The 143639-nt window shown below is 36.9% G+C and overlaps 5 protein-coding genes and 1 long non-coding RNA gene across 9 annotated transcripts; 4 read left to right on the forward strand and 2 right to left on the reverse strand.

The window, feature by feature from the left end:
• Positions 1–1741: 1741 nt before the first annotated feature.
• On the reverse strand, positions 1742–35280 carry rnf24 (ring finger protein 24). 4 transcript variants are annotated; one of them, XM_056765494.1, is made up of 7 exons: positions 34306–35280; positions 30253–30306; positions 18555–18701; positions 13400–13442; positions 13221–13262; positions 8569–8648; positions 1742–5835 (listed from the first exon to the last, which is right to left on the reverse strand). In XM_056765494.1, exons 2-7 carry the CDS (start codon positions 30267–30269, stop codon positions 5694–5696), a joined length of 471 nt encoding a protein of 156 aa, XP_056621472.1. In that variant the 5' UTR covers positions 30270–30306; positions 34306–35280; the 3' UTR covers positions 1742–5693. The 4 variants fall into 4 exon arrangements, with proteins under 4 accessions (XP_056621472.1, XP_056621466.1, XP_056621479.1 ...); XM_056765488.1 differs by having other exon boundaries at positions 34302–35280; XM_056765501.1 differs by lacking the exon at positions 30253–30306 and having other exon boundaries at positions 34306–35277.
• On the forward strand, positions 30328–37402 carry LOC130435155 (uncharacterized). Its single transcript, XR_008908780.1, has 2 exons — positions 30328–34143; positions 35344–37402. It is a non-coding gene; the product is annotated as an uncharacterized LOC130435155 (long non-coding RNA).
• Positions 37403–51185: 13783 nt separating this feature from the next.
• Positions 51186–64603, forward strand: smox (spermine oxidase). Its single transcript, XM_056729558.1, has 7 exons — positions 51186–51306; positions 54938–55172; positions 56202–56428; positions 60696–60869; positions 61710–62409; positions 63420–63580; positions 64082–64603. The coding sequence occupies exons 2-7, from the start codon at positions 54965–54967 to the stop codon at positions 64232–64234; spliced, it is 1623 nt and encodes a 540-aa protein (XP_056585536.1). The 5' UTR covers positions 51186–51306; positions 54938–54964; the 3' UTR covers positions 64235–64603.
• A 2188-nt stretch (positions 64604–66791) lies between these two features.
• On the forward strand, positions 66792–85127 carry si:dkey-37g12.1 (atrial natriuretic peptide receptor 1). Its single transcript, XM_056738506.1, is given in 28 exon segments — positions 66792–66808; positions 68208–68303; positions 68917–69111; positions 70736–70857; positions 71213–71302; positions 71413–71558; positions 71695–71816; positions 71938–72084; positions 72171–72325; positions 72787–72940; positions 73007–73095; positions 73185–73323; positions 74081–74159; positions 74740–74836; positions 75132–75224; positions 75387–75464; positions 75581–75685; positions 76431–76502; positions 76619–76766; positions 77094–77246; positions 77365–77539; positions 79688–79831; positions 80076–80199; positions 81498–81566; positions 81673–81847; positions 83059–83157; positions 83479–83570; positions 83947–85127. Coding segments are annotated over 27 exon segments (3195 nt in total). The 5' UTR covers positions 66792–66808; positions 68208–68233; the 3' UTR covers positions 84010–85127.
• A 9147-nt stretch (positions 85128–94274) lies between these two features.
• Positions 94275–95348, forward strand: LOC130436716 (5-hydroxytryptamine receptor 4). Its single transcript, XM_056767642.1, has one exon. The coding sequence runs from the start codon at positions 94275–94277 to the stop codon at positions 95346–95348; it is 1074 nt and encodes a 357-aa protein (XP_056623620.1).
• A 2278-nt stretch (positions 95349–97626) lies between these two features.
• Positions 97627–105818, reverse strand: adra1d (adrenoceptor alpha 1D). Its single transcript, XM_056739288.1, has 2 exons — positions 104549–105818; positions 97627–99048 (listed from the first exon to the last, which is right to left on the reverse strand). Exons 1-2 carry the CDS (start codon positions 105498–105500, stop codon positions 98495–98497), a joined length of 1506 nt encoding a protein of 501 aa, XP_056595266.1. The 5' UTR covers positions 105501–105818; the 3' UTR covers positions 97627–98494.
• Between the last annotated feature and the right edge of the window lie 37821 nt (positions 105819–143639).

Raw genomic sequence — 143639 nt, forward strand, 5'->3', positions numbered from 1 at the left:
GGGTTTGAGACCAGCTTCTCTCTGCAAATCAATATGTCGAAAGATTTTGCTGCATCTACTAAGTACTTGCATTAAAACAATATAGCCATAACCATTAAGCAATGACAGCTATTCTGTTTGTATCTAGAGTAGCCTATTGTTGCACAAGCCACAGTTCCCCTATCACCAGCAAAATTCATCCAACTTCATCTTCATCGTATTAACACAACCATTTTTGCTCAGTAGTTCATAGCTCAGTAGATTTAATGGGGTTCTTAGTTGTGTATTCAGGGATCAACTTAGATACTCAGATTGCTTAGGGGAAATAAAAATAAAAAACAAATGACAATTGTGTACAACAAATGTAGATTGTCTGAGACTCGAGACTTAAATTTCCATTTGCCTTTTTTTTAATCTCAGCAAATATCTCAGATATTAGAGAAATTAAAAGCAATTCTACTATTGGTATTTTGGGCCCCACTGTATTTCCCCGTCTTTAGTCTGTTTAATCTGAGGCCAAACAATACAATACATGCAATACAACGTCTGATTTGTTTGTGAGAAATGTGAAAACACTAGAAAAATATAGACCCCAACAGTATCTGGAACATCTAACCAAATTTACATGTTAATTCGTAAATGCTTTGGGATACTTTGCTTAATTTAAAATTTGATGAAAAATCCAAATATTTCCACTTACACAGTAACACAGTAGTGTCAGTGCTCTTAAACTGAAGAACTGAGCTAAAAACAAGAGATGGAAAATAAAAGCCAGAAACAACTGATTTTCTAGGATCACACATGGGCCTGCTTCAGTTCAGTCTCTTTCAAGCTATATTCTTAGGGCTGTTCATGTTGATGTGCATGAATATAAAGTACAATTAAAGCGTTATATGAAGAAGTCTTCCAATAATAGTTAAGGTCTATATGGGCAATTCCAACGTTATGGACTTGACATTTTGCGTCATGAACGTGACATAAAAATACTCAGAGAATGAATTTGTTACAATTATATTGAACCATTGGTTTATATTTTACTGAACCCTTGTTGATAGAGTCTAAATATAAAAAAATGTCAGTCTATGAAAAAATACATATTTCAAAAAAATGGAATTAAACATGCGTTTTGGATGTGACAAAAAAGGACGCGGTTTTTGAGAGACGACAAACTTTGTAGAATTTCAGTCAAATAAAATCTAATACCCAATAATACACAACAATTCCCAAAGGGATGCCTCTTTATAGAACATATAAATGGACACATGAAAAACAAGAAATTATTTTGAGGAATATGTAACGTTATGGATGTGACAATCCTGAAATTGGTACTTACCTGACTATGAAAAATCATGTACTTAAAATAAAACAAAAACTTTACAAATTTGAAGAGCGATCACACATGGGTATTTGAACCCCCAAATATTAAAATCTGTGCAGTTACCATAATAATAATAATAATAATATTTTTGTGGTAAGATTGACAGTTTCACGGAATTGCCCATATATATGTATAAATGTTTACTTAAACTAAATACAAGATATCTGCATTAATGCACGTGGATTCGTACAGAGGCCACATTGGGATGTAGGACCTCCTCCCACATCCATACCTCACATAAAGCTCATGTTCTGTTGGCTGGTCTTCAGTAAGAATGCTGGGTTTGAATAAAACAAGCCATATCCTTTATTTCAAAAACTTGGAAAGTTTATTTACAATTCAAGTCAGTCACATGCAACATATTTTAATGAATATAACACAAAATTAGCAAAAAAAGCATCTTTGCATTTTTATTTTCTTCAAAATGTTGATTAAATATACAAAAATATAGTTTACAAATACTTTACAGAAAATATTCTGTTGCAGAATTCTTACTTTTACAAACATGTTTGTGAGATACACAAACATTAGCAGTGTTAAAACCGTGGTGTTCAGAAGGGGTGTGGCTCATCATGTTTACACGTGTGAGGTCACAATGGGGGAAATGGTGAGGGGGTGGGGCCACATTAGGTAATCTCAGCATGAGGCAATAGAGAGATGAAAGAGGTTTCATTGAGAAGAACTGAGGTGGGGGAATTATCTTTTCAATGACTTTTTCCATTTTCAATGACAATCCCAATGACGGATTTACAAGAATCATCTACAATTTATAAACTGGCAGTTTAAATAGTAACCATGTATCAAATAATAAAAAAAGGTTAAGGTACCTTAGTGGCCATTAATGATATTCTATAAAATGACAAGTGCACTACAACAAAAATTGTGCCAATCCTTAACACAATTTTAGTATGAAAAAAAACATGTCTTTGTGTGGTCTAACAGTCTGTTTGAAACCGGGAACCAATAACATTGAAAAGGGCTACAATTGCAGTCAATTTCATGTTTACCTTTTCACAATAAAATGGGATAACTGGATATGGCACTCTCAGCAATGCTCAGTAGAAAACATTATTCGGAATATGCACGGTAAAGATATACGTTAGTCTATCACTTAACATTCCCAACGTGCTATAAAACTACCTACTTAGTTGATTACGAACACACTAATTTTGCTCATACAAACCTATTCTGTTTTCTTAAATTGCTATAAAATGTAAGATTGTGTCTTTATTTTACTGTTTAAACAATGCAAACAATCCTTTGCCTAATCTCCTCCATCCCAAAATAAGGGCTGTTAGAATCAACTACTGAATGTTAGAGCTTTACATTTTAGCACACAATAAATTAAATCGGTTCCCACTTCTACATATGTGGCGAGGCACCGATACCACCATGACGGACGTAACTCGATTTTCAACTACTGTCACATTATAATGAAAAACCACAGCTCTCTATATGCATACATTCATTATCTGAGTGACTCAAAGTACACCTTTAAGACCGACAGTGTTAAAAAAGCCAAAAAATGACAGAGATTCTAATTTAGGAGTGAATTTAACAATACTTGATAAAAAATTCATACGCAAAGGAACCATCAGTGTTTCACTCATAAGTAAGACTATGTATGATGTACCAGAGCCAACCGATCAAAAATGAAAAAACATCCTCTTAAGGAAATAAAAGAGTTTCCTCGCACATGCAGAAAATGCTAAATAATAATAAATACACCAATCTCATATTAAATAGGTTTATCTAAAATTCACAATCTGAACATCCATGTGTAGTAGGGCTGCCGTTAACAGTGAGGGCACCGAGACCCAGCGTGACACTCACGCAAAAAAACTGCGGCACTAAAGAGTGGGGAAACAGCCAGAGCTTCTATTCTATTACAGAGAATAAAGAAAAGCTCCGATCTGCTGACTGCATCTATCCCGCAGGCTGTGAGTCGAGACATGCGGTAGGCCAGTGCTGTCTCTATGAGGGGTGATGGCCATTGATCATAATGGCTGAGGACTCTTTATGTCCATGTGGAAAAACGGATTCAGTGAGGCTCACTCTGAAAGATGCTGGAATGATACTAGACTAGACTTCTATAATAAGAGAATTCACCGGTCCTTATGACATCATCACATCAGATTAGAGTTTGTATCTGTAGCGCATCTAGTTTGATTGACGTTACTATGGCAGGATTTCTTTTCTTAATATTTGTTGGAGGCATCTGGGGCTGTCTACACTTTCCCATTTATTAGAAAGATATGCAGCGCTAGATGATGAAAGACAGGATAAATACACACAGGCATACACATACGGTTCTATGGGAGAACTCAATCTCCATGAAATACAAAGTGTGATTAGATACAAACAGAAAAAAAATAGAAAAAAATTATAGACACAAACAGTCTCTGCAGCATCTTACCTATTATATATTTTTATTCACGAATGCTTTGGGATGTTTTGTTATTTTTAAATGCAAAATATTTTACTTCATTAGCAAATATTTCCATGAATGCAATAACACACCTGCAGTACTCTAAATTTAAAGTACTGAACTAAAAACAAGATTCTGCATGAGCAATACAAGCCAGAAACTATTAAACCGAATCAGTGGAAAGGTTTAGTTACCTCAGAGATGGAAAGTTTGGGGCACCCTTAAATGGGCACTTCATTTCGAAAGTTTAGGGTCACTTAATCAAAATGTTTCTCATTATTTTACAAATCTTTTATACTAAAGGTGTATGCTAAAATGTTAAACACATTCTTTTATTTACAAAATGTATCTGAAAAATGTTTTTAAAATAGATGATTCAGAGTTATTATAGTTTTGATTTCAGTCTTACAGAAGCTTTATTGTCTTTTATTTTTATATATTTATCTAATATAATTTTAAATTGACTTTATAGCAATTTTGTTATGTGTTTTCGTCATTTGTATTATTTAGTTTAGCTTTTATTTATTTTCAGATAACAAAATTACTGCCTCATCTTACTTCAGTTGATTCCAAGGCTATATTTTCATTGTTGTTTATTTTTTTAAGATATATAGGAAAATATTTGATTTGATTTCAGTAAATACAATTGTTTTAATAGTTTAAGTAAACTCTACCAACCTTGGGATGACTTGGACCGAATAATAAAGAAACCAGTGTATAACTCCTATGCGGTTTTAAATGCACCTTAAGAAGCTGGTTGATAAAATGCAGAGTGAACATTTTTACAAATTCTAGTCAAAGGAGAATTGTAAGAAAGAATGGGTAAGTGACCCTAAACCATACTGTATTTATTAACAATACCATCACTGCCTGTTACATTAAATATGCCACACTGACTTGGGTGGAAAGTCAATACCAAATGATTGAGCATATCTTATAAGGTTTTGGAATGATGATGTTTATCAGTCCGATACAGTTTTATAAAGGTAGTATTTTAATTAAATACACTTACCAAATGTGTATGGCGGTGTGTATTTAACACAGCTCGATTTTGAAGCAGATCACACACAGAGATCAAATACTGATGGGTCATAACCTGACCCAAATTCACACCTCCTCTATTCATATTTTTTTGCCCCGCTTAAAGTCACAGTGATCCATATCTACCGATACAGCCCTGCAGACTTTTTATTCCAGTCAAATTCACTTCATAATAATAATCACAACAAGACAAACAGTCCAAGATCGGTGTTCAAAAGCTAAATTTACAAACAGATAATCATTTGCTGTATTTTTTTAGATTTGTTTTGTTCATGAGCTGTTACTACGCTGCTTTCTACTGACTGTCAATACACAAACACTCACACAGACAAACATATACACAATGGAGAGCTGCTGTCCCTTAAATATACAGTATAAACGTTACTCTCCCCAATCAAAATAAAACCAATGCTTTGCTCTGTGGCTCTGTGTACATAAACAAAAAGTTCAGAAATAAAATATATAATAAAATCTTGCTACTATCACAAGCAACTAGGTTAGAGTTTGTTTAAAGTGCGTGTTGAAAAACTTGTTATTTTTAGTCCATGTTTTTTTTCCCTCTTAATGGTGTCCTCAAAAAAGTGCTTTGGTGTGGATCGGTTATTATAAACAAGGTTTGGCCATATAATCTCAATTCTTCGTCAGTATACCACAGGAAAAAGAGCCAAACCCAAATATAAATTGTGTAACTCAACTGCTGCAGTATTTTGAGAGAGTCCTTTGTAAAGCCACCAAGGTAGAACACGAACGCACGCAGGTCAAAGGTCTCCGTGGCTCTGGGGACAAATCCTGCAGTCTTTCCTTGGATGTAAGCTTGTACCTGTATAGAAGGGAGTGTGAAGGTGGTCACATGAGAAGCAAGAGGTGCTACACCATGTTCTCCACTCCGGGCAGAGGCTGCTGCGACGGCGGCACGGATTCAGACACGCTGTGCTGCTGGGCCAGCTGCAAGACGGGCATGTTGCACAGCGGGCATACCTTCCTCACCTCCAGCCATTTAATAAGGCACCTGAGAATGACACAAAGAGAGGGATGTAGGAGATGAAAGGAAAATGAGATAATGATATGACCAGAATTTCTCAAATTTCGGAAATGTGATACAGGGTCTGTATAACAAAATTCGGTCTATACGCACTTTCCTCCTAAATAATAATCTCATATAACAGAGTTTTTAACAGGTCTGAAGTAGCAGAATACAATGTGAACAAGCTTGTGGAATGTGAAACGGAGTTAAATCTTGGGTTATTCTAGGCGACGGTGAGATCCCGGCCCTGATGAATAATTTACTGTAAGCACAGATCTATTTTAGGCCCTCTTGGCCCCGTCAGGAACACGAACAGATCTATGATACAGGAGACCCCATTTAACCACCGACTCAGATTGTAGACATTGTGTGTTCATTTCAAGTGAAGCGTTGAAGTAGAAAAGGAGTGTGTGAATTTATATTGATATATATCGATGTAACCCGTGCAAAAGTAGTACACATTTCTTTCTAAATACACTACGTACACAAAGAATCTTTAAGTCCATATCTCTATTTCATGTTTTCTATCCTTCATTTATGGTCCAGATTTGTTCTGTTTCTCTCTACGTCTGGCTGGGAAAGTGTTAAGTGAACTTTTTGGAGGGTAAATGTCTGTGTCATCCATCATACAGTGTGACATGCAAAATCATATGATACACATCTTATGATTATCATGTTATATTAGTATTTAGGTCAATCTTATTTAAATCAGCAAGCGCCCTCGTGGCACAGCAACAACAACTTTTGTTTCTGAGAGAAATGTCACACTTTACCAAATAATAAGGTGTTCGTTAACTAATAAAAATGTGATATTTTATTGGATTAAATCTATTTAATGGCAACTAATACTTCATGGATTAAAATCTACAGCGGTCAAATTCTCTAGATTTTGGTAACACTTTACAATAAGTTTGTATTTCTTAACAGTTAGTTTGTAATTGGTATCACTTTATTTTGTTGACTAGTTAATGCATTAGCTAGCATGAACTAAAAATGATCAATACTTCTACAGCAATAAAAAATCTAGTTCATGTAAATTTCAGCATTTACTAACTTTAACAAAAGTTAATGTTAGCAAATGCATCAACTAATGCATTAACTAATGAACTAAATAAAGTGTTCCCAAAATTGTACAATAACTACAAAGAGGGCCATGCTATTATCAAAGAATATAGCAATTAAAACATGTAATGACATAATACTTTTACATATAAATATTTTGTATAAAGTTATTGAAAGAGTAATATTACAGTATAACAGTTCTGCCCCTGATATTATCACTGAAGCACAGCACTTTATGGAAGAGTTCAGCGGACGGATTTTAATGCTTTGTTTTTTCACTTTTTATCAGCCGATCACGTCAGGTGCAGCTAATCAACGTTTACTATCAACCAATAGTCGTACTACACATACTAGACTGCGGCTGTTTCCGAAATCGCTTACTTCCATACGAAATAGTAGGCGAAATGAGATGGAGTCATGAATAGTATGTTCGAAATCTCAATATGAAAAAAACAGTAGGCGAGAAATACCCCGATGGTCTATTACTTCCGCCAAGTTTCGTGAGTGTGGATCGGATGGACTCTTTTCTATCACATGATGTCATGGGAGCTGAGCAACGGTCAAATGTCAAAAGTAAATCAAATACGTAAAACTTTAAGGCGGACGTCAGTTTTTAATGTAATTGCCAGTAAACGAATTTCTCGTCAATAAATTATGTTTTTATCAACGCTCAAGTATAGGTTGTTGTTGATCCGTCATAGGTCAAAGAGCATACGGGTCACATGACCATAAAACATGGTGGACGCAGAATGTTCTAAATGTATCCCTTTTGCTCCCACTCATACTAAATAGAACGTACTGCTTTAACAACCGATAGGTAGGAACTTCAGTACGTACTGTCACAGTTTACACGCATCCTATTTAAATTGCCTTTCTCTGCTCCTTATCAGCTGCTTAATCGTGCCGCAATTAAAATCCACCTCCTGCCCCATCTCCTCCATATCTGCCTGCATCTGTTAGATCATTTTAATTGCAAGAGGATTGCACATACCTATGTATAAATGTATAGAATAATGCAATGTAAGTCGCTTTGGATAAAAGCATCCCAAATGCATAAATAAATAATAAAAATATAAATATAACATTTGAACTCTGTAGCATGGTTAGCTGCCGTGAGGTGAAATGCTCGGAAAGAACTGAGAGCTCCTGCCCCTGTGATGTGTCCAAACATTACTTTGACATTTACTCTGGCATTTACCCTGACATAAAGCCCAGTGCTAATGTCTCACAGAAGGAGATGGATGAGGCAGACAGTTTTTTCCACTAAACCTCCTGCTCATCAATGGCAGATTGGTTGACTGTCAGATTAACGTTGTGTCAGCATTTGATACCAATATGATTTTATTATCATTGGAAATATCAAACAAGAAACTGTTTGTCCTAACAAAATTGCACAACTGCATACTAAAATTACATTGATTCAAATGTTTCTTTGAACACAAAATCCATCCCAAGTTGACATCATAAATTGAACTAGTGGGCGCGCTCAAACAATCCAACTGTAATTGCATGTGTTGCTGCAACTGCTACATAAATTGTATAAATCTTTTTTTTTTAAGTTCAAAATTAAAAAATATATTCTTTTTCACTACAAACTGTTGTGATTGTGTTTAATGAGGTGAATTTTCTGCTTATGAAACCTGCCAGGATACTCACTTTCTGTGGAAAGCATGTTTACACGGGCAGATGCCCAGCTCGTCTTTCTGCTTGAACTCTTCCAAACACACCGCACAAATCTGGAAAGAGAAAAAAATCTGTTTTTAACTCAAAAGTTGAGGAAAAGTGTTCAACTGAATACACGTTTCAACATGTCATTTGCATGAGGATTTACATCCTGAAAGATTACGAGTCAATGTGTGAGCCGAGATGATGATGTCATCCTGGATTTCTAGACTTTTCCTTCCAATCTAGCTGTGAAATGTAGCAGTTAGGGGTGTAGATATGGCATTTCATCTCAACAAATGGCAACGTTTCAGGGATGTAGACGTCACTGAAATATTTTCGGATTGCTACGTGTCTGGTGCTATAGGAGGCAGGGAAATCGCTTCGTCTCACATTTGGGCTTAATAAAACATGCGCCGATTCCATTGGAAACAATTGGAAACACACGCCGTATGCCGGCAGAAACATAGCCCCTTATCATTATAAACTTAGGACTGATATACACCATCTACGTTATCTTTTCTAGAGGACCTCCTAGATAACATGAGCTGTTTACAATGCAAATACCTCATTACCCTACTTGTTGACAGTAAATAAAGGAAGAGTGAATGAATAACTGTAATAATTGTAAAAGAACAAAAGAGATTTCACACAAACGGTGATTATCGTTGGAGTGTCACAACAGTTCTATACAATTCAGTGTGTATCATTTAACAATATAGTTTGTATGGTGTGCTTTAGGTGTCATTGACTCTGGCCAGAGGGGCTGAAGAATGATAGAGACTCTCTGTTTTAGATGAGCACACGTCTCTGGGTTAGAGACTGTTGTTGAATGCACATTGCTGGGTTTTCTAAGATAACAATGGCAACGGGGTAGGAGATGGGACAAAAAACATTTGTCTTTATGCGTGTGAGTTTCTTTATAACACTAAACATGTAGCATCCTGCACAAAACAGATCATGCATTTACTTCAGTGGTTTTATACAGCAAGGCATTACTAGCACTCACACATTATGTGAACAAGGCTAGAACAACTACAACTTTCATGGCCATTTTTCTGTACTTTCTGTTACTTGTATGAGAGAAAAACAACATACAGTATCTTTTATTTTCAATGTTTAACATTCCTTCTTAAACCTTGTATTTCTATATTTTGATTTTCAGGATTTGCCAGAAATCAATATTTTTAGTCACCATTTCTGTTTGTCACTGGGTTTAGCAAATATCTCACCACTAAAAAGTGCTAGTCAACTTTGACAACATAGTTTTAATCATTTAAAGGTTTTTTCCTGAAAAACAGCAATTTTGGACATCCAAGCTTTAGGAAAGACAGCGGCGGTTAATGGATGAGCAAATCATGGCAATCAATGTTTTCTGTGGTGGTTAGTTTTATATAAATAGATCTATTTATATCAGTCTCTGATAATCATTCCAATAATTTAAAGTGATAGTTCACCCCAAAATAACAGTGCCCTCATCATATTTTCAACCTTATATCATTCAAAACAGAAATTTTAAGAAATGTCTCAGTGTTTTTTTGTGTTTATGTTTTTGTTAAATAAGATACTGGTATTAGTATGTCACCAAAGTTCCCTTTATAAGCATTCCTCTCCGTCCCTCCCTTTTCTGCTGGCCTCTTGACTTGACTTGAAAGGGCCACCTCTGCGTTTAAAAAATAACTCCTCGGATGATTTTTAACAAACGTAAATAAACCTTTATGTTCACCGCTCGCTCATTTTCACCATTCTGCTCTAATCTACGTGATCTCTCACCTAGAGAACAACACTTACACGTGAGCCTTACAAAATAGAAATCGTGCGGCTTTATTTTCATCACTGCTGCGGAACTGCACACAACTGACTTTGTGATATTTATGTCCATGTTCTCACTGGTTGCTAAGCTATCATGACAACCGTCTGGTGGTCAATTAACAGTTCACAAGCTCTATAAGGTATCTGTGTCTGCGGGGAACGATAGCTAATGTTTCAAGGGCTACATTATACTCATTCATCTGGCAAAGAGAGGAACAGCCCGACACCTCACGTAGATCAAGTAGCAGAGGATCAAGGACAGGGGTGGGAGTGCACGTCAAGTCCTATACATCTGCTTATGTAACACATGTATATGTAAAGCAGATAGCTAAATGTTTCTTGAACTCAGCTGTGCTGGTGGGAAACTCATGTCTGAGCATACAATCATAACATTGTTTTTCCCCCATGGCTTATGTAGCCCAGCCCACGTCTCTTTATGCAAGACATTTCAGCACACATGCAAATGGGAACCAGCTTTACCAGCAGACGTGACTTACTGTGTGTTACTTTCTGAAAAATCCATATGGTTCTCTTATTTGTGGCAACATGTCCTGTCTAACGCATATGCTTCTGCTTAGTAGCGTCTCTTAACATATTTTTACCCGATGTCACGACACTATAATCTTTTGCAGGATACGTTTGCCGTACAAACCCCAGATGACCTCATGAAAAACACACCAGCTTCTGCTTAATTTAGATTTTAAAAGAAAACCAAAGTACTCGTTACTTCAACATTTAGATGCTACAGTATATACAGACAAAGTATATAAATCATTTATATTTGCCAGGCACAAGTTTTATGCAAACTGACCTATAGTTCAATGCATTCTAGGGTATTACTGAAAATTTTTATTCACAACATGGTAAAACCCTTTTCACTTTGTCGTGCTTTTAGTCATTTTACAAGAAATCTTGGATTTGTTAAACAAAACAATAAAATGTGTTGACAGGAGCTGAGAGTGATATTGTAAATCCTTATTTGTTTCGGACAGCATAGTTAACCAATATTGAATAAACTTACCAAAATATTGAATAAGATATTGAAGAATTTGTGAATGAGCCCTTCAAATCTTTGATACATATGCTGGTCTCGTCAACAGACATTGTTACTTTAAGAAATATTTAGGGAGTGTGTTTTGAATGTAAGTTAAACAGTGACAGTTTGTGACTATTTGAAGTGCTTTTTGTTTCAAATACAAATGAGAAATGCCAGAAGCTACAAGTGGGCCAAAGGATTTTAATAGATCATTACTCAGTGCTGCACAACACAGTGGCGTAACTGTTATGACCGTGTCATTGTTTAACGATTACATGTTTATGCACATTTTCAGCCAGAAGGGACTATAAAATAACGTCCAGTTAAAGTGTAACATACATCAGAACCTTAAACTGAAAACTTTTTCTCGATCGTGAGCTGTTGCGAGAACCAGATCGAAGGGCTTCAGGAAATTCCCGGAGAGTTAGATTGGCGAGCGAGACCTCGGTTGCCCTCGCACCTCAACATCGCCGCTAGAATTTCATTAGCACTTGTGCATGAAGTCGGGAAAGTGGCCAGTCAAATGATAGCAGTTGCATACAGGGCATCGAGGTGGAGGTTAAACATGTCATGGACTTTCTTTAGCACACAATGTTATTAAACACAGAGAGCGCTGATGTCTTTGTAAAGGTCCTTGTTTTCAATGTTACTAGGGCCCTATGATTTCCACAATGCGAAAAACGCAGACGGAATCGCGGAATCTAGGCATAAAAACGGAATTTGCCGTATGGCACAGAATCTCGCAAAAGTATTACTTCTTAACCAGAAAGTAGCGCTCAACAGCTATCAAAATGCAAATAGTTATTATGTAAAATGAAACAAAAATTCAGATGTGGTTTAAATAATCTGCTTGTTTTGCGTGTCTGTTTTAAAAGTGGTTCGGTTGCGTGTATTGCATGCGAGATGTTAATGTGCTGCTTTCAACTGCGTTGAAGCTACTGTCAAACACCCTTTGCCAGCCCCATCAAAATAAATGTCTGCTTAACTTGAATAAGTTATAACACACACATTTTACTACAACATACCCCTTGAATGTTTTATTCATTTATGATTTACTTTAGAAAATGGAAGTTAATGTGCTAGTCAACTTATAAAAATAGTCCTTTTTTAATATTACTTAGTAAAAATATTACTTCAATTTAAGTAGACCTGAAAAGAAAAAACGTAAAAGTAGATTATAACCTTATTTTTCCCTGTATGGTTCAAAGTATCCACTGTAGGCTTTGAAATATAGTTTATAAATGAATGCTATAGTTTACCGAGTATTTCATGTGGGCAAATATATTACGGAAAACATGGAATCCAGAAAAGAAAACTACATTTGGGAAAAATGAAAGGGATTAAGAAGACCTATGTAAAATGTAATTTGGGTTTAATATTCTGTAACCAACAAAATATAAAATGTAACTGATATTTGTTAATGTCACGGCTGACATTGGTTACCATGGTTTCTGTATAACAAGTTAGTGATGAGAGTACTTCGCTGCTAACAGAGACTGTGAAGAGGCTCTGTGCTAATTCAATAGTCTGTTGTGTTATGCCTCCAGCTCATCCAACATAGTGAATGAATAATGTAATCTTGAATGTAGGTTGTTGCAAATAAAAGTTCATTCAGCAATACATAAAGGCATACACAAACACACGAACAGTACATGTATGTACGGTCCTGGTAAGCCTACAGTGTAGGGGTCAAATCAGTGCCAAAATAAAGAACTCAAACTAAAATATATATTATATAAGTGTTTGTTTGTGTGTCTGTGTGTGAACAAATGGATAAGAAAAGGCAGAGGGCACTCACCTCATGTAAATTTAATTCTTTGACTTTTTCCTTTTGAATAACCTGTGAAAATCAAAACAAAAATGAGTTCAAAAACACAACAAATGTTTTGTTAAATTTTTAACAAAAATATACATTTTACATTGATAAAATACAGTAATGATATATTGGTATAGATACACAATGAGAGAATTTTTCACCTGCTTGTATGCATAGAGCTCTTTGTGCGCCTGGTGCCGTAACCTAGAAAATAAATTCATTTAAGTTAGTGTTGTGACGAAACATCTTTTTAACACCTGTGTTGAAAGACATTAATGACAGAAAAACATATTTAAACAAACACCAAAAACATACACGTGAACCATGATAATAAAGATAATCATTTGAAATTTCCCTGATCTCTATAGCTGTATGGTCAACACATGGCTGGATCTGATATGTGATAAGATACTATTATTTTCTCATATTTTCCATAAGCAATGTATCTTGCTACATTTTTCACTGGATGCGGTCAATCGTAACATAATATTAATGATTAATAATGTAATATAAATGAATATGATATAATAATATAATAATGTCGTTCCAAACCTGTATACATTTCTTTGTTCTGTTGAACACATAGATTTTTGGAAGAATGTGAGCAACTGATAGTAGAAAAAAACTACAATGGTAGTCAAAGGTGCCCCAGAACTGTTTGCTTTTCTAAATTCTCCAAAACATCTTCTTATGTGTTCAACAGAACAAAGACATGTATACAATAATTGTTCCTACTATGGTGGTGAATGGTGTCCCAGAACTGCCAGTTTCTAACATTCATCCAAATATCTTGCTTTGTGTTGAACAGAACAAAGAAATGTATACACTTACACTAGAGGGACAACTAGAACGTAAGCAACCGATGACAGAGTTTTCATTTCTGTGTGAACTGTCCCTTTAATAAAACTATAAATAACTACTAACAAACGATAAGAACTTTCTCTTTGAACCTTTTGATATTGGCTGCATTCATTGCTACTAGTGTCATGCCCTGCCCTGAGTATGAGCTTGTAAAGGCCCACTTGTTCATAAAACTGGCCTGAGCTGAGGGTCTTTTAAGGATTGTTTTTTATTGTCTGCTTGAACAGACTTTAGTTTTAACCTGGCTGAATCAGGATCTTTTACCCACAACACTGCCATGTTGTACTCAGTGTGACTTTAAAACTATATATAGACACTCTTGGCAGGAACTCAAGAAATACAAGCAGCTAAGCGCTAGATGTTTAAAAACTATTTTAATGTTGAGGAAGAGTGTGTGAGTACGTTTGTGTGTGTGTGTGTGAGTGAGAATGTCTGATGGAAAATAACTGGAATACGTCAGGCAAGATAGAAGAGTCTCTTGTGTAAGAAAAAGGCCATTTAAAGAAAAGCAGCTAACACCTCAGACACTGTTTAGTCTCTAGCTTGGGAACATGCACTCTGCACATCCAAATGCTATTAATAATCTATTTGACTATTTGTCCAGTTAGCATTGTAAAAATACATTCTTTTTTGCTGGCTGGTTTGCTGAATTCCTTTCATTTAGATGCATCTTAACATTTAACAAGATACAATACACCAATAAACAACGTTTCGGACATATTTCGGACAGCAGCTGGTGAACACAACATACAGTATAATACAATAGTCTTCCTTGGCAGCTATGAATTCATGAAAGACAATATACATTTAGGAAAGGTGAAGAGAGATCTGGACAGATATGAGAATGGAGACATATGTTTTGTAAAATTTACCTCCATTACAAGTAAGCTTAACCTCTCGCAGCAGAGTGAGAGGAACCTGTAAAACAGGCAGCACAGTCTAGGAGAAAATCGCACATTCTGAAAGACCCCAGCAGGTAAAGCTACAGAGACTCCCTTTGCTGGAGGGATTGGAGGATTTACGAGTAATTTTGGTTTAAACTCTTATTCTTGGTCAGTTTTCACTCATTTCTTCCCGTATTAAACGTTTCACAGCCATTAACAAAAATGTTCTTTATAAACCGTATCTTTTTTGAATTCTTGCTGAGTGACAAGAAATTGTTACTTAATCCTCGAAGGGATAGTTCATCCAAAAATAAAAATTCTGTCGTCATTAATGTAAATGACTCTTTGTTTTGTGGAACACAATAGAAGATATTGTGAGAATGGAATAGAAGATCACAATAGAAGATGTTGTGAGAATTCTCTCAATGGTTTTGTGTCCATACAATGACAATCAATGGGGAGCAACATTCTTCAACATATCCTCTTTTGTGTTCTGCAGAAGAAAGAAAGTCATACAGGTTTGGAATGACTAAAGGGTGAGTAAATGAAAAAATATGTTTTATTTTGTGTGAACAATCCGAAATATATTCATTAAAAATAAACCTTAACATGTTACACAATTTGTCCTAACAACTCAATGAATTTTATTTTAAGTATGCGTAAAGTATTTTTACTAGAAAACAAGACAAAATACAGATTAATCATTGGCAGCCTGTCTTGTGTAACAGTTCATCATGCTTACAACCTCGTGACTTCTTGTAAAATAACCGAGTACTTGGCGTGATGTGTTAACTAATAATCGCTTTGCCGAAATTGTGGGTGTGAATTTTGATTTTCTTCCCCCCATGCGCTAAACAAACACTGCCCACCCACTCTTTATCTTCTCTTATCACTCTTTATGTAAGTGTGTGTTTGCTAGACACGGAGGCATTTCACATGTGTGTGTTGTAGCTGATGCACGGCTGCTACGTGTGGCTTCGTGTCAGGCTGCTTGCTTGTCCTGAATCACGACGTCCTTCACAAATCTACTCTATCTCTAGACGCACTCGTCCTTCACATAATGAATGTTCATGGGTCTCAAGACTGACCAATCTGGAGATGCAATGTTCCTGATAAAATAGCTACTCATGTTGACAAATAAACAAGCTCAAGTGTCTCTATTTTAAATAGGCAGGCTCTTTACACTGACATGACTCCATAATGTCAAACGCAAATGTTAAATGCCATAAAATGCTGCTTACGAGCACACTTCCCATCTTTTGTTTCAAGAGAAGGTAAATATAAAAATAGCTGGTGAAAAATGTTGCTATGCAAGTGGGTGCTATTTTGATACGTGCTGAATTTGCAATTGTTGTCATTTCCATTCTGCACTGCTGGTGTAGAATCGTAGAAACAACCTTTACCAATTTATGACCGGTTACTTCAAACACATTTTTAGATGATGGTCAGTTTTGCTCAAGTTCACGCCGATACTTTGTCCTCGAAAAGTAACCACAGGTGTAGGTCATCACAGTTACAAAATGTTCTGGTAATATTTAACGAAAGTAAACATGTATATATTTTTGTTTAATGTTTCATTTAATGTTTTTTTGTGCTTGTGCCATTTTCATCAAATCAAAGGGCAACTGGTTTGATATTTTGTAAGCTTAATTCCATTACATTTATGCATTTCAAAGCGCACCCAAAAATACAATTTCTTTCATAATTTAATAACTCTCATGTTATTTCAAACTTTTATGACTTTCTTCTGCAAAAGAAGATAAAAGAAGATATTTTGAAGAACGTTGATAATCAAACAACAATAGACCCCCTTGACTACCCTCGTATGGACACAAAACCAACTTTCTCAAATATAATCTTTTGTGCTCTGCGAAAGAATAGACTCATGTACATGTCTTAACAACATGATGATTTTTTCTATTTTGTAGACCATGGTTTGTGTATTTTTGTTAAATGCTGGTTCATTGAGGGAGTTCTGCATCTTTGTAAACTGAACACAAGCAAGGGAGACTGTATCTTTAGAAGCATGGAATCTGGAAATGCAAACTCTTTTAGTAAATGACTTGGTAATCTGATAAAAGTATCCAGCATTTTTTATTTACCAGCAAGACGTGATGATAAATATGAACCCATAAAAATCTAGCAATACACCTTTGTATAGACAGTGAGGGGGGAGGTAAAGTCAAAAAGAATAGAAATGGAACTTACCATCATCCCCGCTGGTTAGGGTGAATATGGATGAGTGCTGCTGGATCTCAATGTTTTTTGTAAGAAATGCTATACAATTGTACATTGGGGCTTTGTTATGATCTAACTCAGATGGGCTCAGGCAGATTGCCTTTTACGAAAGCACAACCCAGACCTGAAGTCTTTGAAGCAGACAAAATATGTCCAAATATTCCCAATTCTGTTTGTTTGCATTAACACTTCAATGGTCTACTGGGTTGTTTATCATTACTTGGTTTATTCTCACTTGAATGATTAAGCAATTTCAACTCGATTATATTTTTAACAGGAGAGGCGGCTGTAGTTTACCTCCATCTACAATTAAAGCTTCCTCAAAGATGCATTGTGCTGCTTTATGAATTTTATGAAGTTTCACGTGAACCTGTCTTGAAACTACAAGCCATATTCAAGAAGCAGGAATTTGTAACGATACTTTAAATATATATTTATTTCAGATTATCAAGTCAGTGGTTTATAGCTTCTCCAAACTGTGCTGTTTGACCTTCTCACTCTTTATGGTAAACTTTGTTAATACATTCAAAACACACGTCAAACCATCAAATGTAACACAACCATCGTAACAAATAATGGTAGTATTCTTATAAAAAATGCCATACGATTGCTTTGTTTTCCAATCATCTTTTGCTTTAAGAATATTTACAGTAGAGTTGAGCACACGTTACCTCTAGTGCAATGCTGCATTGCAATGAAAAGCAAACTTGGTGCTGTGTTAAAACATAGGATTAGCTTGTAAGTTGTTAGCTTCTAAATGAAATGTTAAATAAGGAGATATTTCCATTCAAATCCTTTTTCAAAGAACGTTCTTCGTAATTAGAGGAATAAAATAAATATTGTGGAATTCAATGAAATTGCTCGCTTATCTCTACTTCCTGTTTGGGCAACCACTATTAATTAAGCTATGACTGTGAAATTCAACGGTGGTTTGGTCTTCAAAGCGAGCATGATAAAAGCTGCCTATCGTGGTGCGAAGATGAAAGAGAACTTCTCTTCTCCGCCACCATCTGTCAGCTTTCCCCTATCATCTCACAGAAGTCTTTAAACTTCCCTCCATTTCCTACTTTTTACCTTGAGCACAGTGCATGAAACATTCGTCTGGATGAACGCCAGTTGCCCAGAATTAGCAGTGAAATAATAGTCAGCATTTGACAGTCCTGAAGTCATTTCATTTAATATAATTTCTACATTTCACAGACATTTTTGTATACGCTTGCAAATTCCAAACCCAGTAACATGATGAAGAGGATCCAAAGCTACTGTATGGCATTTTATATCTTGTTTAAACACACTCTCCGTCCACACATGTAGAAAACCGAGGTGGTCTTACCTGATAAGATAACAGCAGAAGAGGAGGCTAAGGATAAAGACGAAAATGGCGGTCCCAAAGACGACAATGTAGATGTTCAGAGGAAGGTTCTGGAACCCTATATTCGGCATCCTGAAACTATGATGTAAATCCGAGTTCATGGATAACCTAGAGAAAGGAAAGCAACAAAGGAATAAGGGGGTGGGGTTCGGGGCGAACATGAGAATGAGAGAGAGAAACAAAGGAGAGTGATTCATCGATCGCAAAACTAAATGCTGGCGCGAGGGCCTGCAGACCAAGCTGCCATTAGTACAGTAATCTATCATTGCACTGCCAGCTTAACCTTAAGAGCTTTGATCCATTTATAGGGAAGAATAGAAAAATCTCCCTCACCAGTGCATATACTGGTAGTGAATATACTGATAAAGTGCGATTAGACTTCGCTTCTGGACTGTTTCCACAACAACTGCTTGTGCCCCGCAGACCGATAAATAAACTCATTAATGCATTATGCAGATCAGCGGGTAGCGCATGTTATATTCCAGAGGACAGTTTGAGAACATTGGTCCTGCAGGAGCTATTAAGTAATATCCACACCATGTATCTGTGGGAAATTAGTGTTAACTTATGTAATAAGATTCAGCGCAGCTTTCTTTTGGTCCCTTCTGAACATGATTATTATTTTTCGTTTCCATGCGAGATATGCATTTCACACTGAAGACATTCTCAAACTAAAGGCCCTTTACACCAAGAATGATAACTATAACGTTATTGTCTTAAAAATAGTTTTACATTTTAGAAAATGGGCAATTCCAGCTTTAAGACCCTGTGTGTGAAATTTAGCGGCCTCTAGCGGTCAAGTTATGAATTGCAACTAACGGCTCACTCCACCCCTCTCTTTCTAAGCAATACGGTGGATGAAACAGAACTAAAATGTTGTCACGCTTTAGCTTTTTTGTCGAAGGGGAAAAAATTTACGAAATGCACACTGTAGAGCAGTTTGTCCGTTACGGCTTCTGTAGAAACAACATGGCGAATTCCATTTAAGGGGACCCGCGGTGTGTGTAGATCGAAATAGCTCATTCTAAGGTAATAAAAACATAACCTTTCTGCCGTCAATAGTACATTGGACCTTTAAGAACTTAAGTAATGAAAAGGTCTCCACATGATGCAAGTGTGCATGTGTCTTTGTTTATTTATTTATGTATATGTGTGGGATTCTTTAGGATTTGACTTCCCCAGTGTGGGCATGTCTAGACAGGTCTTCGTTAGATAAGAGCAGCGCCCCGTCCCATATGAGACTGTGTGAGCAAACAGAAAGACCATGCAGCTGGGAGTTACCCATCATACTTCACTCTCACAAACAAACTTGGGCTTAATTTTTCCTCTAAAACGTTTATTTACAGATTTGCAAAACAACAACACATTCACCTAGATTACTCACTGACCAGTTCTACTTGAAGATATTGACTTTCTCTTTCTATTCCCCATTGACTCTTCCAAGGTGTTCAGCTTCTGATCAATGATTGTAAACATCCAAACAGAAAATCAACAACCGATCACATTCACACACACTGTTATCTCAATAACAACAATCACTGTATACTGATATGTTCTGCACTGTCTGTTTTCTTGTCTATGTTGGGGGGGCTTCGTGTATCCATGCTGTCTTTTTGCTTCTGGGCTATTTAACACACCGGTTTATAGTTATTTTATAAGGATGTACCAAAATGAAAATTCTTGGCCGAAGCCGAATAAAAATGAAACACTTAGCCTAATACGGAACATGGCTTTTTATATTTGATTTATTTAGCCAATTTATTCACTATTGCATAAAAAGAATGGTCAAAATGTGCTTTTTATATTTTATCTTGCTTTTCAATCTAATACAATATAACTTAAAATACAATTTTAAGACAACAAGAAGGCTAAATTAAAGCAAAAAATTTAGACCTCTCTCGTCCTGAATAGCATAGGCATGTAACTGAATACTGAAAGAACGTACTGTACTCTGTACACCTACAACAAAACATTTCATTAAAAAGTGTCATTCAACAACCATATCACACCCTAACCAGATTTACATTTACACACCCTCAGACACAAATGTGAATGTATTGACGTGTGCATACATGACACATGCTAGCATGTCATGGAAAGTTGGAAGTTATTAAGAAGCACCAACATATAAAAAGAAAGAGGAGGACCAGCATTCCTTTTGTCTGTCACTTTCTTGCTTCGTTCTGGTTGTGAAATGGCCTTGGTATAAAAAAACTGTCATTTTATGTTCTTTATGTTATCACAGAGAATGCAACCTTTGACTAGGCCTAATAATAAATAAATAAATCCAAAAGAGCAGCCCTTTGTAGCACTTTTTGAAAACATATTTCAATCCTCAATGCCTGCTACAGTATGTAGCAGTCTGCGGCCAATATCTCATAGCCAGGGTGTATTACAAAAATAGGAAAGACATCATATCAAATACCTCTCTCTTTGAAGAGTATCCTTAACTTTGAAAAAGTTGTCTCTTTAATTGTAACTTATTTTTTTAAATGATGATGTCATCACCCCAGCATGCACAGTTTATGTGGATGCTTCAAGTCTTGTTCTCTGTTTCTAGTGTATCATTGTGGCAGAATAACAGTGCCACATCCTGATAGTTACGAGTCGGTTTAGCGGTTTCGTGTTTATGCAGATATTTCTTGAGAAAAGGCTGTGAAAAGGCAAAAAGAGATTGGATAGAGAAAGCTCTGGATATGGCATAAGATTACAGTTTATAATTTAATGGCACTGTTTATGGCCTAATTCCTTGTTTGCTGATGACATCGTTCTGAAAATGTACCACTGTAAAGGGTTTCCCCTGTGCTCCTCTGATGTTTTTTTTAAAGAAGTATAAATACAGTATGATGGACAGACTGACAATTATGTAACTTTTGGACTTTTGCTTGTGAAGGGAATATCCTTTACGAAACAGGTCAAAGAATCTAAAAGCTTTAAAAGTACTTGTCAAGTTATAAATGGGAAGAGTAGAACAATAATGAGTGCAATAAAAGAGACCCTGTGAAGGAAATTCAAGATTGAAGAGCCACCATCTATACAGGAGTGACAGTTTTCCTCAATATCAGGATCTGCTGGAAAAGAGATCAGCCAGAACAAATGTATCTTGGAGGCGATGTCTCGCTGTGGACGAAACTCTAACAACAAGAGTGTTTTGAGGTGTCCATCAGGCCACTGGCACCAACCAAAAGGCGGCCAATAAAACAAAACAGCTTTTTTCGTCTGATCTTCTGTACAGCAGGGTGCCAGATCTAATTCCTTTACCCCTTCCTTCCCATCGTGCCTTTTTGTCAAGACAAGGTCATTCTAAGAACCTCTGCGTGCTGCCAAATGGTATTTTCCCCTCCAAAAGAAGAGGAAAAGCATTTGCAATAGAAAACTGAGTCACTTTTAGTACTGAGAGAAAATGTAGTTTAAAGTAGCTCCTGCTTGTTCATAATGTGTTGCGTTTGCAATTCCTCATGTACTGAGTCTCAGAAAAATTTGTTTGAAAAAGCAAACCCTCATTCAATACATTTACATTTATGCATTTGGCAGATGCTTTTATCCAAAGCAACTTAAATTGCATTGTATTATAAAAAATATCTGACTATGTGCAATCCCCTGGGGTCGAACCCATGACCTTGGCATTGCTAGTGAGCCACAGGAAACAACATTTTATATGGCTTATGACTAAACATGCATTCACGTAGAGTAAATCAACTTTGAGATCAGTATATTTTCTTCATCTGACTTTTCAATAGTCAAGCCATAATGCAATATGAACCTGAAGATACTTCAGTACTGTAACTCAATACAGCTCCAGCTCTTAGTACATTTACTCTTAGCAATTACGAGCGTCCTTCACTATTTGCTTTCTCTCTCTGCAATATTACATAGCAATATAGGCTGCATTGGCTCATAACCATTTGTTCATTGATAAACAACTGACAGCCAAGAAAAAAATTGATTAACCCTTCCGAACAATTCCACCCAGGGCAAAACAAACCGGTGTCTGAGTAAAAAGAATGCAGCATTTACCACATACATTCAATTCTCTGAAAACTGAATTTTTGTCAGGTCGAGTACAATGAAGACCAACACTGCATCAGTCAGAATATCCTGTTTAACCCACATTCATCATTCATCTCAATAGATGAAAATGGCCATTTAACCAAAGCTATTCTACATAGTAATGTTTCAACACACCCACACATCGGTCTTGGGAAAACTTTATGTAATGGTACTTAAGCTTTAAATAGTCAATTGACTCCAAGTTTCAGACCTCTGGATGTAGAGACGAGCTGAAGAGGTCTGCAGCTTGAAACATGAACTCAATGTCAAAAAGATTGGGGAGCGAATTTAGCTCTGCAATAAAGATCTGGGCGCAAAGTTTTAAACCATTTTGTGTGGTCAACCGAAGAAATGTTTAAACCTTACATAAAAATGCAAACTTGCAATTATGTTGAACATATTTAACATGCATTCCTGTTCTAATGACACTGTGAAAACTTCAGTGTTGAAGCTGTTCCTAATAATATTTTTTCTTTTCGTTTGTTTAAGGCCTACACTAGGAAGGCGTTTTTGTCACTAAAACAGAGCTAATTGAAAACGCTGTTTTCGCATTGTTGTGTGGCCTATGAAAACAGAGGCTTTCGAAAACGATGCCGTATTTTTTTGTCATTTGACCAATTGTTTTGGCTGCTCTTCGGCTGACTGGATTTTACAAAAAGAGACGGAAAGCATTGTCTGGCAACTGATATTCCTCCACTTTCTGTTCAAAAAACACCTCAGTGACTTTTTTCTAAATTCCCTCAACATTTCAAAGAAAGTTAATCAAGGCCTGACACAGACATGACGCATGATGAAGCGTTTTGAGTTTTACCTTCATTGATGTAATGGTTTTTTTTGTGTTAATAAGCAGCTTTTGGAAAATGTGTGAACACTACTATGGTTGAAGAGCATTTTAAAATGAAAACCCTGTTGTCGTTTCTGGGTTAGTGTGGACACTAGTCACAGTGGAACCCGACTCACACAGACCATTGATCCCAGAAAATTGCCTTAAATTTGCCAGAGTGCCTTCTGTGTGAACCCAAACGCACCACAGATTGATCCCGAAAAGTGGTTCCGTAAAGGGGACCTAACATTAACAGGATCAGTTCCCCTTGTGAACAAAAGGCAGAAACAATGTAATAAAAGCTGTGTAGTGATGACACAAATCTATAATATAACTATGAAAAAAAATATAGATTAGGAGAGTATCGTTACTAAATCGAAAACTAAAAATAGGCCTACTATCTGTCTTCAACTAAGTCATGGATGAATGAAAGAGCCCTTATCATCAAACTTAAGGTCAGATGCAAGAATGGTGTTGTCTGCTTCTGAACGCAGTTTAAACTTAAAATTACTTTTATCAAAACTATAAACACAAAAATACACAGTGTTTACAATAACATTGATAACTAACTAACCTTTAAAACACGGCTGTGTGCACCTGGCGTGCTGCGGAGAAGCCCACAGGTTTCTGTTCAGACAGTTAACAGACTAACTTCAAACTTTCCCCCATTCATTTATGTGCTTGTTTTTCTCAACAAAAACATTGTTAACAATATAAAAATGATGGTCATATACCGATCAAAGTGTTTATTTATGGTTTTTATAGCATTATGTCCAATATGCTTTAGGCCTTATAAATGCTTTAGGTTTTTCATTCGATCTGTGTGAGTAAATTCTGAAATGGTTACAAAATCGAAATGCTAAAAAAACTTTTCTCAAACTTTGTTTTAAAAAACGTTAAACATATATTTCAACTACATCTTATTACTGAAAAATGATTATACAGTGACTTTTTATTGCAGTTAGCCTTTGTTGCAAAAATACTGCCAATTTTTTACTTCACAGCATTCCCTTATATTTTTCATATAATATAAGGTTGTGTAAATTTGCTCAAAACATGACGAAATAAACAACGTTTATGACAAAACAAAACAAAGTTCTTGAGCCTCATTCATCTTCGTTGTTCTGCATTTACCAATAAAAATTAAAAAGTTGTCTTTGTCATTTGCAAAAGGCAATAATATATGCTACAGAATAATAACCAAAAAAAAGAGAGATTATTTAGGCCTATATGGCACTAAATAAAGGAAGGCAGTAATAACAGTAAATTGCTCTATTTACCCACTTAAAACACTGCAAGGTAATAATATCTTTCACCAAAAAAAATGCACATGACATTACATTGCAGTGTCTTTACGGTCTCTTCACTGGATGTGTGTGAACGCACGCAAAGATTGCAAAAAATCACTAGTAGTATGACTGAACAAAATCTAATGATCCCAGGACAAATTCCTGTAAAGGGCTAGGATGCCATGCATATTTGCAATGCAAATGTGTTATAAAAAGCCTTCGATATAAGCCATCCTGAGAAAAATTCCAAGTCTGTTACCAGTAAAGCAAGAATCGTTCCTATGCTGAGAAAAAGCACCTGGGTATTTCTGAAATCTCTCTTTATTTTGACATCTTTTCTCTCTACTGAAAGAATTGACCACACCAGCCAAGGATATGGGTAGAACAAACTTTCCGATGTTTACTATCACTTTCGAATTTGCTCATGAGTCATGTCTCACTTTGACGCTCAACGCAGATGCAAAAGGAAGTGTTTATTGCAGTTTCAAGAGCTATAATAACTCAATCTGCAAGCCTGATTGCTAAAGTGTTTGCATAGCCCATCATGTTGTGAATGTCACTGAAGCGGACCCTCAGCACACACCTCCACAATGGTCTATCATACGTTGCCTAGCAGCAAGACCCAGCTGCACATTTTACTTCTAAGATATTCACACATTCACTGACAGAACCCAAACTTATTGACGTGGACTAGGGCATCAGAAAACATGCAAAGAACCATCACTTTCAAGTCATTCACATTAAACTACACAAATATTTATCCAAGCCAATAAAATTGTAAAACTGACTGAAAAGAACAAGAAAACTCCTCCTTGAGTAATTCTGGCAATAATTCATCACAGGGAGGGTATAGGGAGAGCTGTTCCCCCCACCCCATCAAAGGAGGAGTTCAATATCCCAAGGCCAAGAACTGTAAAACGTTGACTGTATTTACTCTGGCAACATGCCCCTATTGAGCGGCGATTGTTTGGTCCCACACCAAAACATTATCAGTTGATGGTTCCCCCTTTGTAACCATTCAAACCCCAAACAAGAACGTTAGGGGGTCACTCCCACAAAGAGAGAGAAGACGGTGCTGCTGTGGTGTAAACAAACATATGCACACAAACATGATGAAAGAGCGTGCAATCTGTTACAAGAAATCTATACTTCCTGATTCTTGTCTGCAGTCAATAAACAGAGGCATATTAACAGAAATGATTAGCTAATATCTTTAATCAATGCAGTTTTTTGCTTAAAAGGCTACTAACCTTCCGAGGCAGAATTGAGGTTAAGTGTGGATTGCAAAATCAGAAGTCGTAACTGATTTTCCGATTATTATAGGTTTTATTGGTTTTTGTCTTTTATTTATGTTAGGAGACTGTTTGCACTCTTTCGCAACAATGTCCCAAGACAGTTTCCAGCAACTTGTGGCGAGGCCCTGCCCCAGAACAAAGACTGCCGTCTCAGTCTGAGATGGAAATTTCCACTGAGCCTTGAAACCTGGTTATCCCAGTTTCACATTTGAAACTTAATATTACAACAAACTAGAGAGCCTCCAGCTCCGTAAGGGGAGTGATCGAGTCTTGACAGTGTCAGTGTCAGATTGAATAGTAAATACGTGGTCACATGTCTATCATCTCATCTTACATATAGTATCACATGGGACTTTATTCAACTGTAGAAAGTAAAAAAAGCAGTCAATGTCACAATTCTGAAACATTTCTAAATAAAAGTCAAAATCCCACAATGCCTTTGGAAATTCCCTAAAATTACAGAGTTTATCAACTCTGAGCGTTAATAGACAGCATCAGCTGTCGAATCTGTCAACATCTGCATAAACACTTTAAGTTTCAGTGCTTTTCTATTAAGAGGGGCGGCAAAAAAGTCTGGAAACACATATACAAAACTTATTTAAACATAATGAAAACTGGAGAACCAGCTCAAAATAACAGAAAAGATGCTCTGTATTATTTGGAAATAAAACATGTTCATATCAATTTTAAGCAATACAACAGTAATATTTCTACATGTATTTAGAGATAACCTTGATTTTTTTCATGTGTCGTGTCAAGCTCTCAGTCTTTCACATTGTTGTTGAATGACTTTATGTCACTCCTGAGGTTTGATTTGTTGAAATTCAACAGACACTGGACTGGCCACAATTCATCTAAAATGCTTATTAATTTAAAAGCCTCTTCTTTTTTGTGTCATCTGTACCTCGGTCAAAGACGTTAAGATGTCCCCATCAAAAATGGTTTACAAAAGTGATTTTATTATGTCCATAGAAAGCATATTAAATGTAAGTAAAAATGTCTACTTTACGGTTTCAACTAAGTTTTTGGAGAATAAAATTTGTAAAATGTGAAATAATGTTATATTGTCATTCATTGCAACACAATATTTATGTTAAAACTCAAACAACATGCTTATTCTTACTTGTACATATTAAAATATATAAAAGATTTAGGGAGCGTATTATATTTTATTGTGCTTTAAATGAGTATCTTATAGACAAATGGGCAAAAGATTTTACATTACAACTAATTAGCATTTTGGGGTGAAAGTAATTTTCTTGTAAATATGCCTGACAAGATTGTAACACTAAATTACATTTCAGTGGGCGTCTTCTGCAAATCAGGGGAAAATGTATGATATTTATATTTTGCTCAGAAATACTTAAACGCTATTAAATTAAACCGAAAACGTTTTCATTCTTTTTTTTTTACAACAACAATCAAGCAGTATTACACTTATTGTTTTTATGCTTAAACCCTTTTTCGTCTTTGACCCACAAGCACTTCACTCTGAATTCTGCCATATCTTACAAGGATTATTTTTGATTTACATTTATTATCATAAAAACACATACTGAACACATATTGACCTGTTTTGAGCTAAAATCACACTTTTGGATTTGTGTCTGATAACAGCACGAAGAAACTCCTTATATCAACAAAATAATCTCTATTATATCAAACATAAATATAAAGGAAAGTTGTTTAAAATCAGCGTGGGCAGAGATTAATACAGTGTTTAATTCAGGGTCAGGGTGTTAATTAATCCGGTTTAGGCCGAATTGGACCTGCGCATGAAAGATCAGACAGGAGAAGAGGCTGCTTTCAAAATAAGTCAAATGAATGAAAAACTGAACTGAATATGCATTCATAATTTAAAAAGAATGTTACTTATTCCTAGATCTTAGATGAAAACTGTACATGCTACTAAATGGATGATCTTTACAGTGCTGAACACGGAAGCTGACTTCATGTACTGATCTGAGAACCGATTTCTGTCATTGCTTTTATGGATGGTTAGATCTGGGTTCGCGGAGGGTTTGATCGGGGGATCGCAGAGGGTGATCATAGATCTACATTAGAAAGTCAGGTGTCTTGTGTAATGAGCTTAAACAGTAACATAAGATGTCACAAACAAGCTTCAGAAGTGACAACAGCAGCTGTTGCCCCCAGTTTACCCCTCAGCATGCGTTCCTCAATGGCTTTCCCTCACAAACCCCAGACTCTCACAAACAACATTTCCTGGTTTCATTTCTCATCTTCCCGTTCATCCTGAAATCCCATGCGCACACACAGAATCGCACATATAATAACTCTTCGAAACAGAGAGATCAGTATCTAATGCGAGTCTATAGGATTAGGATTTTCTCATGTTTTAATTGAGGCTATAAAATACCAGATACCAAAATACCATAGCAGCTGATGGTTAAAGAGGTCTAAAAGCTGTCATTTTAGAGAACACTGGCATTTGACAAATACCACAAGAATCTCTCTTCCTTGTTCTTGTTGTAAAATCCACTCAAAGCTTAAACAATACATATTGCACAGTTTCTTATTTTCAAGAGTTCTTTTGCGAATTTTGTGGAAATATTGTAAATTCTGCATGTATTACAAAACAAAATTAGATAAATGTCAGAATAAATGTCAATTTATATCAATTTATTACGTCGAGAGCCATCAGCCAACACACATCCTACTATTCTGAAGCCTGCAGTGACTACTGAAAAAAATCCACATCGGTCAAACATGGATTTTCAATGTTTCAGTTTTGTCTCTGCTAAGTATATGATAGAGTTCAGTTGTTAAAAAAATGTCGAGAATCACTACTAGGGATGCCACAATACTCAATTTAATATTGAACCGTTCGGTACAACCTCCACGATTCAACACTGATAGCACACATACATCTGGCTTACGTCTATTTGACGTCTGCATTTACATCTGCAAGACATCTGCAATACATAGTTTGCTGATCTGCAATACGTCTGCTATGAGACATCATATAGACATCTAGAAAATGTCTGTGAGATGTTTATGATTTAGAATGGATGTAAAGCTGCTCTTTCTAAGCTGTTTAGCAGATGTTTTAAAACAGCAGATGTTTTTCAGATCTCCAGATCTTACGAGACGAATTACAGACGTTCTGATGTCTCCGAGACGTATTGCACATGAGCAAACTATGTATTGCAGATGTCTTGCAGATGTAAATGCAGACGTCAAATAGACATAAACCAGATGGATTGTGCTATCTGGGAATACGTGTAAGTGAATTGCGGTTTTCCGGTTTTGTGTTTAAATTTGTCCGTGCGCTTCATTACACTGTGAACTGGCTCTGTCCGTGTTTTTCTGTACGCTGAGATAGATAAACGAATCCCCAGGAGTAATATCTAATGCCGAGTGGTGGTCGGGCGGTGAAGTGAAACTGCCTGCCACACGAGAAGCAATGTGCTTTTGACTATAATGCTGACAGACCCTGGCTGGCTTTATTGTATGCAACTTATACTAAAGTGATAATGTCCAAATTTGACACATCAAGAATGTAGTTTTACACTGCATACGAAAGCAGCACGTTCGCGTTGCTCTCAACACATGCAGAAAGAGTGTACATCACCATGCCAAAGTATGTTTAACGAAAGTCATGACACTCGCCGTCCTTTCAGACAGCTATTTATATCATAGCAAGAGCGCCTCCAAGTAGCTATTTAGCATTGCATTTCTTCTAATTTATTGCAATGGTAGTGCCTTGTTAATACATTATCTTTGGCCTTTCCCATTGAGCACACATTTACTCCGATTACAATAATCGCAAATTTTGCATTACGTCATTTTAAATACTATGCCTATAAGGCTATTTTACTGGTATGTTGATGATCAGTAAACCAAAACCTGCTGTGAGCTGCCAGTGTAAATCTTTACATTTATTCAATACATCAGGAATAAGTAGATTTTTGCTTAAGGATAATAATATATGTCAAGTAAAATAAAGAGAATTTGAGTAAAATAGTTTTTTTTCTTCTATAATTTTAACCGTTCCTTTCACATAAGCATAATATATATATATTTTTTACTTTAATGTGCCGAAGCCATCCGAACCGAAACGAAAACAGTGGGCGAAAAATTAAAGTTCATATTGAATCGTGGGTGAGCTGTATTGTTGCATCCCTACTACTAAATAAATACATTTTACATGAAAATTGTGTAAATTGTGCTCTAACACTTACACTGGCAGATATAGCATCTCTGTGGATGTAAGACAGGATTCAGAATTCAGGAGCCTGCAAAACATGATGACTAATTCACATCTGTGTTGTTTAAAACTTACATAATCTTTTTTTTAAATCAAAAAGAAGGAGGGGAACGAACATGCAAATCCAGCTGATGAAAATAGTCAATCACCCCAATATCTAGGACGTTTGTCCATAGATCTACCTGAATAAAACATTTTGTAAGTAAGGGAAACAATTAGTCTTAGAAGACTATTGAAAATTATGATTTCTGGCTAGTGTAGAACTATTGTGAATCACACACGATTATGCGACCGGCTAATATCTGTTCAAAACAATAGTGACCAGCACAGCAGAACCATATGTCACAGCAGTCATAAGTCAGCAGCTGAATGAGCAAGACCAGAAAAAAGCCCTTCTGCAGCTTTAACAGGCAGAAACAAATGATGAGACCCTGTTGGCCAAGGAGCCTCTCATGTTTCGCTTTGAATTTAAGAGTGATGAGGACATTTCACTTAATGAGTGTCTGGACAAAACATGCCTCAGGATTAATTGCATGCTTTTAAGATTTTTTTTTTAATTTAAGATTATCGTTAAATCTAATTTAGTTAGGTTCAATTGTTGATTTATTGTGCGGCTTCTGTGACATAACTTTTGCTTGATTTTGTAATAGTTTATGATGCGTGGTGTATTTAACTGTTACTTCCCTTTGGGACTTTTACTATTGAGCTTCCAGACATGCCTACATAAACAAAACTGTTAGAAAACCGGTAAAGGCATGGAACGCAAAATCGGAGAAATGATAAAAAAACTACCTCTGCTGAGTGGATTTTGCTTACGCTGTTTATGAGCTTTGCCCGATAAAATTAGACCAGTTAACTTGTTTACAAGACCTAACACGTTATGAGCTTATTAAGCATAATCAGAGTAAAACTGTACATGTAAACGCACTCATTAATAATATAATAGCTTACAACTTTGAAATGCTCCACAAAGCAAAGTAGTTTGATAATGTTTGCTCGTCCAACTTCCGGGATGAGACTAATGCAATGGCGCTGCTTCCTTGTGACTGCTGAGGAGTATGGTTCTGCAATCAGCCCTATCTCGTTCAAAAGCTTATTTGCATGTTAAGTTGCCTCACAGTTACATAAGCAAAAGCTACATTCATGTAAGTCATCAGCAAACAATCAGGTACAAGCATTTTGTAACTGGTTAAAAAGCATAAACACCACAAATGACCAATGGATTTTAATGTCATATTTACAAACATACATCAGATATAAGAGGGTCAATTAAACATAATTGAACTGCCTTCAACTGTGAGCTGTAAGCAAATGTTCGTTTTTGAGTTCAGCGCCACATAAGGTCACTTAATGACCGTTTCACCATAGGAGACTGTTCTTTTCATAGTTCACTGCCAGGCAGCCAGGATACCAATAGGTAGACTGACATCTCTGGACATTGTGCACAAAAACAAGTAAGTGATTAGTTCTTATGAGATTCTGATCAGCCAACTAGAATGAAAAATCGCATGCACAGGCTCGGCGTGTTACACGGGAGACCAGACCTGACACTGGATGATGAAGTGAGACGTCAGAAGCAGCTAAAGTAAATTCATTTATTGCTTGTGAAGACAAATCATAACGAATGCTTTTCTTTGGATCTACATGATTCAGAGGGGGGAAAAATACCAAAGTTTATGTGTACAACGTAAATAAATTTTAGACCGTAACGTTGGTGGGTCACAACCCAGATATGTTGTAATAGGTTTCAGTACATCAATGGTAAACTATGCTAATGTGAAACATAATTCCAAATTTTCCTGAAATGAAAGAACACACTACACGTATTTGTCACACCTTGGTCAATTTGGTAACATTAGGTTACACCAATAAACGTACATGCTACTTAAGGTTACTTAAGTAAAGCAAGTGTAGGTCTATACCCAGATAGCATAATCCATCTGGTTTACGTCTATTTGACGTCTGCATTGACATCAGCAAAACATCTGCAGTTCATAGTTTGCTCATCTGCAATACGTCTCGGAGACGTTTGAACGTCTGTAATACATCTGCTAAAGATCTGCTGTGTAAAAACATGTACTAAACATCTTAGAATGAACAGCTTTACCTCCATTCTGAATCATAAACATCTTACAGACATCTTGTAGATGTCTATATGATGTCTCACAGCAGACGTCTCCGAGACGTATAGCAGATGTGCAAACTATGCATTGCAGATGTAAATGCAGACGTCAAATAGACTTAAACCAGATGTATGTGTGCTATCTGGGTATTCTGTAAGGGTTTATATATCACAACCCCCATTGTGCATTAACTCCAGAATAGTTGAACGGACCAGAGTCAATTATTCCACTTATACCGCGGTTACCACACCACAAGATTGTTGAAATATTTAATTTCAATGTTTGTCATGATATCGTCTTTAAAATACTGTTGACGGTAGGACTACTTTGTGAGTTTGTACTTGGACATCTATCTTTACGAGGACCAGTTTGAGTTTTAGACCAGCAGAGTGAGGACTAAGAGAGTAAACTGAGGACATATTGGCCGGTCCTCACTTTTTGAGACCCCTTTAAAGGGCTGTTTGAGGGTCAAGACCTGGTTTTAGGTTATAATTAGGTTTAGGTCAGGTTTAGGGTGAGGTACTCAATTCTGATGGTTAGGGGCTAGAGATTGCATTGCGTCAATGTATGTCCTCATAAAGATAGCTGTGCAAACCTGTGTGTGTGTGAATGAGAGAGCGAGAGATCGCGCGCACACCTGCGTGTTTGCAGTAACGTGACAGAAAACCCAGTAACAATAAATTAATTAATTATTCCTCATATTGTTTCTATCTTCAGCAGTAAAAATATATTTTGAAAGAGTAGGCCTATCAAAACATATTTGTTTTCAGTTATAAGCAGCATGAAGAGGAAAACGAACCAGTAGGCTATCAGTGTTTATCAATGCATTTGTTTTCTATTTAGTTGATATCACTATATGTTTTTCTTGTTTTTGAAATGCTATGATTATTTAAACGAAACTCAACACGTCTCCATTAACAGTAATGTTTGAAATGTCAGATCAAGAGCAGGGTGCTGTGTGCGGTGATGGCCTGTAGCTACACAACCTTTCTGGTGTTTAAACTTGGCGAAGTGATATTGAACTGTAATGCGGTCAGCAGACCGGGAACACCTTCATAGGTGTTCATTTTACTGAATGTTAATGTATACACATAAAACGTTGGTCAACCAATCAGATTGAAGCATTCAACGGCTCTGCGGTATAACGTAAAGGTAACAACTAGGGTTAAAAAAATACATTTACATACAAAGTAGAACTATACATGCAAGTCATTCAAGTTTAACATGATCCTAGATATATTCATATTTATTCAAATCACAAATCAATGTGACTGCGGTTACAACTGTGTTTACACTGAGCAACAGGAGCACGTGGTAAACAAACAACGCGCGTCTAGAACATTCTGAACGTGCGCTTTATTCATCATCATGACGTCGGAAAGTTTGACACCACACATGAATGAACGAACATGCACCCCCAAAATGCCTTCCAACTGCACAGTTGCCCCCTGATCTGAACCGTGAATGCGAGCTGCATTAAATCAGTTATTGCTGGATATGCAATATATTGAATCTGTATTCGACTAATAGTAGGCGGTGTCTCTATCGTGCGTCTATATATGGCAACGACGGCTCTTTAATGAATAAATACACGAGCATGTTCACTTAACTGTGACAAACACAACTATCAGATGTGTATAAACTCCAGTAAACACTTAAACAGGCTGACATTAGCCTCTAGCCACCCTGCTATCCGCGGGCTAACGGGATAGTAACGTTACAGGAGCGAGCATCGGCTTAAGGTATGTAGATGAATAATAATAATCAGTTCACATTTCACACGATACGATATATAGTATAAACATGCCTTTAGGCACATGTGCCCACAACAGTACAGTTTAATAAAATGACTGTTTAAAATCAGAAATGCAACGTTAGAGGTGTAACATTAGGGACTTACGCACCGCTCGTCCACCACTCCTGTTCGATCACAAACCCGTACAGATGAAAAACGCCCAAATTCAGATTAAATCCGGATTATAATGCACCTTTCACTGACAATGGGTTACAAATAATAGTTATATCAATCACGTCTCCTTTACCCGCGTAAACCCCTTTGGGGCGCTAGTGAACGAATCTATAAACGTTCATCTAAACGCAAGCATCGTGGACCGTAAACTGGGTAGATGCTCGTAAAACAAACTAGATTGAATCCGCGAACGCGCATATGGTGGCTTGAAATCGCAGCGAGTTGTGTGTGCTCCTGATGTACGTCTGCATGGGATTGTCGATTTCGATTTTCGTTGGTACATATATGAACTCTGCACGTAGCTCACGATACGTCCCTCCTCCTGCATCAAAGGGAGTTCAGTTCAGGCTGCGCGAGTGGGGAGCGATGCGGATGCTCTCTGAGAGGGGGACATGCATGCGTGGATAACGTTACGTTTTAGACTGAGTACACTATAAGCATTACATCCTCCCATAGGTCCAGCAGTTATTTTTGTTCATTGTGGTCATTATTACATCTTGAAAATGAAACACACTGGTTCTGTTTGAGACCCGGTGCATCTTAAAACATTTTGGAGGTTTTCTGTGATACCACATGTTTGGGGTGTGGAATAAAATAAATCAGGTTAAAAGTTTAATGTAAGAAGGTTCTTTTAATGTTCCTGTAGCTCAGTTGTTTAGTTGCATTGAAGCATTGCAGTTCAACAGATTCAAAGGGAACACGCCTACTGATTTTTTTTGTTTTTGAATGCACTTTGCGTAAAGGCATCTGCCAAAAACACAACTAAAATGTAATAAGAATAATAATACAAATAATGTACACGTCCATGTGCAAAACATCCTCAAAAATACAAATCAAAATTTAACGATCAAATGTTTTGGATAATTCTTTAAAAAATATATATAAAATACTGAATTAACACATGTGTAAACAACATATATGCTGCATTGACTTGCATACTTTTTCTTATAAGACTTATCTTGGACTGTTACAGTGTTTAAATCAGTGCCCGGCGCCAAACCATTTCGGATTGAACCGTCTCTGGAAAGCACAGCGAGTGGGCACGCTTGGTAGAAACATCTATGCGCGTGTGCCAGTGCATGCCAATGAGGTGCCACTGACAGACACATATTGTACCAGAGCCAACTGAGCGGGATCATGGGAACTCATGAATAGCCTCCTGGGGGTGGGTCGGGAGACCGGGATGGCAGCACTTACAAAGCGCTATTGAGGTTGCTTCACCGGGCGCTAGACTGGCACAGAATCAAGTGACATGTGGCCTATAAAGAGTACAGGGAGGCAGGAAGTATGCATGCTACAGACTGATAAAGTGAAACAGACTGACTTTGATCATGTTTGACTTGATGCCTTAACATTCACTGCTTTAAATGCCATGCATCTATCCATCCGTCCGTTCTCTATACCGCTTGGGCTTATCCGTTGTTTCTTTCTTCTCCCCTTTAAGACTATTATAACACTCATTGATTTTCTCATTTGATTTTTTCATTAACAACTCTATTCAATGTGCACAGATCAAATTCGTAAAACACCAATGTCTTGTGTTATAATGGACAAATACGTGCTGAATTCACAATGTGCTTTCAATTACAAAGTGGCCAAACACTTGACTGAGAGTTAATTTCATAGCTTGTGATTTGTGATGCGGGCCGGTGAATAGTAGAAATGACAGTTCAAAGTTGCCATCAGGAAGTCAGACTAGAATAGCCATTGACCCTGCTGATCTGAATTGTAGAAATTCTTTGGTAAGACTCATCTCCGACATACATGAGGCAGAAAAAGAGAACTAGACTTTCACAATTTACTGTGACTAAGGTTTCCAGTTGACTTTTTTAAGTAGGTAAGGTGGTGTTCTATGAATCATTTCATAAGAGTCATTAGAGAGCTGGAAATTGTGAGACATCAGGGGAGCTATATCAACAGTCAATCAGTATGGTAGCCAGAGGGACTGAAATCAAAGTTGGATTTGGGATTTATATATACTGCAGGACTACTTCTGATATTTTTGTATCTTTTCTGCCCTCTGGTGTTTAAATATTGCAGTAACATTTGTGCAGAGTAAAAAAAGAAGCCAAAGGTAAGGAGAAATGCTGCAGTGCTGAATACACATAATCAACGGCACTACTTTGTAGAAATGTTTAAACAACAATTAAACTATTGACATTATATGCATTTGGCAGACGCTTTTATCCAAAGCGACTTACATAGGAATATATTTTTTTTTCATTCTAAGTATGTGCAATCACCTGGGATCGAACCCATGACCTTGCGTCATTAAAAAAGTTTGTTTTGCATAACCATCTCCACCAGTTAATAGACTGGAAATTAATAGGCCTACACCAAAAGTGGTGGATATGACTGTGGATTTTAGGAGGACTCCCTCCCCTCACCATTCTCAATAGCACTGTGACGGCAGCTGTGGAGTCATTCAGTTTCCTGGGCAATACCATCTCACAGGTCCTGAAGTGGGAGACCCACATTGTCAAAAAAGCTCAGCAAAGGCTGTACTTCCTTCGCCTACCACACAAGCTGATGGAACAATTCTACATAGCTGTGATTGAATCAGTCCCCCACATCTGTTACAGTAAGATTTGGTTCAGCCATCAAATCAGACACAAGTAGAAAAATATAAGAATTAATAAGGATTGTGGTAGAGACAGGCAAAAAATCTGCTAATGGAGTTAGAAAAATTGACTTGAAATAGGTACTTGAGAAAAAGGTCAAACTTTCTTACCCCATTTGCAGATTTGTTTGCTTTTTTTTGCCATGGCTTTAATTAATTACTATACTGTTTTTCAGAAAACAAGACTAAATATCTGAAATCAATATACAATTACTTTACAAGAAAAGTGAGCCCAAGATATTTAGTCTTGTTTTCCACTGCAAAAAACAACATATTTACTATCGGTACTGTATGTCATTTGTGTACTGTACGTTGTTACAACCATAAAATTATGTATTTACATAACGTGTAAAACTTATATCGCATTTAACAAGAGAGGTTATGCACTGCAAAAAATGACATCTTTACTAAGCATATTTGTCTTGTTTTTAGTACAAATATCTTACCGACTAGGCACACTTGCACATAACTGCACCTTAACTGTATATTATTTATCTTTTTATCCTCTAAGCCCCATATTTATTGTATATGCTTATCTATTTCTCGTGTTATGTGTATACTGTGTGTTAAAGAGCTCCTGTAACAAGAACAAATTCATTATGTGTGTGCACACTTGGCCAATAGAGATTATTATGATTCAGTATAGGCTACATACTCATGTCTGCTGTAAAAAAAAATCCATATCCTAATTAATGTATTTACAATAGCATTTTTATCTGTAATTTAAATAAAAGTATAAATTGGGTCTTAAATAACATAATTAAAATGCCTACTATATAATATAAATATTTAAGTTATTAGTGTCAGGATTCTGTCCTTCCTGCCATTTCTAGATTTCTGGACAGAGTCGTGACAGTACAATGTCGTTGTCCATGTTTGTTATGTGTGGGAACATGTGACCTTTGTTATGACTTTGTGCCACGTGTTCTTGTGTCTTGGCCCCGCCCCTTGTTTTCTTGTTAGTGTTTCATGTCCCTCACCTGCCCCGTGTATTTTTTTCCCTGTTAGCTTTCCGTTAGTGTTCAGTTTACCTGTCCAGTATTATGTCACCTAGTTAGTGTCCCCTTTAAGACCCCGCTGTTCCCTGTCCCGTGCGTTGCGTTTCTCCTGAACCCTTGATGTGTTTACCTTGTTCTTGTGTCTTGACCGTGTTCCCGATTTACCAAGCCCTGTCGTGTGTGGACTACTTTTGGACTTTGTTTATTTTTGCCCCCTCGTGGGAAGTATTTGTTTGAGTTCTTGTTTGTTATCATTTTTCCCCACCGTGGGTCTATTATTTAAATAAAAGTCTTTGTTTGAAAGCATGGCTGTCTACACTTGGGTTGTGTCAGTTCCATGACAATTTGTTGCTTTTAAATAATGCACAAAAAAATACCATGAAAAATCTATGGTATCTGTATACTTTAAATACATTTATTTTATATGTTCAATTCTAATGGGTAATTTGTCTCTAAAAATATTTCACAAATTATTATTAAAAAAAGCACTTCTTTTAGTAATCAGTTGTCAATGTTTTGTTTACATCCATGTTTCCTCTAGGTGGCAGTAAATACACTTATTGTGCTAACAGGCTGATCAACGTGTTTAGCTCAACTGAATGTTAATAAGTAGTGTTTTGTCTTAAGTGGCAATGTCTTGACAGAGTTCCAAATTACAAGCACTTTGCTTTGCTCTTTTTCCTTCATATTTAAAGCTGTACTGATTAAAACACCCTTAATATCCATCAGACTACAAGTGTGAATCACAGATCGTCTTTGTGTCCATCAAGATGAATTTTGTTGCCATGGTTTCTCTCGAGGATAAAACACCAAAAGACAATAGAACGCATTAGAATCCATTATAATTTTACATTTTTTCCACACTGGATGCGATGTGAGCACATCACATTTCTACAGAAGCTGCAGAAAAACTTCAAGTGATATTTCTGTAAGTCTATATCAGGCATAGTCATTTCTGTGAACAAGCTGTGTTTCCAATAAGTTTAATGAAGTTCAGGGGACCTAAACTGTTTCAGAAATCCCTCTTCTATGCATTGCATGCATTTGCTAGTTTTTAGGAAGAGCTCCTTCAATCATTTCGCAGCCCAGCCTCTAGGAACAGTTGCGTAACATTCTCAAGGCCTCTTTTACTAATGAAGAGACGTGAACATTGAGCTCTTTTACTCTCTCTCTCACTGTCTTTCTCTCACTCTCAACTTTTTATATGCCGTGTATTCATATATAGGCTTACGTATTTGTATATACTTGGTAGTTGTTCCAGAATCATTTTGCTCTGGTTTCGTACAAGTACTTAGATGACCCCTAACGTTGCAGTTTTCATATTAGACACATAACATGTTAAAAGACCAATGTGTAATTTTTTGGAAGTTCTATTGAAAGTAATGCAATGTAATATAACTGTAATATAACTTCTGAGGCATTTTAAGATCTTACATAATGAAGTGTTTTGTTAAATTACGTAGAATGAGCAATTTTGCATGGAATTCACCATGTTGTCTCTACAGTAGACCTAAATGGACCAACTGCTCTACAGTGTGGATTTTGTAAATACGTTATCTCCTTCGGCAAAGAAGGAAAAATGCTTTGAAATGGATGGATGGAGTGAGTCGCTGGTTGCAATTCAAAACCTCACCACTAAATTTCATACACTGGACCTTTAATTTAATTTGGTATCAAGAACTCCCATATATTCTTATGTTAAAATTATATATTTAAAACATATTTTTATTTTGTGTGAGCTATCCCTTTTACTCAAGGCATTGTTTTGTTAACTTGACTTTTCTTTAGCAAAGATCATTATTTGTATTAAACAATTCTGATGTACTGCACAGCTGAAATCCCCACATTCTAAAATCTGTAATATACTGTTTTAAAGCGACAACATAAATAAGCCTCACTGCACATGCACGCGTTCGAGGACTGCCCTTAACTTCTGGTACAAATTCGCAAAAAATGTTATACTCCAATCAATTAGACTGCAAAACCAAGCTTAACTGCTAGATGCAATGTACCATACAGTTTCTTTAAATGCAACCAAAGTACAGGATCCATTCAACCAATTGTTTAATTAATAAAATGGACACACAAAAAAATTCAACAAATCGTTTATTCAATACAATTATTATAAAACAAAATTATAATATAAATTAGCATTAATTTATTGAAATTTAAAGAATCATATATTCTGCTGTCCCGGCACGCGTGTCTGATGAAACAAACAGAAATAAGTAGTGAATTATGAGTTCATATGATGAATATATTATAGAACTAAAATAAACAAACAGAAATGTAGCAGAACCTGTGTACGTTCATTGGAGACAACTGCAGAATTGGACAGAGCTTGAGAATCACAGCGTGTACATCTGCAGTTCTCTTGCCTCTGTGATCTGAGCCTGTTTGGCGATCCTGGCTGACTGGGGAATAACAGCATGTATCTGTGAAACTCACAGCTGCCGGTCCATCTGCTGTATGACAGACAGGTCGGTTAGGAAAATATGAATGACCATGTGCGGCCATTAGTTCTGGGTGATGTGGTCTGTTTCCTCTGATCTGAAAGCATCCCCACTTCACCCAGACACTGACATAGCAGGAGGTCCAACTGACAAGTCTTTAACAATAGAGTGACATTTAACACTGATGCATTTTGTCTTTGTTTTACATAAAGCTATCTATTTTACAGCTAGTACAATGTAAAAAAGTCTCAATTCTGCATTAAAGCTTTTTAAAAAAGTTAGACTGTGAAACTCCAGGGATTTGTTCACTGCGTTTCAGTCTTTGGTACTAGGCTTATGCTTACATCTATTGTTAAACAACCGATTGAAATCCCCAGAGCAAATATTCTTTAAACACGAGTCCATTAAATCCCCCACTGTGGTTCAGAGTGTCTGTGTGTGTTCTCTGGGGCTTAACCGATCACTAACCTCGGTCTGGTTACTGTGAGCGTGTGTTTGTGTATAATATGATCCGTGTCTCTCGGTCAGGGTCTGACCTGTCTGGCTGTGAAGGTATGCTGACTAACCGTATGTTGATGGACTGTTTACAGTATCACTTTACAGCATGCAACAGAGGCAGGGGGTAGGAACACCTCGACCTTTCGCCTTTAATACTTTTCCACGTTTGATTATAAACAAATAAAGCTAGAAAATAGAAAGGTATTAAATGATTTACTAGGCCTGTTTGTTTCAAACCAAGTAGAACTTTATTACTTCACAGCTGCAGCAATGCAAATAGCATATTTCAATTCAGCAATAAATGCGGAGTTAAAGGGTTTACCCGTACCATAAACTTTGTGTCTTAACCTCAAAAACATTTTCGGATTGGTGTATGTGCATGCTTAAACAAAGTGGACCGTTTCAATTTCTTGCAGTCATTTTTAGACAAGTTGCCCATCTTTGTACCGTACAGTCTGTCTCTTGCAGAACATAGCTTAAGGTAGCTTGTGGAAAAGTGGTGACATGTGCATTGCTGTGAAGGCGAAGGGTTCATATGCCTGTCCAAGACGAAACATGGGACAAGACTCACCACTACTAGCATTACAGCATTTGTGCTGTTTTATGGATGCTGTCAATTGCTGTATACTTTAGATCCCCTGCATCTTTTAAAGTACTGTTTCTGTGTCATCATAACTATAAAAATCTATTATATTTTGCAGTATAGATAGCGAGGTGGGTTAAAGAAAACAATCAACTCAAAAAAGGCCTCCTCAAAGTGGGCGATTCCAGTTTTAAATGAAATATTGCATAAATAAATAAATAAGAAAATCCTCAATGCTGTTTAAAACGTGTATATGACTCTTTATTAAAAGAAGATATTTTGAGTAGCGATTCACCAAATGTTCGGCAACCAGAATTATTCGGCCGAAAATAGCTAATAAAGGACGTGTAGTATGTTCAAGCAGCAACCAGAGGAGAGAGGGAGAGCCTTTTTTTAAATCTCTTAATTTACAATCGCATTTCGATAGACATTTATTAAATATTAAAAGGAAGAAAGAAAAAAGAGCATAAATAGTTGGCCACGCATCAGGAAGAGCAGGTTTACAAAGGTTCAACTCTCATACAAAAATTTGCTAACAACCTTCAAAATGAATTTCAATTTATACACCATTTGAATCTGAAACTATCAAAGTCATCAACTGACTTGTAAAAAGCATCCTCTATTTTAATACGGGATTTTAACAATTAAAAACCAAAACAACATCTGTTTATCCTGAGCGTAGTAGTTTTCTTTTATGTTACATCCAAATAGCTAATTTTGCTTAAAAGCTAGTAAAACATGAGCTTACATACTGGTCCTTCTGTATACAGGTCTACAAATGAAAAGGATATGCGTAAAAAACTCATCCAGAGTTCGAAAGTAACCTTCCATTTGATTCAAAAAACGCTGCAATCTAAAACAATTTAGAAAAAGGTGAAACACTGTCTCTTGCAACCCACAAAAAGGGCACCCCTTCCCTACCTGTGGATTAAGGTGTGTTCTGTGTCTGTTTGTAGCTATTATACTGTGCACTATCCTCCACTGAAGGTCTCCAGACCTTTCCTCAATGGGAGGTTTGTATAGGATCCTCCAGCCATCTTTAGGGCAAGCGCCTGAGCCAAAAATATCCTGCGGCTTGGACTACCTCAAGTTTTCAAGCATTTGAAAAATAATACACAAATAATATTGACTTTAATACACAGAAAATAGAGAGCCTTCTTTCCCATACCACCAAAAAACCTTGTTGAGGTACCCTCCATTTCCTGCTATTCTCCCGTATCAGCTGAAAGAGTCAGTTCTGGAAAAGCAGTGGTATTCACCTCCGATTCTACTAAGACAGTCTTTAGTCCACTGGTAAGAAATCCCGTATTTGAATTGTAAGTCTCTCTGCCATTCGAACTGATAACTATGATAACTGTCCAATGAGGGGTTACAGATCAATGGTTATCTGCCCTCAGCCAAAATCTCAGTACACCATTGGCTCCTTTAGTGTTAAACCGGTCAGGTTCAGCTTATCAATGTTCAAAAGAAACAGATGACGGTCCAGTCCCATGTTGCCTGCTCTGCTTAGAAGGGCACAGGCTACTCCAGACCAGCTTACATCCTCCCCAAAGAGTAGGGAACTGAGCTGTCTGAAGACTCAAAGCTCTGGATTTGATGTTGACGAGTTCTTCTTTCTGAATGGATCTAAGAAAGACATAGCCGGTGACTTGCTGCGGCAGTGTAAATTTCTGAATGAAAGTGTCTTCACCGGTCGTTATTTTGTGTACTTCAGACTGGAGCTGGTGGCCTGACAGTAGCCCTGCCACTCACTACATCCTTTGACATCACACAGTGGTCGCATGCACACAGTTCCCTGTACTAAACAACTTGTCAAAGTATGTTCTGTGCATCCCAGCCACGAGTGCACCTTCTGAGACAACAGTCAGCTGTTGTGGGCGGAGTTTGGTCAGTCAGTCAGAATTGCTTGCATTGATGTCTATTTCTTAGCATTTTTTTAGTGCACATTGACATTTATTCATTTGGCAGACGCTTTTATGCAAAGCAACTTACATTTCATTATCCTATACATTTTTGTTTCTAAAGATCTGTTCAGAGTTTGGTATTCAGCCTTGAGCAAAATGTTTCATTTTTATTTGGCTTCAGCCAAGAATTTTCATTTCGGTGAGTCCCTTATTTTGAGAAATGTCTCACTGGTTTTGTGTTATAGTAGAAATCAACGGGAGTTAATGTTGTTTGGCTACCAATGTTCTTCAATATATTTTCTTTTGTGTTCAGCAGAAGAAAGAAAGTAAAATAGTGAGAAATGATATAATTAAGAAGGATATTTTTTCTATCCCTTTAACTCACTCTACTGTTACTCACAAGTACTGCAAGGTGTTTGATGACTTTTAAAACCTTGTAGCAGATTCCTGATGTGCAGTGGTGCTTTGAACTGACCCTAGGGCACATTTCCAAAATAAGCCGACGTCCTGTTGCCCACAGAGACTCAGAAGGTAATCAAATGTCTTTCCTATTCTGAGGAAAGACCTGAGAGAAGAACTGAGATGGAATGTTTGAGTCTACGACTGTCAGAAGCTTCCTTCCTATAATTGAGATAGGAGGATATGGACCATGTTATTACAGATACGCCCAAGGCGAGACGGGAGCAGAACAGATGTTGGGTGTCACCTTGGGTGTACAGAGCGGAAGGCGCAAGGAAAATGTAGGGTGTTGGAGGGAGATGATGCAAACTCCCTTTGTTAAAGTGATAGTTCATCCAAAAAATTTTAATCTATCATCATTTACTCACCCTCAGGTTGTTTCAAACCTGTATAAATGTATTTTTTTCAATGAACACAGAATGTAACGATTTTCAGTTCTGGGACATCATCCACTACCATTATTTTTGGATTAACTATGCCTTTAACTAAGGGGGTGCTCACATTTAGCCCAGTTGCTCTCAAATGTTCCCAAGTCTGGTTGTCCCCACTCCCCCGCTGGCTTGTACTTTTTTTTTTTTAAATCGAAACAAATGGGACTGGGCACTGGGGATACTTCAGGACTGGGCACTGGGGATACTTCGAGACTGGGCACTGGGGATACTTCGAGACTGGGCACTGGGGATACTTCGAGACTGGGCACTGGGGATACTTCGAGACTGGGCACTGGGGAAACTTCGAGATTGGGCACTGGGGAAACTTGGGGACTGGGCACTGGGGAACCTTGGGGACCGGCTCGGAACACACTCTAAGGCCAGACGTGACCAGCTCGGACCACACTGGAAGGCCAGACGGGACTGGCCTTGGAAACTCTGGAAGGCCAGACGGGACCGGCTCAAAACACACTGGAGGGCCGGGCTGATTAATTTTAGCCTTTCTAGCCTCGGGGAACTCTGGAAGGCCAGATGGGTCCGGCTTGGAACATACTGGAAGGCGAGACGGGACCAGCTAGGAACACACTGAAAGGCCGGACGGGACCGGCTCGCAACACTGGAAGGCCGGACAAGACCGGCTCGGAACACACTGGATGGCCTGACAGGACCGGCTCAGGACACTCTGGAAGGCCGCACGGGAGTTGGGTCAGAGGAACATGTGAAAACAGTCAACGATGAGGGATTGTGGGAACATGTGAAAACAGTCAACGATGAGGGATGTGGGAAAAGTAATGTCCATGAGCTTAAATGGGGAAAATAAGTCTAGGGACAGACAGGAATGTCACACGAGCGTGGTTACAAAATTCACAATAGTCAATCGACCCAGTCTTTAAAGGGGTCAAATGACACGGCTCAAACAAATATTATCGTTTGTTTTAGATTAATGCAATGTGTATACACGATTTAAGGTTAAAAAACACATTATTTTCCATATACCGTGCACGTTTGAATCTCCTCTTTGCCCCGCCTCTCTGAAACTCATCGCTCTGAAAATCTAGGTGTGCTATTGTTGGTAAGTTAACCAGTGCTTAGTGAAAAGTCGAATACTGCAAGCATGTGACGGAAATGTAACGCCTCTTACCATATTTGGAACATCAGGTTCCAAAGCAATTGTACGGACAGTTACGGTCACCTTACTTGCGCAAACATTTGGGAACATTTCGGTCTGGGGGAGTATTCACTTTTAAATAGGATGCATCTTTTGTTCCGACTCTTTAATTTTTGCAAATTTACATTATACATGCATGAGCAATTTATTACACGCGAAAGAAGCATAAAAACACGTATTAGCGCAAAGGCAAAGGGTAGCGGTTCGATTGTGACAGTGTGTGAAGGTCCTAAGGATCCTAAATTGATCACCCACAGGCATTCCAAAGATTCTTCACTTATTTTTTTTATATAAAGATATGAACTGTATTTGTTACATAGCGTTAGTACTTCTATTTTATGCCATATTAAACTTTTTGTAGTGTATCCCTAATGTTATAGAGTAATTTAGATTTAAATGCATTTATCCAAAGCAACCTAGAGTTTATACATTGTTAATTTTCAGGGTCAAGATGAAGGGGAAGATTTTATAAACTTCCTCAGCTCGTGGTCATGAATATGAATTGAAATGATGTAACACTCCACCTCTTTACGTAAGAAGCTTATGGGAGGGTGGGCTGGCCTGATAAGTTATGGCACAATGGTAAATGAGATTTACTCGTAACACATGGTAACAGAACACTGTGCCACAAAAACCACAATGAAGAGAAAGCTCAACAGCCAAAACTGTTGCGCAACCAGGGCTGTGATGGAGGGCATACAAAAGAATAAGGGACCATGGGAGAGAGAGAGGGAGAGAGAGTTAATCAGAAAGATGTAACTGTCTCGACTTGTCTGGTTGGACCGGAAGTTATTCATTTCATTTAGAATTGATGCTTTATATTGTGTCAATTAAAATTCCTCTCTATTAGTTACATCATATTATGACTGTCCCTGTTAGTACATCATTCTGCTCCCGCCATACACACAAATTAGTCTAATGTTCTCCAATTAACACTAACACAGTGCACACAGTTTTCACACGTATTCTTGTAAACGTACAGAAATGGAGAATCATCTGAATGAAAGATCGCAGAAAATTGATATAAATCCTAATGATAATAAACAATCGCACTCATCTTTATCATAATTAAAATAGTTATAATTAAGACACAACATATAGACAAATGCTCATGGGACAGTTCACCCAGTATGCACAATCGGGTTTCACAAGATTTTGTAACTATATTACCAGGTGGCTTATTCATATCAATTTATACGTTGTGTATCATACAAAATCATACAAATAGGCCTACTAGAAAAAAGCAATACTTACCCTCTAGACTAATGTCACTGGCGCGAAAGCAAATAGTAATAAAAAAATGAGATCACACAGATTCATTCAAATTAACCTTTACCCTCAAACATTTAATCATGTTAAGAGCTTCATTAAGACTGTGTGTCTTAAGTATGTTACGAAGACAGTTTATTAATTCCACAATGTAGAGGATTTCAGGTTTTACCACCTTGAGAACACAGATTTGCTTGTCAGGGGGAAGCCGATCAAACCAAAACCCTTTAGGAGAACTTTACATAAAAAGTTCTAGAGCTCCAAAAAAGACGACAGGCCACAAAGCTTGTTTTTTGTCAGCTTTCCCAGGCTGATCCTGGATCAAATAGCTCTGATGAAACCTTTACACTTGGAACCGTATTCAATTTTTTTTATTCTTTACCCAGTGCTATCAAATTCACACGAAAGTATCATTTCAGTGTTGATCTGAAAAAATAGGTTATTTTTGTCGAAGCCAACCGTATGTTTTTTCACAGTACATTTTAAACTAAACAACTTGAACTAAACAATTTGAATGTTAATTCTAACCCATTTTTAGGTGAACTATTCCTTTTTAACAGCATGGTCTCCATCCACTTGTGTTGTTTAGAACATTCTTTGTGTGTATGATGACAGAATCCTCATTTCTGTGTAAACATTCCTCTTAAACTGTATAAGAAACTGAAAATAAAAATCCATTAGGTGTATCAAAGTAGCGTCAGGTGCATTTTATCCAAACAGCCTCGGAACAAGCCGGCCCATTCCAAACAAATGACGAGAGAAATCGCAAAACAGATCAGCCCACAAATCAGCCACTGCCAACATCCACAAAAGCCTGCTGATGAGAACTCTTCCACCCAGTTCCTGTGCTTGCTTTTAGTTTGCATAGATGAAAAGACACTTTCTCCTTTCTCTTTTGTACTGTTGAGGCACTCGGCCAGTGCCATTTGGACTGCTAGAGAATACGGAGTATAGGCGGGCAGCATTCATAATGTGAAGTCTATGCGCTCTTCTGTGACAGAAACAGAAGAGTCATTCTAATAGACATGTCCACTGGTAAAGGCCTATTACAACATTCCACCACGTTCCTCTTATTCAGAAGACTTGTGTCTATTCGTGTGGAGGAAATAATTATTGGACACAAAGTTGAGAACATGTATTATATCTAGTGATGAGAGTGATCTCGCAGAGATATGTGACAGGAGATGTAAAGTTTATCTTGTGAAATCACTCTTTTTTTTCTGAATTTCCAAAGTACTTAAGAATTTCTTCAAATGTAGCACTGTGGCACTATACACCTGTTTGCTTTGACGGACAGGTATCAACATACACAACACAATTGACTCATCGAATGGTGTGGCAGGAATCACAGTTTGTTTGACTTGCTTCAAACTGCTTACAACGTATTACAATGTTAAAGGAATAGTTCACCCAAAAAAATATATGATTTACTCAAACCTATACATTTTCTTACTGTGCTTAAAACAAAGAAAGATATTTGGAAGAATGGTTGTAACAAAGCTTTTCTGGGGCAATATTGACTACAATAGTAGGAAGAAAACTACAATGGAAGTCTATGGTGCCCCAGAACTGATTGGTTTCTCATTCTTTTAAATATTTTCTTTTGTGTTCAACAGAACACAGAAATGTATATAGCTTTGTTACACCTTTGGGTTGAGTAAATGTTGACAGAATTTTTATTTGTGTGAACTATCCCTGTAATATACAATTTAATGTGTTGATGTTAATGTGAAACAAGTAATAAGATTCAATTTAGGATTCATAATCAAAATAGTGGGTGGTTGTGGTACATTTATTGTGTACATGTAACACCCTCGTGCATGTTTGTTTTGCATTTCATTACAAAGACGCTGTGTCAACAATAGCGTTTCACTGTAAACACTTATTTTGAGAATTTACAAAACGACCTAATATGCATGTCTAAGATGCTAAAATTGAAATACTTCACAAATGAGGCCCAATTCACCTGCCGCGCGTCTACATTTAAATTAACGAATCCGGGCTAATGCCACACATTTACAAACCACAACCACTACTGTATTCAGTATTGCCCATACAAAGATTTAGGTCTCAATAAAAGATGACACCACTTTAAACATTTTTGCTCCGCTTCATGCTCACACCTGACATTTGTTGACAGATTTGCCTAGGTTTTTGACTTCTAAAGAAATCAGTTATTGTTGTCAAAATGTCAAACAACCAGTTCTTAAAAGAGGCTTGCAAGAATCTCTTGCCAGACTGTTTACGTGATTGTTGTTTCTCTTTTTCACACCGTTTGCATTAAAGCAAATCTTTACACCGATTGCCTAACATCTAACTGCTGACTCAAGAGATTCTGAATAGACTGAAGGTACTTCTCGTAAATGTGACTAACCACAGACTGTGTGGTGAAAGCTCTGCATTGTGGTTCTCTTAGACAGTTTTTGTTTTTTTTGTTTGTTCAGCATCAGTCACACGTTCATCATCAGTTTGCTACTTGTTTTTGAAACTTTTCCCGTAGTAAAAGTAAAGCTTTGAAATCACTCACATCTCAATAAATATATTTTTCGTAACTGTATCCATAAATTCACACCAAAAAATGTTTTTCTAATTTCAAAATGAACATTTAATCCTTAGTTGGCATGCATTCATGAATGGGTATTAAATAGTTTTATGCAACTTGTAACTCCGGAACGTACAAACCAGCTGCTAATCCCATTTTTTAACCCAAAGCCTGTCAAATTTTGCAATATAACTACATGGCACAGAATATGCCTATTACAGGCCTGGTTTACTTTTTGTATGCTGGATGTACACACAGTAAGTTATTTATGGGTGTTGGTTAAAAAACCCTGTGATCAGACTTTGAGCTGGTTTTAGGTCAGCGTAAAAATTGAAGTCCAGTTAAAGACAGTGTGGATATAGCTTTTTAATGCAGCTTGAGTTCTTCTCATTATTACTGTGTATTTTTGACTTACATTAAGGAAAAAGAGGTTGAAGTGCTACATTTCATTAATTAGCCTGAATGTTCTATCTGAGTTTTTAAAGATGAACCTCTTAACATTTGAAAGCTTGAAGGTTTTGTCTGTTAAGGTCACACTGTGAAACCCCTGAAATAATTAGAGCCGAGTAACTGTCTAAATGAATCATTCCGATGATATTTTAACGATTAACTTTTATACTATATGAAGGAAACAAAATATCGCAAGAAAATATAATTCACATTTGAACAAGAATGTTTTCTTGTGCTTTTATCAGTCAACCATTTTCCCCCAAAATCCCAGATCTATACATTTGCCATAAATTGCCTGTGAAAAAACACAAATATCCAGGCAAAGAAAAAGTATTTATTTATATATCTCTATGCACTCATAGGAGCCATGTCAGCATTCATATTTTATGAATATAATAAACATTAAAACCTTATATTTTTTAGTTTACTTTTCAATCATATCTTATACTTCAAGCATTATCTTGTCAAGATTTTTAACTTTTACCCACACCAAATTGAGCTGTGTCAAGGATATTTTAAGCTGTGTGAAAAATGCAGCACATATATAAGGGACAAATGCAATTTAAAAAGAAACATAATGATTAGATACATGCATATAAATATTATACCAAAATGAAAAATACATGTTGTCACAACAAGGACGCATTGATCATTGATCAGCATCGAACCTCCTCTTTTTTCTTGGTAAAAAATGTGCATGCTGTTTATACTCAAACAACTGTCTTGAATCTTGTAAAATGAATTCTAGGTATGATGGGATTAAACCTTTAAATGATACAAATACACATAAAAAGAGAAGCGACATAATAACATTTGTCTTCAGAAGCTGCTTTTAATCTTTGTGAGTAAAGTAAATCTTGTACCCAATAGCATGTCAAATTCTTTAATTCTTTTAATTCTTTAAAGCACACTTTGATTAATTATTTTTGCTTGGCGTAGTCTATCGAGCATTGAGTCAGTCAGCATTTTTAAAGGAAAACTAATGCATAAACAAAATTTTAAAATGTGACATCCTAACCTTTTCTATGGGGAGCATATGGGGGAAAATTGTTTAGGTTGTTCTTTGATCACAATAATGCATATTAACAACATTAAATATCCTTTTGTAAATCCACTCTTATTCTGTAACTGACTGAGAAGATTTAGTTAAATACTGAAAGATCAGTCACAAAGTTATTTCTTTATATAATAGCCTACTGTGTTATTACATGAGTTAAATGAATTAGCTGTACTTTCCCTTTACAATTCACATTATTTGAATAGTTGAACATCTCATTTCTTGGACGACAAAAGTCTCAACAATACTGTATTCTGTCGTATTGAAAAGTAGTGGTGTGCTTTGTGTAGCTTATAGTTGAAACATCCCGTGTGTGACAGTGGAAGAGTGAGTCACGCTCGTATTGGGTTCGCGTCGGTACGTCACAGATCCTCATATTTATTCAGCGAGGAGGCAGCGGCATCGTCCAAACTGGCTGCTTCTGGTTTCAAGACACATAAATACACAGCGAGACACTGCGAATACACAAAGAACAGAGAGGATCGCCGAAGACGATAAAGTCAGGTAACGACCATACGAATTAACATGCTGTTTTATCGATACGCTACCCGAATGTGTTTAAACGTTCAATGTTGCTTACGGTGATATTGAGAATCAGTGCCGAATTGTAAACAGAACTGACTCCCACCAGTGATCGCTTTCTCTCGGTGTTTTATATTGGATCCGGAATGCGTTTTTTTATTTCTTCGTTTTTATCACGAAACCACAGTCTATTGTGTGTGGTTTCATTCAACTGCCTCTACACTGCTTCTTATAATACGGAGTTATATTGGCATGTATACAAATTGACTTCAATATTTGGTAATATGTTAAAAGGTGATAGCAGATTTTATGAAAGAGGTGTTTAAAATGCTAACAGGGATATGTTTTTTTTTTTGGTTATCAATGAAGGCCATTCGCCTATGACAGTCTGTAGGCTACTTACGTGGCAGCGCTGATTCCTCTGGACGCACTTTGTGCCGCTACTTCATCAGCACCAAAACTTATCAAACTCAAATGACGCCTCGGGTCTCGCGCATACAGCTACTTATTATCATATAGCCTACGTGTTATTTTCATTTTACCCTTAACATAACAATATAAACAAGCCACAGACAAGCTTAATTTTGCTTGTCAAAGTTCAAACCAGTTGGAATAAGATTCCTTAAACAAATGCTTCGTAAAAGTCAAGTAAGGTTTATTTATGTAGGCTAGAGCTTTATACAATACAGATCATTTTATAGCAGCTTTACATAAACGAGACAGTAGGTTAACAATATGCAATTGATACTTTGCACTTTACGCATAATACAGTATATCAGTTGTAGTTGTGTTTGATTTTAACAATCATACACACAGACTCTTAGAAAAAATGAACCATTGTTTTATTAGGCCCTATAGTAAATTTGTTGTACCATTTGTATAAATGCAAACATCGTGGTTGAACTATGGTTACTTTAGTAAAGCCATGGTTAATTGTATGGTTTTACTTTAAGGGGCAAATCTTTGTTCTATATTTCATGTTTAAACTCAATATCTTCTAATATGTAAAATTGAGCATTTTTAGAACCCAGAGATAGATGTTTTATCTATAGGTTTTCCTTAAAATGTATTAATCTGTGTCAATTTGTTAAGATTCCAGGAAAGGGGAATTTTTTGTAAATATAAAATAAAGAGACAACATATACAATGTGTCCTTTGTATGCCTGCCCCTCTAGTCTCAAGCTGGACAAAGGATGCTGGTTATAATTTGTAGGTCATCTAGAGATTGTTTGCGACCCCCAGGGGTGGTGTCTGGACAGGGATTATCTTTAAACAGGTCTATGCATTAAATCAGGATATTTAAGTCATTTTTTAAAACATACTTTATAAAGTTTACTGGTGTGCATCTTGAGACAAAACAATTGCACTGATGTATTTTAAGACATGTCAGTACAAGTAGTTTTCGATCAAGACACCTCTAACATTAAAATTAGATTTAAATCCTATGCGGGAAACCACCCCCCGAAAGTCTGCGGGTATCTGATGAATCTGAACCGGTGTTATAGTGTGTTATAGGTTAAACAATGGTGGTTATAAAAGATCCAAACACAGGTATTGTTGCTTAAGGCTTCGGTGCTTAAGGTTTAGTTGAAGAAAATTGTATTCACAAAAAAGGAAGAAAGGGAGCTACAGTGAAGTTAAACAAATATGTGCTATTTGAGGTCGCTCAAAAAGGAGAATTTCAAGTTATAAAAGGTTACTTCCCTTTTTGGGGTCAATCAATGTTTATGGAACAGATTGTTCTGTCAGCACTGAGTAATGTTTAGTTTCGGTCACACATGAAGCAATATAATGGAGACTGGAAACCTATCGATAGTGTGGAACTTTAAAGATTGTAGGGAGAAATTTGAAAGAAACATTTTCATGGATCAGCTTGTAGAATCACTATGCTGGAACAACGGGAAACACTTTATCTTGTATCGACTAGTAGATAAGATCAGTGACCTCCTGCTTTTCCCTTGAAATAAGGCTTAGCACGAGGCAAGGACTTCCTCTTGCGTACAGTATACAAACCCTATCTTCCGTAACCATTGAATGGAAAAAGGGTGTGTGATATTTGTAACGTTTTTAAGTGGTACGGCTGTTTCTACAGCCTACAGCAGTGTTTCAGGAATCTCTGGTGTCTGGTGTAAATATCACAGGTACACTCCAAACCCGTTTAAACGTTCATTTTGAATGATGAATAAAGGTGTTAAATGATCTCAATTTGATCACTGAAAACAGGTATTCGGACACACACATGACCACATTGAATTTGTAGACACTGAAGTGCTCTGATGCGTCAAAAGGGAAGGACAGCCATCTGTTGTGCTAAAATAAGGGTTTTAAAGTGAGTAAATCACGCAATATAGATGTTAATACAACAAGCCCTCAGGTTAACCCTAAACAGTATGTGGTGTTTGGTATTGGTAGGATTAAAAACACTGATTAGATTGGCTATGATCTTTTTCTCGGAACCAGCCCTTTTCAATTCGGGATGACACCCAAGCACCTTTATGTCCGACAGTAGTCTTTTCTATAGCAGTTACTGTTGTGAGTCACAATTTAAACAGTGGACGCCTCACTGATTCTGTCAGTGCAACAGGGACTGTCTCAATGACCTACAAATGCACATAATAACATCATTCCTATATTCTCAGTGTGGACACGAACCGACATTGAAAGAGCTATTTTGGAATCAGCTTGCTCTGCTAGTCAAAACACAAAAGGCACAAAACAGTCTCAGATCAGCGTCCTCAAAGAAAATGTTAGATATTGCTTCAAGAATAAAATGTAAACTCCCACCTGGAGGCCTCAAAACACAGTACAACCAGATAACCTATTCAAATCCTATTCATTCAGATCGTCTCTTCCTTAGCACACGTCAGCGAATATCTTTCCAGGGTACAATGATAATGTTGGCACAACGAGGGTGTGTATGTATGTGTGGGTGTTAATGGATAAATCCAGTGGTACATTTTCCTTTCACTTTGATGAGCCGAAAGATTACAGCGTTACTGATTAAAGTTTTGTTTGGTCTACCGTAATAACATCCTGTATCCATCACCGTATTCCATTATGCCTCTACCCCTCTTCAGGTCCTTGATAAACTTCTCTTATGAGGTCTGTCTAACATCAGGCGCGTCCTTTTCTTTCGGCTGTCACACACAACCTGGTGTGTTTAGATGAAGACGTTGTCTTAAAAGGCGAAACGGAAATGTGAAGAGCACATTCATTTCCTCGTGGCTATCGCAGCGTGATTATTTTCACAGTCCTTTTCCATTCACTGGTGTGATGGACTCCGTATATATACGACATGTTGATTTAAGGCTGATGCTCCGTCAAACATAATGTGCACAGATGGGGAAGTCAAGTTTAAACGAATTGAACACCTTCACCGGTCTGTTTGATTTGTCTGCAATACTTCAGTGGCTTTGTAAACTCACACACTTACCCTACGCACCATTTAAAGTGTCATTTGAGATTGTGCTCTGAATAGGCACTGTGTTTGCTCTTGATTCCTTAAACCACATTTTTAAAGATACAAAGACTATTTTTAGGACCGCGCGAGTTGTTTCTATTATTCGTCTGCCATGTTCACTCTAATAATTCTACCCGTCTCACCCTCATTCAGATTCCTTAGAAGAAGAGCTTGGACGGCATGCAAAGTTGTGAAATATCTTCAGACAGCACTGATGATCCTCTTAGTAGAGCCTTACACAGACAACGACAACCGCGAATAGTAGTGATCGGTGCGGGCTTGGCCGGCCTCGCCACTGTCAAAACCCTATTGGAGAACGGCTTCGCCAATGTCACAGTGCTAGAAGCTGCGGCCCGTATAGGAGGCAGAGTGCAGAGCATTCGGCACGGTGAGAAATTTATCTTTCCTGAAGACATCTCAACCTTATGTTGTCCTTTTTATCCAAAATCAAAACACACTGACTAGTGTGTTTAAATTCCCTAACACAAAAACGTGTTATTTGAAGGTCCAGTGTGTAGTTTTTGGGAGGATATATTGATAGAAATGCAGTGTAGTGTACACGGCTATGCCTTCAAATGTGTATAAAGAGCTTACACAATGGAACGTTATGTTTCTATTACCTTAGAATGAGCTATTTTTATCTACATACACCGTGGGTCCCCTTGCATGTTATTCGCCATGTTCTGTCAGCCGTCAGCAACCATGCAGCTAGATTTCACTGACTGGACCTTTAAAACATCTTTTTAAAAGAGCGCCGTAGGCTCGACTGGAGGGGGGCAATTTCATATTTTTGGCAGATATCAGTTTGCGCATGCATAATTTTTATACATCGTTCTGTGATTAAATTGACAGGTTATTGTTTAAAAGATAATACGAATGTCTAATTCAATTATATGTATTTAGTATTTAATTTTTTTAATTTTTTAATTGTCAGCTGGATATTTTTGGGAAAAATCTGTGGGAAATGCCCCCCTTGCCCCTCCCTAGACCCTGGTTGCTTATTTCTCTTGATGTTGAAATAATGTTTATCATACAGTTTGCAGGGTTTACATTAAAATGCTTCTTTATGTGTGGCAAAATATTCGCCACATGCAAGCTACATGCGACATGCAATTTGTTTTATACAAATTAAGTAAATCAATAGGTAACTTTAAAGTTACTTTTAAAGTTACTTTAAAGAACATTTACATAGGCCTATTTACTGTTTACTATTTACCTATTTACTAATTTTTAAAGACATTGTGAATCATAAGTCGTGATCTGCTTGACTCTGCGTTGAGATGTATTTTTGAGTTAAACAGAATATCGAATCATAAAAATAGAAATATGCCTTCATTCATACATTCACCTTTATTCTTTAATGAAAATTAAAAATTCTGACACTACCTTCATAACAAGCTCCAACTCCTCTCTACAGGTGAAGCCACTTTGGAACTTGGAGCAACCTGGATCCATGGTGCGAACGGGAACCCTATCTACCACCTGGCCGAGGACAATGGGCTACTGGAGCACACCACAGAGGAGGAGCGAAGCGTGGGTCGCATCAGCCTATATGCCAAGAATGGTCTGGCCCACTACCAGACCAACAATGGCAAGCGCATCCCCAAGGACCTGGTGGAGGAGTTCAGTGACCTGTACAACGAGGTGATGAAAAGTACAGTACAGTACACCCAATGAGCTAGAGCATTTTTGGGCCACTATACTATACTATAATAATCTATAGGCTTGGATTTATAAATCTCCTGGAGCTGGTAGAGCATTGTCAACACATAAACTAATAAAATGTGTGGCTTGAATTGCTTTAGGTATGTATAATGTAAATCTGGTGTATGCTTCTTGCCGCTTTGCTCTAAATAGGGACATTTGTATTCGTCTCACTTTACAAAGCTGTGTTTCAGTGCGATTTCTCTTAGATACTGGAGCATGTAAAAGATTCTGTTGTGCGAGCTTTCCTGAGGATGGGAAGGGCTCATAAATCAGGGATATCTTTGCTCCAAACTACAGATTATATATTGTGTCTTCACCAGAGTTTATTTTTGCTCATTGGTGGCTTTTTCTAAGCTTAGGAGACATTGTTGTGATTCTTCATATGTTTCTTGATAAAGAGCAGTTTATCAGATATTTCTACTAAAATTCTTTAGGAGAAACAAAAATAGACGCAAATGAGAGATGTCTGAGAGAGCCAAAACCGAGATTGTGGTGAAGGAAGCTTGGGAAATCTCTTTATTGTCTCATTTAGGTATCTGCATTGTCTTCCTGGATTTCTCCTAAAATCCATTAGGAGAATTGAAAGTAGACGCAAGTGAGACATGAGAAAGTTATGAAAAGAAGAAAAACTGGAGAATTTTTTTATTTTATTTTTATGATGATGATGATATTGTTTTTTAACATTCATTGGACATGACCGAAGGATGAGAGACAGCAGGAAGAGGAAGGTAGGCTTTAGCCGGGATTCAAACTCGTGCTGCCGGAGGTGATGCCGTGCTGCGATGTTGATGTGCTGCCCACAAGGGTATGTTTCTGACAGGGAGTTACCTTGGATCAGTATACTAAGGGCTGATTATTCTCTTACATGTCTCATTTATGTATCAGCTGCCTATACTTAGTTGAATAGTTACTTTAGAACAAGTAGTAGTTGCCCTAGTAAAAAAACAATTCATTTAAAACACATTTATTTCATATTAAGTATAGTTTAAATGTATTAACATATTTACTGACATGACTTACTGATGTAAATTTATAATCAAACTTTATTTGGAGTACTACTTATACACAATGGACATTTCTTTGTATTTAGCCTCTGTTTTAATACCAATGTGTTCTAATGTCGCGACATTTAAAGTGTACCTGAAGTATACTTGTCTTTCAATAGTTCCACTTTAGCACAATCAAATACACTTAAATTTATCTTTAGTTGAACTTCAGCCCTTTTTCTGCACAATTAAAGTATATTAGGTACAAAATTAGTTGTTCCAATTTAGCATACTTTTAACCCAGAAATACCAATTTAGTATACCACAATTAAATTCTTATTGTATTTTCATTAATGACATAAATGGTTTTGCATACTTAGCATGAAATAAATGTATTTCAAATAAATGTAAGTATGTTTATTTTTCTCTAGGGTAAACAAAGGGCAATCAGTCTATACCAGACTTTAAAAAATGATGACTAACTTTGAAGACTAGTCTAAGAAGTTTTTGTAAACCAGCCCAAGATATCTTAAATTTCAATTTAGGTGAAATGTGTTAAATTAGAATTTTTAACTAATATTGTAAATATACTGCAAGAATGACCAAATGCAAAAGCTCCAAAAAGTGATTTGGAGTTGTTCCCTGTGTCCCCTGTAGTTGGCTGGTGCTCCTTTTGACATAAATGAGGTTACATTAACGTCACATAGAGACTTGCTTGAGTCTCATGCTTCTCACTTGTCTCCTGAGTCAAACACTCTCACATTTATCTCCTCTTAAGTTTCATAAGAGATCTCAATAACATTTTACACTGCGCTCAGATTATTCTCCATAGCTAGAGACTCTATCATTCTCACATCTGTCTCCTCTTAATGTTTATGAGTTCAACGACTTCACAAAGTGTGCACCAATAAATAATCGAAAAAATACGTAAAAGTGAATACTTCTCTTTATTTGTTGATACAATAAGAAAGCTGTATAATTTAAGTGCATATGCCACATTATTTATTGGTAGAAATATGTACTGTACCATATGCTGTTATCAGAAAGAAAAACAGGATAAGTAACCATTGAGATTTCTTTGCTGAATGGCCAACCCGGTATTGTTGGAATGGCACATTAAATGGCTCATGTGTCAATCCCCATCTAATTTGATAGTTAATCAGAATTGATTTGATTATTTATAAGACTCTCTTCAGAAACTTTAGAGGTAATAAATGTTAGTGTTTCTTTCTCAGGAGAAAACTCTGAGCACAGTGTGAGATGTTGGCCGTATAAATTCTGGGTGTAGATGACTCGCCCCTAGATTTTGCAACATGGAGAAACATAATCCGGCTTAAAGAGGAACTTTTCTGATGTAGAAATTGAATCTTTAACCTTGAAAAGCGGAATCAAAGGAAGTAAAAAAACAGTTTGGAAAGACATCACTACTGCGGTCAACAGCATCGGCTTAGTGAACCGAACTGCAGCTCATCAGGTTTGTATCTTTTATTGGATATATATATTTTGTTAACATCACCGCAAATGATTGTTTCACTATTATTTTTACACTGAAAGTATTATCGTTTTAAGTTGTTTAGGTAGTGCATTTAAACAAAATTATAATCTGTCTTCATTCTTGAAGAACTTTGTTTGAGTTAGCCTACATCAATGTGTTAGTGTTAAACGAATGTAGATATAAATGACTGATCATTTTTGCGCCGCAATTATAGAATAAAGTTTATATTGTAAATGTTTTTACAATTTTCTTCATTTAGGTGAAGAAAAAATGGTCTGTGGCAGAGGAGACAGATGCATGTTTCTAAAGAGGATAAATGTTTAAAATCTAATGCTGCTAATCTTGCATTTCAGGCTTCTTAAATCAAGCACGCACAGTTTTGCTTCATTTATAGTTTTCTCTTTCAGATCTGTCGGAGGCAAGACAACCCCCACAAACCAGCCTGGAGCCTGCCACACAAAAGCAGGCAACCTCGAGCTGTGACCCAGTGCGCGTCTTTCACACACACCCAAGCACATATAAACATCGCACAAATAAAAAAAACATTAAAGCATGCGTGTTGTCTGTTTTCATTAGAATGCATATTTGTCAAACAAAGAAGCTATAACCTTGCAAATAGATAAACTTACCCATTGAATGTAAATATATTGTAGTTTTTAATGTTTTATTTTAATTGTGAATTTTAATTGTCGGAAATTATCTTAGTAGTCTAAAATCATCCGTTTTTTTTCACCAAAGCAACCGTTAACCCTGTCAATTTCAAACAAAAAAAATCATATAATTAGGCTTGAAAAGAAAATACTTTATTAATGTCATGAAAATAAGAAATCGCTTTGGAATCTATTTTTACATTTGCAACCGCTCACATCCTTATTGATAAATGCGAAGTATTGCAAAGTTTTCTGGCGTACGATTGTTTGATAAATGAGGGCCAGTATGAGATGTTACGGAGATCTCTTATGAAACTTTAGAGGGGATAAATGTGAGAATGTTAGAGTCTTTAGCGAAGGTGAGCACAGTGTGAGATGTTATGGAGTCGAACATGTCTCAGGAGAAACATGTGAGAAGCAGAAGACTTAACCTTATGTCTCAATTTGATGTTCACTTGATCTCATTTCTGTCTAGGAGAAAGATGTGAGATGAGAAGATCTCATGTTTGATTTTCCTTTCCTCTGGGCAGTACTGTATGTACATGAAAGGATCCCAGAGGAATTTGCGCCACACCATTTTCTTTCGCTTTGGGACATATTTTGGTTTTATCTAAAATCATTGATGGTACCTGAAAATACCACTTATACACTTACACCGTAGGTACATAGTATGTGCATGTAGAACAGGAGTGTAAAATAAAGAGGTACTTTCCACTGAAAGAAGTCGTTTAATCTCTTGATTCTGTGCTTGTGTGAAAAAGTCGTTTTTCCCCTCAGAGAAAGCATATTTCACTTCTCGCTCACAGCTGCAAGGCTAAAGTTCAATTTTTGCACAGTTGTTACCTCGTCTTGAACCGCTGCTTTCTTTCTCTCATATCGCTCCCTCAATCTTTCTCTGGTTCCATCTATTTTGTTAAATAAATGCCTGTGGCTACGCAGTGCATACAGCGATTATACAGAGAAGTCTATGCAACCACTGCAACCAATGGAATTAAACTCTTGATCGTGGCAAACATACTGCCATGATCTAATGACTTAAAATACCCCTGGTTTAATCTCCTTCTCTGGTACAGGTGTACGAGCTGACTCAGGAGTTCTTCCAGAACGGAAAGCCAGTGGGGGCTGAGAGTCAGAACAGCGTGGGGATCTTCACACGAGATGTTGTGCGCAAGAAGATTACTCTTGATCCTTATGACTCAGAAAGCACCAAGAAACTCAAGTTATCTATGCTACAACAGTACCTCAAGGTGGGCAGTTCTTTAATCTCCACATTTTGGTGTGTGCATATTAAAATACTAAATACTCCACAATGTGTCATATTCACATATATCACATACTACTGAAGGTCTGATTATGAAAGGCTATCATGTCCACCAGCCCTTTAACAGGCCAAGACACGAGACAAAAGCACAGGGAATTTAGTTCCTGGTATTTACTGATTTACTGCTCTTCAATGACATCAGCACTGTCGCGTGTGTTCTCACATTTGTATTACAAGTCTTGTCAGGCTCACCCAAATTACGCATCCATACTTCCATAATACACATATTATGGAACACATACATCCATAATCCATACTTCACATATTGTCGCAGTAGCGATTTCCTATTGTGAAATTCAAAACTTTATAGCTCCACTCTTAGAGAAATGGATTCCAGCCCTACTTCATTTTTGTCATTACTCACAATATGTTCTGGATTCACAATGAGCTTGTTATGGCAATCAATCATTAAATTAATCCTCTTCATGACGTCTCATGTTCTGTACTCTGTTATTCACTATAATTCTGATTCAAATTCTTTCATGAAAGCTCTGGACTATTGAGGTAAAAGCAAGATTTTATGTGTTATACTGTAATGCAAGAGGTCATGAGAGGAAGGTGCAGAGGCAGAAAAAGCTCTCAGCTGGGTATGTGCCTTTATGGCCTCGTTGGTTTGTTTAACTTCAGGAACTGTAACCTTAGAATACAGAGCTGAAGCATTTACCGTGACGGCACGAAAACAACTGTAAATCCAAATTAACACATGTAAAGAATTCTCATATTTACATGGATTTGGTGCTAAGAAGTATGTTCTTGGGTTCTTCAGGTGGAAAGCTGCGAGAGCAGTTCCCCCAGCATGGATGAAGTCTCTCTAAGTGAGTTCGGGGAGTGGACCGAGATTCCCGGCGCTCACCACGTCATTCCGGTGGGTTTCATTAAAGTCGTCGAGATCCTAGCTCAGGACATCCCAAACCGAGTCCTTCGCCTCAGCAAACCCGTCCGCCGCATCCACTGGAACTGCAGTTTCCAGGATGCTAAGGAAATCCCCGACCAGGCCGACCATAACCGGGATGAGCGGCCCAGCCCCCCTCCGGTCTGCGTGGAGTGCGAAGACGGCGAGTGTCTGCCGGCAGACCACGTGATCGTAACGGCTTCTCTCGGGGTCATGAAGAAGGCTCACGAAACGCTTTTCTCCCCGGGCCTGCCTCAAGACAAGGCGCAGGCCATTCAGAAACTGGGCATTAGTACCACCGACAAGATCTTTCTGGAGTTCGCGGAGCCTTTCTGGAGCCCTGAGTGCAACAGCATCCAGTTCGTCTGGGAGGATGAGGCGCAGCTGGAGAGCCCGTCGTACACGAAAGAGCTTTGGTACAGGAAGATCTGCAGTTTTGACGTGCTGTATCCGCCCGAGCGCTATGGCCACATGCTGAGCGGATGGATCTGCGGAGAAGAAGCGCTGAGCATGGAGACTTGCGATGATGAAACCGTGGCGGAGATATGCACTGAACTGCTGCGCAAGTTCACCGGTCAGTATGTGCGTAAAGATTTGTGTACAGGTCTTTTAGTTTTTAAAATAAACAAATAACAGACAATACAGTACAGTACCCGGGTTAAAGGGACAGTTCACCCAAAAAATAAATAGTTGATGGTAAGGAATGCAGCTCAGAAATTCCCAGTGACAACAATTCCCAGTCCCAACATTACTGCAAACAGTACTGAGTTTACTGTTGTAACCCTTTAGTTACAGAACACGTACTTTGTCAGAGCTCAGGGTCAGCACATTTTCTGTCAATGACGTCACCTGGCTGTCGTGCACCCTAACTAGGTCAGTAGGTCTTAATCCAGTTCCAGGCACTCTATACCATCTGCTTGAATCCTATGTATAATAATTAGTGTGTTGATTTGGATTTGGTCACACCTTAGCAGTGGTAACTGAAACATCTGCTAATTCCTCATGCATGACAAATGTAAGTCAAATTAGTTGGGAATCCATTACAATGAAATCCTTATATGGCTTGATGTGTACAGTGACTACACTATATGTACAAAGTATTCTAATGAACCTTAGTCTATTATGTGAGCATCTAAATGCGACAGAATATAATGATATTCCACAGAAGTGTGTGTTGCTTATTTTATACCAACAGTTTGGGAATGGCCCTTTTCTACATGACAATGGTTCTGTGCACAAAGCAAGGTTTAGAAAGAATTGACTGATTCAGTCTAGTACGGAAAAGCTTGACTGGTCTGCGTAAAGCTAAGTCCTGAACCCATCTGAACACCTTTGACCCTTCCAAAGCAGCTGCAACTAACTAAGATGGAAAAATAATTATTAATATGGTATCGTATGGTGCAGGATTGGTTTTGATTGGAACTGTTGAAAAACATAAACATGTTTATTAGAAGGGGGTGTCCCAATACTTTTGCCAATATAATGTATTACCTCATCATTCATCATTTGGTCTACTGGTCTGGAGTTTTGATCAATTGGTGACCAAAATATAAATTCAATTACTTACTTTTGATGTTTTAACAGGGAACCAGAATATTCCGAAGCCACGGCGAATCCTGCGCTCCTCTTGGGGAAGTAATCCCTACATCAGAGGGTCTTACTCCTTCACGCAAGTGGGTTCTAGCGGCAGAGATGTGGAAAAGCTGGCCGAGCCAATGCCTTATAACAAGAACACAAAGGCTCCAGTGAGTGGACATTCGTTTGATTTTGGGTTCTTTTTATAAGAAAAGAAAAGTAGATTTCAAATTTATTTTTTTAATAGAAAACATCCTGTTAAGAGCCACTTTGATCCCCGCTTCACCATTTTTCATTGTTTGAAATGTACATAATACTGTTTATAACGCCGTCGACAGGGAATCTGCGACCTCCCGGTGGTTTTTAAATGTGTCATCTTGTGCTGTGTCTATGAGTCAGATGAGACGACGGTTTTGTTGCACAGGGACCAAACAACTGCGTGCAGACACACACACACACACACACACACAAAAAGAGGCTGGCAATTAGGAGGTTAAAAGGAACGGTCCGACCCCATAGCGGTTGCTGTGCAAAAAGAGCAAGTGGCTAGAGACCTAAAGTGTGAAATTACTTTTCTATAGCAAAAATAGCTTACCGGCCTTAAGGCGTTACTGTTATAGAGGAAATGATGGTCAAGCTGACTTTTCTTTCTTTGTTTCATTTCTCCAAAGCCTCTACAGGTGTTGTTTGCTGGAGAGGCCACCCACAGAAAATACTATTCCACTACCCATGGTGCTTTGCTGTCAGGACAGAGGGAGGCTAACCGCCTGATCGAGCTGTACCAATACTCTGTGGGAGCAGAAACCACAAAGCCTGACGTTTAAAAGAAACAAATTGCAAGGAAAAACAAGAACCACTTACTAGTGACAAAAACAATTGTGTTTTGTGCTATCTGTATTTTAAATGAGTAAATCATGTATGAAAACCTAGTAGGGGCATTAAACTAATAACAATAAATCCTCTTTATACTGTACTTAGATTAGCAATTCTGTAGATTTTACTTGAGATGTACTGTACGAGGCTGCCAATGAAGCGGCATATCTGGTCTTTATCATTTACTTTAATTTTAATCAATGTTAATATGTTTATATTTAACAATTTTTGTAAGTGCCTTCTGTATTTAATGTTACGTCCTTAAAACTTAAAACAAAAAAGACTTGATATGAATAAAGTGTATGTTCATGTGACCCAGATGGATGAGTTTTGTTTTCTTTTGTTATATTCTTTCTTCAATATCAAGAAGTATTTTTTAACTCTTGCAAAGTGAACAATGTGGCACTTGCTTGGAAACAGTTCTCAACTAAGTTCTCTTCTGGGTTTTTAACACCCGTGCTTGTGCTGGGAAAGCTTTGAGACTTATCTGCTGTATAGAGTGAAATGATGACTTAATATAGAAAAAACACATTTTTTGAAGACCCCAAAGTGGTTTGATGAACTTTGTTTCCTAAATATTATTGGCATATGTAGACTTAATGTTATGTCACAGCTGTGACGATTTGCTACTGTAAGCAGGCTGTATTGAGGGTGAGATATTGGAAGAAATATAAAACAAACTGCGCATACACCCCATATCTGCTGAAGGGTAATTTAGAGACAAATGTATTTATATCATTACACTGGCATACACATGATCTGAAATCTAACACTGAATGCACAGGTGAGCAACAGCAATGATAAAACATCACATTAAAACACCACCAGCCACTGGATGTCTTTGATTCACAAACTGAGTTCATCAATATAAGCCAGACTTTGGACAGTCTCCTCCATCGAGGCATTTGTGAAGGTGTACCACATATCAAAATTACTCATTAAAAAAGTAAACCTCAAGTTACTTACCATTGTTTCAGTGTACAAAACGAAGCGTCTTAACTCCACCCCATTAGACAATCAGCCAATCAAAATTGTTTAATCTGTACACGGTGGGAGTCGTCTTATCCGCGTTTTTAAACGCAAACGCGTATACAATAATTAGGTTTATTTAAAACATGATACAAAATCGAGAGAAAAAATAAAAACAGAATTCAATAACTTAGATAGATGATGATATGGTCAGATTTGCCTTAACAATGCTTAGGTTCATTAAATATGAATATAAAATGCAACTTTGAAAGTCATTTTTCTCAGTGTTTGTAGAGTAATTTAGCAAATTCCTCGCATTCATCGGCTAAGATCTCTTGTGGATTTAAAGCATGAAATGTCTTGGTTGCCCATTGCTAGTTTAGGGTTTGATGAGCCATAGTAGCGTATGTTAATTATCAATAAATAGACATAATACCCGGTACTTTAAACTAAAACGAAAGTTTGAGCTGTCTTAACTGTAACTAATTTAATTTAAACTAAGACCATATACAACTTATTTTTTCTGCTATAATTATTACTCCCTCAAGTATACGGAGCTTTATCTCTGAGCTTTACACTGCCATCTACTGGTTGAATAACACCCATACACTGCTACTACATCGCTCTGTATTTGGTAGACTTTACTTGCTTTGTGCTCTCTTCGAAATTTAAACAGTGGTTCACCAACTTTATAATAAACTGATCCCCCATAGAGAACTTAGATTTTTCATGGACAAACATATTTTTGAAAAAAAAATGTTCACACATTAGCCCTTTTTTATCACTGTGTGACAAACTAGTCGGCTTTTTTAATGTCTTTAAAATGTATCAGGACTATAACAGAGGTATGTACATTAGGCCATTCCCACGAAGTACAGAACACGAGTGGCAGTATGGGGTGGCCTAACTTACTTTGACCTACGGAGCCCTTTGGTGTTGGGAAAAATATGACAGGGACGAGAGAAAATATTTGTAAGCTTTTGCGTTATCTCGCAAAACGTTTGCGTTCGTTCGAGAAACATTGCGTTGTCTTGCAAACATATTTGCGTTATATTTGCGTTATCTCGCAAAACATTCAGACGTCTTTTTATCCTGCTCCGTACATTAACAATGGAGCGGTTCATAGTACATTCCCGGACCTAAAACTCTTGAGCTAAACGTTGTTATAACACAAATAACATATCATTCCTAAAACAAGGATCAACAACCTAGTCTTCCTCAAAACGAGAATATAAATTGATCTCTATATGACCAGGCGAAACGGACAAGTCCAAATTAAGGGGCCGTAGGCAAAGTGACTGTAAATTCGAAAAGCGCTATTACAAAATAGTCATTAAGACCTTAAATATTACACACTGTAGTCTCACCAAAATTCAGATTACATATTAAAGGTACAGTTTGTAGAAATCGCCGCTAGAGGGCGCACGATCAAAACAACAACAATCGCGAAGCTTGATGACGCTTTGTGGAAGCGTGGAATGATGGGATATGTTGTCTTAAACTCCACCGCTGATACATCAATCAGACGGGAACGAGAAATCATGTTAGCGGTAGAGGTAATAACGTTTTATAAATGTTGCGTTTGATGAAATCTATTTATTTCATTATAATGAATTAGACCCGAGTAATGTAAGGTTATAAACTAAATTGTTAGTCATACATGTTACAGTAATTGTCCAATTCGATGGTGTGATAATACTGCGCAGTTTTAAGTGTTCAAATCAATTATAGTAAAAGTTATTTTGAACGTACCCAAATCATTTGCAATAATGCTAGATGGACCAACGGTAAAAGCTACTTCCGCATCTGTCTTCGACAGTGTCAAGCGGTTGCTACGACAGTAAAGGCGATTACAAAGGGTAACGCGGATATGACGCCATTGACAGGCGACTAAACAGACCGGTCCACTGTTTAGAATGGCGATTTTCTCAGGATTTAACAGTTGGAAACATTTGAGAGTAGTACTCAGCTGAAAAAAATATACAACATTGGCTAAGTCGTTTTTGGATATTTTACCTCAAAATTCTTATAAACTGTACCTTTAATACTGCCCTGCTGAATTTATTGATCTCAGGCGGGAGCCGGCTGAGACAAGAATGAAGGGATAATCTGTAAAGTGCAAAACCCGAAGATCAAGTGGCTACTAAAAATAGTAATTAACTTTAGTGCTACATACTGTAGTATAACTAGGCTCGATTTGTGGAAAATTAAGTTGAAGTTCATTGTTTATGTTACATAGAATGAGTTGTCATTTGTGTTATAAGAACGTTTAGCTCACAAGTTATTAGTCTGGGAATCTGCGACTATAGACCAATGTTTATGTTTGTAGCAAGTCTCAAACTCTGCCAGTAGGACATTAAACATGAAGTGTTTGACCGAACTCGCCAAATGTTTTGCGAGAGAACGCAAAAGTTTTGCGTGGGAATTAACGCAATGATTCTCGATGGAACGCCAATTTTTTGCGAGATAACGCAAAAGCTGTAAAAAATATTTTTCTTTTCCCTTTCAGATTTTCTCCACCCATGTCCCTAAAAGGGCCGTATGATGCAAATCGAAGTGTCTACAATTCAGAAAGTCTTCCTCTAAAGAAAATGGCTTTTGGAAAGTCAACGTTAGTTTTCAAACTACTGCGTCAACTATTTGAGATAATTACACCGAATTTCATATTGTATTTAACACTGAGACACAGCAAATGTCCCCCTAAAGCAGTTGTTTAATGAACCTCAATATTACAGTCACATAAATGTTTACAAACAAATGATAATATGTTTAATGTATTTAAACAGAAAGATATCCTATCACGTAAACACATATCATGTTTTTCCAGACGTGGACGTGAGAATTCCCATAGATGCCTCTACATCAGTGTTTTCTCATCTTCTTGTAAACAAACGTCAGAGAAGCACCAGAGCCTGAGATACATAAGAATATTAATGTGAGACCCTTGATTTACAGTCACTCTAGGGAGATCATTGCTTTGGATGGCTGGTTTCAGAGCAATACCATATGGCCATGGTTCATCATTGGAAGTGTTTCCCACCCCGGATACAGGTAGTTTTTTATACAAGATTGGATTCTTTCTTTGATTTATCTGAAAAGTTCCTGAATTGAAGCTGGATTAAAGCTGCAATGATTGGTGAGTTTTTAATGTTTTATTTATTTAGAGACTTTGTTGTATATTTGGAACTCATCTCTGTATTTTTTCCTTTAAAAGCTCATACAAGTCAATTTGCAGCAAACTGTTGTTTTTTTAATGTATGTCATAGCATTATAAAAAACATTTTACTTTATAGACTTTATATTATTATTTTTTGTTTCAGATCAATTGTTGTGGAACATGTTAGTTTATCTGAAGCTTTCATTCTTGTACACGTTTAGGGGAACTGACATACATCCAATAAGACAACCGTTTGGTTGAAGTAATTGTGGAAATGACTCAAATATAGTTCTGAGGAAAAGTCTAGCATTGTTTGTTTGCCATGTGGTTTCATATTTTTTGGACAACTTACCAACCTTTACATTTTGATATGTCAGCTACCATTTGAATGTTACTATTTAACATATACATATATATATATATATATATATATATATATATATATATTGATTAATATGTAAGTATTCCAAAACATAATTTTCCTTTTATGTGTAACATGTCACCTAGAGTTAAGAGAGCTTCTGTTAAGAGTTCCAGTCTCACTGGTTTTCTTGCTGGCTGTGGTTCCTCTCGGTCTGGGCACCAGATTTACTCTGTTGATCTCCATGCCCAATACATCCAGTCCTTTCAGCGCTGGCCGGATTGGGGCTGGAGCGCTTATTGCTATCACTGCTGCAAACAACAGTCCAGACCTCCTGCAAGGTCAGCAAACTTTTTGAAAAATTATAATCTTATGTTATCATATGGCAAATCTGTTCCACCATATAACTGCAGTAACTTTATAGATATTACCATTTTTTATGGTATTAATTAAAATATTGTATGAATTCATTTCAAATCGTCTTGGTTACGTATGTAACCTGAGTTCCCTTATGGAGGGAACAAGACATTGTGTCGAACTGTCAGGAATCTCTGGTGAAGCTATGACTGGCCTGGGCGTGTCAGACTGGGCTTTGAGCTTTCGCAAAATTGTAACCTCCCAGTGGATAGGTAGGTGATCCTAAAACTTTTGGAAAGGTGGAAAGCCTCTACCACCGGGAGTTTACAGGCGGGGCATTGTTTCTCTTAAAAGCGAGAAGCCGCCCAGTCAGAGGCACTGGGTAAGCATTATTTACTCAAAGGGGGAATGCGCTACAGAGACCACTTCCTGACGTAGGGAGGAGTTTAGTGGAGGTACCAGCATGATCTTGCCGTCAGGTGAGAGCTCATGGGAAAATGTGCGGACTGAAATAGTTTACAGCAAGGTGGAGGTCCACCTAGGCAAGGTCATGGGTTAACAAGGTGGGAACTAAGCATGAGGATATATCAGACGGAACCACCCGATTGGAGGGTTTACCATGTCCGGTAGCACTAGGTCCGGCTAGAGCTATCTGTTGATAACTCAGTTGTTACCCGTCCTAAGGGGCAACATGAGAATCACCGGGCCCAAATTCTAGGCAATCAGGGGACACGGAGAATGCTTGTAGGTCCCCTACCCTCTTGATGGAGGCGAGCGCCATCAGGAGAACCGTCTTCATCGTGAGTTGAGGAAGAGCGGCGTCTCCGAGGGGCTCGAAGGGGGGCCTCTTGAGGCCCGCCATGACCATATCAAGGTACAGCACGCACTCTCCCTTTTATATCCGGATATCCAATTCGCCAATTTCATTGGCCTTTTCTAAACTAGTCAGAAGTTGATAGGTTCTCAAGGGCGAACCCCACATGTTGGTTTCCACACAACATCAAGAGACATACGGAAATTAAAATAAACTTGCACTGCTGTTTAGAAGTTTGGAAACACTTATTGAAATTTTTAAGCTGAAGGTGTGTTTCAATGTTTTAAAATACATTTGTAGACAAAAAAGATTTTTAATTGCCAACAAATTAAAATAATTATATAATAATTTTAAAGATAAATATGTAGATGTTGTTATTCACAACATAATTCCTAGAGTTACAATTTTTCCATAGTTTTGATGCACAAAGGATTAATTAATAAAAGTATTGATTAATAAATGTTTAAATACTTTGAATAGTAGTGTATATATGCAAATAGATTTACAAAAATGCACTAGTAACAACATGTCAGATTTATTTTCTTGTTCTTGTAATATAATTGTAAAGAAATAAATACATAAATGCAAAAGAAAGATATTAATAAGAGTTCTTTACTTTTTAAAATTAAAATCTTGTTAAAATTAAACCATTGTTGTGGGACAAAGATGCTATATGGTAACATTTCCCAAACGTTTTCGTACTTTTGAAAATATCTCCTTAATAGCGTAAAGAACATTATATGAAGACAGTAAAGTAGGCCCATGATTAAAAATGCTGTTGAATGATTTGTCAGGTCATCAGCTGGACTATCATTATGTGGATGATGAATGCAGTGATCTGCGTGGCCCTGGCAAGATTGCGGCGCTTCACCATAGACACAAATACAGCGCTTTCATCGGACCTTCTTGCTCAAATGTATGTGATTTCATTAGCATCATTTCCTAGACAATTGCAGATCAAAACAAATATATAATTAAAATCCAGCAGACTGAAACTAAACGTGTCAGAAATAAAAATCACTCTCTGGCTATATCATTCCTCAGTCAGTGGACTGTCAAATGAAGATAGCCGTCCTCTTACAGAGCACAGTTTTAATTAAAGCTTAAACTCCACTTTTATCGCATTGAAAGGGCATCCAAAGGTTATCACGGAAATAATTATAATTTCTTTTGTCACGCGATATTATTATCACAAGACTATGAATTATGAAATGTTAATTTAGTAGGAAAATAGAAAAATGGCATCCTGTTCTAATCATTTGCTATTTAAGGTTTGTGCAGTGACTGCGAAACTAGCGGCATATTGGAACATTGCTGTCATCAGTCCCATATGTGCCCATCAACAGTTTCTTGATAAAAAGGTCAGTTGTTATGTGCATGATGTAACATGAATATGCTTGTGTTGCACCTTCTGCATCTTGTTTCCCAGCTGCTAAGTGTCTCTTTCTTTGTTTGGCTCCATTGACCTCAGGCCTTCCCAACAATAACAAGAGTGTTTGGACCTTTTACAAAACTGGGAGCTTTCTTTGTGGAGATCTGTAAAAGGTTTGGCTGGCAGCACATTGGCATCATTTATGACAGCAAGCCGGCATGGAATATTCCAGCTGAGGGAATCAGGTGTGTCGATGAAACTATTATAATACTTCCAAATCTTGTCTGCTTATTTGTAGCTGTGCTTTTTATACAATTTTCTTTTTAATACATGCTGTGAGACGAAACACTAAATTTTGTTTTATTTCATTTTTCTCCATAGGCTCCAAGCAGAACATAATAACATCACAGTGGCCAAATATCTTGAAATAGGGGTCTCTGGCCCCCAAGACTCCTCGTCGACCTGTTCCCAAATCTTAAATGAGATCACCCTAGTGTCTCGCAGTAAGACAAATCTCATCTGTATGTCAACTCTATGTGCCACAATATTGCATCATTGCCCCATACAATCTCCTAAAAACTGTCCGAAAATAATAAAACAGTACAGACTTTTTTGCACCTACAGTTATTGTGATATCAGCGCGTGGAGAGGTGGTCCGCCGCTTACTGATTGAAGCTCACAAGAAAGGCCTGACCAACGGAGATTTCGTTTTCTTCTGTTTTGAACCATATAGGCTTAAGAAGTCATTTGGGAATTTTGACTGGAAACAAGGTGTTACATAACCAAGAAGCTTCATAAAATATGACAAAATACCAATGCATTTTGATATTATTAATGCAAAATTGTCTTATTCCCAGGTGATGAATTTGACTTTGTGGCAATGGAAGCCTATAAGGCCCTGTTTTTCCTGTCTCTGTATAAACCTGATGATGAACAGTACCAGGCTTTCTCAGAGAGCGTCAAAAGAAGATCCAAAAAAGACTTTGGCTACACATATTCCCATTATGAAAAGGTGGGTGTAGATGTTATAGATAAACAACAGTAGAGTAGAGACAAATATGCCACAATGTGTCAATTTGAAAAATTAAATAGACTGAAAATGTGACAAAAATGACTGGTGTTCCCCATAGCTGTTTAATGGATGTCAAGTTGTATATGAAAAAGCAACAGTAAAGAGGCAGATCTGCTCGGGTTGCATGTTCTCAGGGTCTCATGAAAACACTCAACATGATTTTACTGGTACAGTTACCGAGAAAAATAGTGATGAAAACTCTAACCCTAGAAATCCTTGAATCTTCAAGTAAAGAAAAAAATAGAAGAGTCACCCATAAGAAAAGATAATTTTATAAATATTATGCATATAGTAGTCTTTTAAGTACATTGAAATGACTTTTAAATAATCACTTTCTGTCAAATACAATGCTGGTATGATGCATTTTAATAACACTATTATACATGTTATTGGGTGTACAGGTATCAGTGCTAGCAGCTATAGCCCATGACAGTGTTTGGCTCTACGTTCAGGCGTTAAACGAAACCTTGGCAGAAAATGGAGACCCATACGATGGCTTTGCCATCACCAGAAGAATGTGGAACAGAACCATCACAGGATAGTAGAGCTTCCTATGTGGTTTGGTTTTGCCTGAAGCACATCCTGCATAATTCTTTATTTTATTATGCTGTATGCATACAGGCATCCAAGGAGAAGTAACTATGGATGCAAGTGGAGATCGTGAGTCAGCATACATGATGAAAAAACTCCAAGGTGGAAACCAGTTTCAGGTGAGATGGTTGCGTATGCTGTTTATACAACCAATTCAATGAATCTTCTATTCTAAATCACATTTGTTAGTGAACCTGCTTTTTTACAGATCCTTGCTAACTATTTTGGGACTGATAAAAAATATATGCCAGTGAAAGGGGTTTACATAGACTGGCCTGGAGATCGGACAAGTCCACCCAAAGACTCTCCGGACTGTGGCTTTAGAGGAGAACTCTGTGTCTATCTAGGTTATAATACATTTCATTAAATCACTACAACATTTTCTGAAGAATTAAAAATAAATCAGACAAACATGTGAGACGAACAGTTGTTCCCTCACCAAAAATGAAAATAAATCAGAGCAATGTTTAGGCTACAAGCTGGCGGGGGGAATGTATATGAACATAAAAGCGTACTGTTTTGTTTAACATACTTATTGAAAATGGAACCTAAACCAAAATATAAAATAACATGCAAATTATTTGTAGTTTTGGTTTTATATTAGAGTTCAAACTCAAATTAACAATGTCACTGTTCAGCAACTCTGTTTCCAGCAGGGGGCACCAAATTCCCACTTTAGCCTTTACACAAGTCCATTAAACTCTACCATCACACACAGCTTTCTCATTCCCTATCCTTGTCTTGTGGCATTGCCCCATTCTTCCTCTTTGATTAAAAATAATGTCTTCAATAATGTACAATGCCTTAAAGACTCCAATCTCCCAACTCAACAACAATATAGATTTTTTAGCAATCCCCCGACGGGATCTCCCCAGGGCTAACAGGTAGACATAATAAAGTCTGGACAGACTTACACAAATAATAATTATTTTATCAGAATGCTGAATAAGTGACTGGATATGTTTCATATTGCACTGTAGAATTACCTCTGGCAATATATGGTTTCCTTTATTATACTTCAAAAAGTTGGACATTTTTTAGTGTTGACACCAAGTGAATGTTATGATTGTCTACCTACTAATGAGTAATGTATGTTTTTATCAGACCGAAAATTCTTTATTGCTTTGGGCATTATTGCTGGCTTGGTGACCACAGGGACTCTCACAATCTATGTTTTGTACAGGTATTTATCATATTTTTAATAACACAAGTATTAAATTTTTGATTACGTGTGTTTTTTTATCAGATCGTATGTTTAGTAACTTACTTTTTTAAATCGCTGTTTTATTGGATGGCAGAGTCAAGCTCAGACATAAATAAATTGAAAAGCAATGCAACTGTGCCTGAACTTCATCAATGACCTACACGTGAATACTATGATATGTATAGATTTTGATTCCTTTAAAAAGATGCTGTTTCCAGAAGGAAAAATATTTTAACAAAAACGTATCAAAATAATTATTTTTTCCTTTAAGAACTTGGAAATTGTTGTATGGTACAAATGTGATTTGTGTAGGATGTATGCCAATTGCATGCTATAAAGAATTTATTTGGTATTTATAATGAATTTCTGTTGATTTAATAGTTTAACGGATGTCAGACATACTTCAGACTAAATATTAGAGCTGACCTCATTTGAGTCAAGCTCTCTGCAATTCTCTTATCACTGGCTTGCAGGATTGTAAGACTAAATAGTTGCTTTGTTGACACGAGTCTGTGTATTTTCTCTAGATGTCAAACTATTATTATTTTTGTATTAACAGGAAGAATAAACTCCAGGAAGACGCTGCCAAGATGCTGTGGGAAGTCAGTTCTGCTGATGTCATTATGATGGAACACCACTCCTTGAATATGCCAAAGGTTTAGACCCCCTTAGTATGAAAAGGCCACTCTTTTGTGTCACAGTTTACTTTACAATATCATTGTGATTAAATAACAAACAAATACTAAAAGTAATTCTAAGAGTAATAAACAAGTTTATGTCATATTTGTCCTGTAAAAAAGTCCATTAATCAAAATGTAAAAAGTATGTTTCATGCACACTCACTTGTGCACGCACGCACACACTCACACACCCACCCACGCATGCACACACACACACACACACACACACACACGCACACACAATATAGTAAAATGTTCCTTTTTGATTTAGTCCTGCAGGTCTAAATCCATTCAGACATCTTTGGAGTCCATCATTAGCACCATGCAGGACAGGGCATCTGAACAAAGAACTGCAGTCTACAAAGTAACATTGTCTTAAAAGTAACACTATATTACCGGTTTACGTAATACACTATATATTGTACAATACATTATTTTGACACAATATCATAATTTGTGACAACTAACAAAAGTTAGTTGCATGACTCACCAAGTGACCTCAATTTTCTTTCCTCTCTGGATCAAGGAAACAGTTTGTTCTGTTTACTTTTTGAATGTGAAGAACATTCATCTGAACAGCAAGCTGCTGACTGAGCTTAAACAGGTGAAACTTGTTTAGAACATTGACAACATTGCATTTCCCAATCTCAATCTATAATCAGATGCGACTCAGCCAGACCTATACAGACCTATAGGCATGTGCTTGTGTGTGTTTTACAGTGCAGAGATCTGACACACTATAATATTTGTAAATTTATTGGAGCTTGCCTGGAGACCCCTCAATCTTTCATTCTCACAGAGTATTGCCCTAAAGGAAGCCTGCAGGTACAACCACGACGCCAAGATAAATTCTTTTTTTCTTAAAGTTACTGAAAAAATGTACTTTCTTGACTTATTGGTATAAAAATTATATATATATAATTTGACCCTGGACAACAACACCAGTCTTGTGGATACATTTTTCTAAATTGAGATTTTTACATCATCTGAAAGATGAATAATTAAGCTTTGTATTGATGTATGAGTTGTTAAGGATAAAACAACATATGCTGGAGATACGGACGTTTATAACTCTGGAATCTGAGGGTGCAAAAAAAATCTAAACATTTTTAAAATCACTTTTAAAGTTGTCCATCAGTAGCAGGCCATCCATTCACAAAAATAACGTTTTTATATATTAAGGGTAGGGAATTTACCAAAATCTTCATTTTTACTTAATATTCTAATGATTTTGCCATAAAAGAAAAATCCATAATTTTGATGAGGCTTTTACTAAAAATGTTCCCATGCTACTTAAGACTGGTTTTGGGATCCAGGTTCACATATATAATATCCTGAACATAATCAAATGCAAATTCTTTCTTCTCATGGCCGAACATCTGCACCTTAAATGTGACAGATGTTTTTGATTGTAGAATTTCGACACTTCAGCTTTTCAAGACCTAATTTTTATTTCTTATACCTATTTTGTAAACGCACTGTTATATAATATGCTTTATTCTATATTACTATATAAGTGTTTTGCTCATTCATGTGAATTGAGATATGGTTTCCTATGCAAATTTTGCAGGACATTTTGAAGAATGACTCTATCAAGCTGGACTGGAACTTTAAGTATTCCCTCATGTCGGACATTGTAAAGGTCATTGTGTTTTTGTGTGTGTTATTTTGCAGTTTAAATTGATTTTGCCTAAAGTAGTGGATAAATGTATAATGATGGATAGCAGTAGTGATAAATAGAATGTGGCTTTGGTCTAGGGTATGGACTATTTGCATCACAGTCCTCTGCACTCTCACGGTAACCTCTCTTCATCCAGCTGTGTGGTGGACAGTCGCTTTGTCTTGAAGGTCACCGGTTTTAGATTTAGTTCATTCAGGCTTTCAGAGAATGAGGACCCCTGGACCGGTGAGCATATTCAATTCATTTAGCAGCATGATATTATGTTTGTGACTGTGTGCTCGATGAAGGAGTTTTTAAAACATTAGGCGAATGGAGACTACTTTGAATTAGTGTGTTTTTTTAGAGTAGCTTTACTCCAATTCCGTCTGAAATGTCCTTCTTAAAATGTTTGGTTACATATGGCAACATATTACATGTATAAAAAAATTATTTTAATGACTTTGCCCCTTTTTGTAAACTTGCACACATAGCTCGATATTTTAACGTTATGTGTTAAACACAGTCAGATTTAATAAGTACTTCAATGTTCTGCTTCTGTGTTTGCTTTCTAAGCTCTGCTATGGACGGCCCCGGAGCTCCTGAGGCAGTCCATGCCTGCAAATGGTACACAGAAAGGGGACGTCTACAGTTTTGGCATCATCGCTCAAGAAGTTGTATATCGCCGAGGGCCTTTCTACATCCCCGGCTGTCCATTCAGTGCTAAAGGTATGATGATACGCTCCATAACCCCTTAGGAGCCTCAAAAACAGCTTTCTTTTTTGAAAGACCCCAAGTGAGAACAGCTTCAGATGGAAACAGGATTGTTTGATCTTTTCTTTCTCAGAGATTGTGGAGAGGGTCAGAATGGGGGGCTGTAGCCCTCTGAGGCCGCACACAGACTGTGGCGAGTGTGAAGCGGAGCTGGAAGATCTTCTGAACATCTGCTGGAGAGAAAAGTCTGCAGAGAGACCAGACTTCTCTTTTCTTATGACTGCCATCAAGAAACTCTGCCCGAATGGGTTTGTAGTGCAACAGGACACAGGACATGCTCATATTTTTTGGGAGTATATGTATTCCTTGGGAATCGAACCCATGTCTTTGGCGTTGCCACTATCATACTTTTCCAGTTGAGTCATGCACAAATGAAACAGTATTTGATTGGCAGATGATGATTGGCGCTTGCATATCGCTGACCAAACAGAGAAAGAAACAACTTTTATGGTCTTCACTGCACGCTGTTCTTTTATTGGAGTTCTGTTGATATAATCTTCCCTACTTGTAAAGTCCCATTCCCAAGTCAAGTCTGATTTAAAGCACTTTCAACAAACAGCGCTGAGACATCAGCTTTACATGAACGCAACCTCGTCCATTTGCTCTCTCTTGACATGAAAGCAGTGGCACACAGTACACTTCCTTGTTGTACTCTTTTCAGCTCTAAGCGAAGGTAGTTGTGACTAATGAGCACTTTTGCGGTAATAAATAAAAGCAGAGCAGAGACACAAAGGCTCATTAATTATACTTACAGATGACAGGGCTTAATAAGGTATACAAACAAGCACAGTATGAGAACTCTGGGGACCAATGACACACAGCCGAGCAAGCACAGGGCCCCGTGAGAGCAACACTGTCAATGCGTATCACACTGAACATCTATTCTGGTCTTGGAGAGAGAAAGATAGATAGAGAGAGAGAGAGAGAGAGAGAGAGAGAGAAAGAAAAAGGAGAGCGAGAGAGAATGACAGGGAACAATATGAGGAGAATTAACATACAACAAATTCCGTCCCATATGGCTATTTTTGCCACCATGACCAGGAAAACATAGTTAGCAAAGATGATTTTACAGGCACTTTTATTACTGCTCATAGTTAATAGTGAAATTATGAACAGATATAAATATAGACAATAAATGGTTGCAATACCGACATCATTAAGACCTAAATTTTGGTTTTGGGTACTTTTCATAATGAATTACAGTTTCCTTTAACGTTGAAGATTTACACAACTCATTTCAAGGACCTGAATATCATAAACCATGTACTTGCATGTCATTTACAGCCATCTAAACACCCTAGCAACCACGTAGCAACCAAATCACAACCTGTTTCAACACTAGCCCTGCATCCGAAACGCCTACTTCCATACTATAAAGTAGGCAAAAATAAGTACGAGTCACGAATATGCTCGAAACGTCAGTTTGCAACATAAAAAAATAGGTGAAAAATACCCGGATTGACTACTGCTTTCTATGAGATTCGTGACAGTGGATCGGACGCAAACCTATCCATCCCATGATGCCACGGGTTAAATTTTTTAAGTATATCAAATCAAAGTATGTGAAAACTTAAAGCCGGTTGTCCGTTTTCAATGTTGGTGCCAATAAATGAGCATTTGGGTCACATGACCATAAAACATGGCAGATGCAGTATGTCAAAAATGTATTCATACTACTCATACTTTATAGAACGTACTGTTTTAACGGCCAATACATATGGCTTTCACAGTATGCGATTTTGGACGCAGTGTATTTGTGTGTCTCAATCAGCTCCCTTGTTCAGTAGTCAGGGCACTGATCAGGGAGTCTGGAATTTTAAGGGCTGTCTCATTTGCAAAATCCTTCCAGTGCACTGAAACGTTCGCTCCTTCAAAATTCCCACAATGCACCGCAAAATAACACGGAGCATCGATTCTGTTACTATGATGATGATGTTACTATGTGAAATTAAATGACCACTTTTAAAGCCGTTTAACCAAAATCGCACAAGCCAACTCAATTAACTTCACAAAAGCAGTAAAAAATACTTAAATGTTAAATTTATTAATCAATCAAATTTGTACACGGATATTAAACAGAAGAATTGAAGTGTTTCTCCTATGTGCCTCAACCAGTGTTCAAAAATAAAGTTTAGGTTAGGGTTAGGTAAAATCAAAGTTCTCTCATTCTCTCATATGTTTACAGCCTTGCCCTTCCTTACATGGTGGCACTGATGGCTTTGCAGCCATGAGGCATCTCTGTATTTCTATGGTCAGCGCTGTGTGTTTGTATTATATTTGTTGTATACTGTATCTGTATGTGGGTACATGTTGTTGCCTTGAATTGTCACTGAGTTAATAATATAAAAGCAAAATAGAAATGGGTTTTCATCTGGTTGTATATGTGTGTGTTTTAGGGGTTCGGAGAACATTCTAGATAACCTGCTTTCCCGCATGGAGCATTATGCGTGTAATCTCGAGGAGATAGTCAGCGAGCGCACCGCTCAACTTCAGGAAGAGAAGAAGCGGGCAGAGGGTCTACTCACGCGGATGTTACCACGGTAACGCACCACTCCACATTATACTGTAACCATAAAAATGCTGATCAGAACCTACCTACGCATTATCTTTGCCCTTTAAATCCTGTTTTTTGTCTTTCTTGCTTTATGTCTGTCTTTTCTGTTACTGTCATGCTACTAAATATTTACCTGCACCTGGCCTAACAACGGGCCTACGTGACTAGACCTGTAATGATCATTACATTGCCTTCCATTTTTAAAAGTCCACATCTTGGCTTATTTTTAGATCCGTAGCTGTGCAGCTCTTGGAGGGAAAGACAGTGACAGCCGAGACCTACGACTGCGTCACAATCTATTTCAGTGACATCGAAGGTTTCACCGCCATGTCAGCTTCCCTCACTCCAATGCAGGTGAGGATACATGTCGGAGAGGTTTCTTCAAATAATTTGCCAGCAACTTTTACATGGATTTTGGAAACAAATGAGGGTTTTTCTACAACAGGGTTTTTTTTTTTACTCAACCAATATAGTTTGATCTAACTAATTTGTATGTGTTTATTGTTCAAGCACAATTTAAATGTGTAATACTGACATAAATAGGCGACTCTTTGACATAACTTATTCCATTTGTGTTGGGATAACCTGAATCATTTTCATTGACAAACTGAAATTACACGGTATACTGAGTCCCCAGCATGCATTGCCCTTGTGACTGGATTTAGAAAATAATATAAATTTAATTCAAAATTAAATGTTATTTTATGTGTGTTTTTGTGCAGGATGAAAGATAAGGAGTCTTGTTAGTGTTTACTGTTCTATAGTGTTGAAATTCAGAAGATTTTCTGTTGTCTGGGATTTTAGAGGGGTAACCATAATGGTGAAGGGTAAAGATTTTACTTAAGTTGAGGACGAGCACGTATATGTATTCATGGTCATGCAGTAAACTATCGGTGCTTCCTGCTAGCACCATACATTTCATCTTCCTTACTTCACTAAGCATTCATATTTTATTGATTCAACACAAATTATTACATTAAGCTGAAATTAATTCAGATGAGTTGATAAACTTAAATTGGGTGAATTGTCTGGACAAGTAAATCTTAAATTCGAATAAATCAATTCAATTTTGTGGAAATGTGTCATAAAAAAATGTGTTAATCCAACAACAATTTTTTTTGAGTGTAGAAATGTACGATTTTTCTACATACTGCGTTTCCATTTGTACATAAATTTCAAATGTACATTTCTTTTACTGAGATTCGAAGGAACATTAACAGAGATTTAAAGTAACCACAGTCCAGCTTCTATAATAAAAAGACCCGCACTAGCATATCAACAATGTGTGTGTGCGTGTGTGTGGGTGGTTTGTTGTAAGATCAAATGCAGTGTAAGCCCTGTCAGCTCTAAAATGGCTCTCACATATCCCATGTGACCTCTTGGCATTACAAGGTGACATGGCACAAGTGCTGAAATCTCCTTTCAGTCACGAATACCGGGCTTCTGTTAGCATAGGTGCTGGCTCGCTACCTCATCTCAAAGTGGAAATAATACATTCACATGAGTTTATTTCAGGATCTTCCAGCCGAACCCCAATGGAAAACCATTGTCACCATTTGGAAACTTTTCATGTCTGAACTTGTGTGTCTGTATATATTTATCCGTCCAGGCTGACAGCTATAAACTGACCGTTGTCGTTTCTTTTCTTGTAGGTTGTTAATGTGTTGAATGACCTGTACACATATTTTGACAATATCATCGACAATCACAATGTATACAAGGTATAACTAGAATGCACACTCACCCAGCGTGAAGACGTATGACGTGCCTGTGAGACGTATCAAAATTCGAATGGGCTGCTTTACATGTATGTTTCTCTGTATCCAGGTAGAAACCATCGGTGATGCTTATATGGTAGTGTCGGGCCTGCCTATAAGAAATGGACTCGACCATGCGAAGGAAATTGCTAGAATGTCAATAGCTATAGTTCAGGGCATGAGGAGTTTCCACACTCTACATGTACCTCAACAGCAGCTGAGGGTTCGCATTGGAGTCCATTCAGGTAATGACTGGAGAGTGAACAGGTTTTGGGTGTCCTATGTTAAACGGGCCTTTTTACATTTTCTTTTGTCGGTGAGAGCCACTTTAAGAAATTTGGTAATTTTTGAACATGAAAAAGCATTCAAGTACGTGAATACAGGCTGTGTAGCTAAAATTTCCACATTCATAGTGAGAAGGAGCTTCACACTTACCCATAATGCTGTGCCATACAGCAGTGATCATTAATGTTGCAACAACTTAGGTCGAAATAAGCAACTCTCAAAGGGGCCAGAGTTTTGCTCTGAAGACATAGCTGCCAATGATAAATATGTTAGTGGGGGTTGTAAATAAGCAAGGGCTTAGAGATGCCTTATAGCTCTGCAGATACATTGTTAAATAGATTGGTAAAATCTTGGACAGCTTACTGTGAATTGCAGAATATATTCTTCAAGGTTGATTCTAAATTAGTTGGTCATACATTTTGAGAAGCTTGGTCCAGAAGGGAATTTTTCGGCAAAGCTGAGACATGAAGTAGCAATGATCAAAATGTTCTCATTTTATTAAAGGGATAGTCCATCCAAAAATGAATGACTCATCCTAACGTTGTTCCAAACCTGTATAAAAACCTGTATAAAATCTCTATTTTGCTAAAATGTTAGCACCTGAGATTTCGGGGATACCATTTCGTTTCATTCTGTGAACTACTAACAATATTTGTCCTAAATTTCATATATATTTTTTCTATTTGCAATTATTTGCAGAAAATGAGCACTGGAGAAAAATGTCAAAATAACAAAACATTTCTTCAAAGACTTCAAATACTGCAAAGAAAACAAGCTTATATTTATTTATATTTATGTGATAGCCTCTATTTTAATCACAGTTTTCATCTGTCTTATCATGCTGCCAGTCTTTCACATTGCTGTTTGATGACTTTTGCATTATTTATTTACATATACAGTTAATTTTTCAGTTGCACATACTGGTCTCCTTGTGCAGTGATTTAAACTTTCTTAGGCTTTTTTTGATCAATTGAAATGAAGTGAAGAATTTTACATTGTATGCACCTGAATAACGCATATTAGTTTCACATATACTTAAATTCATTGATACGTTGATTGACTATGTGTATATTAAAACTATTTTGAAACTATTAAAGAATGTACACAAACAATGAACAGATTTTCCATAGTATCCATTTCTTAAAAATACCGTGCATGTTTCATGTTACAGGGCCCTGTGTCGGCGGTGTTGTGGGTCTGAAAATGCCACGCTACTGTTTATTTGGAGACACTGTGAACACTGCCTCTAGAATGGAGACACATGGATTACGTAAGATTACTCGTGAATGACGTCCTGACAGGACTTTAAAGATGTCAGAGAAGCATTTCAAATGAAGTGTGAAAGATGCTGCGGTATACTGTAATGTCACTGCACTGACCTCCCTGTTGAAAAGATCAGCCGGTCATCAGTTCATATTTTCTGTAGTTCATTGTGTATTTAGTATTCATGCTGGACAAAGCTGGTCTTTTCTGGAGGGTTGATACATTTTTTATCAGCTTTTGTTTGTAGCGAGATATAATGTTGGAGGATCAAAATGTCATTTACATAACACACGTATGAGAATCATGACATTAACATGACTTTCTCCAGCACTGAAGATCCACGTGAGCAGTTCTACCAAGACTCTCCTTGACACCTTCAAGACATTCCACTGTGATCCGAGAGGTGACATCCACATAAAGGTACAGCGTTTCTGTCACCTTATCTGTTCGTCATTACCACATCATTATCACCATAATTGGTTCTTTTTACACGCTTGATGTGAATTTTAGCATCAGTACATTACTTGCGTTAACAGTGACAAATCCATTTCATCACAAAACCCTTACTGGAACCTGTTAAGCAAATGACATCATCATCTGTAAACATGTAAGGCAATTAAACATTCATAACCGAAACATCATTACACAGAAACATCATTTCTGAAAGAGTGGAAATATTTATTCGGTAATGAGGTACAGCTGGTAAGAAACTAGAAATAGATCTCGATGGCTTTATCCTAACAACAGTCTTGAAGAATCTGAACTGCACGCACCTCTTTGTTCTTTTCCATTTCAGGGAAAGGGCTGGTTGAGGACGTTCTGGCTTTTGAGGGAAGATCCAATTCAGATGTCTCGCTAAACACGTTTACCTTCTTTTGTCACTTTTTAGTTGAATATAACTGTGTTGAAATAGTGGGATTATAACAACTAGTCCTATTGAGTGAACACACAAAAAAGCTTCTTTTTGTCCCTGTTGAACAGAAACTGCATTTACTGGGTTAGGTATGTTTTGGTGATGGTTTAACCAGCTTAAACCAGCTAAGTACAGCACATGACCAGTTTAAACCAGCATCAAAACATAACAAACCAGAATATGCAGTTTTTTTCAACAGGGTTATTGTGTCTAAAAATGGGCAGTTGCTCACAAGTTGCTAAAGGCGACTTCATCATTTGTGGAGACGTTAGACATCATCACGGATATAAATCTCACAAGTAATTCAATAAGGGCACAACTTTCTAAAAATGAGAATGGAGGATACATTCACTGAGCAATTTACACGTTGAAAAAGGTCGAAGGTTTGGTGGTGGTGACATTGATATCGAGTGACTGTAGAGTAGTCCGTTTATAGCCTCATGTTAGCTTTTTACTTCTGGCATTTGTATGTAGGCTTCAAAAGTAACAAATGTTGTGTTCATTTGTTAATATTATCTTGACAGACAATATGTGTAAACAATAAGCCTTTGTTATTCACAGAGCTTCTTTTTATGGGAAAACTTACTTCTCGCCTGGCCTACAAAAATATGTCATCTTTAAAATAATAACAACTTTGATAAGTGAACCAACGTTTTGAGAACTTTAAAGGAATATTTCAGCCAGAGAACGCTGTTATCAATTGGTCACTCTTGTGTTGTACATGTATGACTTTGAGGTTTAGAATGACATGGCGCTGAGTAAATGATGACAGAGTTTAGATTTTTGGGATAACTCTGCCACAGTATAAATAGCAATGTGTTTTTTGCAGACTGTCAAAATGATATTTTCCAAATTAGTTGTGGGAGATGCACTGCAGCTCCTTGTGGTTTAGTCAGAGCTTTAATTTCACAATTGTAATAGCTATTCAATAGCAAGTCACTTAGACTTTGTTTAGCCAACATCAAAACAATCATATATGTGTAAAAAAAAAATTATTCAACAATTCTTCTAGGGGTTGTTTGCGTATTGATTTCCAAACATTTATCAATCTTTTAACCCTACAAATAAAGTTATCTTATCACTCCAACTGATAACCCTGACTGTATTCTATAATTGGTTACCTGTACGGACCAAGGACTGCTCAGAGTAGGACATTATATTAATAGCCCTTCCATTTCACAGTTGACCCCCGATGATTCATAGCCCCCTCTGGCCGTCCGCGCTTTCTCTAAAAGCCCTTAACTGTTGTGCCGTGTTGACAGCAGGCCACTAAAAACTCCAGATTCAATCTTAATGGTCTACAAATGGCCGATGTTGAAAAGAACCATCTACGTCAACATTACTCTTTTCACACACTCTTCCCAGTTTTTAGCAATCTTTGTCTCCTTGTTTTTATAAAATGCCATGGGTCGCACATGCAGTATTTTTAGGCAAGGCTTTGCCTGAGTAAATTGTGCCATTGAATCAATTTTTTTCTTGTTGGGGGAGAATATAAAAGGGATAGTTTAAAAATAAAAACTCTGCTATCAGTTATTCACCCTTATGTCATTTCAAACTTGACGAGAGGGTCAGTAATTGATAGATGAATTTTCATTTTTGGGTGAACTATCATTTAAGCGTCATTGTCACCGTCCTGTTTTAGAGTTCAAAGAAAACTTATCTGACTTGGCTGAAGTTTTTTCCTGCAAATTATCTTCAAACAACTTGAGAAAAAAGAAATGTAAATATTTTTACTTAGACTGTTTTGTTCTGAGTTTGGAGTCTTGACCTAAATTGTTAAATGTGTAAACAATTAAGGTGACCCCCTACAGTGAATCATCTTTATGAATTTTTTTGATATTTTATATCTCATGAGTCCACCAAAATCTGCAAAAGTTCCTGAAACAGTATATCACATTAAAATGGCATGCAGATATGTCTATTTGTGCAAAGCTTTTAGCATTTTTCTAGATTTGTTTCCCATATATATATTTTTCAAAACATTCCAAACTCAGACATTCACAGAACAGTTACTGTATTTTCATTCTAATTGCTCATGACACTTGTATCACTCAAAGATGTAATGTAGGTTTCTGGAACATGTTTTTCCTTCAATTCATCTTTCTTCATGTTGCTCTTGCTTCCTGCAATATAGGATACAATGTATTCCTTAAGTGGAACTCGTGGCATTCTTCCAAGGCCACTTTAGCAATTTCCCTCCGGTTAAGATTCTTGTCACGGAAGCTGGATCATTGAATAAAGACTGTGTCCTTTTGCAATGAGCCAAGACCCCAAAAGGCTGATTTGTTTCAAGCACTGAAAGTGCTGATGGGGTTGCTTACATCCTATGATCAGCCTTTTGTATCGATGTTGTTATAAGCTACATCGAGGTCATGTATACAGTAGGAAGACATTTTGCGTTATGTTTGCTTTGGCCGCTTGCCCTTGACACTACCATGCGTCAGCCAAATATTGGCTGGATGAGAGGCTGGCGCTAGTCTATAGGAGCAAAGCAGCTGGGTGAGAAAGGTCTTGGAGATGTGTCTGGATGTGTCAGTGGTTCTCTCTCTGACCTGGTTACTATCAATCTATGGAGGCTGTCAATGGTTCCCATAGTTTACAACCTTGCTGGTCGCACAAAAATTATGGGCTTGTTTTCTTTTGTGATGACCTGATAAGGTGCTGCGACGAGTGAGCTTAAATTCTTGATCAGATCATTGTTCTTGTTACATGGGGCAAGTCAACAGGAGGAATTTAACCCAAACATCCTGAAACAGATTAAAGGATATCCTGCTTAGTTTAGCCAGACTGAGGAGTGTGTTAATGATATTGTGCTTTCTCCAGCAAAGAGATCTAGTTTTCATTTCTTTTGTTTAAAGAGTTAAACTTTGTTCCCATTAGAGCATATTTGTCAGGTTTGCATGAGCCATTTGTTAGTTGACTCGGTTTAAAAGCTATACACTTTAGAAAACGCAGGGTTGTTGAGTTAAATTAAGCCAACCATGTTTTGAAACAACCCACCACCATACCGTTTATATAACTTTTATTTGACCCAACCAAGGGTTGAAAACAACGCAGAAGTTCAGCGTAATTTTATAGCCAATATTTTACACAATTTTAGAATTTCAATATTCTGGAGACAACAGTGATTATTTCATATTTCTGTCCTTTCTATTTTCCATTTGACCTTTTTTATCAATTGTTTTACTGTGTAATTCTGCCAAAAAGCTTATAATAAAATGGTCACTTCCATTGTGACATCTTACCCCATACAGTATAGTGTGACATCATAATGGGCCTATGCACAATGTAAGGGATAATTCACGGCTAGCCGTGAATTATCCAGTTTATACCATGGTTATTTGCCAAGTTAAAGCTTTGATTGATGTTTACGGTGTCATTTTAAATCAAACAGGTGAAAATTGTGGTTATTTTTTATCAGTTAATTTTAAATTTAATCAAACTGACTGGAGTTAAAGGCTTTTAATCAACACCTTCCAGGATCAGAAACCAGCATTCATACAAACCATGGTATAATTTAACTTAACCCATACACATTTAAATTTGAAATAAATAAGACCAAAACTGAGAACACAGAACACATTACAGAAAATATTTTTAAATAGAGCAATATTTTTAACTGTTGCAAGGTTTACAACCCGTTGTAACAGACATTCCCACAATATTGGAGTTGGTTAATTTAAGAAATGACCGAAATTTCATGGTATTTAAACATTACAATTGTCAAATGGGTTAAAGCATTTTAAAATGGTTAACACTACAACATGTGCCCACCAGGAAGTCCACAATTATGGAAACGTTGTCTTGGCAATACAAAACTCATCACAAATCACTGTCACATGAACAAAAGTAGATGTTTAGTAGATGTCCCTTCCTGAGTTTAAAGTCAAGGATTTAGAAGAACCTTTCCAGATCATAAACAGTGTTTGTGACGCCATATATCTAATGAAATTACTGGAGCTAGCCCCGGTTCCCTCTACACAACACAATGAGTATAATCACATTTATGACACATCTAAAACACATAATCAACTATCTATTTCATATTTTCGACTACGCTAAAAGCATTACCATGTTGGCAAAACCCGGCAAAGTCCATTATCATCTAGCATGTGCAACAATGTAACACAGATTGTGATTGCCTTTAATGATTACTCCTGCTTTATAGTCATACAGTATCCTTGATCATATTCATAATTAAACAGAGCTCTCATTATACAAAGCTCAATGAAACACATCCCTGCCTGTTGGACCCAATCTGCCTTTTCAATAGCACAGATGCTCTCTTCTCCTCTCCTGACAAACACTCGCATTACATATGAATGACTGGACTGTAGACAGCGCCAAGGAGCGAGTGTGCCTTTTATCTGGAAGCAATTGAAAACCCCACATGTTTAATTAAAGCTCATCCTACACACTTGAGAGACTTGATCACAGACCGACGTTCCGGGTACCTAGAGCGATGCTTCACCTGCCTGAGGTGGCACAGCGGAGGAGGGGACGTGAGGTTTAGGAGGGGAGGGGGATGTGCATGCTGTAGCATGTGCCTAAAAAAAGGTGATTTTTAGCGCAATGTAAGCTTAGCAACCAAGGTTATGAGACAATTCATATGATGTTTTATTATTGATTGAAAATGTGCTGTTTAATTGTGATTTTTGCCAGCAATTTGAGAGTTATCTGCCTTCCCCCATTCAAGTAGATAGTTCTGTGGACTCGATATGATGTAAATAGCTGCCCAGAGGCATTGCAAACATGGCACCAAGTTCTTAGACACAAGTGACACACTTCAGATAAAATATTTTTTATAAAAGTGCAAATACATAATCTACTCTTTTTGATACTTAAAAGGACGTTGAAGTTGTTTTAAGAGATCCAGTCCTGTCATGTATTGATGCTTGTGCAAAAAATAAAAGAAAATCAGAGCTCAACTATCTCCTGCGAAGTCTGCCTACCTGCCAGGGCTACTTGGTCTGCTCATGATGCTGTTGAATAGAGCGGCACTGGAGCTGCCATGAGCAGATGTTCAAAACTAGAACGTTTCTGAGTAATCGCTCATTTTATGAATTCATATCAGTTTCAGGATGAGGAGTATAGAGCAATGAGGTGCTGGTTAATCACCTCAATCTAAATATGCTCGGACAAACATGAATCTCTACCTCAGCAGTTCTAAATTGGTAGATTCTGATCGTAGACAGCAGGGAAAAAAGCTCAATGCTAATATTAAAATACAACACACCGTATATTCAAACATGGTTAGGAGAGCAAAAGAATCATTATGAATTTACAATCGTGAAAATTCTATCTTTATTGTCTGCCGTTGATGTCAAATGCTGTGCGTTCAAATAAACATTACGATAAAATGGTGCAAATTCATTCGTCACTCTGCATTTCGGCTAAATGGTAAATTATACTTTTTTCTGTTTAGTCCTGGCAATGCTAAGACACATCAATGTTTTATCCAAAGAACATTTTAGTTTAGTTTGTATGATAAGCAAATCTGGCACTGATTTTTTAATGTGATGTTCAATTCAAGTTTGTCCTAAATAAATAATAATCTAGAATCTATCAGCAGTCTTCCGGTGAGCAATCCAACAAGGAACCGAAACTCCAATGATGAAATAACCTTGGGAGAAAACAGACCTTGACGGGAGGACCAGGTCTCCTCTGACGTGTTACAGCTGCACTCAGTAACTTTAAGTAAAAGGTTTCTGGTTAGTGTGGGGAGCCAATTAGTAGTGATTTATTAAATAAAACTTGTTTAAGTCTAATTTAGATCAGACTGCTTTTGTGAACAGTGTGAATATGGATCCTGCAGGAAATCGGATTATCCATATATAGTTGCACACGTGGCCCAACACATCGCTGGAGGTGAGCTTCCTCCCTCCAGGACATCTATACTCAGCGATGTGTGAGGAAAGAATGGAAGATCATCAGAGACTCCTGCCACCCGAGCCTTGAACTCTTCTCGCTGCTACAATCAGGCGGACGTTATCGCAGCATCAGGACCCGAACCAGCAGAATGCGAGACTGTAGCATGTCTGCACTGCATAGCTTCAAACACATGCAGCTCGATCTTCTCTTCTGCACTGACAACACAGTAAACACTTGCATCCATAAGTCTCTTGACTATACAGTGTACTATGTGTATATTATGGAAATGTGTGTACTGTATATTGTGTACAATTGTTTGTTATTTATTGTATGTTGTGTAAATGTATGTATATTGTGTAAATTGTGTATATTGTTGTTTATGTATATTGTACATTTTCCATATTTTGTTGCTTGTACTGCCATGGCACAGTCTTGTACCTAATAATTTCACCTTCAATACACTTGTGTACATGATGTGTGACAATAAAGAGATTTAATTGTGATTTGATTACCTTTTCCATATCTCTGCTTGGTATTTATTAGCATTATTGTTGTTATTATTGTCACTTTTTGTGTTAGAGGTCACGATGTGTGATCAGATACACTGGGACAGACACGCATAGCACAGCCCAGCACAGCCAAATTCAGTCTGAGATCAGGATGGAATGCACTCAATGCAGCATCTTTACTGATGTAATCTATGAAGGGCAGATTCTCTTCACAGCACTAGTGCGCTCTCAGGAGCTGCAATTACTTTATCTGACGAGTTCAGTTTAGAAAACTTGACAACATTTAACTTTTTTTCACCAAGCTTGGGTGACTTTGATGTCTTCATCAGCTATGCTGAATAAAGCAAACGGCTCAGGGAATCTGTCGGATGCGAGGCCGATTTGCATAACAATACCCGACTCCTCTTAATAGCCAACACACAGGCACCCACACACGCCCCGCCTACATCATGATCAAGAGAGCCGGTTTAGTGGTTATTAATGTGGCAGATGCAAATGAACACAGACACTTTGCCATCCTCTCTTCACCGGTGAAGCCGCTGCTGGTCACCGCATCCGGCAAAAATGGAGAAAGGAAGAATCGGTTAAGCATGGCAGTTTAGAGGGGAAAACAAGACTTATATAGAAGGTGAGTTTATTTGCTCTGATTTGGATTATAGAAGTAGCCTAGATGGGAATCCAGCCTGCATCAATACAACAGGCACAGTAGTGAGAGAATTGATATTTTTATTTACTTTTGATTTAACTAATAACTTTATTCAGGTTTGAATCACATTTTCTCATGTTTAAATGTAGTCATTGAATATAGTTTATAGTTAATTTAATATATATAATTAGTATATAGAATATAGTTTTTCCCCTTGGGTATAAATCACATTTTATCCTTTTTTAAATCTAGTCATTGAATGCAGTGTTTCCCCTTTGGTATAACAGTCAATCACAAAGATCATGTTGTTCTTTTAAGATTTTTATCTCGAAACAATCTGTCCTTTCAATGATCCCATCTATGATTGACCGGTTTGTTCATATCCTCGCTAATATGAGATGGTGATGTTCAGGCAGTACATTTTTGATCTATCCAGATTATAAATACGTCTGGCCCATATTGACATTAGTGCCCAGTTCATTCTCTTCCCTCAGTTCCTCGAAAGTCAAAACATACTTTAAGTAAGTTGGCAGAACGCAAAAATTTGATTTGGGTAAAGTATTTTGCTTGGAGCGCACCAGTGCTGGCTTTCGTTCCAGAATAACAAACAAAGCAAGCGATAGGACAATCATGTTGGATTTCAATGCTTTAGTTTAAATATAAGGATTAATTGGATGAGTGGCAGACTATTAATATCACCTCTAGCATTGGTTAGGTAACCTCGGGGATATAAACAAATAAAAACTGTTTAGATATTGTCCTGTACGGTGAGGTGAGAGGAGATTTTGTTATGGAACAGTAGAGTGCTCTGTTATGGTCTACAGGTGGAGCAAACCTGCTCCTTATCTTTAAGATGCACTTAGTGTTAGCCAGTGTTTATGTCGTTAATTTGGAGCCGCAGGGTTTAATTAGCCATGTTTGAGACGGGGAAGGACCACACATGTATTTAGTCTCTTGCAAGTATCTTTAAGTTACATTCTGAGAATGTAGCCTATACGTATGTGCACAGGATGTTGTTCAATATGTCCTGCTGTGCTCAGAAGGAACAGAGTATGTGGGGGTGTAGAACTGCTAATCTATTTGAGTGAATTGAGTGTCTACTCCTAACCTTGTCATATTGTAAAAATAAAAACCATGAGCTAAAGGGAGCACAATTAATCTCATTTAGAAAGCAAGTCATCTCTTTAATGTTGCCATTTGATGTTCTTCATTTTCAGATCTAATCGGTCTCTATTAAATGTTTGTACTGACACATTACTGTGGGAACTCATTTACTTAACAGTGGTGTTTAATAATTTATGATAGGTGTATTTATAGATGAGTTTAGAATAAAAAACAAAAGTACAAGAAAAAGGTTAATACAGTTACAACTGACGCTTCAGTTTGTTACCACTTTTTGGTAATTTAATTGTGCTTTACGTATTTTTGGAGGTTGGTTGCTATGGACTTTTAATATTTGGTGTTTTCAGTTATGTTATTATACATTTTTTTTCATTTAGCAGACACTTTTATCCAAAGCAGCTTACAATTGGGAAAGCATTTAATGTTGTCATTTAACATTTGTTGATGAACTTTCAAACAAAAAAGACAAGAAACTGACAAAAAAAGGCAAAAGTTAATCATTGTTAATTCCTACAAAGAACCGATTTAAATCCATAATAAGCCCCATGACAGACGTTCGTTTTATGATAATGTCAAGGAAAAAAGAATGACAAATGCTTCCTAGCTGTCTGTTTCACACGGTCCCGTTGGAGTTAATTAAATGTTTATTGTTACTCAACTAAAACCATTCTTTTACACTTTCTTTCCTCTCTGCTAAACATCCCAGATGTTGTTTGAAGCTTCAGTCACGGGCTGAGGAACATGACTGTCATTCAATGGGAAATGACACTCTCTTCTGCTTGGTTGCATCTGACAGAATTCATTGGTGGCTTTAATTTAAAGTGACACACATTTAATAAATTAGGGCAATAAAAGCTTTCTTTCTTAAAGGTGCAGTACACCCAAAAATGAAAGTTCTGACCACATTTACTCACCCTTAAATTGTTCCAAATCTGTACAAAAGTCTTGTTCTGATGAAAAAAGAGAAATATATTTGGAAGTAACCAAACAGTTCTTTGCTACCATTGACTATCATAGTAGGAAAAATTGCTTTGTAAATTTCTTTGATCTGTTGAACATAAAAGAAGATTTTTTGAAGAATGTAGGAAAGCAAACTGTTTTGTACAATCATTCGTCCAAATATATTTCTCTGTGTTCATAATTGAAAAACGTTTATACAGATATGGAACAACAAGATAGTGAGATTTTTTTAGGGGTGAACTGTCTCTTTAAATGCTGTCTATGTTATTTTAGGAATTCAATTAATTATGTCACTAATACTAGACCTTTAATTTGTTCCTGAAAATAAAAAAAGCATAACACATGAAACTCTCCACTTTAGCTCACGCGTAACATTTTAACAATGCTACTGTCAATATGATATGCATATTAGGCACAAACCCACAGGTGGCAATAGGGCATACTGCAGGAATACCATTCCTGAAACACGGTCAAGTCAAAGGGGACTAGTATTATTCCTGGCAAAATGCCATATTGAAACAATCCAAAATTTTGTTTAATGAGAAGGGCAGATTTGGCTTGGGATTTCCCTACTCGGTTCAGCCTTACAAGAATTTCAGGGGCAGTTGTCCCTAGCGAAAATATTAATGGTTAAATTGATAGATTATTATAATGTGGTAAAAGAACAGCCATTTTATGATAATTTATTGGGATATCGGTAAACATACTTATTCATAAATAAAATCGTAACACAGGCTCACAAAATACTGTTTTTTCACGATTCTAATTCAAGTCTCAAACTCCTTTACAGTTCTACATTCACAGATTGGCTACGTAAACTCTTTTTGCAAGACAACATTTTTCATATGTTATTTATAATAGTTTGGCCTTTAATAAAATAAAAACAAGTTTTATCTTTAATGTATTTACTTAATTCCCTAATTAGAGTCCAGATAAAATTAAATTGTTTCAGATTGTTATTCTCAGTACAAATGTCAGGCTGTGCCCCAAAAAACCCTCAGACCCCCGAGGGTTAAGAGTGTTTGAACTCATACTCAAATTCTATCTCCATTACAAGTTTAAATCTTGACAGCTTGTTTCTGATTCATCACAGGTTCCAAATTATGGCAAACGTCTCAGAATGGAAGGAGGAGAGCAACAGCTCGCTTGACTCTGATTTCAAGCTCTGCGCCACATCCCGCAGCCCAGTTTCACGAGTCAGCCTCTATGTCTTCATCATCTCCGGGATCATATGCACCATTGTCGGCAACCTTCTAGTTGTTCTGGCCATTGCTTACTTCAAACAGCTCCAGTCTCCAACAAACTCTTTTGTCATGTCTCTGGCTGTGGCTGACTTTCTGGTGGGGCTGGTAGTTATGCCCTACAGTATGGTAAGGACAGTGGAGGGATGCTGGTGGTTTGGTCCTACCTTCTGCCACCTTCACTCCAGCCTGGACGTGATGCTATGCACGGCCTCCATCTTTCATTTGAGCTGCATCGCGTTCGACCGCTACTACGCCGTCTGCAACCCGCTGGTGTACACGTTTAAGATGTCCCGCAAATGCGTGGCTCTGCTTATCGTGGTGTGCTGGGCCGTTCCTTTCCTCATCTCCTTTGGTCCTATTCTGCTGGGGCTGCACAAGCTAGGCGTTGAGGTTCCTTTGCCTGAGAACGTGTGTGTTTTTTTGGTAAACCGCATTTACGCAGTCATGGCATCGATGGTAGCATTCTACCTGCCCATGGTAACCATGTTAGTGGCCTACTGGAAGATTTATAAAGCGGCGAAGCGCCAAGCCATGCAGATAAATGCCATGGAGGCTCAGATGGCAGCAGGTGTGGGCAAAGATTCCAGTAAGAAGCTGAAGCATCGAAACTCCATAAGAAGAGAAAGAAAAGCAGCTAAAACTCTGGGCATCATCATGGGTGTATTTCTTCTCTTCTGGCTGCCCTTCTTTACGGTCAATATCATTGACCCTTTCATTGAGTATGGGACCGCTGGTGTGGTATGGGACGTGTTCCTGTGGTTGGGGTATGTCAACTCCTCCCTGAACCCTTTTCTGTATGGTTTCTTCAACCGCTCTTTCCGAAGAGCTTTTCTCATGATCATGGGATGCAGGATATGTCTGCACGGCTCGGCCCAAGGAATGGATCTCTCTCACTCGAAAAGAGATGTTAATGAGCGGACAGAGAACCAGTAGATCTCAGCAGCAGCTTATTTGTACTGTTTTAAAAAAAAAAGAATTCAGTCATAACTGATGATAGAAGTTTCATTTTTGGATTGAAAACTTTTTAATAAAATGTCCTTTGACCAAACCTGTTTCTGCTGTTTGTACTGACAAACTGTTTGAATAGAAAAGCAAAATGATGTTTATTCAAAGATTATCACAACCTGTAAACACATTATAGATTCCAAACACGGTTTGCCAGGAACATGCCAATATAAAATGCAAAAGTAGGATATTTTTAGCACATTAGGACATTTTGAAGTGATATGATAAACAACAAAATACACGTAAATGTCAATGGTGACCATTCTGTAAAAATATGTTGGTTTTCTTCCAAAAATGAATGTTTTCAATAAATAATTTAAATGTATGGTGTGGATTTAATATTTGTCACAGTTTTGGTGCTCCAGAGCATTTTTTTCTTGCACAGTCCATTGTCAACACAGATGCAATGTCCATTCACAGTAACGGATATAACCTCATGTACTGCGCATTAACAAAATAATGAGCATTTCTGTAGATACAAGTACAAGCTAATCTGGTGATGGTAAACATTTCATAATTATTTCATATTTCATATTCATATTTCATATATATTATGGTTAACATTTCATAATTCAATTCAAACACACTTGCAGAATGCGTTCTGGTATTTTTAACGCAACGGGATGCATGGTATGATAAACACGATAACCAAGGAACATTTTTTTTTATTTCAGGCTTAAAAAACGTCATTTAGCCTGTGCACTTATGGTGCCTATAAACAGAAAGACATCCTCCCTTGTCACAGATTAACACCCTAAACCTTTTGAAGATCACAGTCATAGCTGAAATATGTATCAGAACAAATGATATGCAGTAATGATGGAAAGGAAATCTTGGAAGTGCTTGCGTCTTCTTGATATTTCAAACTTTAAACTTGAAAAAAAACTTAAATAATTGAATATTTCGTCAGCTGGGGCACCAGAAAAAAAAGACGTCTATGTATGATACAAATGACATGCTATTGTTTAACTGCATTTTAATGTACAAATTATTCTAAATAAAACACAAGAAATCTGTAAAAGCTTGATGGAGAACATGCAACTGTGGGCCTCCTCCCATAGAAAGGTAAGCAGTTTAATTTAATAGGGGGCAGAGATACAATAATTGTAAAAATGTGACTTTCTCTATGTGTTTCAGTATGACCGCAGTTAACGTCATTGTGAATTGTATAAAGATGGAATACGTGTAAGAATTTTTATTCAAAACAAAAAAACTTCAGAAACCCATGAAGAACTGTAAATCATTGATGTGAGTGGTCTGTAATCCACAGGAAACAGGGGAGTACAAGATCTCAGTATGATTTGCTTTTCAGTACATTCTTAGAAACCTTAAATGGAAATCACTTGGAACTCAACCACGTAGAGCTTTAAATATGATTTACAAGTCATAAACACACTCTCTCGTCACTTTTGTATAAGTACGAAACATTTTCCCAGAACGTGTCCCGATGGTTTTGCTTGTTCACAAAAGTCGCTTTACTGTCAATTGATTTTGACATTCGATTTCTTTTAACAGTGACCTCTACTGGCCGTTGTAGCATTTCGTCATTATAAGTGATTATTTACTCTACCTACTGTTCTTCTAAAACCTGTATGACTTTTTTCTAATGTGAAACACACAAGCCATGTGATGCTCGCTGAGGATTAATGTGAAGATTAGCAGTTCATAAAGCAGACCCTCATAAAGCTTTCATGACTTCAGCAGACTTTTATATTGCATGAGTTGAATGGATGAATGTATGACACTTTTGTGACACTTTAATGATGGTTTTGCATGGATTTAAATTTTGGGGCGAAGTAATCTTTTAATGGGTAAGATAATGTAGCATCAAATTGGTTGGTCTCTACAGCCCAGGGGAACATTTTATTGCTCAGGAGATTTATCAGTTATGCTCAATTTAAGTATCAAATAAGATTTTTCTACTTGAAATTGCTTGGTTAGAAAAAAAACGGACACAAATAATACTGTATGTAGTTCACAACAGTAAAATTAAAGTGATATGTTTGTTTTCAGGTTCACAAAACCCCTTTCTGTTGTCATTTATTTACACTCATGTCATTAAAAACATGTGGAACACAAAAGAATTTATACAGGTACTCAAAAAAAGTTATACAGTTTTGGAATGACTTGAGAGAGAGTCAATTATATAAAATATTTTTGGGGTATTTATCCCCTTAATTTAACCTCATTTCAAAACAACTGAGACATTAAAAAGATTCCATGTGATTTCTTCCACCTCTGGGCACGGTTGTTTGAATGAAAATGATTCAATTAAACGTTTCTGATTCTGAGGATTCATGAGATGCAAGTATGAGATCACCATTCAGCATGCTCTTTTTCAGGTTTATTCTGCTTTATAGTTGACATTGAAAGAAATCATCACATCGGCATTACAAAGAAACCCAACTAATTTCTCAACAACACAAAAGCTGAGTTGTAGTCCTGGAGCGTCCTCTTGGTCCTTTCGTGGATAACAGATGTATTCTTGTCTTGTGGTTCACTGAAGAGATGCATGAAAAGCACAAGGTATTTAACCACCCTTTGAAATACCCAAAACATCTGTTACAAATTGTGCCTCACATTCAAAGTTATTAAGAATCCACTGAATCCATTAAAAGTGACTTCCACCATGTGAATCACAGTGAATCATTTTGTCAATCAGTATTATGGATTCAACATGGTCATATCACAGTTAAATGTTTTCCATTTATACTTAATGGTCAACACGTCAAAGTAATTCTTTGTAACAGTTCAAACGTTAAAACTTCAGCGTTGCAGGTTATCGGGTCATTTGGACATTTGACAGATTATTTCTCAATGGCCACATGGACAACGCAGTATACACAAAGTCAGCAACTATGAGTCTATATTCTGGTCCAGTGCAGATACTTCATTTGTCCTTATTTTGCCATTCAGTGTACTTTTCTCACTTCTCAGATTTGCTTTAAAGTGTCAAAGCCAGTATATTAAGACATAACAAGAATGCAGGTCTTTGAGCAAAAATTATGTATTGAAAAAATATCCTAGAGATAAATATTTGCCTGAGGAACACAGACAGCAATCTTTGTCTTTGTTTAGATGTCCGTTTCCTTCAGCCCGTAGCATTCTGTGATGTCATAGATCTGGTAGCCGCTCTGATCAGCGCAGTCATTATAGATCCCCATGGAGACCGTGTTGATCTCCGGGCGGCTCAGAGCAGACGTGCCGCTCTTCCCCGTCCCGTTCTTGATTTTATTGGAAAGGTTGTTCATTTTCTCCTTCAGCTGGAAGGAAGACTTCTGCAAGGGCGGAAAGAAGCTCCAGCTCTTCAAGCTAAGAGGCCGACTCTTGGTCTGACAGGAATAGATGGAGTTTCCACATTGCTCGTGGAAGGGAAATACAGAGCAGTAGTCCCTATGAGGGTCTCTTTTGGCTCCCTTCATAGCCGTTCTCCAGCGCTGGTCGTAGAAACGCCGGATGATGTGACGGCGACGATGGCACTGACAGCGCAGGAGTCGGGTGAATGCGCGCTTGAATTCTTTGCTGGAACAGGGGTAGATTATCGGGTTGATGCAGCTGTTGAAGTAGCCCAGCCAGAAGATTACTTTGAACACCATCTTAGACGGCTTCAGCGCTGGGAAGAAGGAACCTGAGGAGGTGAAGAAAGAGAGTGAGGAGGAGAAACAATTTTTGAGATTTGCATGGGAAATAACACTGTGGTCCAAGTCAATTTAGCCCCAAGCTACAATTCCCCTCGCGCCCCGAAAGTTCAAATGCGCGAGCTCGCCGTTTCAAACCATGTGTGCCTAATTATACCCAGCAGACAGATTATGTACTTCTCATATTGTTTTTGTTCTTCAGCCCGATGTAGAGGGGAAAGCATTTTAAGTAGACTTCTCACCGTCTCAGTGAGGTCTGATTTTATTCTCCCGGCAGGAGACGTGGAACAGGAGGAACGTTAATATGCCATTCCCTGGATCTCCTCCAAACCAAACAAAAGCTGCTTTTGATAGACTGGCCTCGCAAGTCCATTAGTCACTAAATGTCAAATCAGTTTTTAACAACAGCAGGCCTAAAGGAATTAAACATATAAAAAAACAAATTAGTAATATTCACTCGTTCCTAGCATTTCAACTCGGTCTATCAAACACAATGTCCGCGTCTGTGGCATTGAAGGTAAGCCAGCATTGCATTAGCCCACATAAAACTGTTGTCATCACATGCCATCCGCCCTTTTTTGTGTCACGGGAGGTCAGAGTCCCTCCCTGTCAGCAGAGAGGTATAAAAATAGCACCAGGGAACAGATAGACTGGGAGTAGTGCGGTCTTGTTGAAACAGTTTTGATGCACAAAGAGATATGCTGCTCTCCCTTTTGGCTAGAGGTCGTCAATTGGTTGTAATTGTGACTTGGAGATGAAAGCCAGTCCTAGAAAGAGTTTTTTTTGGTAATGGTGGTGATTATGAGACACCAGGCAGGATGTTTTGGTAGCTACTGAGAGGGAACTTCCTTTCTAGCTGGAGCATGTGATCACAGAGAGGCCCAAATGGATGCTGGAAATCCTTTCACACTTTTCAAGGTTGAAATCAGTGGAATTGTGTGTTGGATAGATTTAACACCCTGGTTTTTGGTTGGAGAGCTTTTCAACAGAAAGAATTTGAAGAAAAAAAGAGGTTTTATATGATGTATTGATGGAGATGCAGGATTTTCTGTCGAAATGAATTAGTGACTGACATTTTGTCAGAAATGAAAGATAATCTTGACCGGTCAGCAGCCATGGAAATAACAATATTTAGTATAAAAAGTAGTATAGAGAATTAAAGTGATAAAAACAAGTAATAAATAAATTCAGTAACCTCTGTAAACAATCTCGAAATATCAAAAAATTAGATTTTTATATATTTTTATATTTCATATTAATTTTATTTCATATGTACAGCTGAGCTCCAATTAATGTTTATTTTGCAAGTTATTAAAAAACAATTGATGAAGCGGTCAATGTCAACCAACATTTAAATCCACTACAACAAATCTATTCATAACACTTCACAAAACAATTATTTTTGTTGAGAAATGTGCTGTTATCTATGCAAAATAATACAATTAAATATTATGATAAAAGAACAGAAATATTATTAAAATAATAATGGTCAATAAATAAAAACTGAACAAAAACTGCTTCTTGAAAAACATGTTCAACTGGTCACGGTTATGTAATTCGGTTTTGTAACATGTTCCCTCAGTTTCAAAAAACGTACGCAGATTCTAAAACTGTTCTCACAGTTTACCAAACCGTGCTCTTGGTTTTGTAAACCGTCCCCTTAGTTTTTGAAATCTGCACCCACAAATTCAAAATCTGTGCCCATGCTTTCGCAATCCGTTCGCAGTTTTGCAAACTGTACTCGTGAAATTGAAGTCTCTTTCATAGCAACAGAACAAGTTAACAAAACCGAGTGCACGGATTGGAAACTCATGGGTACAGTTTATTAATCCGAGAGCACGGTTTTGTAAACTGTGGGAACAGTTTTTTTTCCCGACGGTGACCAGACGGGCTCTATATTATTCTTTAAAGGAAAATGGATGAAGAAATTATTTATTACCGTGTTGAACAGAGAACAGAGTAAAATACTGTTTACAAATATTTGTAATAAATAAACATGTATGTTGCATCTAAAACTGACTGTTGACAGATTATAAGTGGAACTGTAGGTAAATCAATAGGGATTCTGTGTTTCGAGGAACACAAGGTGTTGGTTCCCATTCGTAACACCTGACACTGTTGAATGCATGATGGCAGGCTTACTTTCTAGATGCGTTGACCTGACCGTGACACTTCTGTTATAGGTTTCTGTCGAAATGTTTGTCATGGTGAAGCTGTCTCGTCTCATGCTGATCACTTGAGATGCACATGCATGAGTTTATGTTGAGATGCATTTTGTGTCATCTTGAAATGCATTAGTAGCTGACATTAATCTTGACAGGTCAGCAGCCACTGAAACAGGTTCAGCACTATACACAGTAATGCAAAAAGCAGTGTAATGTTGTAAAGTATCTAATAAATAATCAAATAGATAATGAGCAGATACATAGTACATAATAAAATCACTAAATAATAAATTGAAACACATTAACGAAAGTAATCAGATGCTCACACATTGTCGGCAAAGGTCAGTGATTTTACATGATTCATGTAGCTGACGGGCATCCTCTTTTTAAAGAATAAAATGTCACTTTATTGCATTAATTGTAGATCACCTAAGCAATTGGCTGTTTAAAGAAAGTTACAAACCTACGGGTGATGTCACAGACACTACGTGGTAAGTCACCATTCCCACCCTCAGATATTACGTAATGTTCCAAAATAATAATAATAGAAAAAATAACAAAACAATAATGAAATCAACGAATCTGGGTAACTGTCAGGGAATATGTAACTATGTAATATCACTAAAGTATTTTTTATTTTTCTTCAGGAGGGCAGGAACATCTGGTTCAGTTTGTGTCACCAAAAGTAAGACTATCAATTTCCAGCACAAACATATGGCGTAAGGACAACATTCCCTTGATACTTCACAACAATAACAGTGCGGACATGTTATTTGGCTTCCAAATAGCAGACCATCGCTAGAACATATTTGTCATTCTAAGAACTTGCACCACAGTGTCAAATAGCACAGCTTAAATCTCAAAATAACTGTTTTCCTATAGTCGTTTGAAGCTTATTTGAATCCTTAAAACGCCAAAGAATATCTTTATGAATATCCTTCCAGGTTTGCAAGTCATATGCAAGCTCAGACTTCATCCACCTCATTTCTACAGTTATTCTGAAGCAGCGGCTCGCAGATTAAAGACATGTGGATGTGAGCCATGTCACATCCCTGCTCGGTCCTGGTGCAGTGCTGAGACTCTGGAAAACGAAAGCACTCTCTTTAGCCAGTTAATAGCCGCGATTAAGTCAGTGGAGCGTTAGAAATAAGAACCTTAGTGAAACTGCCTCCCTCATTCTGATGTACAAAATCAGGCCTCCCGTTCCAAAAGCCTGGACTCGAAACTTTGAAACAAACAAGAAGAGTTGGTCCCAGAATTTCAACAACAGCAAACCACAGGCAGATCATGCCAGGAGATGCTATCAGCCCCTGCTGCCCAACATTTTACAAACAGTTGAATGAAAGTGGAACACCAGGAGACTTAACTGATGGTAACCACACTGGAATACTGTGGAAAGAGACAAAATGCTGGGTAAAGTTGGACATAGAGAGCTTTTCTACACCAACTTTTGCTCTGTTTATACTCAAGACAATTGCTTTTTTAAATAAACTGTACTTTTGTATTATAATATTCTAAAAACAATAATCATAATTATATTTATAAAGAATTATTTGCTCATTTTCCCTATATAGTTTTTTATTTTTTTATTCTCTAGACAATGATGTCATAAATACTAAAATCTGTGATCAATAATGGAGACTAGCCTACCTTTCTGCTTTATTGTGACATCATCTTTTCCAAAAGTTGGAAAAGATGCTTCCATTGGTGGTCTTTGACCATGGCCATATTCTGTATGAAACTTCTTACCACTAACAACTACTTATCTCTCTTTCATCTCCATCTCACCCTGTTTCTGTAGGTTTCTGTTTTTAAATTGATTAACTCTGGAATACAGTGGTAATAATGCTGTATGTAACAGAGATTTGGTGACACAGCCAGTTTTGACGAATGGGTGTGCAAGCGGTACAACAAAACTAACTTTAGCATTCACATCATTTTGCTAAAACTTTGTGTGCCGTGTTTTAATATCATACAATATCATATCAAACATACGTAATGTTTTTATGTGCAGCTGCATCCTACTGACACGAAGGCAACGTTCAATATAATTAATGACGCAAGAGGTATTTCTGGACCTCCTCCCTGACAACTGCTCCTTTCTTACAGTTATTGCTTGACTTTGTCTCATGTTTAAAATGTTGTCCTCAAAATTTTGGGGTGCAATATTATTAGGGAACTTGAAAATGAAGAATTCTTAACTGTGAAAACATTCTCAGTACAGTTCAAGTATTAACTAGCCATTTGGTATTATCATTATTATATGACTGTGATCAGCATTTCACACCAACGCAAAGATTGCACATCGCCTAACACGTGCCTCAAAACTCTGTTTATGTGTAGTGAAGATGATATAATAAGATTTACCTTCTGATTTGTTGGTATTAGTTCTCTTCCTTGGAACAATTTCATCACCTATACTCATAAAAAAGGTTGCCTCAAAAGGTTCTTTGATACCATAGGATGAACTTTTTAATTCCATAAAGAACCTTTAACATCTGAAGAACCCCTCTCAAAAAAGGTTCTTTGTGGCGAAAAAAGGTTATTCCGATTATAAAAAATTAAGAAAGAGATGGTTCTTTAAAAAACCTTCCACTGAATGCTTCTTTGTGAAACTAAGAATGGTTATTCTATAGCATGGCTGTGAAGAACCTTTTAAGAACCTTTATTTTTTTTAATAAAGAGTGTATGCGTAACATACTTCTTTATATCACGTTTCTTCTGACCGTGAAAAAAGCAGAAAATGCATAAAATAAATTATGTTATATTCATTTTTGGCAGCAAATAACGCAACACATTATCTACTCATTTTACAATAAGAGTGTGTCACCAGTTTACGGTTGGCAGCTGCAAAAAGTGTTCTGAATATTTCAGTTTGTTTGTGCTTTTAATAATTATAATTACGACTAAACAAACAAACAAACAAAAATATTTTTGATGGGTAATTCATTTCGTAATAATTTCATAGCAATTGTATATCATCCCATGCTGGAAAATCCTCAATTTAAATGTATAATCACCAGGAATTTGAAGAGATCTTTCAGGACCCATAATTTAAACTTTGTTTTCCTATACCGCTAAAATACACATTGATCCCATCAAATTATCACTGAATTATTGAATATTACTGAATAATTTTACAGGTTGTCATTCAACGAATTTAATAATTTTAGGGTAAGGATTCACATCTATATTTTATAACTTAAGTCAATTTTTTCAACTTCTCTATTCAGGATAGAAATTGCAGTATGAAAATAGAACATTTTGACGACGTTTGAAGTCAATGATCAATCGAAATCTAAACATGAGAAAACATCGTACGTACCCAAAGGCAAAACGAAGAAAAAAGGTAGCCAACAAAAAATGAACATTCCCACGACGATGGCGAGGGTTTTAGCAGCCTTCTTCTCTCTGGAGAACTTCATGAGTCTCACGGACAGTGAACTTCTGAAAGGATGGGCTTTGGTTTTGGAGCTGGTGCTCGCGTCGTCCGGCGCGCTCCGGTAATGTATCCGCAGCACGACTTCCATTGAATGGTCCCTCTCCCGTTTAACGCCCGCTTCCAAACTTTTTGTAGTCCTGCGGGCCACGATATATACTCTGGTGTACATGACTAAAATCACCATGAGCGGAAGATAGAAGGAGAATAAAGAAGAGAATAGTGCGTAACCCGGTTCCTCCGTGATGCTGCAGATGCTCTCGTCTATGGGTGGAGGCTCCTTCCAACCCAGCAGGGGTCCGATTGAAATAACCATTGAAGATACCCAAACCACCACCAGTATGACCCCCGCCTTCCTTTCAGTCATGATAGTGGGGTATTTTAGGCAGTATTTCACCCCAATGTACCTGTCTATGGATATAATGCACAAACTTAATATAGATGCCGTGCAGCAGAGGACGTCCACAGCTGCCCAAATGTTGCAGAAGATGCGTCCGAACACCCAACATCCCAACACCTCCAGAGACGCGGAGAAAGGCAGGACAATGATGCTCAGCAGCAGGTCCGCTATGGCGAGGTTGACAATGAAGAAGTTTGTGACCGTCTGCAAATGTTTGTTGCACAGCACCGAAAGAATGACCAAAATGTTCCCGACGATCGCCGCAAGTATGAAAACGGCCAGAAAGATTCCCACACTTATGACTTGCGAGTCGAGGGTGATGTTCACACAGGTGCCGTTGCTGATGTTGGAAAGATGTTGCTGTGGCAAAGACAAGTTAAGCGCCTCGGCCGATGAGAATTCATCATTGCTCTCGTTCAGCAGTTTAGAAAATGTCATTTTGAAACTCCATAAAGACAGCTTTACTTGTTTGTGCCGACGGTGGAGATCGAACGTTTCAAGTTCACTCTTGTAATGCTTCTTCAGGTTTGCGCTCCATTTTGTGGTTCCCAACTTCCGTTGATTTCATAAAAATCATTAATTATTATCAAAATAAATGACCTTCCGCATAATACATACGTGCAAAATCTTTCTGCACATTTTCACAACGCAGGCCTAGTCTAAATTAGTTTTACGCAATTGAGGTAGAATACACGTAACGTCTATAAGTTTGCCCATGCACTTCTATCGTATGGACTGTCTGCTACTGGTGGCATCCTCGGCGCCCACTTCAAACTGGATTACAGGAGCTCAGTATGGACCCCAGTGCTCCAGGTCTCCTCCTCCAGATTTGAGAACTTGGTGACGCACAGTTGTTTAACCTCCCCAAACGACCACAAGAGGGCTCTGCATCGTTGTTGCTCACCAGCGCACTATTATTTTGCCACATATTTGGGTTTTAGGACAGTTGGGATGTAAACTACAACCTGAGGTGAAGAAAACCTTTAGGACCACTTTGTGACATTTTTATGAATGTATATGCCTTATTCCAGTTTGTGTGTCTAGTGAATTTAAATCATGAAGACTTAGGAAACTACATTTTGGCAGAGACACTGAGTGTTATGAGTAGAAAAAAACTACATAGAGGTTGGATGAATTGCTGTCCCCAATGATGCTGTGCAGCTGCCATGTGAGGGCCCAGACACATATTTAAATCCAAGTGATAACCGAGGAGTCACCAAGCGCCCTTGAGGAGTTGGGAGAGAGAGATAAGGAGAAACATTGAACACAAGAAAACATTAAACACAAACTCTGGTTAAAAAAATTACAGGGTGACATGTTTAAGATACGCTGGACTTCACCCACACCTGACTGTCAATCACATTGAATGACTCCGTGAATTTATTTTGTTTACTTTTCAGGTGTAAATAGTCATGGCGGATGAACAGATAATGCTTCAAACACTTACATTACATTAAAATGTCAATATCAAAATTCACAATCGAAACTGTCACAGGATTATTCAAATCATCATGTAATGGTGGGACATTGAACGTCATCTCCAGTTAAAGTTGTGTATTGCTATCACAAATTTTTAGTATCCGGCTCTTTTGAGGAGGTTACTCTTAGATAAAGCAGCTTAGTTCCAGCAGAGATGATGAAAAGGAGACCACAGTTCAGCCATAATGGGCAAATCTGAATAATTGAAATTGGATAGAAATTGTGTTGCCAAATTTGCTTGCTAAATGCAAATGGTCTGAATTGGGCGAATTATAAACACTTTTACAAACATACCAACTGGCAGTCACCTGAACAGTGACGGGGTTGATTTGATAACGTGTGCGCCCATGTGAATTTAAAATTGTACTGGGCTGTGCAGCTCTCAGATCTGTGCGGAAATGGAATGGAAGGTGTGAATTTTCAGCCAAAAAGTAATCAGGAACTGCATGGAGTGGGTCAGCATGTACAAAAATCTCTACAGAACATTCCAGCAATCTCTGAACCCGAAAAAAAAGTGCTTGTCCAGAGTTGTCAGTGTGTATTTTGATCTACTCCGATCATAGAATATGCGTGACACCAGGAAATCAGTGAGATTGGAGATTACTGTAAATATTATGTAAAATCACCACACCAAAAATAGTGCCAGAGCATCAATTCTACAATAACATACAGTAACTTTGTACCTCTTCGAGGCAGAAAAATGGAACACATAAGAGTGAAAATAAACATCTGGAACAACAACAGTATAACCATACAACCAACCCTGGATGTAGCTTATATAAAATAGAAGAAAATGCACATCCCTGGATGTAACAAAATCTGTCCCTCATGTGGTTGAGCAATTGATTTTTAGGTGAATTTTCATGTCACATCTTTAGTTTCTATAGACCTTTAAAACCCAATTTGCTGTATTATAATTTGTACAGATCAAACTAGAACGGGTCTTGCTATGAAACTGTACAAATTTGAGATGACAAACACAACAGCATTGCTCTTTCTACAGATGTACCTGAAAACTTTTTCGCTCAGCTGTCAGGTCCACAGCGTCATTACTCTTCCCTATCTGAGATGTTTATGAACACCGGCGGTGCTGTCACACTCTCCTGCTCTGAGCCTGCTCGGTCCTTTCATGAATGAATGATTCCTCCATACCAAGAAATTGTGCACCTGAACATTGTCAGCTTCCAAAATCAGCTCTGGAAGACTTTTAGTTTATATCAGGTTGCTTTTATAGCACGGAGGCAGCTATTCAATATAAGGAAAATCAAAACAACAAATTACTTAAAGCTCTGCCAATATTAATGAAATACTAATTCACAACTGTTTATCAGCCATGTTGAGTTGACCTATTGATCATGTCTGATTTCATGGTTTGGTCTTGGGGAAAGTAATAAAAAAATAAAAGTCCACAAATAACAGCCCACTGCATGTCTTTAAACAGATCATGTTATTTTATTATTATTATAAAAGAAGACACTTTTATCCAGAGTGACCTAAAAACGGCTAATGTTGCAAGTTTATTTGCCATATGTACAGATGTCAGTGATAGTATAAATTGAAATGCTTTTGTAAGGGGGCATAGGCAGTCTAGAGCAATACAATAGTAAAAAAACAACAGTTGTGATTTTGCGAGCCTTCCTCAGACGATAGATGTCCTGTAACGATGGAAGATTACTGCCGATGATGAGTTCAGCAGTTCTCATGACTCTCTGAAGGGCCCTTTTATTCGAGGAGGGAACAGCTGCCATACAAAACCGCCAAGCACCCCGTCAGGATGCTCTCAATAGTGCATCTGTAAAAGTTGGTGAGGATTTTGGGAGAGTGGCCAAAGCTCTTCAGCATCAGTAGGAAATAGAGCCACTGGCGAGACGCTTTTGGCTCTTGATGATGTGGTGTGCAGAGACTAGGACTGAGACTAGAGGTGCACACCAAGGAATTTGTTTCTCTTAACTCTTTCTACAGCAGACCGGTTGATTTGTAAAGGGGGGTGGCTGACCTGTTGGGTGGCTGTCATCTCTTTGGTTTTGCAGACGTTAATGTTGCTACAGCATCACTTTGATGGCGCTCTCACCTAGTCTCTGTAGGCCGTCTTGTCTCCATTTGTGATGCATCCCAGGATGAAAGTGTCATCAGCAAACTTAAAGATGGTGTTGGAGCTGTGTATGGCAGTATAGGAGAGGGCTTTGAACACATCTCTGTGGGGCTCCTGTGCTCAGGGACTGTGTGGATTAGAGATGTTTGCCGAATTTCACCACTTGGTGTCTGCTTGTCGGAAAGTACAGGAGCAAGATGGAAGTTCTCTGAGCTTTGTGATGGGCTAACATGGGATGATGGTGTTAAACGCAGAGCTGTAGTCGATAAACAGCATTCGCACATTCTGAAAGTGTTTTTCTTGTCGAGGTATGTAAGAACATTATGAATAATAAGAGTGATGCCTGTATGCAAACTGCAGTGGGTCCACATAACATAATGATAAATGGGCTATTCCTGCAACGTACAGACCGTAATGATTCAATACACAACAATCGGTGTGTTGGATAGCAAAAGCGCATTCATTTGATTTAAAGTTGGCAGCTAGCATTCCATTTATATACCAGTCGGTCTTAAACTGCCTCTGTGGAGGCTAAACTGAATGCAGCGCCATTCATGGAATCATTGCTATGCTCTAATTGAATGGACACCATGCCTGGCTCGCCTGCTTTAAAAACAGTGACGTCCTTTTGGTTATGTGACCGATAAAGGTTGCCCCTGAGTCACACAGCAAATGAACATCAGGCTCTGAGGGCCGCCGTCATCTTGTGTTTGACAGATTATTATCCACACAAGCACAGCTGATACGGTTGCTCACCACTATCTATGACCGTCGAAGGAAGGTGCTTGGCTGATGGCTGAATGACATTTTTGCTTTATTGGCTGAGTTCTGACTTTCTGCCAGGTTTTAAATTGAAAAGGTACATGCTGCCAGTGGATTTTTTTTAATGTATTGCGCAGGGATATTGTGACTTCCAGACAAGATTTGTTTGAATGTTTTGTGTGTTTTTGGTCTAGCTCAGTGGTCCTCATACCAGTGCGATATAGCTTAGTGTTTCTGATATATCTTCATAATTTAGCTGTGTCGTTAATATCTTGACTGAAACATGTACTTATACTTGAACTATTTCACATCTATTCCATTCCTTCATTTTTTGGTGAAACTATGCACTTTCAGCACTCATGTCATTGCCCCACTCTGCTTTATAAGATACTTTGGATAAAAGCATTTTTCCAATATTCCAATGTTCGTTCTTCACATTTCTTCCATAGACCTGCAAAAGAATGAAAATGAATATTCATATTCAAAATACGGCATTATGTTGCAAAAGTCTGAATTCAAAACAGATTTCAATTTGCTCAGTGCCAGAAACAAATATGACTTATGGTACTTTGATGTCCTGAGGGCCATCAAAGGTGATACTCAGGCTGAAATTGAGAACCACTTCAGCTTCAGCTCATTTGACCACAGAACACGACCGATCGGGCGGAATGGAAGCACAGCTGCAGCATGGAATCCTTTAACCATGTAACTTTACATACACACACAGGAGGGTGATTACTCTACAGTCTCCATGTCACAGCCCCAATCCATTTCCACACCACTCAATGCGGAAAATTCCAGCTGTCAATCACCGACATAGAATTCGATCCTAATATTAGCTCAGTATGCAGACCATGTGTTTCTACAAAATATGCTTTTAAGCAAATAAAACGACAAAAAGTTGGTTTAAGTTTACTATGACAATGCAGCTCTGTTTATAAAAACAAAATTAGTAAAATAAATAAAGTAAAAAATGATAAGGAATTACTATATAAACTATATACAGTGTTTTACTGTACACTTATAGCAAAAAACATTTACTCATGTTCACATTTTTTATTTTAGGATTGTTTTTGGTATTCAATCCTTGTTCTAGGGAGTAATTATGTTACTTGTCCCGGTCTAGTGGATCTTGATTTTATTTCTCTAATGTAAATTGGTACAAATCGCCATCTGTGTCTATATTACACAGTATAATTGTAATAATTAGTTTTGCATGGACAAAAAAAGCTAATAAAAGTCCACATAAAGACACAGGCAATTTTTCAAAGCTGTTACATTATTGTGGATATTTTATATTTCATTTTGATGTGAAATTTATATTAAAATTGCAAATTGTTAAATAACAATGGTAAATCATATTAATAATATTAATATTCAACTTTTTAATAATAATATTAATATGAAGAATATAAATTTAACCATTACTTACTATATTAACAAAACAAAACAAAACAAAACAAAACACAACAAACTTAACTTAACTTAACTTAACTTAAAGAAGTAGTTCACTTTCAAAATACATTTTCATGATAATTTACTCACCCCAAGGTCATCCAAGACCTTTATGTATTTGTTTCTTAAGTCGAAAAGAAATTAAGGTTTTTGATGAATACATTCCAGGATTTGTCTCCATATTGTGGACTTCAATGGACTCCAAATGGTTGAAGGTCAAAATTACAGTTTCAGTGCAGCTTCAAAGGGCTTTAAACGACACCAGATGATGAATACTAGTCTTATCTAGTGAAACGATCGGTCATTTAAAAAATATTATCCCCTTGCTCTGTTCTGCGATGCGCGTTTATGACTTCACAAAATATGTAATTGCATTGAAAAGGTAGACATAGGCGGAAGTACCCAGTCAGTGTTTACAAGTTGAACATCAAGTTTTCATTGTTATTCCGTGAAGTCATGAATGCGCATCGCATAACAGAGCAAGGCGAGCATTTGAGTTTATAAAGCGTACACAATTTTTTTTCTAAGAAAATGACAGACTGTTTCGCTAGGTAAGACCTTTATTCATCTTCTGGTATCGTTTAAAGCCCTTTGAAGCTGCACTGAAACTGGAATTTTAATCTTCAACCATTTGGATTTCATTGAAGTCCACTATATGGAGAAAAATCCTGGAATGTTTTCATCAATTTCTTTTCGACTAAATAAAAAAAAAAAACATCTTGGATGACCTGGGGGTGAGTGAATTATCATGACTTTTATTTTGAAAGTCAACTACTCTAACTTCTAACTACTGGTTAATTGTGTTTGTTTCTTAAAGGGATAATTTGCCAAAAAAATAAAAATTCTGTCATCATTTACTCACATTTAAATTGTTCCAAATTTGATTAAGTGTCATGTTCTGATGAACACAGAGAAAGGTATTTGGAAGAATGCGCGTAACCAAACAGTTATTGGACCCCATTGATTACCATAGTAGGAAAAATTGCTTTATACTGTAGATATGTTTTTGTTCTGTTAATTTTTTTTTATATATTTTGAAGAATATAGCAAAGCAAACAATTCTGGGGCACTTTTTACTACCATATTTTTCCTACTATGGTAATCAATGGTGGCCAGAACTGTTTGGTTACAAGCATTCTTCCAAAAATCTTTCTCTGTTCAACCAAATGATGAATGTGTACAGGTTTGGAACAACTAGAGTTAAATTAATGACAGGATTTTCATTTTGGGTGGACAATCCCTTTTATTGTATTTAATAATATAGCATATTAAGTATATTGTCTTATATCAACTTATTATGACAGATGAAATGTCAGTTCAAAAAATATTATAACAACAAGCAATAAAGTAAAACCATAATCATGACATCACAGCAAAATGACCCTGTAAACTATTTTCTATCATGTTAATCTCAGCCCGGGCATTTGATTTCATAAAAGACAATTTCATGACAAGAATATTTCTGATTTAAGCCCCTGCTGTCCTAATGACAGAAGCATGAACTCCACACGTCCATTTCCCATGGTGTCAATATTTTTGCCACTAATAAAACAACGATTCACACACATCCACTGTACTGTTGTAAACAGCTCTAATCCATTCAAGTTTTTAAATGCCATAAGAAGAACAGCAAATCTAATCAGAGCTGAGGGTCAAGTTCTACCAACCTTTTGTAGCACATGTTTCTTGAGCTCCACGTATAGTGTCCTCGGTTCCATTTGGGTCTCATGGGTTTGCAAGAAGCTCCGCACCGGACACTGTGGTCCACAGGGTCACATTTTTCACAGATGTCTCTTAGCGGGGGGACATCCGCATCGCACACAGACACACAACCCCCCACGGAACATGTGTTACACCTCTGCACGCATTTATAGACATAAGGCGTTCCTTTATTGAAATGACAGAATTCTCAAAGCACAATTTGGAGAACGTTTAGGGAGCCTTTAAAATATCTTATATATGTACTGTATATGTGCTCAGGAAATAGTTTGAAAACTGAAAGTGTACCAGGAAGTTCTTAATTGTTAACATTAGTATGCAGAATAAAGTGTGTCTGTGAATAAAGTGTGTGTGCATGCCAGGATGCTCTTGATGAGCGCAGTGCTAATTTTCACCCATTATTATTATTTTTTAAATGACAGGCTGGATATTTTCCTGTCCGTGGGGATGCTACAGGTATTGTGCCAGCAGGAGATGATTTACGGCGCTTTTGTTCTAAATAGACAATACAATTCTGCAGTAACAGCGTTGAGGTGATAACTCAGGAGCTGAGATAATGCGGAGCAGACAAAAAAAAGTGTGTGTGTTTGGAACCTTTTCAGAATAAACTGATGACAAATTTGTTACCTTGCAGCACTGGCCAAAGTTTTGTTTAATATACTTGCATGATTAGGTGTCATATATTTGTTTCTTGGCAGCATTAATTATTCGTAAAATGTAAAACTAAATGTTGAACTTTATATTTGTGTAACTCATATAGATATCAAACTACAAAAGAAATGTATCCGATATCTGTTCACAGGGATCGTTTACTCAGCTGGGAGCAAGTTCGCTTATAACAGGGTATTACCTGCGTTTTCTTGTTGATTTTTACGTATTTATTTTGGTTTTCACAGATTTGTTTCATATGCATACAAAGCTGTCCATTAAAAAAGATGTGTGAGAAAATAAGCTATTTGACTCAATGAATAATACTGAATGTATTGATATTATTTAGTTTGTTTGTTTTAGAAATGCTACAGTCTTACAGTTTTACTTTGTTAGGATTTGAAGGGGAAGCCAAACACTCAAATCTTTGATGATGTAATTTGGTCTGCTTTTTCTAGCACAGAGAGTTAATTTTACCGTGAGTAATGTTTTAAAATTAAGAGTATCCTTATGTTGTCCCAATTGCGTCCATTGTTTCCCCATCTGTCAGTCGCTTTGGATAAAAGTGTCTGCTAAATGACTTATTGTAAATAAAATGAATCCGACCTGTAATATTTAATCTAACTAACTTTAAATTGAATTAACTGTAACTTGACGTGACATTAAACTTCATGTCAAAAGGCTGAAAACCCGTCTTATGCCGATTATGCTTAATAAACTGATATATTCAAGGTCATGTAAACGCGTTTAACGTTTTTCTTTCATCTGGGAAAGGTCATAAACGGCTTAAGCAAAAACCGAACGGCAGAGGTAGTTTATGGCCATTTGCGCTACATGTAATAGCACTTAACGGATTTCTCTCATTTTTGTTTTTGTGCGCATGTCTGAAAGCGCAGTAGTAAAAGTCCCAAACGGAAGTAATAGTAAAATAACATATAAAAGACCGCTCTCGAATCATGCAGTTGATGTAGAAACATCAAAATGAAGAACTATTGTTGCATATGGTATTGCGGACATAAGAGGAGATATAAAACTACAGCTTCTGACAATCTAAACAAACCATCGACGACGTCACTGCACGCAAGAAACCTGGCAAGTCTCAAACTTCCACGTAAACACGGTTTACTGTGTAGCCGGATTATTACTGTGCATGTAAACACGCAAAATCAGGTTTCTTTTTAAGCAGATAGATATCCGTTTATTTTGTGCATGTTAACGCACTCATTGATCCGGTTGTTCTGTTCTCGATGAGGTGACGGTGAATCAAAAGTACTCTACATTCGCTGGCCTTTAACAAATCTTCTCATTTCCAAGCGATTCTTTCAGCACTTATTGTTAATGCATACACGTCCCTCTCGGACACATTCTAACAGATATTCAGATTAGAAAAGCAGTGAAGAGAGACTCTAGAATCTGAAGTGGAACAGTTCCATGTAATTCAATAATAGCTTCTGTCAGCCCTCATAATGTTATAATTTATGGAACACCTTTCTGCAGCCCAAATCTTCAATGAGCAGTCTTATGAGTTAGAGTTCTATGAGATGACAACCTACAGTTTTTGCGAGTACCCAAAGGTTGTCAAAGCATACCTGGGAGATCTGGAACATAACAGACGTCTTTCACTCAAGCCTTTGAGATAGCAGCTTGTTTATACTCATTCAGAGAGGTCAAACTGGTGAGAAAGCCATAAACAATCACATAGACACACAACACACATACACACATTTTTAGAGCTTTATGCCTCAGGGAGCGAAAACAAACCTTTTTTGATGTTGAGGTGGGAGAACATGTATTTATCCCCTCTGTCTGTGAAATACAAATAGCTTTAAGAGCAAAATTTCCAGTGGAAAAAAATCCAGTGTTTCGGAATGGGAATTCCGATATGTTTACTTCATATTTCTTTATAAAGGTGTTCCTGTAACTCTATAAAGTATGGCCCTATTAAACGTTGCTTTAGCAGTTTGATTCCCATGTTTACTCTGAAGCGTCTGGCAAATGCATAAATGTAGATTTTTTTTGTTAATTTCATTATAATAAATCGTAGGACGAATATGTTACGATCCCAAAATAATCACAAATGAGGATTAAAAAATAATGATGATAATATATATATATATATACTGTGCATGCTTCATCCTCTAGGTGCCATGTACTGGAAAAGCAGGATGTTTATATCTATTGATCCATACAAAACTGTACGTCAAAATATTGCATTCTAATGTACATTACATAAATTTATAAATATTGTTTTACACACTTGGCTGAAGAAAAGATGTAATGTAGTAAAATGTCATATTTCTGCCACAATTTCAGCAATTGCCAAACAATTCTATTTAAATTCAATTCAATCTTAGAAAATGTTTTAACTTTTATTAAAACTTATACACTTAATCCCTTTTAAAACCCCAAAACGGAACAGCCTAACCAGCTTGCAGGCTTCACCGTTAACCCACATTTAAAATGCTGGTTTAAGCAGGTTTTTTGTTCTTTAGCATTAGCTGGTCCAGTCTTTCAAATGTTCTGTGGTTATTTAATTATTGGTCTACAATGTTCTTGGCTAATTCAGTTATGAACCAGTCTGACACAGTTCACTAAAGCGAATGGCTATTTTCTAATTGCATACTCTACAGACTCTCCATTCTTTTTTCGTTCTCTCTTTTTCCCCCAAAAGTTTCTTTCCACTGCACGCTCAAAAATGTCAACAGAAGACTGCTGTTTTTCATTAAAGTGCTGACAGTGCGACGATGCTGATAGACAGAACAATTTTAGCCATTTTTGGTCTATGAGCTAATAGCGTTGCTGATTCACCAATTCATCAACTTCACGATCATTTACAATTTATCATTCTGATTATGACAAACTCGACCTATTCTGGATTTTAAATTAAAAATGTGAGATTTGTGCCGATGCTTTTATGAAAACACATTCATTCGATGTGTAACGCGTGTGATAGAAATAAAAAGTAACTTATTGGCATAGCAACACAAATGAAAAAGTTTTAACAGCGGTCAAAAAACTATTTTAAGAGCATTGACGTTGTGTTGGAAAAATGTATTAAATTAACTGGGAGAAAAGACATGTGACAAAAAACTAACTGTGTACATATCAAGGTTCTAAAGGCATTTGATCTACACAGGATCATGGACATACTCTGGGGACAGCTGCCCAGAAACATTACATTTCTCTCTCTCTCTCTCTCTCTCTCTCTCCTTCTGACCAATAGCCACACATCTTTATCGGAGACAATGTTACATTCAGGGTTAAGAGTTTCATTTGTACTGCAGTACATTTACTCTGTTAACTCTTGTGTGGGAGTGCTACACATGTGAAACGTTTAATTAGACTACAGTCAAGTCTCCTATTAAAAAGCCACAATAGCATCAGGCCGAAGTGAAGTGTGCTTGTTCAAAGTGTGATTTTAAACTGGCTGGGACTAATTTGCGCTCTTAACTTTCTTCAACATACAATTAGAAGTTTAGACTGTTCCTGCAGAGAACAGCAAATAATTTGGTATTTCAAACCTTAGGAAATCTCTTTGTTTCATTTATGATTTATAGGTCTAGTATATCATTTTTTTGAGCATCTATTGCCAGAAATGCAATGTACCATGTCTTCAGAGGTGTATAAATATTGTATGCAGTATAATGAAGCATTATGTTTACATTTCGTCAAAGAAGCGAAAATGCAACGACATGTTGTCCAGTTAGAGTCGCCCTTGTGCTTCAAAGCGGAGGGGTGGAGTGAGCCGTTAGTTGCAATTCGCAACCACACCACTAGATGATGCTCCTTTAAGCATCTTTCTGACATTTCTTCTAAATGTCATATGATTGTTTGAATGAGACTCTTGTTTCAATACATTAGAATGCAATTTTAAAACTGTTATAAAATTAAAGTTGAAAGCAAAGCCCAGATAATTTGGTCTTGAAAAAGTTTTACTTTTACGTGTCGACTAAGGTATCCGCTATTACAAGAAGAGTTAGAGAAATTGCAAACATTTTATGAAACGCTAGTGAAGACACATGCAATATTTTTTTGATTGGGAGAAACACTAAACATAACATAACATAACATAACATAAAAACATCATTTAATTTAACATTGGTTAACACATTAGCTAACATGCTGAAAACATGTATCACATCTACTATTAACAAATACAACCTCACCTTTTAGTGTTACCGGGATTAGTTTGATAAACTTAATGTAACTGTGGTGTTCATCTGTATTTTACAAAGTATGAGAAAACCATTTTAAACCATTTTAAAATCGTCTTTACACAAAAGGGATGTTTTCCTCAGCCAGGATAAGTGTATTGACTGATGGCCACCCACACACAGAAGCTGCTGTTTTACATCTGGAACTGATGAAAGAAGCTCAAGAACCGAAATTTCAGATAATCTATGGCTGTCAACAGCATAGCAGCCACATATGGGATTTTCCAATAGGAACATGGATTCTTGGATGATACAGTACATTATTAGGTCAATGTGCAGAGTGCATCATGGATCATATGAAGAGTTTATTTCCAAAATGTGATAACTCCGTTTTTAAAAGTTTTAAAAATCACTTTTTTTTTAAGGAAAGAGAATTCTGGGAGAAACAGTGCAAAAAAAAATGCACTAGATTTTGTCTAACGCTGTCAACACTTTAAGTGATTTAATAACAATAAACAGTATTTATATATACATACACAGCCATATCCTCTTGTCCTATGCTTGACACCGCGTGTAAATCCCTATTGATTGCACAACAGTCACACTGGTTAACTTCCTTCACTCCCTAGAGAAGAGCTCTCTATGTCCTCTTGCCTCCGAGGGCCCAGATGCCTGGACAGGCTGTTCTCACGCTGGCTGGACACAGTGGTGAAGAATTGAGGCACAGTGTGTGGCCACGTGCTTCTGTCAGAACCCGATGAGGAGACGTCTGTGGCTTTCTTTTCCTCCGGCTGTCTTCATGGGTGTCTCTAACAGAAGAAACAGATAAGGTAAAACAGTATTTTAATTAACCTGTCAGGAAAAATATAACATATAGTAACTGCAGATGACCCCTGCTAAAGAATATACATCAGACCAGGGGTTTTCAAATTTGTTCAGGACCCCCAGATATAATGTACCTTTACTGAAGGACCCCTTTTCTATAACACATATTCATTTTTGTATATAGAAGCATTTAAACGTATAGACAAACAGTAAGTGTAATATTATAAAGACAACATATTTTTTTTAGAAATGAAACTGAAATGTACAACTTTTGCTCTATTTTATTTCTCAAAAATATTCTGAGGACTATTTAGAACATTCTGGAGGACGCTAGGGTCCTTGACCCCAGTTTGAAAACCCCTCCATTTAATATTGAAATACAATACACAGACTAGGTTGAAGATTGCGAATGCATTGCAATATTTACTAAATTAAACTTAGATCAAACAGATTTTTTCCAAAACATTGACAATTATTAATAGCATTTGTTAATTAGTCAAGAAATAAAACGCATTTAGCTTTTTGTTTAGAACTCTAATATAAATTAATAAAAAAATTATATATCTCTCACTAAATAATAAATCTGAATTGTGACACATAATTAAAACTGGGGCTGGTGTGGACAAATACTCTAAATAACATCTAAAAGACAATTTTTCTAATGTGTAATGTTATGATGTCGTGTCACGTGTGTGGACATGTTGTGACTGAGAACATGTTAAAGCAGTAAAACCTTGAAAACTTGTCAAAACTTTAAAACATTCTGCACGTCACATACCAATAGCCTCAAACAGAGGTTGTACAACACAATCTCACAGGAATTCGTAACTATTCTACGAGATGGCTAATTCATATGAATTCATTTCAAGTTTGGTTGCTACTGTACCAGTGACGTGAGGTTTAGGTGGGGCTTTAGTATTGCATTTTTCGAATAATCGAACAAATTCATATGATTCATACGAGTTACCCTCATAAAATATGCATTGATGTATTTTTATTTTACACCCTACTATGCAGAATATACAATTCACAACACTGGAAAGAATATATGTAATAAAATGAGTGTAATAAAAGGACTTTCTCAATCTAAAATAAAAATTAAAATAGAAAAATAAAAATATTCATACATAAAGTCATACATTACATTACATACATACATTATGTCAGTAAAATGTGATAACCTCCTGCTCAAAACATCTACCCTATGGACTGCCGATGGTAATTTCAAACTGGATTTTGTTGAAGGGCCATTAACTCGGCAAGAAGTTGACTCCGTGTGATTTTCAAACTGTTGTAAACAAAGACTATAAGAACAGCTACAAATTATATAGTGGACTTCATCGCTGTCTCACCTTTTGATGTTAATGACAGCTATAGCACCACTTCCAGTTGGCCTCAAGCTTACCATGCTGGTTACCTTGAACAGTAATTACAGTAATTTTATTAGACAGACAGAAAATGGGCCATTGTTGGAATGTCAAAAGTGTTGGAATGATGAAAGGATTATGCTCGCTACTTTCAGAAGACATTGAAATGCAATTTTGTTTATTTATAAATATGATTAAGAATAAAATGATTGAAGGAGTTAAAGTGAAGACAGTCACTTACACTCAGACAGAACTATTGACTTGTGTCTGTGTGTGTTAGAAAGGATTAAAGGAAAGGTTCCTGTTGGAAGCATTGAGAGAGAGAGAGAGAGAGAGAGAGAGAGAGAGAGATGAGCAATTAAGGAGATATGCTGCGTTTTGTATAACAATAGGGAATTGACAGGCTCTTCCTCTTGCTTGTAATTTAAAGTTTCAGGGCCAACTCAGCAGGTTTCTTGAGGAGTCTCAAACGCTGTTATGAAATATCCCTTATGTTAGAGTGGTGATTGTTGATAACATCGACCTGACAATTGTCACCGTACAGAACACAGTGCTGTAACACTCAGTCTTTACAGGTGCGTTTACTTGTTAGTCAAGTAAGAAGTTCTCAAAAGCAATCCTGTTTCAGTTGACAAGCTGCAAAGCATTTTAAAGGAATATAGCTATCAAAGACCCGACAGGAAAACTCTGTTTCTGACGTTTTTTCCATGCAAAATAACAGAAGTGTGCAGTGTCTAGCTGTGTGCATCATTTTGTACAAAAATATGGTTCTGTTCTTATAATACCAGGTGAATAACATTATGAAATCATTTCTTTTTGATTCCCATAATTATGACAAATAGCTTAGTAAATGGATTTTAACAAATATATACCATTTATATTGATATTAATATAAGATATGCCACGGCCTTTTGGTGAACCTTTTTCAAACAAGTGAAGATCCAAAGTGGTTTTCTTTATCTTTATAGTTGAGTTTTGATAACTTGATACAGTAGCTTCAAATTTTCCATCTTAAAGTGATAGTTCACCTAAAAATAAAAAGGATGTTATCATTTATGTAATTTCAAACGTCATGACTTTATTTCTTCTGCAGATGAGAAAAGAAGATATTTTGAAGAATGTTTAACTGGCCCCCGTTCACATGCATCAGTTCACGTGCCAGTGCTGTTCGGTTACCAACATTCTTCAAAATATCTTCTTTTGTATTCAGCAGGTTACAGGTTTGAAATGACAAGAGGATGAGTAAATGATAACTTAAGCTGTGACAAGTTGAATGTTCCAAATAAGACCTGTATTAAAATCGTCATGGTAACAAAACAGATAATATAGTATTCCAAGTTAGGATGCGTAATATGACAGCATCTGTGATAAATCTTTGATTGTAAAGAAGATATTTTAAAGAAGGTGGGAAACCAAACAGCTCTGGGCTAAATTGGACTACCACTTTAGTACGTTTGAAAAACTACTATGATATTTAATAGTGGCCTAGAACCATTTAAGAACAAACTTTAAAAGAAACATCTTCATGTTCAGCAGAACAACTTGGGAGTGAGTAAATTTTCATTTTTGGGTGAACTGCCCCTTTAAATTCCATTTGGTGCTTGTTGTTGGCTTCAACATTTTTATCACAAACATATTTGCCTGAAGCAGCATGGTTCAATTTTTTAACATGTGTTTATACCTTTATACTGGCTTGTTTCCATATCCGTGCAAGTACAGGCTTATTGTTTAGTATTTTTGTGTGTTGATAGCCTGTTGAGCAATATGGGCGTGTGATCTAGTAGCAAGAGGAATTCAGCACATATTTATATCTAATAACTGACCTCACATATTCAAGTCATGAAGTCATTTCATTTTTAAACATATACAGTACCTAGGCACTTATTGACTTTTACGTTGGCTCTATGGTGGCTCTCCAAATACTAATTCCTCTTCTTCAATCGCCAGCACACAGTTCAGCTGAAAAAACTCTTTGAAAGCACTTCTTTGAAGCGACACTTCCCCACAAGTTAAATCTTTTTTTCCTCTCAGAAGATAGGTGAGATTTCCCTGTGGAAATCTGACATGAAAAAAGTCTGTTGCCTGCTTTGCTTAAGCCGATCTTACACTGTAAAAACAACAACAAAGTATTCCTCCATTACAATGTTGTTTTGTCGCAGGTTTTTCCATCCTGGTGGTCTGCTGTAGGGTGGGTGTAACCTCTAATTAAGATAATTCTGGACAATTATACAGCATAATCAGATTCGCCATAATGGACATTAATATGCTCTCTTGCGTTAAATTGTGAAATTTGGATGCACCGTAAGCCAACGAATAGAAACCACCTTTGTTTTTGCGCAACCTCGGAGACCACAGAGATTTTCTGACTGAGGAAAAAAGTTTTGAGAAGTGAAAACATCTACCACATGCAAAGGTCAGTAAGCAGTGGAACTGTTTTTTTTTGCCTTGATTGAATAAAGGTTGTTCATCTACCTGATGGTTTAATTTAAAACTAAGTGTGAGCATGGCTAAGCAATGCTAAATGAACAAATGTATATGTAATGTAAATCAGCAAGGGAAGGGTACAGTTTCAATAAACTCTTAAAACTCTTTTTTAATGCCAAAAGTTCAAAAGAGGAAATTAATAGAGTTCCTTGTATTCTACACATTAACAACAGGATTTTAAACGGTAACATAATGGTAAATTCTTGTTCAGCATGGGCACTGCTTGTGGCAAAAATGACTCTTAGATTAATGGGCTTATAATTACCATTAGCTTTAATAGAAAAACATTTCACAAACAGGAAATTAACCATTTTAATCAAAGCCTTTGCGTAATAGTTTAAAAGTGTATTTCTATTAATGGGAAACATTATATAATCACTTTAAGCTATGTCCATGTGCACACATTTTTTTAATTCATTACAATAGTCTTCTCAGTAAGTTTGGGTAATCACAGGCAGATGAACAAAGCAATTACACATGGAGTTCACATTGTTTGGTCGTTTTAGTAAGTACTGATGTAATTACATGGCACAATGTGACATGACCATGGTAGGTACATCAAACCCACATTATAATTCAAACTAACAACCTCCGAACCTTTGCTAGGCAAAAGCATTTCCAATTGCATTTATGCGATATGTTAAAGTAATGTACGTCAACAGAACATGTCTTTATGCATCACATAATTAACTAATTAATAATAAATAGCTTTTATATGGTACAAAATGTATTTGTAATGAAACAAAATACTTTAAAGTTTTGTGCATTTATTTACAGAGCAGTGGGCAAAAGTGGTTCAAAATTTAGGGAAAAGTTTTTTTTCAAATATATTAATAAATATGTATTGTAGGTGCATTTTGAATAGCTTGGAGGGAATTTAAGAGGTTTGGAAAATTACATAAATAAAGCAAAGCTAAATGATTCAAGGAAATATGAATATATAAATAAAGAGTTTATTTGCTCAAACAGATATAAAATCACGTTTTTATTATGTTATCATGTTTTTTATTTTGTTTAAGTTCCATTTCCATTTATCAATTTGGCAGACGTTTCTATCCAAAGTGTCTTAAAATGCATTGTATTATACATTTGTTTGTTTACTTGTGTTAGTAAGCAGTAATTTAGTTGTTGTTACCTACTACAACATACAATAAAAAACATGTTTTTGTTATTTTAAACAAATTAACTATTCAAATATTAACATTATTATTAAATTAATGACAAATATCACTATACAAATGATAATAACAGATAAGCATTTGTCAAAGTTACATGCTATATTTCCTGTGAGTTTTCCAATGCATTTGTATGTTAGAATAAAATCAACTGCCATTACCATTTCCTGACATGCAGTATTCTAATTTTTTTGCTCACACCTGAAAAGTTAAGTATTTTGTCTATCTTGTACCATCACATTTAGATGGATTAATCTAACCAGAGGTCTTCAATCTTTGGATACTTTTGCATATTGTAAACACACACAATTCCTTTTTGCTATGTCTGTATTAACGTGAGGTCTTGCTATAAATAGATGTCATGATAGGAACTTGTCAATCAGTTGAATGTTATTCAATGTAAAGAAAAAAACTAGAGACATCTCAGTCTCTAGTTTTCAGGGTTGAGCTTAAATGGAGCTTAATCAATATCAAGTGTGATTGAATCAGTTGCATCCAGACATGAGTGTCCACAGACACAGGATTTCAAATCCTTTGCATGGTTGGACTCGGCTTCCTTTAGATGCAATTTCATATATTTGAGCTATCCAACACTGGATATTGAAGCATTCTTTTTTATTCAATAGTAAAGATAAATTGAGAGGAAGCGAAGACAACAGAAAACATTTGGAATTGACGGAAAAGTTTTCTTTTGCTGGAGTTTTGAAGCTCTGTTCAGCCATGTGTCTCTACAGAAAGCATCATACCTCATTCCTGATCTAATACCAGGAGACAGAACATGGAAGGGTGTTAGACAAAGAGAGAATTAGACCTGGGCCCGTTCTAAGAATCCTTTAAGAAGTCTCTTAATCTAGCTCAAAAACATCTAAGCTTAAAAACGTTTCAGGACCAATCTGAGAGAAAAAATAAAAACTTGTATCTTGTCGAAAAGGGGGGGGGGGCTGACCCCATTGCTATGTATGATGCAATCCTATAAAGACTGTGATTGGTTGGCCAACAAGGGAAAAAAGCCCTTTTAAGTATAGGGTCATTAGTTTGAAATTGCACATGTTTTTTTTCCTGTTTTTATTTACTGTACTCATGCACACACACACACACACACACACACGCACAACATATATATATATTATTTTGTAAATGTTAATGTGTTTTGTGGAATGTAGGGTGTCTCTAACAGGATCGGTTTCTCACATTTAATGTGTTGTGTCTTTTTAACTCAATCACTGTCATTCAATTTAATGTAATTTTATTTTATGGCGCTTTTACAATTTGCATTCATCAAACCCGCTATTCAAGAAAAACAAAACCAAGATTATCAAAAGTTGAACACACAAACACAAAAAACTGATAAACCTTTAAAGTAATTAGGAAATTGTCATGCATTACAACAAATTTATTCTCACTTTTCCTGTTTCGTCCATTTTCTCTCAAGTAAGTCCTCACAAAATGATTGTGTTTCTTTGAGCGATATTTAATGCACATGCAAAGTGTCTTGCTTACAGAAGTCTTGGTTGTTTCTTCTAAGTCAAGGGAGTAAGTTTCAGTTCATCTCTAAACTATGGCGCATTAACTTACTTGATGACAGCCGAACATTTGGTTCTGTGCATTCTGAACGCTTCGATCTCATCCTTCAGTATGTCTGATATTTCATATACCGTATTTATTGATGTGTGACAAGCAACGGATGTGGGTTTATGAAGTTAACTTCGCTCCTTGTCGTCACAAATGGATGTGTTAGAATTATTCAGTGAAAGTCTTGTGCTTTTTAGTTTCGGTGTGGTCCATCATATCATTTAAGTGGGCCCTTATGTCCATGTTGCAGAATTTCCATTGAGCTTTGCTCTCATCCGATTTAGATGGCTTCAGGTCCGAATCACTCTCCCACTCTCACAATTTTCTAGCTATATGCCCCTGTACAGTACACAAGTAAAAATGATACGCATGTATAAAATCATTCTTTTTGTTTTACAAGTGTAAAGAACAGAGCGTGTCATGTTCACACCAAGAGGAGGCAAAGCGTGACACGTTTTCGAGTGTGAAACTGGCTAGAGAATGGACGATGGGCTCAACATCATAAAATCAAACATCGTTGCTTCACATCTCTCGTTGCAAGCTGAATAGGGCTGTCATAGTATTCAATTTTCACTCCAGAATTATTGCCCCCAAAAATGACGGTAAAGATATTATCTCTTTATTTATCAAAATCCAGTGGAAATCATTATTTTTATTTTTATTTTTTTGGTCAATGAATCACACTTAAAATGAAAGTGTATGGAGGCAGAGAGAGAGTTTGTTACCATTGTACTGTTATGGTAATAATGTAATGGCAGTTGAATACTTCCTGATATCACGATATGTGTAGAGTTGTCACGGTTTCGGTAATTTCGGTTTTGGTACCCTGGTTATTGTCAATACCGGTATATTGTGACACCCCTAATTCAGAGTGATATCAACCGATGCAGATACCTTTTCTGCTGAAAAGGGGGCGGAGACTAGCAGCTCATTTCCACTTAAAGACACACAAACCAAACCATTGCGTTTCTCCCTCACATGCAAAACTGGGTATTTAGAGCATTGTATTATACAAGATCTGTGCTGTGTTTTGAGCTGAAACTTCACAGACACATTCTGTGGACCTCTTTGAATTATATTACATTCCTGTAAAAGTAGAAAGAAATCTCCCCTTTAACATAAGACTGGCAACTTTTTTTCATACCTAAAAGCCAGAATTTTCCTTCTAGAAGTTCAAATAGGATCTTTCGAATCAAGATCATGTGAAACAAAATAAGTAAGATAACCATATATCACAGACTGTCAATATACATTGGGTTTTGATCATTTTGTTTTGACTGTTTTCTTTTTGTATACCGTTCCACTCAGGCTAAATAGAATTTAACAAATTTTTTAATTTGTTCTTTTTTTCAACATTAAAAAAACAGGATATAATATTAATGCGATACTGATATTTAATGATTATTATAAGCTTGATGTGAAATTGTGACTAAATAACAAAGAAAATACGTCATTATTTTCTTATTTTTTAGCTCATATATTTGAATAAGAAATAATTAAATTAATATTTCTTAACCATCTGATTGTTATTGATTCTTATTACGCTGCTCTTTGGAATACTTGATTCTGATTGGCTAGTCGGTGACATTTGCAGGTTCGTTATCCTGAGATAACAACTGCTCAAAACTAATAATTCACTGTAAACCGGATGCAGCAAATCGGTTTGACATATTTTTTGGACAAATTGAATATAAATAAATGCCTTTTAATGATTAGAACAAATTGCCTGTTTGTGACATTTGAACGTTGTTTCTTACCTTAAAACCGAAAGCAAACGGCATTTCCTCGTGGAAGGTCTGCATTCGGTAAAAATGAACGAATAAAATTTTTCAAATCCACATTTCATGTTCAGTTTTTTCTCATGTGGCAAGCAGCCGTGTAATAATTGGGATAATGTGCAAGCAGCCGTCTGTTTTTGCGGTAACAACTGGCTGCATTTACATTATCACTCACATATGATCACAATTAATATTGAACATGATGATATTTCTTAACATGTTCTATAGACAGAGCACAAATTAATTGCATTTTCCTCTCCTGTTTCGATTGACAAGATCATTATCATAGGCCAAAAAATATCCTATTTTTAAACCATTTGTGAATAGCCAATAATGTGAAAAAAAGCTTTTACTGATTACTGGCCTATAATATTAGTGCATCTCTAGTAGTATTATATAAATTCTCATATTTGGTATAGATCCTTTTCAGTTGCATCAAAAATCAAAATTTTATAACGCACAAGTAGTACTGCAATTGTGTGTATGGAACATGAAGAATGCCTATGAGTCGAAAGATATGAATTGTAACCCTCCTTGTGTGTAATACAATTATAAGAATGGTAACATCTAAGTAAGAATCTTCAGGAGGTTTGAATCCATATTTGAGACACAGAATGTGTAAGTCTCTCGTCTGAGCAGCATGATGATTCTCCCATAACTGGCATTTGCGAAATCCTTTGCTCAGGGTCACAGTGGGGTCAGAACTGTGATATCCACTCAACTGTGCTAGGCATGATGGGAATTACAATGATCTAATGTCATAAAATAAAATGTTGGTTTAGAATGTATGGCAGGAGAGAAATAGAGAGTAAGAAAGACCTTTTAGAAATGGGTCGTCCCATCATAAATGCTATCGACTTCTAAGGGGACAGACAATCAGATTGTGATTGAGGCACTTTTAACATCCTTCTGGTGTAACTGAAGAATCTCTGAAGTCTGAAGTAGAACTGAGGGTAATGTTTGCGTGTAAAGATGATTTGTCTTTTTCATAATCTTTTTCTCTGTATCATCTGGGCTTTTTAATGTGGTGTTCTGATAACACACAGAAATGGAGAGTCAAGCTCTTTGACCCAAATGTGCACTAAACCTATGGACCCACGGAAATTTAATATGTTTTTAGGGTATCTATAAGTGTTTTCCAAAACACGGATAAAGTTTAAGAGTTTAAATCTCTACCTTTCAATACGAATGTCAAGTTTCTTGCAATATTCAGTATATATCTTTGATTTTCTTATAACACACACAAGTAAAGACACACAAATAGATTATAGTTGACACAAGTAGTTGTCTAAACCCCATGCTGACAAGTTCCACAGTGGGTCAGTTCACACAACCTTATCATATAAAAAGTATCTAAGTGAACTCCTGTTGCTTCATGTGGTTTCTGTACAATCTCATCTTTAAAAGCACATCTTCTCTGGTTATAATTACTCTTTAAGATCTGAAAATGTTCAATGGAACAGTGGTTCTCAATGCTACTGGTGCATCACAATCCAAATCCATCTATTATCTGACACATTTAGATGCAGTCCATTAAACTCTCTGCTCTAAACCCATGATTTCAATAAGGTCTGAAAAATAACAAAACATACAAAATCTGAAACACACTGATATAGAGAACTGCAGCATCACATCCCTATTCATGCCTTTGTGTGTCAGTACAGAATGTCAAGCCTGTTCTCATTGCAACGTAAATTTTTGTATGTTTTTATTGATGAGGAAACATTGAATTTGGATGTTTAAACAATGTATAAAACCCAATAATGTTTTTAGCTAAAAATGTAAATATTACAAAGCTTGTATTTCATTAAGATATTTGAATCCGTGCATTTCCAAAAGTTGTATCCATAAGCGATTTATACTTTTAGACTCCTTAACCTTAGCCTGACTACGGCAAACGTCAGATGGAGCGCTTGTTCGTTTCATTTCTCAGAGGATTCCTTTGTGAACAAGGCACAGGTCGACACTGAATTTAAGGAGAGTTCAAATTAAAAAGCAGTGCTGTGCCTTCAATATTGGATCCAATGGGAATGGCGCAGCAATCTTATGTGAGTAAAACATTTTTTTTACTATGCGTCACTATTGCTTTGTTAGAGATCGCTTGATGTGCCTGTTGATGAGTCTGTAAAGATTTTCATATGTAAATAATTAATGTTTTATGTGTCGTAAATACGTATTGGCGTTTAGATGCTTTGAATTTGTAAATATTTGGCGTTTAAGAGTTTGTGCAAACGTAAGTAAATTTACGTTTTACTGAACCCCTTTTTTACGCAAAATATAACAAATTCTCATGAGATCTTATTGGAACGTCTGTATCTATGATGTGAATCAGGGGACTGTTGTCCTACAGGCTTCCTTTGTGCATAATACATTTTGTTCTTCAAAAAGAGCTTTTTGAAAATTGAGAATTTTAATGCTAAAATAATCTAAAAGGATGAGTTATAAAAAAATCACCACCTCACAGTTGTCATAACGTGCAAAATTACCTATATAGACAAAAAAATTATACCAGACTGCAAACATGTTTTTTTTGTGCTGTAAAGTTGGCAATTTTAACATGGGGCTCAATGAGATTCTGCTCTGTTTTGGAGCCAGCCTCTAACGGCCAGTCGATGAATTGCAATTTTAGTTACTTCTGTGTTGGTTTCACGAGAGAGACCGGAGATTGGTCAAGAGTAAAAACTGGTGCAACTACATCTCTTATCCAACAAAGTGCCAAAACACTGTGTTATGTATAATACAATTGATGACTGAGTCTATTTCTTACGTCTGGGCAGGCAGGAAAACAGGGAGAAGATCCAAAGGAAGTAAAAAGGTAAAAACCAATCAAGGGAACCAATGAACAAAATAACTACAAAGGACTACAACATGGGACAGAAAATAACACAAGTGCCTAAACCTAAGGGGAACACAGACTGAATCATAACACTATTATTGAAAATGCATTGTTAATATATTCCCAAAATAACATACTGCAGTAGCTAAAGATAGAGATACTGAATCAATATCATATGAATCTCTTGACTTCAGCACACACAGATTGAATAACGACGAAAAACAGCCATTTTGTCTTGAGATTTACTTGAGCTTTAAAGTGTACCTAACATATGTTTTTATAGGCCCTACTTTGGTTTATGGAGTGTCCAACAACAAGTTTATGTACATACATGTGTAAAAACACTATAATCTCGTAATAATAGCCAGTTATTCGTGCCTTACTTCTTGACTGACTCTCAAATGATTCGTTCCAAGATTCATCCGTCTAGGCCCCGCCTACCCTCTAACCTTGTATCATGTGATTGGTCAGATGGTGTAGTCTGTTGTTATTGGTCAAACGCGTTCATCATTTGTCGCAACTTGAACCCCACTACCGTCATTACAGGATTACTGTTTATATGTGTTTGGATGTCTTGTATATTATATGTGTAGCTAGAGACGAGGAAGCATCATAAGAGGCTAATCCGGTGTCAGTGACAAATGACAACTCTTGTCATAAAAACTCCCAGTGTGACAACATGCATATCTATATAGGCGAACGTGCGGCAAATGTGTCAAAATGCAAAGTTAATAGTCAGATAAACAAACTGTATCACCCTAGAAATAACGGTACATGTTAATGTTAGAGTTATATGCATTAGCTAAACACAGACATTCCATTCCATTGCATTTTCTACCGCTTATCCGAACTACCTCGGGTCACGGGGAGCCTGTGCCTATCTCAGGAGTCATCGGGCATCAAGGCAGGATACACCCTGGATGGAGTGCCAACCCATCGCAGGGCACACACATTCACTCATTCACTCACGCACTCACACCCTACGGACAATTTTTTCCAGAGATGCCAATCAACCTACCATGCATGTCTTTGGACCAGGGGAGGAAACCGGAGTACCCGGAGGAAACCCCCGAGGCACGGGGAGAACATGCAAACTCCACACACACAAGTCGGAAGCGGGAATCGAACCCCCAACCCTGGAGGTGTGAGGCGAACGTGCTAACCACTAAGCATCACGAACGAGCGACAGTGTTTGGGGGAGGAGAAATACGTTTTCACGTCAGTCTCAGCAAAACGTTGGCGGGGACTATGTAGAGTGACGTAGATATGCATCCACGACTCGTTTGTGTGATTCAGAGTCGACTCCCAGTTTTACAAGCAAATATCTTTTTTATTTATTCACCTTCAGACTTACATCTTGGCAGATAGCTTACTTTAAAAATACGGCAACATAACAGACTGCATGAAACGTCATTTTCATGATGTCATGTAAGCTACTCTTTAATACACTTCAAAATCAAATATTATGGAAAGGGCTGACATTTGGCTCACACTTCTGTTTTTACTTTCCGACATGTTTCATCAGTAAAGCCAATTGGCTTTTAATCACTTGCTATCTACTCAGCTGTCTGTACATAATAAATATTTAGAGACACTAAAAATACTTCTAAACTTTGTGTGTATCAAAGAAATGCCCTAAATAGATTTTTTTCCTATTTCAAGATTCCAGCTATGTGAAGGATGAGGAACATGGAACAGGAGTGATCTCATTGGACTATAACACATCTTTGGAAACCAATTAAAAACATTTGACAGTTTGATCTGAGGCCTTAACATATTAATTTGATAGATACCACAACAGGTAGATAGAAAAAAATATTACACACTTGGCTCCTTCACGGTCAAAAATGACCGAGATAGGAAATGAATGGGAAATATGAAATCTCAGAGAATCTTAACAATCTGTTTTAACCAAAAACAATGCATTCATTGAAAAAGTCTTTTTTTAAAGTTTATTGTTTTCGATGATAGAGCTGGATAAAGGACGCGGCAACTTGACACGATTTTTCTACAACACTTCAAATGCTATTAGATTGTTAATGATAATCTTAAATCTATAATTTACCTTATTCGTAAGTTTATTTATTTTTTATTTAGCCTTGTTGTGCAAGCACTGTTGAGCTTGTGCAGAGGCAGCAGCTTTTTGCCGGAGGAGAACTGGAATCCCCTGGTTGGGCCTTTGTTCTCCTGAGGTATTTTTTCTCGATTGGAGTTTTGGGTTCCTCGCCACCGTATGCATATTGTTTTTCACTATATGCCTGGCCGGGGGGGCTGCTTTAGAATTTAGAAGTTAGACATAATTAATATTGCATTAAAGAATTTATAGTCCGTTTAATATTTGACCTGTGGTTCTCTCTCCTTTATCTCAAATGTGTGCTTTACTGTGCGTGTGTGCGAGTGTGTTTGCGTGTGTTTGCATGTCAATGTGTGTAAGCATGAATGCATATTGTGTGTGTGGAGCATTTTTATGTCTGTCTTTTGTTGTTTTCACCTTTTTCTTGTTTTTACAGGTATATGCCTTTAAGTGTTTTTCTTGTATTCAATGTGTCTCATGTACAGCTGCTTTGTAACGATGAAAATTGTAAAAGTTGAGTTGAGTTGAGTTGAGGGTAAAAATGAGTATTAATAATTGCATAAATATTAAGTAGTACCATCAAATTCTTTACAAATGCAAAACAAAAAACACTTTTGAATAAATATATTATTTTAATTTTTTAACATTTTTAAGGCTTCCGTCACTTTGACTTGAAGGAGACTAGTGTAACCCCTAACCCCCCCCCCCGAAGAGTCCCGAAGGGTTAAAGTGAGCTGTGCTTTTTGGTTGCTGTTATTTTTTTAATCTATTTTGTTGGCTTCTGGGGTCTTTGAGGTCACTTCCTGTTACAGGGCTTAATAATTCCGCCTCATATTGATGGTTAACAACATGATATGCATTCAGACGATAGTTAAATCTTCCCAGATCCTATATTAAAAACAACAAACAGAGGATGAAGCAGTCTCTCGAGTGATCAAAGCTTGCAGATTAAACACTAGATCTTCCCTTCATGTGAAATTATGAAACTGCTGTTTGTTTTATCTTCTAATAAGGGATTCTGTGACTTCCTCTACCGCAAAACAGCAGTTGCATGTGGCAGATTAATGGCTTCTAACAAACAAACATCTTTGCTAATATAGCACGCAAACTGGTGTTAAGAGCATTAATGAGGTTTGGAGGTAATTACTGCAACATTCATCATTATCTCAGCACGGTTTCAAATCCTTCTATGTAATCCATCTTTTACAGAAAGCAGTTTGAACCCTGAGATTTAAGTAATAGTCAGTTTGGGGATATGTGTGGAGACTGCCAAAATTATGCTGTCGGTCTGAAGTGATAAAGCACTTAATCATGAGGCACATGTGAGGATAACTTACAGAATTTGCACATTTGATTCAGCAGTTATTGTGTAAGCATTGTTGTGCAATATGTCAAACTTTTTTTTACTTTCCTACAAATATTCTTGCCGACCATTGACCACTATAATACAAATTGCTTTATAAATGTCTTTGTTCTGTTGAATACAGAAGAAGATATTTTGAAGAATGTAGGGAAGCAAACCTTTGACTACCATTTCAATTATTCCTACTATGGTAGTCAAAGGACTGTTTGGTTACAAGTATTCTGTCAAATAGCTTCTCAGTGATCATCAGAAAAAAGAAATTTGTACAGATGGTGAGTAAATGAAGAAGAATTTTAATTTTTTGGAGAACTGTCCCTTTGAATGCAATGGGCCTCAAATTGAGACGTTCATTCTCATCACTACACTTTGTTGCAATTCCAATACGATTTCAACAATACCCCCGCAACGATATTTCTCTCCTCCTAAACTCTCTTCTTGAAGCACCCTTGACTTAAGGAAAGAAAATATACAGAGCTTCAGGGGATATGGCTGTATGTAATTAACCCCTTCCACATCATGTTCGACAACTTGACAGCTTTACCAGACTAATACGTTCTGTGCCTGTCTGCTTCCGTTGAGCAAGACTCTTCCATAGATAATAACTGACAGTGGCGGTTATGAGTGGCCTGGAATGCAGACATCTCCTTTTTTACATGATGTCACATTGACGTATGTAGAATCCCCTTATGACATTACTGTTTTAGATCCTTTCTCAAGATCTTGTAATTGTAAGAAGTTCTCTTTTTTTATAAAGTTAATTTATTAATGTTGTAGTGAAAAGATTTTGAGACTGCTGCAGACACATTCCATCTAAAATGTAAGTAAGTTATTACTGGATTGATATTACGCAAACGCTTCTCTTAATAATGAAAACTCATTATCCGTCTTCTGATATTCCCTATATACATTATCAGCTCAGGCCTTTCATAAGAATATCTATGATCAACCAAACAACTTCAAATACCCTGAAGCATGAATTTCACACAGAACAAACAAAATGTAAAACACACTCCTGAGATCTGACAGATGGATGAGTCATGTGTTAAAGAAAAAAATAATACTAATAATACAACCAAAAGCAACAGATGCAGCGATCGGCTACACCTGTGAGAAAACACACAGGACTTTCTGTGCATTTGGCTGGACATATTGCAGCTTTCATATCAATCATTTCGAGTGAAAAAAGAAGATAGTTTGTGCTTGAAACTTTTTTCCCTCTCATTTATTTATTTGAAAGCATATGCTACCAAAATATGTAATGAGAATTTGTCAGTGTGTCTCTCTTGCCATTCTGCGTCCGTCTGTTTGGTGAATTAGTTTTTCCCACAGTCTCTCCCTGCAAACGTATTTCCAGATATTATGAACTTTTCATTTAGTTAAACTAAAAAATGTAACAGAAATTCTTCAGTTGTGCTCAAATTAGAAGGGTCAGATGTGTCCCTATCTATCAGAGTGAAAATATTCCAGACCTGAATACATTATGCATTTCAGACTCAAAGTGCTAATTTACAAGCCCTTACATAAAGTTCTGCTCTTACAAAAGGTTTCTTGGGACTAATGAGGAATGCGGTCCTCGGTTCGGTTCTCTTTCTTGAAAAAAAAAAACAGGAGAAATCTAATAATTGAATAATGCATTGAACCATGTATTTTATAAACTGACTGAAAATGAATGAAAATTCTGTTGTAGCTGCAGAGGCAACATTAAGCTGATTTACCCCTGAAGCGTACAAAGTTTAGTAATTAGCATGTAATTTGCATGAATAATTTACATATCAACGAGCGACACATATTTTGTGCAGTTAATACTGTGTGCAGAATCTAAAATAAAAATGATAAAGTAGTCTGTTTAATGAATATGTATGTGCAATGATGTAGTATTTGCATGCTTTAGACCATGATGTACTGTAAATAAATCCAAAGCAATTTTCCTCTGGAAAGAGTGATTTATGGGAAAAAAACGAAAGATGCTGCAGGACTCAGATGCTGTGATGTATGAGATAATAGCGTGAACAGGAGTGAGGGAAATTGGCTTTTACTGCCACTAAGCTGCATAATCCTTTTAACCGTGAGTCGAGGTACGAAAGCTGAATATTAGCTAGAGGTGATGATACAGCCTGCTGCTTTCCATAAGCAGTTACTCACCACAGATGAGAGAACATTTTCAGTTAGTATCTAACCAACCCGCGACTGTCGCACAGCGATTCCACTGGTTCTTATACCGCATTACACGTTACATCATATTTTTGGCATGGTTATGAAGTCTTACTGTAAAAAGAAAAAGTACTTTGAGAAACGCATCCAAAGGTAAGTTATTGAAAGATGAAACGTATAAGCAACAATTAAACAATCCAGACACCAATCAAATCTGATTTGTTATGTTGTTTGGGTTCTGTCTGTTCTCAGAGCGCGAACCCGCTGCCAGCTCATTTTTACATAATGACGATGCTTTAGAAATGAGATTTTAGATGAGATTTCAGCAGTTGTTTTTACATTGCATAAGATCCAGAACTAAAATTAATTATGATGATGGCAGACAAGAAATGTATGGTGTACAATTTACAACTCTGTGGTTGGCAAATAACTTTGTAGGACCTTTGGACGATACAGCTGTTTACTTTTTATGGACTTAAACTCAACTCACTTGAGACATACTGTACAAATGAAAGCTTGAAAGTGAGCTGAAACATTTGTCCTCAGATTTCTCAGCAAGACGTTTGAACCTAGCAACACAAAAGAGCTAGAAGGAAATGCACTAGAACATGATGAAACATCTCATAATTGTCAGATATCTGATGTTATGCTGTTGTATCAAATGAATCTGGCAAAGGTCTTAAGAAACAATTCCTATTCTTTTTTTTTAATAACATTTTTAGTAGAGCTTTTGTTGAGGGCTCTGATGAATTACATTTAAATGTGTTTTGTCAGATTAATTTAATGGAATCCACAATAAATTTACAAAATATAACTCATAGTATTCAATTAATAATAAATATTAAACACATGAATATAATATCATTATAAATAAAGTAATATTTCAGCACATATAGATGTATTGTGGCCCTTCCAGTCCAGGGTAGGTTAAATTTTAACAAAATCATGCCTCAGGAGAGACATAAGTCATCCAACAGCAATGTGAAAGACTGACAGCATGAAAAGACACATGAAACCGGGAGAAAAATCAAGGTTATCACATTAAAGATATTAGGAACTTTTCCTAAATTTATGTACAAATATTGCTGTTGTATTGTTTAAAGTGCTTGTGCATGAACTCAGTTTATGTGCCAACGAGTCATAGGTTTGAATCCCAGATACAGATAATGTACAGCTCAAAAACTCTGGAAGTCACTTTGGATAAAAATGTCTGCCAAACACATAAAACTCTTAATCTAATTCATTCACTGTATAATTCATTATTTTATGTTGTGACAAATGATAAAGCATTAAATGTATAAATTATTATGCATTATATATCACACATTATTTGAGTTTAGTTCACAGTGCAACTTTTTTGCAGATTAATAACTTTTCTAAAACGTCTTGTAAAAAATGCAAAAAGTAAAACTTTGATGAACTGATTTGTTTTGATTATGTAAGCCAATTCAAATTTCCTTTCAGAGTGCCCTTTAAAGACTTTTTTTACATTGGGAATGGTACTGATTCAGTTTTTTAATGCCTTTAATGGCCCTTTTGAAGCCTTGCAGTCCAACTAATTATCTACACGCTCTTCATGTTAAGTAGTAACATATCTGTCTGGATCCATACGGACAGCTGTACTTTGCACTCAAAGGTTTTGTGAAATATCACCATTGCACAACGTCATCACGGTATGAAAATTTCAGGTTCAGGTGACCTGGGACAACTAAAATCAAGCCGTTACTTAACACATCCTCTACCGTGACAGCATCATGCTGCGTAAGTTACTACTAGACATAATGATTATGGGTCATAATGAGCCATGGTCGATCGGTCATGATGTTGTATCTTGCGGAACAAAATAATTAGGGGTTCTTTCTGCTTTATATGGGCTTGAGATTAAGCGAGTATGTGACTCATACGGGTCCACGTCTTCGGTTCTCAGCTCAGGAACCTCCTTCATCTTTTCTTCTTCCGTGAGAGAGGAAGGAGATTTACTTCACGTCGTCTCCACCACGTGTCTCGTAAATCATTTGGACACGGCTGACTCCAGCACCTGATTTAATCCCCTTTTGCATACAGAGACGTGCAGAGAGTCTTTCTATAATTGTTGTGTTGAAATGTTTCCCTCCTTTGGCTCTGAAGCAGATTAAAATGAGTTTCCCTCAGCAAAAGGTCCCAAACAGCTCGGCGCTTCAGTCGTGACTCCTGTACCATTTTTTCCTCACAGAAGTACGCATGCACTCTGTGGAAGTCATTTGTAAATCTTTCAGATTGGATGAGTTGAGCTTGTAAAGGTGCTCAATGATGATAGCTCTTGTGAATAACTCACTGGAACAATTGATTTGTCTGGTACGCAGAGGTTTTTTAATGAATATACATTTCTGGTGCTAAATATTTTGCCTAAATGTGCTCTGAATGTAAAGCATATACATTAATAGGACCAGATCTAGTTATGAATTTGTTTATTGGACTTTTAACGCAGCACTAAAAGTAATTAACAAAAACAAAAAAGAATTGTTTTCCAAGCAAATTTTTTTAATTAGATAACAAAAAATGACATTTTGAATCAATGAAAGAGGTGTTTAAAACAAACATACAAAGCCACTGCTAGAGAAGAATAAAACATGGGAAACCAATGTGACAACTACTCCCGCTCTCCCTTACGCGGTTGCATCAGTCACATTCCAAATTCAATTAAACTCCAACCACTAAAGTATCTAGTCCACGAACTGCAGTTTTAAGGTAACTAACCTCAAATATTTCTGTTCAGGCAAATTACTATTGCAATCATCTATTTCTACTTTCAGAGTGACATCAGCTAAATGTTCCAATGTTTACCAGACAAGCAAAAAAAGTGTTTGTGTCCGTCCAGGTTAAATCCAAAATTTGGCATGAAACGAAGGAACTTCAATCTTCCGTATATGCAATAGAGAAACAGGATGAAGTCCGTTCTGCATCGATGCCAAATGAATCTTCGAGATCATTTTAGAGTCACAGCGACATGCCAAGACATGAACAAATGTTATCCCTGCACCACAAAACAAAAACAAACATCACTCAACTGCCCATCTTTTTTCAATTAAATTCATCACCCTATTATATGTCTCTCCAATGAGTAAGTCTTTAGAAGTGCATATTTACTTAACTATTTGTTTTTCTGGGACATGAGGTATTACTCTACGAGCCAGAGATGACTCAGGACCCTTTCCAGTTCTTCTGTATGGTACATCAAGTTAATCTCACAGTCCTTTTAAAGGGCTACCGTGTATGTTTTTCTCCTTGATCCCTGCCTGATACTTGAGGTCTGTGGCGTAAGTGGGGCGTGTAATGACTAAGAACATCCTGTTAAACAGGACAAATATCTCATAAGAAGATTTTAAAGTAACTCCACAGTGAAGTCAGAGTGTTATTTATCGGCCATAATAGTAACCCTCATGTTCTGTTAAATTTATTGGCTACGTTTGGAGTAAAACATTTGAAGAGTTCTTTAAATACTCTTGATTTCTTCCTCACACAATAGTGTTTATATGCATGCATTGCATCTGGCAGACGCTTTTATCCAAAGCAACTCACAATGCATTACACTATGCATTTGATTCTAAGTACAGTATGTGCAATCCCTTGGGATCGAACCCAGGACCTTGCAGTTGCTAGTGCCATGCTCTTACCACTGAGCTACACGGTATTTTAAAAAAGTATCGGTTACGAATGTTCCCTGATGGAGGGAATGAGACATTGTGTTGAGAAAGAATGGGGTTTGAACTTGAGAACCTATCATTTCTGATTGTACTCTTAAAAGGCCAATGAACTTGGTGAATGGCATTCCCAGAGCTTTATCCGCAACCGAGACGTTACCTTTCTGACGTTGTGTCAAGACCGAATGGGGTCTCTATATGTAATGCCACGACTTTCAACGGAGTGACACAAACTGGCCTGAGGTAGTCACAGGCGAGGGTCACAGCGAATAGCAAGCCTCCAGTGGTGTAGTAATACGTCAGTAAGGCATTTTATTATTTATAATTGTATAATGTCGTTTTTATGAAATAATATTAAAACTGTAAAATAATAAATAATATTGATTATTTGCTTATTATCACATATCGCAAAATTAGGACATATCCATCAGCATTCTGATCTGATGTTCATTGTATATTTTTTCTATCAAATATTTAAAGTGGCAGTCCATAAGAATGGCCTCTTTGTCGCCATCTCAGTTTGCAATTGCTACTGCAAGTGATGTGCGGAGTATTTTCTTTATGTTAGTTGTGATTGGGCACTTCTCAACTGGTGGATCAGTCTGATGTATGTAGACGTATGCGGCCAGTGCACCGGTGAGAATCTTCACTGTACATCAGTAGAGCATAATAAACATAAAAGATAACATGGCAGATTATACAACACGAAACAAATAAGAAATAAACAGATCCAAATAGGGCAAATGTAGGCTGTGTTGAAGTGTTTTGATATTATTGCGGGTGCTGGGTCATACCCATAGCTCCCAACACAGCCGTTTTGGCCGGGAGTCTCCCATACACGGATTGCCACTTTAACAATTTAAAAAATAAAAATGAGATGGACAGTGCACCCAAAAATGAAAATTGTTTAATTATTTTACCAGCCTCATGTCATTCCAAGTATTTCTTTTTCAAGTCTTGCAGAACACAAATAAAGACTACATTTCATTGAACTGACTTAAAAAAATCTAGTTGAAATGTACAGTTGTATTAAGTAAAATTTTATATCAATTAAAAATTGAAGGGAGAAATCTGTGATTTTTTTACAGTGTAATAAAACAACATTAGCCCCCATTGACTTACAATATAAATTGGCTCAATTTTTGGGGGGGGGGGTTGAATAAAGTTACAGTTATGCTTTTGTTGTGAACTTTTATCGAAAGCAACTTTCACTGCTTTCAAAGTATATATTTTCCGTTTGTGTGTTCTTGAATTCATTACCTCAAAAACAATGTTGTACCAGATAAAATAATTAATTATATTAGAACTAAAGAACGCTCTGAAAAGATGCATTTTATAGCAGTGAAAGAATTTATGCCCCAAGAACATTCTAAATCTGTTTAGAGAGTATAGCATGAAGAGAGAAAGAATACATGTATCATCAGAATTCCCTGTGTCTTTTTAGGCTTATCATCATCTGGGAAAGTGCTCAAGAGATCCAGAGAAAGTTTTCCCACTCTGAGACACTCCGTAAGTCCAGGTCCTGAACCAGTCTGTCTGCATCCATAGCTCCAGCCAAGAGAAGGAATGTGTGTGTCTCATGTAGAGACATAGATTCTTAGCCAGTCCTCAGATAATATTTAGGGCCACTCTCTGCACATATCCTTCAACTAAATTCATCTAGATTTGGATCGTGAAAAGTTCACAAATTATATTCTAATATGATATCCTGCTGCGAGTCGCTGGTATTCAAATGAATCGTTACTGACTTTTCTCTCTTTTTGAAATATTCCAAATATTGTATTTTTTTTCCATAGAACAAAAAAAGCCAAAAAACATTTGTCCCCATTGAATTCCATTATACGAGCACAGAAAACCACACAGACGTTTCTCAAAATATCTTCTTTCGTGTTCCATAGAAGAAAGAGTCCTATACAGGTTTTGATCCATGTGAGGTTAAATAAATTATGACCAACACTTTATGTTTTGGTGAACTATCCCTTTAAGTAGCATAATAGCTTTTAAAATCTTTAAAGTGCTAGCACACATTTCACCTTGAGACCAGTTGGTTGAAAGTAGCTGAAAGAAAATTTTAATAAAAAATGTCAGAGAAAATGTGAAGCATTATTTGTTTGCCGATGACACATTAATGCAATAAAATATGTCTGGCTGCAGTGTACAAAATGTTCAAAAATACTTTTTGTGGTCACTGTTTAACCAAGAAGAGTTAAATCTCTAAACACTGCCTCAAAATGACTGTTAGTAAAATTAAATCTGTTTAAAAGCGCATTTTAGACACTCAAAAGTTAAGCCACAACACAAAATGCTCATTAGGGAAGTAGTTTTTCTGTCACATCAGGATTTTAAAAAAGTAATGTGGAAACTGCAGGACAAAAGGCATGACAGGCCACACAAAGGCTGGTCTAAAGAGACCTAGAGACGTCTTCAAGGATGAAGTCACTTGATACTTCGTCCAGATGTTTTTCTATGAAAGTGTGTTTGTGTGTGTGTGTGTGGGAGGGTAGGGTACGAACACGCTCGGTGCGTGAACTTGTTTGTTGAAACTGCTTTTTCAGACACAGACTCTTAGCAATAAGGTGCCCCCCACAAGCCTCTAACCATCCTCAGCTGTGGGAAAATACTTCAAATGTCACAACATCCTTCCCCCTCCCTTTGAGAGACAGCGTCGGCCAAGATAATAAACATCCTGACGTTCGGGTCCGCAGCAAACGCAACGCAACGCAGAACTGGGTCTGGACCCAACTGCCCGATTAGGTTGAATAGACCATGCCAATATCCAAATGATCGCCTTGATTTTGTGAGGAACTCCAGAATAATCCAGAAGACAAGAACATTTAAACAACCCTCTCTATATCGGCAATTCATCTTACTGCGATTTCATTCAAACACCTGCAGAAAATTTTAAAAGCATTTTGTTTTGTGTTCCAATTGGGACAGTTTGTTGGTGTTGATAGATTAGGTTTAGCAAGTCAGTGGTGCAGCCAAAATAAATACTTTTTCCAAATCGAAAAAGTGTTGAAGAATAAGTGTTAAAGAAACAACACAACAAAATGTGTGTTGTGTTTATATATATAAATAATCAACTAGACATGTATGAAATATGTGCAATATATTTATACTTAGTATCAATTATATTTCAATAAAAAATACACGTATATACAGTATATATTTATAACTCTATTTCTTATATATATGCATGTATATACATATAAATATACACAACACACAAATGAACACACACAGTATATAAACAAAAGCATTTTTTTGTAAATGATCTAATCACGATCATGATCAATTTGACAGCACTAAGAATAATATGATATAATATAATAAAAAATAAATTAATTTAAATATATTTTATTATATTTATCACAATATACAACATAAATATCTTCTTCTTTATTTGATGATTTGGGGAATTACATTTTGAAAAAAATGAATAATCTGTACCAAAGTCCAAACTCATTATTCTTCATTGAATAAAGTTGGTCTGGTTTACTATAATGTTGACAACTTTACTTTCCAATCAAAATGCTGTCTGTCACACTTTAAAGCAAATTGCTTTTAATTGAAGTAGTGATTTGATCATCAGGTCACAAGAGGCGCCACTGTAACGTATAACTTGTCATAACATTCCAAAGCATAGATTTCAGGAGCAATCCATCATAATGAACAACGGCCGTACACAGAGTCTAGAGCATAACCAGAAATCCTTTCAGGAGTTGTTCTGCATGTCTTTAGAGGGAGGCATACTCACAGCTGAGTCTTGGTTTAATAACACGGCTTTTGGGTTGGAAATCCAAACACAGTGCTAGATAATCCCCTGAGAATATGACATAACATTACTGATCTCTTAATGATTCTCTCTGCTCGTAAATTTACTACAGTATTTTAGGCCGATTAGATTTTAAAGCAAAAAGTCTTTAATGCCTGCACAGTAAATTTTTGTAAGTGATGGATAACATTATTGATCAATCCATCTAATTGGCCTAAATACTGTAGTAAATGTACAAGGAGAGAGGATCATTAAGAGATCAATACTGATATCCATCACTTACAGAAATTAACTGTCGAAGCATCAAATACTCTTTGCTTTAAAATAACAAATAGACAAAACTCTGGTGAAAGGTCAATTGTAAACAGTACATTGAGCTATTAAATATAAAGTTGCAATGTTGCGATCAAAAGTTTACCTGAATGCTCAAGAAGACAAGATAATGTTGATGTTTACATTTGTACAGTCTACATATTAATCTTATTTAGCCCCTGAAGGGCTGTACTAAATGAACAAATAAAACAAATTACAATAAATTAAACAGCATAAAAACTATTTACACCAATCTTCCTATTCAAACGTTTACATCTCTTAAAGGAGCGAAGAATTAAGACATCAATTTTAACCCGTGCATTTGTTATATTAGAGGGAATCCTATTCAAGCAAACATACTGCAACTGTCAGAACTGAAAACGCCCTTGTTACTGAAATTACAACTGTTATTGACACCAGGTCCAGCGAACGCTAGTTCCTGGAATGCACCTATCTATAACGTTATTGATAGGTTGAACACCGCCTCCTCAAAAGAATATCAATGACTACTTCACTAGCCCCGCCCACTGGTTCACGCATGACAGTACTGAAGTAACACAAGTTGCGCGGAACCAGATTGAGCGAGCAAGCAATAAACATGCCCTTAAAGATCGCAAAATATTGTGCAGTCAGTGCCCGGCTGTGGAAGAACACAGTCACTAAGTAGCGTTCCTTCAGATTCCGACATTAGTAGTGCGTGGTTGAAGTTTATTTTTAAAGAAGTTCCAGCTCACGTGGGTGAAACATTACCAAAGATTCCTTTGTGAACAAGGAACAGGTTGATGTTGGATTGGCAGAGAGACTTAAATTAAAAAGCAGTGCTGTGCCATCAATATTGGATCTGATACATACCATATTTTGATGAACACCGGGTCC

This window comes from Triplophysa dalaica, chromosome 2 (genome assembly GCF_015846415.1).
Source record: "Triplophysa dalaica isolate WHDGS20190420 chromosome 2, ASM1584641v1, whole genome shotgun sequence".
Classification (NCBI taxonomy): Eukaryota; Metazoa; Chordata; class Actinopteri; order Cypriniformes; family Nemacheilidae; genus Triplophysa; species Triplophysa dalaica.

What these genes read in the sequence shown, in the direction of transcription:
- smox (XM_056729558.1), top strand. Translation starts at nt 54,965, where the DNA reads ATGCAAAGTTGTGAAATATCTTCAGACAGCACTGATGATCCTCTTAGT. An exon ending in AGTGCAGAGCATTCGGCACG is followed by an intron (nt 55,173 to 56,201) that starts GTGAGAAATTTA and finishes TCCTCTCTACAG; the next exon opens with GTGAAGCCACTTTGGAACTT. An exon ending in TCAGTGACCTGTACAACGAG is followed by an intron (nt 56,429 to 60,695) that starts GTGATGAAAAGT and finishes TCTCTGGTACAG; the next exon opens with GTGTACGAGCTGACTCAGGA.
- rnf24 (XM_056765494.1), bottom strand. An exon ending in TTCTGCTGTTATCTTATCAG is followed by an intron (nt 13,443 to 18,554) that starts GTAAGACCACCT and finishes TTTATTTTCTAG; the next exon opens with GTTACGGCACCAGGCGCACA. An exon ending in AAGAATTAAATTTACATGAG is followed by an intron (nt 8,649 to 13,220) that starts GTGAGTGCCCTC and finishes TTCTCTTTCCAG; the next exon opens with ATTTGTGCGGTGTGTTTGGA.
- adra1d (XM_056739288.1), bottom strand. Translation starts at nt 105,500, where the DNA reads ATGACATTTTCTAAACTGCTGAACGAGAGCAATGATGAATTCTCATCG. An exon ending in TTTCTTCGTTTTGCCTTTGG is followed by an intron (nt 99,049 to 104,548) that starts GTACGTACGATG and finishes TCACCTCCTCAG; the next exon opens with GTTCCTTCTTCCCAGCGCTG.
- LOC130436716 (XM_056767642.1), top strand. Translation starts at nt 94,275, where the DNA reads ATGGCAAACGTCTCAGAATGGAAGGAGGAGAGCAACAGCTCGCTTGAC.